This window comes from Abramis brama, assembly GCF_963993115.1.
Source record: "Abramis brama genome assembly, chromosome: 8".
Lineage (NCBI taxonomy): Eukaryota > Metazoa > Chordata > Actinopteri > Cypriniformes > Leuciscidae > Abramis > Abramis brama.
The window spans coordinates 9,146,940-9,291,118 of record NC_139970.1 but is presented as its reverse complement, the minus strand read 5'-3'; the positions used below and the strand labels follow the sequence as shown (position 1 = coordinate 9,291,118).

General features: G+C 40.1%; 3 protein-coding genes and 2 long non-coding RNA genes across 5 annotated transcripts; 3 read left to right on the top strand and 2 right to left on the bottom strand.

The window, feature by feature from the left end:
- Positions 1–7,305: 7,305 nt before the first annotated feature.
- On the bottom strand, positions 7,306–19,182 carry LOC311088954 (NACHT, LRR and PYD domains-containing protein 1 homolog). The gene is made up of 9 exons (XM_084123349.1): positions 18,939–19,182; positions 18,162–18,206; positions 16,268–18,014; positions 16,064–16,147; positions 15,860–15,943; positions 15,208–15,468; positions 8,078–8,164; positions 7,594–7,716; positions 7,306–7,392 (listed from the first exon to the last, which is right to left on the bottom strand). Exons 1-8 carry the CDS (start codon positions 19,135–19,137, stop codon positions 7,596–7,598), a joined length of 2,628 nt encoding a protein of 875 aa, XP_083979475.1. The 5' UTR covers positions 19,138–19,182; the 3' UTR covers positions 7,306–7,392; positions 7,594–7,595.
- A 19,293-nt stretch (positions 19,183–38,475) lies between these two features.
- Positions 38,476–86,277, bottom strand: adam23b (ADAM metallopeptidase domain 23b). Its single transcript, XM_084123347.1, has 26 exons — positions 86,062–86,277; positions 84,994–85,190; positions 83,193–83,269; positions 75,073–75,136; positions 68,771–68,853; positions 68,449–68,512; positions 67,795–67,867; positions 66,057–66,103; positions 64,803–64,868; positions 63,986–64,054; positions 63,607–63,773; positions 63,441–63,525; positions 62,067–62,154; positions 61,920–61,971; positions 56,656–56,755; positions 55,951–56,022; positions 55,742–55,828; positions 54,540–54,620; positions 54,391–54,441; positions 53,275–53,338; positions 52,348–52,453; positions 50,196–50,315; positions 48,651–48,819; positions 48,396–48,507; positions 47,152–47,242; positions 38,476–41,226 (listed from the first exon to the last, which is right to left on the bottom strand). The coding sequence occupies exons 1-26, from the start codon at positions 86,141–86,143 to the stop codon at positions 41,181–41,183; spliced, it is 2,313 nt and encodes a 770-aa protein (XP_083979473.1). The 5' UTR covers positions 86,144–86,277; the 3' UTR covers positions 38,476–41,180.
- A 9,483-nt stretch (positions 86,278–95,760) lies between these two features.
- On the top strand, positions 95,761–101,320 carry cmklr2 (chemerin chemokine-like receptor 2). The gene is made up of 3 exons (XM_084122449.1): positions 95,761–95,953; positions 97,297–97,388; positions 98,165–101,320. Exon 3 carries the CDS (start codon positions 98,166–98,168, stop codon positions 99,234–99,236), a length of 1,071 nt encoding a protein of 356 aa, XP_083978575.1. The 5' UTR covers positions 95,761–95,953; positions 97,297–97,388; position 98,165; the 3' UTR covers positions 99,237–101,320.
- A 1,111-nt stretch (positions 101,321–102,431) lies between these two features.
- Positions 102,432–108,961, top strand: LOC311088389. The gene is made up of 4 exons (XR_014607499.1): positions 102,432–102,498; positions 103,709–103,744; positions 104,200–104,355; positions 106,303–108,961. It is a non-coding gene; the product is annotated as an uncharacterized lncRNA (long non-coding RNA).
- An 18,749-nt stretch (positions 108,962–127,710) lies between these two features.
- LOC311088749 lies at positions 127,711–128,259 on the top strand. The gene is made up of 2 exons (XR_014607558.1): positions 127,711–127,807; positions 127,901–128,259. It is a non-coding gene; the product is annotated as an uncharacterized lncRNA (long non-coding RNA).
- Positions 128,260–144,179: the final 15,920 nt, after the last annotated feature.

Sequence of the window (144,179 nt, the reverse complement as noted above, 5' to 3'; positions counted from 1 at the left end):
TGGGATTTAAACCCTGCTAGTGTCTTCTGCTAGTTAGCGAAGCATTACATAACTATCTCAACTGTCAAATAACATCTTGGAGATTAAAATAATATCAGATTTGTCTTATTTTAAATAAACACAAAAAATAGAGATGAAAAATTAACTTAAGTAAGAAATTTACTTTTGCTATGGTTTAATAAATGTCTATGGATATCTTCCAAAAAAAAAAATTTTTGGCGGAATTTTTTTTTCTATATAGTGTTGATATGGCAACTAGTAAATAAACAAAGTTCCGTCATCCAAGCATGTGCGGAAGTATTTAAAACAAGCGTGTTACAACTAACCCCGCGTTAGGTTGTGCCAGAGCCATATAGAGAGAGAGTTGCGACAACTCCATTGACAACAATGGAACGCTTTTTTTACAGCAATGGCGGCTCGTAGAGCCTCTCAATAGTTCCCGGAAGTAACAACAGCGCGGTAGAACAGACCGTTTGTGATGCACTTTTAAAAGGTAAGACGTTTAAAGAATAAGATTGTATATTATCAGTACATCTGAATCAAATAAACTTGTGTTTTAAAGCATGCTAGTTGATTCCGAAGCACTTCCTGGAACTATCTGAGGTCTACGCGAATCACGTGACAACTAAGCATTTTGAACTTCCGTTGTCGCAACTCTCTCTCTCTATGGCTCTGGGTTGTGCCCCAAGGGTGCAGGGATTTGTATTATTTTGAAGTACCCCCGGACGCCGCCATTGGCTAACGGAACCCCACCTGCAGTTAGCATCCCATTGACTCCCATTCATTTTGGCGTCACTTTGACAGCGAATAACTTCACATCTGAGGCGTTTAAAGACTCCATTTGTCCATTATTTATTTCTAAAGAAACACGAAAATGTATAAAAGGCTCCATTACCTTGTAGCTTACGTTATGGCCCTGTAGAAGCAGTTTTTGTAAAAGTAGGCTAACGATTGCGTCACAGCCACGCGACTCTCTGTCGCACAGTAGGAAATTACCGTATGGACAGGAGGAGAAGCTCGTGGGCAATCGGGAGGACGTCGAGGCAAAATGACAAAGTAATTAATCAGAACACCTACAAAAAGTTTCTCCTGCTCCAAGATCATGGACAGCTCCTACTCACGCTCTCCGTCTCTGCGAGTTTCGGAAGGTAATGATTCAGATTTCTCTCGGCACAGCTACTAGAAGACAGACGGTTTGCTCACGTCACATCTACGTCGCCGAGCTCAGTTTGAGTCTGCGCAGTACGCTGGACCCCCAGGAAGTAAAAGTTTCTAATTGGCTTCACTTTGTCTCCGTTGAATCCAATGGGGTCGCTGTGTCCATTTCTTTTACTGTCTATGGTTGTGCCCCGCGCTCCCCTATTCTAACGAATCGGTTCATCTAAACGGTTCTCTGTCTCATATGTACCGGTAGCTTTGGAAAGTCTGATTCATTCTGGTGAATCGGTCTTAATGAACAGATTCAACAGATTCGAGTCCCATATTGCATTTCAGGTCTTTTTTTCCCTGACTATTTACTTCATTATTTATGTCTAATTAAATAATGCAGTTAAATATTGTACCAATACTCTAGTTTTTTTTAATAAGCTGTAATACAGCCTAAATGTCTTGTTTAAGCCTATACCAAAAAAAATGTTTAACAGAGATTCAAATTATTGGATAGCCTATAGAATAATTCTTGCAAGTATTATCCATGGATAAAAGTTTATATTTCTGATATAAGTAGGCTACTGATGTGGGAGCGATCAAAATGGTGCAGGCCTAAATCATTTTAAGTAAATCATTTGGACGCTTCAAATAGCCTATTGTATCAATTACATTGTTAAACCAGTAGATGGTGACAAGTGACTGATAAAAATGTGAAATTATTTGATTAATAATTTACTCAAGAGATTCGTTCAAAAATGCTCATTCGTCAAGTATATTAGACAAAAAATAGAGGTCCACCCTATTTCACCAACAACAAAAAAAAATGAAGTAAAAGAAAAGAAAAAAGGCCTATAAAATAAGCCTAATATTGTTGTTGTTATTTTTTATACATGTATGTAACCATAAAAATAAGGTTTTGACACCAAAAGCTACTAGATTAACTCATTTAAACAGCAAAGGAACAAATGATCAAATTACGAGCAATAGCACAAATAAATACAACATAGCAAACATATTAATGAAATAAACTGTGTTTTTCAGGTTTTTCATGTATAGGTTTAAACAGGATTTTTAGGTAGGCCTACACAGTGGCGTCATGCCCATTCAAAGTGAGGGGGCACGTGCCCCCTCAGATTTTTCCTCCCTGATAATTTTTTTGTCACAACTTTATTCCTATTATGCTCCATAATATACCAGAGCCTATAACGACTCAAATGTATTCTTCTGGATGTGTAATAAATCGGTCAGCATCAGCCCGCCCCTTTTTCCTAATATGGTGTTTGTGTATCAAATCTAGAGCGCTACGCGCGTAGCGCTCTAGAATCTTTGCTGTGTTTGTTTAAGCAACTCACTCGTCTCGCACGTTGAGCTGGCAATGTTTTACAGATGGTCTTAAAGTGTTAAGTGGGCAAAGCAACAAATCGGCATTGAATTAGTTATCGGATGATATTAAAAGGTAGTGGGATTATTTGTGGTTGACCTGGAAATTTTAACTTGATCAAAAAGTTATGGATTTGATATTAGCTGCGAATTCAGAGCATTAACTTAAGTTGTGTCAGTGTAACGTTATCGATAGCTAGCCTAGTCTAACCGTAAACTAGTTGGCTAACGTTACTGCCATACAAAGCTATAGTAACGTTATCTGATCGGTTTTGAAACATCTGTTCCTTATTTAAAATATAGCTAATAATGAGCAGTGTAACTACAGTATTTCAATGATTTTACTAAAGTAATGTTACATATTACATTTCATTTGATTACTTTTTTACATTTCTGTCAAATATTAACCATTTTCAAATAAACGGGGTAGTGTTAACCTTATTCAGCACTGAAATCTGTCAAACTTCTTTCAAAGTCCTTCATCACATATTAATATTAAAATAACTTAATTTCAGAGCACCACAAAGTCAGACCTCAGTACCTTTATGTACCTTTAATGTAAGATCGTTCTTAGGTCACATACCAATTTAAAATCATAACATAAAAAATGCAATGGTACTGTTTTTAAAATCAAGTGTAGTAGGCCTAAGTGTACAGTAAGTGTGTGTGTAAACATGCTTTAATGAAGTAGACTTCAAAAGCTTTTGAATTTGATCTTACAGTTTTTTCATCAACCTGTCTTTTACATAAACTTACAAAATGGATAATTTAACTTAGTCCTCAGATAGAGGAGGGTTGCTGCTAGCTCCGTTAAGGTATTTCTGTCCCTCCCAAACTGCATTGAAATGGTATGTTTAGCAGCCAGAATTTGAAAATTTCCAGGGGGAGAAACCCCCTGACCCCTCCTAACAAGATCCATATCACCCGTCAGAAAACAATTTCAACGTCTCAGATTGTGCCCCCCCAGAATTTTGGCTTGCATGACGCCCCTGGGCCTACAGATATTGTAATCTAATGTATAACTATAATAGATCAACGTTTATTAAAGTTAATCAGTGAAGAGCAGTTAAAACGTACGGTGACGCATTGCTGCCACATACATATTATTTTTCCCCCTCAATTATGTCGTAATAACGAGATCTTATGTCGTTTTAACGACAACTTTTCTCGTAATAACGAGATCTTATGTCGTGTTAACGACATCTTTTTCTCGTTAACGAGATCCATATGTCGTTAAAACGACATATTTTTCTCGTAATAATGAGATGCTATTTCGTTAAAACGACATATTTTTTGCCTTTATAAGGACATGTGTAGTCATGTACAAAATATGCCTTTATCCACATAAAATTGACAGCCTATCGCGCCTTCACACTTTTACGTTCAAAAAGCTTAAGCAAATAGTAGCAGCCCCCAATCATGCAAAATTAATCAATGAGGCCCTTTTTTTAAAATATATTTTATATAGGCCTATAAGTTTTTTTTTTTTTTTTAATATGATAGGCTATATAATAAGATGTATTTTGTTAATAGGCTATATCTTCATTACCTAGAGATAATTAAACAAAAAATATTCAAAACACATCTAACAGAACATAGCCTAAGTTGTTTATTTTTTACAACATTGTGTTTTTATTTTGTTTAATTAACAAAATGTCAATCTTCGTCTTAACAGAAGATACAATACAATACAAAAATCTTCAAGATGTATAACGGATTGTCACCTTATAAACAGTCCTTTGGAATGGAATAATACACCCTTATAATAAAGAAAAAGCTTCAGTGATAAAGATCAAATGCTGTACACACAGAAAAGCAGATGAGCCCAGAATATGAACGCAATGCATTTAATTATACGTTAAGCGTTTTCCTTCCATAGAAACCCTTTATTTTATTATAAAGAAAATAAAGGTGGCTCTTACGTGTCTTTCTATGGGAGGATGGGATTGCGGTGCAGCAAATCCTTTAAATGGTATTCAATGCAAAACAAAAATGAAAAATACAAGTAGCCAATAAAATAAACAAATTATTGTGGTATTAATTAGCCTATAACAATATTTATTTTAAGCCTAAACGAATTTGTTTAAAGAAAAACACCAGCGTTGGGCGTTTATCTGAAGGCTAAGTGTTTCAGCAGCCCTTTTCAAACTGGCGCAAGAAAATGCAATAGAATTTGATTTGTTAAACATGAAGAGGACTTATCAGTCTGGCATGGCCGCTCGCTCTAACGTTAACCTTAAACCGGTGCCATCACTCGCATTTTCCTATCAACAGTGGAAACAACTTAAAATACTCCATCATTTCTGGTCATACAGAAAATAATAATACATCAGTCGCAACTACTTTTATTTGTGTAAACTCACAACAACAAGAAAACGTTGTGCTTTTGTAAAATAAAATAAAACGAACAGGGCGCGCTTTCATGATCTGCGAATTGGAGCGCATCTCAAAAATGAGCTGAAAAACAGTGTATAGACAAGCCTCACAGACATGAGAAATATAACTAACTATATAAAGTTTATTAAAAAAAATGTCCACCAACGAAAAAAATCCAATCGAAAGCAAATACGGTACCATCTGATTATGTTATCCTGTCCGTATGAAAGGCGCACCTAGGCTACATTACAGCGGAGATGTATGGAGATATGTTTGCAGGGTGCCTAACCGCACTGATTTAGAAAAGACTAGTTCATTAATAAACAATTAAAATGCTTCGTTATTTTTTTCAGACACATTTACTATATTTTTAGCCTACTTTTGCCAGCGCTTTGCGGCAAGTTTTGCATGCGCTTGAGCGCGGAATATAGGTAGGGTGACCACCCGTCCCGCGTAGCGCGTGCGCGCACAGCGTTTGAAGCCCAATTCATGCGTCCCGCAAATTGAGACCGTGTCACGCATAATCTATGCTTGCTCAAAAAAAAGTTGGTCGCTCTATATCCTCGAGCCCCAAGCATACAAACAAACATTACTTGACATTTCAGCACGCTATTGTTGCCACACCCACCCCTCAGTTGAACTGCTGACTAGGTTGTTGTCAACTTTTTCGTTGTTGTCATGACAACGCACGCACGCGCATACCAGACACACTGGGAAGGAACTTTTAGATGCGCGCTTTCCAATTCGAAAAATTTGAGAAAGAGAGGCACCGCCATCATCAATTAAAAAGAGAAGGTGTGGGTAAAAGAAAGACTGGGAAAATGAATATTTGTGGCTGAAAGGTGTTGAGGGGGATACCGAGAGGGCTTTTTGTGACCTTTGAAAAACGTCCTTCTCAATCAGACATGGAGGGGAATACGATGTCAATCGTATTTTTTTTTAATACTTTTTTTTTTACTGTTCCTGTGGTGTTGAGCAACTACAATTCCTGTTAATCCTATAATTTTATATTATAATTTATTTAAAGTGAATAAATTGTAATGAAAAATAAATAAAATTAAATAGTAAATCTTAAGTGGAAGTACATCTGTCAATTCATTGAATGTTCAAAATATTATGAATCTTTATTTAGAAAAAAAATACACATTGGTTGGCCTATTCATGAGCATACATCAGCAATTACTCATGTTTAGGGGAATAGGGCATTAATAATATACCATGTAAGGTGGTATGTGCTAGAAATGGGTAAACCACTATCAGTGAGTCTGCGCGTGGGGTGGGGGCACCGCCGCGCCAGGCAGTGTCCCACATTGTCCCTCAGAAACATACCCCTTGTCCCCCCTTGGGCTTATTAGCAGGTGGTCACCCTAAATATAGGCTATAGCCATATATGAACCCAGGATTGAATATAAACGTGTGATTAGTCCTAATTGCTTAAATGAATGACTACTAGTCTAGAAAATCCTTTAGTCTATGGCAACTCTAATCAATAGCCTACATTTAATATTTGACATTATTTAATTAGTAATTAGTATCCAGCTCTTTACAGTATCCCGGCTATCAATTTTATGTGGATAAAGGCATATTTTGTATATGTATATGACTATGTCCTTATAAGGACAAAAAAAGATGTCGTTTTAACGACATAGCATCTCGTTATTACGAGAAAAAGATGTCATTTTAACGACATACGATCTCGTTATTACGAAATAATTGAGTGGAAAAAATAGTATGTGGCAGCAATGCGTCACCGTACATCATAAATATTCCAGTTAAATATTCTAGTAGCAATATTCTAGTTTTTTATTAGCTATTATTATTTATACATAGCCTAAATGTGTCTCGTTTCAACCTATAGCCTACCAAAAAAAAAAAAAAAAAAAAATATATATATATATATATATATATATATATATATATGAAGCTTGGAATATGGAAAAGGTTACATTCAGCGGATGGAGTTATTGCCATTACACTGATTTTGTCAGGTTGTGTGTGTGTGTTAGCATTAATAAACATCATCAATTAGTAAATAGGCTTGTTAGTACACCAAAATGTTATAAATTGTACAAAACCTTACAGATTTATAATCACAGCATAAATGAACAACCCCTACAACTATGTACAATTTAATTTAATTTAATACAATCAATTTCACATGGTCTATAGGAAGCAAATCTCAAATGCAAATAAACCATGCACTCTAAAAAATCATTCTGCTCTAAAGTATTAAATTTAGACAAAGCATCAACATCGTAAAACTCTGTAAAGCTGCTTAGAAAAACACTATATAAACAAATTGACACACAGCTATTATGATTATCAATGCATGTTAATGAGTTTAGAGTTGTTTGGTGACTTTATTCACTTCCACAGCTCCAGGTAAAGATGCTGCTTTTGCAGTTTTCTCCTACAGTAGCTGTAAAGCTGTACCATTAGTCCCAAAGTTTTCTCAGTTTTCTCCTCATTAGTTCCCAAAACAAGGGCCTTAGAAATGGAGAGACGAGAGATAAATCATGACAGACAAATATGAACAAGCTGACCTGTAGGATAGGATCAACATTTAGTATGCAATGTTCAAATGAAATTGTATAAATCACAAGAAAACTTTTGTGTTACTGGCTCGTGTCATATTACTGTAATTTTTTTATTGGTGCTTTCATAGTGTTAATCTCAGTCTTAACTTACTTTCAAAAAGTCTCCATAGAAAAGCCCTGGTGATTCAGAATAATCTCCACCTCCTGGTTGCAGTCAGACGTACGTAAATAATAATAATCTGTGCATTTTTGAGTCGGTTTATTGCAAATGTACCTTCATAATCAGAAAGCACAAAGCACAGCATCAGTACAGAGTCTTTAACAAACCTTATTTTTGCTTTTAATTATTGTTATAACAATAATTTGTGTGAGAAACAGACCAACATTTAAGTTTTTATAGAATTGTTAATGAACTACGAGATCTAGGGTGGATGTAAAGAAAACTTAATTTATGAATAACAGTTCTCAAGCTTTTGATTTGTTCCTTACAAAAAGGTATTATGTGACTTCAGAAAACATGAAATATGCCTCAAAAGTCGTTCTTTTATGGTGTTTCTGTCTCCTTTTAAAGCTTGTAAGCTGAACTCTCCATGCAATTGTATAGAAAATCTATATAATGATAAACCAATACAAACCCGTGAAGTGTCATCATACAACTTGGTCTTGTGTTTGAGCTCTTCAAGATCTCGATTCCATCCTCTAAGAAGTACTCAGCATCTACCCTAGATGTGGAAACACATTAAACAGATAAAATGATTAAGATTGATAATGCCATTCTTCAAATTTGCTTATTACTATTCATTTAAACAATTCCATAACAGTTTAAATGGATGAAGGCCATGAACTACAGATGGGCGGTTTCATTTGCTTTGTAAGGTTCTCTTACGAGAGGTCTCTCGTACTGCTTAAGAGTATCTTACGCTAGGGGAAAACCTCTTTTCCACGAGATATTGAAGCCAAAAAATTATCCTTAATTTTGAATTAATGTAAAACGCGTTGCGGCAGCATACATAGGCGAGACGACTCGCGCGCCTATTGGCTGTTCTGCGGCAACTGCAGCAGCCTATCGAGCGAGGCCTAGCGTGACATCAGACCCAATGAGGGTGCTTCGCGCCCGCTGCGTCACGTCCCGCCGAAACGGGCGTGGCATAGGCCTATAAATCCGCTCGCAGGCAGCGGATATCTGATTTTTCAGCTCTTCAAGCGAAGTTCACGCATCGCTGGATCCAGAGAGAAGCCGCGCCGTCTGAAGAAGCCTTTCAGCGGGACGAGTCGTCTGAAGTCGCTGGCCACGCCGCCTTCGTCGCCTTCCTGCTGCGCTATCCGGCGCCTATATCCTTTCACTCTCTGTGTGTGTGTGTTCGCCACCGCGACGCACACTGTCTAAAAGAGCTTGCGTCTTTTTAAAGATGCCTTCCTGCGGCTCGTGCAGAGCCACACTCAGCGACGGGGACCGCCATGTGATCTGCGTTTCCTGCCTGGGTGAGGATCATGCAGCTCTCGCGCTTGCTGACGGCGGCTGCCCTCACTGCGAGCTATTGCCTATGGCGACTCTGCGAACTCGCCTGGCATATTTCGCCGAGACTGCACACCCGCCCGCTGTAGTACCGTGCCGTAAAAAGCGCCATGCTCAGCGGGTCCCGGAACCTTCCCCCACCCGTCAAAGCTCGCCGGTTCGCCCTCCTGCTTCACCGGCTTCGTCAGCCGTCTGCCGCCGTCTGCCGCCGCTTCCGTAGACGACGCTGATGAGAAAGCCGCATCGGGGGAGGATGATTCCTGCTCTATCCTGGCTTCGGGCAGTGAGGATTGGGTGAGCTCTGTGGATCTCGCGCCCTCTGCTCGCGCATCGTCGGGCAAAAGAGCTAACATCGAGTCAGAGCTGATGCGCATACTCGCACAGGCCGCGGCGAGCCTCGGCCTCGAGTGGTCTACGCCTGAGCAGCCTGCTCACAACCGGCTGGATGGATACTTTCTTCCCGGGGAGCGCGCTTCGCCTGCATCCAGACCAGCGCCCTTTCTTCCTGAGTTACATGAAGAAGTCGCTAAGTCTTGGAACGCCCCCTTTTCAGCTAGAGTGTGTTCTTCTGTTTCAATAGCATTCTCCGCTGTGGACGATGCTAAAAACAGAGGATACCATTCGCTGCCGCCGGTCGAAGGAGCGATAGCAGCCCACCTTTGCCCGCCCTCCGCTGGACGGCGCGCTAAGCCGGCTCTGCCTTCGAAAGCTTGCCGCATGACGTCAACCCTGCTCGGTCGCGCTTTCTCCGCCGCTGGGCAGGCTGCATCAGCACTGCATACTATGGCCACACTGCAAATTTTCCAGGACGATCTCCTCCGAAAGTTGGATGAGAAAGGACCAGATGCAATTTGCGTGCCAGACTTGAGAAGTGCTACGGACCTTGCTCTCCGCGCTACCAAGTCCGCTGCACAGGCCATAGGACGGAGCATGGCCTCTCTCACCGTGACTGAGAGACACCTATGGCTAACGCTCTCCGAGATGTCTGAGTCTGAGCGCGCCGCGTTCCTCGGCGCTCCGCTTTCTCCTGCTGGCCTCTTTGGATCTTCCGTCAAGGATTTCGCGGAAAGATTCGCCGAGGTGCAGAAAGCGTCACAGGCCATGAAGCACTTCCTCCCGAAGTGCTCCAGTTCTGCAGCAGGCCATGCAAAACCGTCTGCCCAGAGTTCACAGCCTCAGCCTCCGCCCACCGCCGCCACTTCGCAGCGCCGACAGGCCCGAAGCGCGAGACCGCGTTCTCGCTCATCTGGATTGCGGTAAAGCCTGAGGCCCCGAAGTCGTCCTAGCACGCCTAGGGAAACGACGGTGTTCGAGTCTCGCCGAGGCCAGACTTCCACCGAAACTCATCGCTCGTTCAGTTCCAAGAAATGTGACTGTTCCAGTGTATTCTGCAGTCAACAAGCCGGTTACACTGCCCGCTTTCCTGCACACAGATAAATCCCATAAAGAGCGTATTTTCTGGTGTCCCGGCCACGGCCGATGGTGTTATGTGTCTAGACAAAATGCCCACTGCCCAGTGCCCATTCCTACACATAAGCACTGCCCATCACACAGGGCGCGCGCATATAAAATCGACCCAGTTCGATTGCGCACCAAATGTAGTAAAAGTGCTCACTGCCCAGTGCCCACAAACACTACATTTCACATGTCCCGAGGTTTCTGTAAAAACGAAACCAGCGTGCATTCGCTCTGCTCAGACAGACAATGCCCTCAGTGTGGTAAATGTGCCCGCTATCCCGCGCCCACATCCACGCACAGACATGACAAGTCCTACGGGACTCGCCCAGCCCTCCCCCTCTCGGTTTACCACCGCAGAGGAGTCGAGCGCGGGCAATCTGCCCGCTGTTGCCAGCGCGCCCTCTTCGCATTCAACCCCTAGCCATTCGTGCAGATGCATGGGCAAGGCTACCCGGGGTTTCGAAATGGGTGCTAGACATTATAGAAAGAGGCTATTCGCTACAGTTTCGCTGGCGCCCTCGTCGCTATGCGACGCGCGTCGAGACCACGGTAAAAACAGAAGTAGCACATCTACTTCGGGCCGAAATTTTTAAACTGTTGAGCAAATGGGCCATAGAGCCGTTATCTCCAGCTCAGAGCGAAGGGGGGCTATACAGCAGATACTTCCTGGTATCGAAAAAAGACGGGGGTCTCAGACCCATACTAGATCTAAGGCAACTGAACAAAGTGCTTGCAAAGCGACAGTTCAGAATGCTCACAACCAGAAAAATCCTCGCGCAGATATTCGCCGAGGAGACTGGTTTGTGTCAATAGATCTGAAAGACGCGTATTTTCAGATACAGATAGCGTCACGTCACAGGCGATATTTGAGATTCGCCTTCGAGGGCCAGGCATATCAGTACACAGTCCTTCCGTTCGGCTTGTCCCTAGCACCCCGTACATTTACGATGTGCATGGATGAACTAGACATTCAGCACGCAGCGAGCTCTTTCCGCTGCGGCGCATGTGTCCCGTTCAGGAAATTTCAGAGGATGCTAGGTCTCATGGCCTCAGCATCATCAGTACTTCAGCTGGGCTTGCTTCGTATGCGCCCGCTGCAGTTCTGGCTGAAAGCGCGAGTACCGCGCCGAGCGTGGGCTTCCGGTCTGCTACGTCTCAAGGTCAATCAGACATGCATCACAGACAATATGTCAGTGGTGTCCTACATAAATCGCCAGGGCGGCCTCAGGTCCCGAAACCTACACAGGCTGACAGAACGCCTCCTGGTGTGGGCCCAGCGCAACCTGCTCTCGCTGAAAGCAGCGCATGTGCCAGGGCTCCAAAACGTAGGACCGGACAAACTGTCCAGGAACAATGTTCCGACAAGCGAGTGGTCCCTACACCCACAGACAGTCCAGCTGCTGTGGAAGAAATTCGGCAGAGCGGAAGTAGACCTGTTTGCGTCTCAAGAAAACGCTCATTGTCTGGAATTTTTCTCCAAGAGCAGGAACGCGCTGGCTCATGTATGGCCCCGCCGCCCGCTCTATGCCTTTCCTCCCGTCTCTCTCCTGCCTCAGGTGATAGAGCGGATCAGGGAAGAAGGATGCTCAGTGCTACTCGTAGCGCCGTTCTGGAAAAACCAACCCTGGTTCCCAGTTCTGATGCAGCTAGCGAGTACTTCCCCGTGGCCAGTGCCAGTGAGGAGGGATCTCCTCTCTCAGGCCAAGGGCTCGATTTGGCATCCGCGCCCAGAGCTGTGGTCCCTTCATGTTTGGGCCATCAACGGGTACCCGCTGATCTCTGAGTGTTGAACACGATCACGCAGGCTAGAGCTCCGTCTACGCGACGTCTCTATTCCTTGAAATGGTCTGTGTTCTCCAGCTGGTGCACAGCTCGCGGCGTGTCACCCCCAGACTGTGGGGTGACGGAGGTTCTCTCCTTCCTGCAAGAGCTGTTGGACAAGGGCAGGACCCCTTCCACGCTCAAAGTTTATGTGGCGGCCATAGCAGCGTTCTCAAACACAACGCTTGGTCAGTCAATAGGAAGGAACGATTTAGTCATCCGCTTCCTTAGAGGAGCTAATAGGCTAAATCCTCCCTCAGTCCCTATATGGGACCTTTCTACGGTGCTGGAAGCCATGAAAGGTTACCCATTCGAGCCTTTACAGACGATTGATCTGAAACACCTGTCATTCAAGACAGTGTTCCTTCTGGCTCTCGCTTCAGTGAAGCGCATAGGGGACCTACACGCGCTCTCAGTAAGCGCGACGTGCATGGAGTTTGGGACTAATGACTCAAAAGTTATCCTCAAACCTAAGCACGGTTATGTTCCAAAAACCCTCACCACGCCGTTTAGGGCACAGGTTGTTTCCCTGTCAGCCCTACCGGTTTCTGATGAGGAAGGAGACGCGAGCTTCCTTTGTCCAGTCAGGGCATTAAGAGCCTAATGTGTCTCGCTCGTCTGTCTTCAGACAGACGGAGCAGCTCTTCGTTTCGTTCAGCGGACGCTCCAAGGGGCTAGCCGCGTCGAAACAGAGCCTATCCAGATGGATAGTTGATGCCATTGCGCTGGCATACACTTCAAAGGGGATGCAGTGCCCATTGGGTGTCAGAGCGCACTCCACGAGAAGCATGGCTTCATCGTGGGCTTGGTCGAGTGGGATTGCCTTGCAGGATATTTGTATGGCGCAGTGGCGGCTGCTGGTCTTTCAAAGAGGGGAAGCACATTTTCGGCCTACATCATAAAAATTGTCCATTTATTTATACGTAAATTCTGCCCAACGTTCCTTTTCAAGAAAATGCTCTGTGACCCTATATCGTTCCAACTAGGCATCTTTTCCAGTGACTTGACCAGTGTCCTCTCAATGGCCAGCAGAGTTAGGTATAATTGTATAAATGTAATAATACAATAAAGGTATAAATAATAATATAATAAAGTATAATAATAATAATACTAATAATAAATAGGCTATTTTTACTTATTTTAATAATTATTGTTTTAATTATTACTAATAATATTATAAAAAAATATATAATAGGATAAGTAATAATATAATAAAGGTATAAATGTATAATTGTGTAAAAAAATGTATTATGAAAAATGGCTAGCAATTTCGACAAGCAAATACCAAGAAAGAGGTAGTAGCAGTTTGTCTTTTGTCTATCACGTGAAAAATCCGCGATGGGACTGAGCTCCAATAGCTTCAGCGGCAGCGACTTTTTATTGTATGAAATCGCTGTCAATCAAAAGGAGATGCAGCCCCTCCAATCATCACGCGGAAGCCCGGAGTCCGGGCCAGCCCACTCCTCATTCACCCCCAGAGACGCTGAGCGTCCGTGGGCGGGACATAATCGCAGCATTTACCTGCTGTACGTAGCTGATTCTGAACGAACTCGTCTTTGAGATTAACGTTTTCTAACGCATTTTTAGTCAATAAAATGTTAACACAATAGTAGGCTACATATTTGACCATTAATTTTTTTGACATTATAGAGGAAGCCAAGCTTCCCTTGCAGTCTTAAAGAAATCCCCACTGGTATGGCGGCAGGCTGGGCCTCCCCGTCTACATTTATCAGGTTTTATAACCTAGAGGTTCCCGCCTTACAGGCCAAGCTGTTGTCGGTCTAAATATACCAGTACTATCTGTTCTGATGCTATCGGTTCAGAGTACTGTGTCTGCTGAGCACTGTCTGAGAGCACTGCTCGCTTATCGACTGCAAAAGATTTTTGGGCTATCAAATAAGACCCATAATTTCCCATCAGTACAGGCCGTACTCCGCCCTGTCTGTATGATGTATTTTGCGTCTTAACGTAACCTTGGTTCTCTCTAGAAGAGGGAACGAGTACTGCGTATCTTGCCGTGCATGCACACGCTCTGGTTCGCTTCGGCGATGAAAAACCAGATATGAGCTGCCCGCGAGCGGATTTATAGGCCTGAGCCACGCCCGTTTCTGCGGGACGTGACGCAGCGGGCGCGAAGCACCCTCATTGGGTCTGACGTCACGCTAGGCCTCGCTCGATAGGCTGCTGCAGTTGCCGCAGAACAGCCAATAGGCGCGCGAGCCGTCTCGCCTATATCTGTATGCTGCCGCAACGCGTTTTTACATTAATACAAAATTAAGGATAATTTTTTGGCTTCAATATCTTGTGGAAAAGAGGTTTTCCCCTAGCGTAAGATACTCTTACGCAGTACTCGTTCCCTCTTCTAGAGAGAACCGAGTGCGTTATCTGATATAGCAAGAGCATTGCAAATTTGCTGAACTGCCTAAATAAATAAATTAATTAATTAATTAAAGTAATAAAATAAAATAATAATAATACATTAATATAATAATAATAATAATAATAATAAATACAATAGATCTTTTGTTTACTAAACCTTTTTTTGTTTCTAAGGTTTTCAGTTCCTCAAAGGTGAGTGACTGTGTGATCAGTGTCATTAATTCATAGCCTTATAATGTTTTAAAAGTTAACTAAGAAAAATGAAACTCTGCCATGTCATTCATAACCTGTGTGTCTTTATTTCTTCTGCAGAACACAGAAGAAGATATTTTGAATAATGCTGGTAATAAAACTCATTGCAAGTTCATTGCATTTCTTGTCCAAACAATGGAAGTCCATGGGATCTGAAACTGTGTTACACAAGCATTCTTTAAAATAACCTGTTGTGTTTGGAACAACATGAGGGCGAGTAAATGATGACAGAATTTCCCTTTTTGGATGGACTATCCCTTTGAATATTAGATACTCAGTTCTTATCAACAGAAAAATTCCCATAGAAACAGGACAGAGGAGATTCCAGATGTTTCTCACGTGAGTTCGGTGAGACTGGGGCAGTTCTGGGTCATCTGGAGGGTCCAGTCAGACCACATCTCAGTTAGACTCTCCACTCTCATTTCCATCTTTTTCAGGTTAGAGAAGGAATAGAGAAATGACAGTAATGCTTCTGAATCCCTTTGCTGAATTATCTGAAAAAGTCTGGTCCAGTCGATGTTGATTATCTCTGAGTGTGGAAAGGTGAGACTGAATGATTTCAAATCCGGATCATCATGGAATTTAATCCTTATCCAGATACTATAAAAAAAAGATTTAAAAAAGATTGAAGTTGTTGTGTCTATTAAGTCAATAATTTCTTGCTTAGAATATCTTTTTGTGATTTTTTTTTTTTTAAATTATGATTAATTGGTGGCCGCCAGCCAATATTTGCATCATTAGCAATAGTGAAAAAAAGATAAAAGTGTGTACCTTATTTTTAAACTGTTTTGGGTGACCAATTTAGCTGCATTATTACTATTAGAATTATAATCTATTAGATTGCAGAGACCAAGTATGCCAGATAAACGGGAGAACAAGATGATGATATAATTGGTTATACAAAACATATTAATCATAGAACTATTTCTGGTTATCATGAGAAAAAAACTATTTAATGAAAAGAAAAAGAAAAAATTCACTTGTTCTTCACCTGCACAGGTCTTCGTCGATTGACAGAACAAGTTTGTTGACAGCATAATCCTCATTCTTCGTTTGGCAGGTTTCAACACAAACACTGCAAACCAAAGCACAGAAAAAATATACATGAACCTTAAAGTTAACAAAAGCACATTAAAGGATGATGCATGTATGCATAAAACACATCAAATGTATAAAATATATTTTAAAACATTACCGCTGTGAGCTCAGGGTCTGTCCTCTCACGAGAGCGTAGATCAGTTCAACGAGATTAGAGTCTGTTAAATCCGTTATAACCACGCTTCAAAATCAAATACAGAACATCACTGTACAGACTAATTAAGTTTACCTGGCAACAGCAAATTAGAGATTAGATTTTAATTACATCGACCAAATATCTGTTTTAGACCAACGTATTTACCTTGTAAACTTGTGAAGTTCAGGAAAAATCACAGAAAAATCTTCAGAATTTAACATCAAATGAGAGATTGTTGCAATGCTCTGACAGCACTGAGAGCAGTACAGCAGGGCCCAGACGTCTGTTCTACTGAAGTATTCAAAGTGTGTATTAATACTTTTTTCACAGGATTCCATTGTTTCTTTCACAAAGTCTTCTTCATGAAGTTCATAGAGACAGTGAAGAACAAACAATAATGTTTCAGAATACATTTCATCATTTTCCGAATAGAATGAATATAATTTTTCCATTTCTGAACGCGACCAAAAGGTTGAACAATCTTTAACCTTTTCCGAAATCCATTCTTTTAGATGAGCCTGTGTCTTTGGACGAATGAACAGACCATGTTTTTCAAGTGTGAGTCTCACATCCTTATTCAACAAACCAAATGCAAATTGCACCACAGCTGCTAAACGTGGTTTTGAGGAACTATCCATTAAAAGTGACATTGTAAGTTTCCTCTGGGATTCTTCTTCATCCAGAAGGACATAGTACAGAGCAGTGAAGAACTCCTGAAAGCTGAGATGCATGAAACTGAACATTGTCTCCTGGTGAATTCGTCTCCTAAACAGGAACTTGCACAAGAATGGATTTCCAGCAGGGTCTGAAATGGTTTCATTCACACTTTTCTCATCCAGCAGGACTTGCTGTTCCTGCATCCCTCTCTCTGCCAGCTGACCCAGACTCCTCAGCAGGGTCGGGACGGACTGACTCAAACCCTGGCAGTGATGCTCCAGAAGAGTGCACACAAAGTCCACGTAGATGGAGGTGGTGGTTTGCAGTCCGCTTGTCTTATTTGCACCATATTTGATTCTCTCCTGGATAGTTGTGCAGATGATCCAGCAGACGACAGGGATTGAGCAGGCAGTGATGAGAGTTTCATTTTCCTTCACATATGTATAAGCCTCCCTGAAATGGTCCTCATTTTGAAAAAACTTCTGGAAGTACTCCTCCACCCCCTTTTCTGAAAATCCCACAATCTCAGAGAAACGCTGAGGTCCTTTGAGCAGTTTACTGAGTGTGTCTGTAGCTGTAGATCTGGAGGAGACCAGCAGGAGAGACTCTGGCAGGATTCGACCCCTCAGCAGGGCACAAAGAGTGTCCACAGGTGGGGCTTTCTGAAGCAGATCAGTGTGTGCTGACGTGTCATTAATGTCCTGTGTGAGTTTCAGCTCATCAAATCCATCAATGACCAAAAGCACCTTCTCTGGCAACTGCTGTAAAATCTGTGAGATCTCATGTGATGATAAACTACAACTGCAGCTCAAGATCTCCACCAAACTCTTCTCGCCAGGAATGCGATTTATTTCTTTACACTTTAAGTAGAAGACAATATCAAATCGCCCTTTGTAGAGGTCACCAGATGCCCAGTCCATCATGATCTTCTGCACAGTGAAAGATTTTCCATTTCCAGAATTTCCCTGCAGTATCACAGAACTAGGACTGTTCCCGTGGTCATCTGGGTCGAACAGAGAGTTGAGATGGACAGAGTCTCCACTGCTCCTGGAGCTGAGGATCTGCTGGAAGCGCTTTCCACTGGAGCAGATCTCTTCTTCTCGCTCTTTTTCATCTCTATGTTTCTGAAGGATCAGAGGTTGTGTGAAGCGCTCAGACAGCAGCACATGTTCACCAGGCAGTGAGTTATACTCAGTCACATACTGATATTCGCTGCAGATCCGCTTCATATATTTGTGAATCACTGAGCTGATTTCTGTAGAAAAGGTCAATGTTCAAAGAGTTAGTTTTTTTTTCTGATTCTAATACAGTAATAAATTCCAGAGCAGACAAATACCAACTAAACTATGAGGTCGATGGAGTGCAATATTTAAAATATATTATTATAAAATTCATCAGTCACCTGAGGAATGTGTTTTTTCAGAGTGTGTGTGATGTCCTGTGGAGCCTGTAGAACATTAGACACACTTGATACATTCAATCATTTATTAATTGATATATTGATTAAGGCATTTCACATATATTTTCAAACATTTTACATCAATCTATCTCGCTGTCTGTCTGTCATCTATCTATCTATCTATCTATCTATCTATCTATCTATCTATCTATCTATCTATCTATCTATCTATCTATCTTATGGTTTGAAAAGCAAAGACTCTCAGACTCTCAGCTGATCCACATCTACCTATAGGAATATGACGCCTATCACTGTATTCATATATAAGCTCCTCCAGTATTATCAACAGCTATCGCGTTTCTCAGGAGCAAATTACCCTCCTCCATCCCCAGCTCCTCCTCTCGTCAGTCAGGATTTGGCCTTCTGATTCACCATTGAATCAGACTAAATTCTCGAATTATGTTGTACATTAAAATATTGACATATTAATATTTTAGTTATTGCTGCTCTCCCTGCTCTTATCCATGTTAGGCTGCCCAGAACAGAACCATACCTCCAATCCAAAATATATGCTAATTGTCAAGCGTATTTGACGATAGTGGTCCTGACAGAAATAAGTTAACAAGATGGAAAGTTAAGACAAAATATTTAAGGTTTCTACAAGAGCTTCTGCAATTTGTGCAATGCATGTAAAAGAACATATTTTAACAGTACATATCTCAGTATATACTGTAGGTCTAGACACATGTGGTATAATAGCCAAAATTAGTGTGCTCTTACCTAAGTCTCTAAACAGAGATGGCTCATGCTTTTCCAGGCTAGAACAAAAGGCAGATTTAAGCTTGTCTCCTCCAGAGTGCAACACTTTATAAAACTCTCTCATTTTCTCCTGGTTAGTATCTGCTGCTCTGATCTTACAGTACGGCTCATATTCCAGCATGCCACTGGACTGCAGCTCATCTGCTATCGGCATCACCATCTGTACTCTCTGGACAAGTTTCGCCCAGTGGGCATCCACAAACCGAGCACCTGGTAGAGAGATAATAACATGATAACTGCTCACAAGGGAGAAAGTGATTTCATAAGATTCAAGAACGGATATTCTAGGGTAGCAAGTACTTATTTGGGCCACTTCACTTTTAATCAGTGTAATGCAGACTTTTTTTTCATATGACTATCTCTGCTTTTACTGTGGTAACTACTTACGCTCTGAGTCTTGGTCCATGGTGTCTCATAAGTGTCTATGACGTGTTGTAGAGAGCTGTCTTAAGTTGTCCTCTAGGAAATTAAACATAATGCACGTAGTGTGAGATGGTTGTAGAAAGCTTTAGTGATCCATGGTTAAAGATTACACAATTGGTATGCAGTAAATTAAATGGCATGTAGAAAACATGCACAACCCAGATTTGGCCTTTACTGAATATACAGTCACAAAACAAAATGGTACAGACATGATTCATTTTCTCTGATAAATAAATGTATAAGTCAACTACTGCTTTTGACTCAGTATTGTCAAATTTTATATTGTATAGTTCTGTCATGACAACTCTGGAGAGATTGGCATGATAATGGATATGTCACCAGAGTCCAGTGCAGGCTTCAGCCCTTGACCAGTTTCCTTTTTGCCCAGAGACGAGAGTTTTCCAAAGTTCAGATGTGACCAAGAAAGTGATCAGCCATGATTGTAAGGAGAGAATCATCTGTAAGATATGCCACCTCAAACACACAAGCCTTCATATTTTTTTTCATCAAAGAAAAAGGGCATTCAGTATAATAAAGATGATTAAAAGGCAACGGTCGGAAGTTATTTTAGTCTCGCTCCATTCCAGTGCTCTTACTGGGGATTGCAAAACTAATTGCACATTGTCTATCATTCCTGTATGTGTGAAATCAAAGAAAGGAAGTAAAGTTGTAACCATTTATGCTTTTTTTGATTGTGGAAGCTCTGCATTTTTCTGCACAGAGAGTTTCCCAGCTAACAATTTTAGGTTATAAGAACATTTCCATAACATTCCCATTAAGTCATAAAAACGTTATTTCTGAATGTTCTAGGAACGTTCAAAACGTCCAGTTTTTTAGATGTTGTATTAACGTTATTTATTGGTTATAAGAACGTTATTAAAAATGTACAATTAGAACGTTCAATTATCTCGTTATATAAACGTTGTATTAACGTTCTTGCTTGGTTATATATATGTCCAAGCTTAATCTTTCTGCTAAGAAAATTAACATTCTAAGGAGAACCATGAATCAGGAGAAATACATTTTCTGTTATGATCATATAAGTATTTGGAAGTGCCAGGATTGAATCAAGACCATTACTGTTTTCTACACGCAGAAGACCAAGCCTGTAAACAAAGCCAACATCGCCACACAAAACAATATTGCTTGTTGGCCTCATTTAAGTCACCTATGTGAGCCTTCAATTGATGCTGATGTAGAGTTGTTGAATGGTGCTAATGTGCCAGAGGAATTGGAGCCATGGCAGATTATGCACAGTCAAGACAATGGCACCTATTTGCTATTAAGACCATGTTTGGGTGCGCAGTTTATGGTCCAGTTAAACAACATGAAGAGAATGCTGTTGAGGACCATCCTCACATGACTGTTAATAGGACCACTGTTCTGAAACTGGATGCGTTCAAGAGGAACAGCAAGGATTGTCAAGGGGAGATCATCATTTCGTGGATTTTGTGTCATAAACTGATCAATTGCCATTATTACATTGGTCTTTCACTTAAAAAAAGGTAGTCATGCCAATGAATAGATCTTTTCATCTTTTGAAGTTTCTTTGGTAACCAGGAGGAAATATTGATGGCAGTCTGCAAGAATACCGAATGGTAGTTCATTTGTTCGGACCAAAAGTATCTCCAAGTTGCTCTTGTTATGCATTGAGAAAGTGTGCAGAGGACCATAAGAATCTGTATGTTGCTGCCAAAACTGTAGACGTTGTCTTCAATAACTTCTTTCTGTATCTATGTTCTATCTGTGCAACAGATTCAGATGCTATGCAGTTTTCCCAAAAGCTAACTGAGATGTGCGCCAAATGACTGAGACAAAAAAGTAAAGAATTTAGACTTGGAACACGACACCTTTAGAAGGAGAATTAGGTGTGCAGTGGTGTGCTGAGTCTGATGTCTTCAAGTTCAAGGTGATCATCAAGGACCGACTTCTTACAAAAAGTGGAATTCTTTCTATCATTAGTTCTATGTATGACCCTCTTGGCTTTCTGTCTCCTGTGATTATGTGTGCTAAAATGATACTTCAAGATCTGTGTAGAGAAAAAATTCTACTATTCCAACAGTGTACATTCAGCGATGGCCAAGTTGGTTTGAGGAACTTCATGAATTGGAGAAATTTGAGGTTTGCAGATGTTTGAAGCCTGAAAACTTTGGAGAAGCAACATCTGTCCAATTGCAATACTTTTCAGACGTCAGTAAGGGTTACTACTTCATAATGATCTATAACTTGTCTGGAGCTTACAGCTGCCACACTTGCAAGATGCATGGACACGTTGTGGAAGAAGAAGCTGAAGATGCAATTTCAGGATTCTGTTTTTTGAACAGACAGCACATCAGTGCTTAAGTACATTAGAAATGAGACTTCAAGATTCAAATTCTTTGAAGCACACAGAGTTGCTGAAATTCAGAAAGTTTCTTATGTCACACAATGGAGGTATGTGAATTCATCCAACAATCCAGCTGAGCTAGCAGGTCCTGGAGGGTTGCCAGGGGAGCACCAACAATCCTCTCAGCAGTCTGGACTGTCCGTTGTAGTCTCCTGATGTCTGATTTGGTAGGTTGTCCTGTGGTAGGTTGAACTTCCTCACCTGGCGAAGGAAGTACAGTCTCTGCTGGGCCTTTTTGACAATGGAGTCAATGTGATTGTCCCACTTCAGGTCCTGAGAGATGGTAGTGCCCAGGAACCTGAATGACTCCACTGCTTCCACAGTGCTGTTCATGATGGTGAGTGGGGGCAGTGCTGGGCTGTTCCTCCTGAAGTCCACTATCATTTCCACTGTTTTGAGCGTGTTCAGCTCAAGGTTGTTCTAACTGCACCAGACAGCCAGCTGTTCAACCTCCTGTCTGTAAGCAGACTCATCACCATTTTGGATGAGACCGATGACAGTGTCATCAGCAAATTTCAGCTTGACAGAGGGGTCTTTAGAAGTGCAGTCATTAGTGTACAGGAGATATGAGCAGTGGGGAGAGAACGCACCCTTGGGGGGCGCCAGTGCTGATTGTGAATGTGAGTTTCCCCAGTCTCACTGGCTGCTGCCGGTCCGTCAGGAACCTGGAGAGTCAGTTTGGCTGTGAGAAGATCAGGTATGCTGGTATTAAAGGCCGAACTGAAGTCCACAAATAAGATCCTTGCATAAGTCCCAGGTCTGTCGAGATGTTGCAGGATATAATGGAGTCCCATGTTGACTGCATCATCCACAGACCTGTTTGCTCTGTAAGCAAACTGAAAGGGATCCAGCAGGGGTTCAGTGATGTCCTTCAGGTGGGCCAACACCAGTCTTTCAGACAATTTCATGACCACAGATGTGAGAGCAGTCTAACCCTAACGGGGGACCGGAATGATAGTGAAACATCTGAAGCAGCAGGGAACTTCACACTGCTCCAATGATCTGTTGAAGATCTGCGTTAAGACTGGGGCAAGTTGGTCAGCGCAGGCTTTTAAACAAGCAGATGAGATGTTCTCTGTGCCTAAAGCTTTCCTAGTCTTCTGTTTTTTGAAGACTCGGTTCACATCCTCCACACAGACCTTAAGCTCAGGTTGGATAATAGGAGGAGGGAGGAGAGGTGATGGTGAATGTGTGAAGTGCAGATCTGAGCAGGTGTGTGTTGTGAGACTGGGCTTTTCAAACCTGCCGTAGAATGAATTTAAATCATCAGCAAGTAGTTGATTCTCCACAGATCGGGGGGGGGGGGGGGGGGGGGAGACGACTTGTAGTTGGTGATGTTCCTCAGGCCTGTCCAGACTGATGCTGGGTCGTTGGCTGAAAACAGTTTTTTCAGCTATTCAGAGTAGCTTCTTTTAGCAGCTCTGATCTCCTTTGTCAGTCTGTTTCTGGCCTGGTTATACAAGATTTTATCCCCACTTCTGTAAGCATCCTCTTTGGCATGACAAAGCTGTTTGAGTTTCCCAGTAAACCAATGGTTTATCATTAGTGAATGACAAGAATGTCCTGATAGGAATGCATGTATCCTCACAGAAACTGATATATGATGCTACAGTATCTGTGAGCTCATCCAGATCAGTGGTAGCAGCTTCAAAACTGTCCAATCAGTGCAATCGAAACAGGCCTTTAGATCCTGCTCTGCTTCATTAGTCCATCTTTTTACAGTCCTTATTACAAGTTTAGCTGATTTCAGTTTCTGCCTGTAGGTCAATATAAGATGAACCAAACAGCGATCAGAGAGCCCCAAATCTGCCCATGGAACGGAGAGATACGCATTCTTTATTGTGGTTTAACAGTGGTCCAGTATATTACTGTCTCTGGTGGGACATGTTACGTGTTATTTTGGCAGCTCATGGGAGAGATTTGGTTTGTTAAAATCCCCAAGAATGATTAAAAGAGAGTCTGGGTACCTTTGTTCCGTTTCAGCTATTTGTTCAGCCAGCTGTTGTAGCGCCGCGCTCACACACACGTCTGGAGGTATGTACACATTCACGAGAATGAAAAAGGAAAGTAGAAAGGTTTACAGTTTATGAAATGGGCCTCTAAATTAGGAGAGCCCATCTTCTTCAGTGTTGTTACATCTGAACACCAACTTTCGTTTATGTAGAAACACAATCCACCACCTCTCGTTTTCCCCGTTAGCTCCTCGATGCGATCCGCTCGGAACAGCTGGAAATCCGGCAGATGTAGTGCGTTGTCCGGTATGGCTTCACTCAGCCAGGTTTCAGTGAAGCACAAAGCAGCAGAGTTTAAAAAATCCTTGTTAGTACAGCTGAGGAGAAGAAGTTTGTCCGTTTTGTTAGGAAGGGATCGGAGATTTGCAAGATGAATAATGAATTATATCCATTATTAATTATAATGAAAAGGATTATTATTGCCGCTTCCATAAACATCAGTGTGTATTTCACAAACTCTAAAGTATCGTTTTGCTGCTGCTTATATGGGTTTAAATGACTGAAACCTAAAGTAAACATTATGTGGTTGAAAGCACTGCATAGTTGTGATATATGACAAGCACATGTCTGTCTCATGCTTAGCGCCAGCCAACACGCCAAAAGTACTTTTGAATTTTAGCAGTTGATCACGTGATGCACGAACGTTCTAATCACACCGGTGTGATCATACGCATCAAAGGTTCACAAGGAGATGCAAAGATTCCTATCAATTCAATATCCCTTCAAATTTGTTGTTTTCTGAGGAATTGGAAAAGGCTGAATTGGAAATTATTTGTATTTGCCAGAAGAAGAGACAAAATAGTGAACTCAATCCATGAACTTAACCCAGTTCTTTACTCAGATATCATCTGAGTTGTTGGACATCTTGAAAATGCAATGATGCTTGAAGAAGTTAAACATCCAGTAATCGTGGCCAAGGAACTACATATATCAGATTTAATTCTATGGCAAATTCATCATGATATTGGACATTGTGGATGAAATTATATGCTGGCTAATCTGCGACAGAGATATTGGATCCCTGGTGCTAGCACGGCTATAAAAAGACTTTTGTCCAGGTGTGTAGTCTTGTAGTCTGCAGACGTCTTCAAGGAATCACGGGTCATCAGCAGATTTGACAGTAAGGGATATTCACCTTGAAGTTGCAGCTTCACTTGAAACTGACTCGTTCATCCACGCAAGACAATTTATTTCAAGTCGAGGACAAGTAGTTAAGATCTATTCAGACAATGGTACTAACTTTGTTGGTGTCCAACACGAACTGCAGGAGGCTATGAAAAACTGGAAAGATGATTTATATTCACAATGAAGGTGGCAACAGGTATATATAGCGGATCTAGTTTGGAAGAGATTGCAAGTAAAGGATCAAGACCAACATCAGTTGCTTGACGAGACCCATTATTAAGGTTTGCCTTCTTCTTGAAACTGACTTTTAACTGCTCAATGACTGACTGATTGACTTGAAGCACACCTGTGCCACACCTGAAACACACCTGCGCCACACCTGAAACACACCTGCGCCTCTCCTGTCAGATAAGAGCAGCAAACTGAGGCTACAATTCACACGGACAATATTCAGATGGTTGGGTCAGAATTTGGCATAAACAACATGAAAGCATGAATCCATCCTGCCTTGTATCAGCGGTTCAGGCTGCTGGTGGTTTAATGGTGTGGAGGATATTTTCTTGGCACACTTTGGGCTCTTTAGTGCTTATTGAGCATTGTTTAAACACCTCAGTCAACCTGAGTATTGTCGCTGACCATGTTCATCCCTTTATGACCACAGTGTACCATCTTCTGATAGCAACTCTCTGCTGCTAGCAAGGTGTACCTTATAAAATACCCTGTGAGCACTGTGTCTAAGTATTTACAGTATCTGTTGTACACTGTTTTAATTTTAGTTTTACTTCCAAACATTACAAAGCATTAAGAAATTAAACATTTTTTTTTAGGAATTGTTGATAATTGTTGACTGATACAGGAGGTGCTTGAAGTTTAACAGGGACAACGGATTAAAATTAGCCAGTGTTGGCTATCTGGCACATTTTACATATTGTTATGTACTATTAATGTGTACTGTCCCTGATTAAATAAATAAATAAAAATAACCATTTGAAATGTACATAAAACAATGACTAATATGACATCTGTTGTACAGACTTTAATTTTAGGACAGTTTTACTTCCAAACATTTCACAGTGTATTGGGTAACGTTGAGAATCCCTCATAGACCTGATAGTGGAAATTTTTTTTTTTTTGAGCCAGCTCTTTTCAACGACCCGGTTGAACCAGTTCACCAGTTCAGATTCTTTATGAGGGTAACATTTAATTTTAACACAGTCTATATTCCTCTGACCTAAATTTCAACTGATTATTAAAAGTGTACGACTGATATACAGCAAAGACTTGTATTTTGCTAACCAAAAAAAAAAAAAAAAAAAAAAAACCTTTGATCTATTCAAACAATCTCCAGATTATATACTACAACAGAGAATGTAGAACATATAGTAATTTAAAACATACAAAACGTTTAGTGTGTGGAAAGCATTCATGGAAATAAAAATATAACAAATGATATCTTTAATATCTCTCCTAAGTGGTGGGAAGTATTGAAACATCAACACCATCAATACATGAGTAAAATTTCAGAGACGTTTGTAATTATACAAACATAATAATAATAATAATAATTTTTTTAGATGACTTCTGGTATGCTCATTGTTGAGACATCTGTGCAATGGTAGCGATAATAAGAAAAATGGTTGACAATGTTACCTGATCCTCCCCAAAATGTGGATGTTAGTTCTGCAGGTCAAGGTAATGTGGTTTATATATGTCTATCTTTTTAATATAAAACAACTAACATCAATGTTGAAGGTTTCTCCTCTACTTCTGCTTTTCTTCAGGCAGGCAGTGCTATAACTTCGCTTCACTGGAAGGAGCTCAATGTAGAGTTGAAGCTGCAGGAACTGGAACACTCTAAGTTCTGAAAACATGAGAAACAGGTTGAACCTGAATTTGAAGGCAGTCCAAATATGTGACATGTAGAAGCCTGTGGTGAGGGTTGCGTGGCTCAGCATGATGAGTGGTGCGTACCCAGTCAACACTTGAGATCATATGATGATCACAGTGACAAAAGTAATATGTGAGCTCATTGTGAATTCAAAATATTGATCAAGTTGAGAGAAGGCGATTCAAATATTGGTCCCTGGGGGAGATTCTACTTCCTGTTTCTCAACACTATCACAGTGGTGTCACATGGTGAGCTCACAGTATGAGGCACACCCAGCTAACAGATTTTTATTATAAAAACGTTCTCCAAACATACAACTGACTTCCAGAAACAGGCTTAGATACGATCAACTGAAGATAAAAGAAGACATTGAAGGTGCGGTCTGTAAGAATGACAGCTAGTGGTCGAAATAGGTACTTCAGTCCAAATTCAAAATCTCAGAGATCGTTGTTGCCCCCACCCCCTCTTGCCTTTATCGCTAGATTTAGCGACTTTTCTGACCCCTTAAGCGACTTTTTGGACAAACCTCAGTAACTTTCCAAATGTTGTCAGTACTGTCCTGCAAGGTCAAGGTCTTGCTTTCTCCCTGCCGTCACACCCCTCTCTGCATCTACCCTGTTCAGTGAATGGCTGAGAGGAGGAGCAGCACATTCTGCGCACGGCATCTGACAGATGTGAATGAGCAGTGTTGCTGCCACAGAAAATGAGAACAGCTTTATTGGACAATCGGCTATATTATATTATATTAAAATACATTATGTGAGCATGAATTTGGAGAGAAAACAAATTAGGCTGGCAGAACGCAAGTACGAAGTGATGACGTCATGAATATGCTAATTGACGTATGACGTCATCTAGCGACATTTAGTGACTTTTGGGGCAGGCGTTAGCTACTATCCTTTGAAAATAGTTGGCAACTCTGGCTCAGACTCGACGCACACGTGAGTTGCCAGTTTAAGGACACGCAACAGGAACGAGCGCAATTGACAATGAAAGCCGAGGAGACTTATAACACTGTAAGTTGATGAGTTGATTCATCTGCGTTTTGATATGCTCTCGTTCATTGAGATTTTTAGATGGATATCAAGGCTTTTTAGGTTGTGTGGAATCTGCAATCTCTGACCCAGTTTGTTTGCTGACTGCAATACGTTGCGTTTCCTGCCAACTGGCATCCCAGGGTGTCGAAATACTATTGGGTGAACTGGCAGTGGGCGGAGTCACACAGACCAAAACAAAAACAGACTGACAACACGGAATGTGTAAAATAATAAGTAAAATAACTGGCTTTAGAAGTGTTTTTCAGAGAAATGAGCATGTTTCCTAAATATCTGCAGTGTTTGCTGTAGGTGGGCTCTTGACTCTCTCTACCTTTTTTTTTTTTTTTTTTTACAGTAGTTAAACTATCAGTAACTGTGTCTTTAAAATACATATGTTATGGCAAAAAAGCCAAAAGAATCATGATCAGACAGTGTTGACTATTTATTAATTAATGATCACTGTAATCTAATGGCCTGATTCACTGATTTCATGAGATCCATTAGTGTTGCTATAACCAGAAAATGAATGATTTTGAAAAGTTTGTGTTTAAAACATTTTGGATTTACATTTTTCAGACTCACACAGACATCAAGAATCAACGTATGAATCTCAACAATAGTGACAATCAAAAACTTCATGTCACAGTGCATGCTGGGTACCACCAATCAAAACTCATCCATGACTCCCAGCATGAATTGTGACATTAATAAATTATGCCGCTGAATTTGTCGTTATTTTCTTTCATTTTTTTCTTTTATTTTTGCTGTTGTTTTTGACTTTTAGTGGCAGGTTTTGTAATGATAAGTGAAGCTGGTAATGCTGTTTGTGGAGTTGTTTAATCCTGCTCTGCTGGGATCTTGAGAGAATTAAAGGGAACTGAGAGTTCTAATTTTCCTTGATCTTTCTCGTTATGTCATGGCACTGTTACACTGCACAACGGAGCTCTTACTGTATTTACATCGTGTTTGCATTGTTATTTGGTGAAAGCATTAGTAAGAGTGCAGAAATATCTTGAAGAGACACCACCCAAAGAGGAGAACAGAATTCTCCTAAGTTTTAAATCTTTCTCATAATAGCAATAACTGCAATGAAATTAAGACCATTTTACCAATTGCACTGAGACATTTAAAATGATACCAAACATTAAAAGGAAAAACAATAGATTCACAAGATACATCATATGTGATATATAGACATTTTCAGTGAACTTTTAGTGTCTTGAATCAGGGGGAAAGGAAGGGAGGAGGGGGAGGGGGATGCAGAGATAAGGAAGGAGAAAAGTTTGGACAAGACAATGTCCTGTGCTCTTTCTTTGCGATCTTCTGTCCAGAGTGTGTTTTATTGCTTTATTGTAGGGTGAGTTTTATATCAGCTTTTGTCTTAGCAGGAAAATCAATTATTTCACGATCAACAGACTGTCTTTCATCTGCTCAATGCTCATCACTGCAACCTTTAATGTGTTGAAATAGACTAACTACTTTAAAAACTTCTTACGATTCATTAATCTCGATAGCTGTAATAGTAAAAACGTAGTAAAAGTATTTGAGAGAGTTCCACATGTAATGCTAGCAATTTCATATGCATAGCTGTCAGCCAATCACAGCAATGGGCGTTTAAAAATAAAAATAATAAAATAATCCAGTTTATGACCCCTTTAATGTCTTCTTTTATCTTCAGTTGAGTTCATCTGAGCCTGTGGCTGGAAGTCAGTGGTAGTTTTTGTTGTTTCTCTTTTCTTCAGTAAATCTGCTTGTTAACATCAGATCTACCAGAAACACTCAGGAGGCAAAATGATGTAAAAAAGCATCAATTTATTAACAAACCAGCAAGAGCAAGCAAGTTCTCTTACGAGAGGTTCTCTCGTATTTGCGTAAGCTAGCTTACGCTACGGGAAAAGTCATCTTTTCTCGAGATACTGAAGCCAAAAATTATCCTTAATTTTCATTTATTGTCCACGCAGTGCAGCAGGCGGCTAGCAGAGCTAGAGCGAGCAATACTGCGCGCTCATTAGCTGCTTTAGCCTATCGGTGAGCCCAGCGTGACGTCACGCCCAATGAGGGCGCGCGCGCCCTCGCGGGTCACAGCCCGCCAGAATGGGCGGCGTCAGAGCGTATATAAGGAAGGCTCGGAAGCTAAAACTCTTCAGCGAAGCTCTCCGCATCGCTGTTCTCCGAGAGAAGCCGCCGCCGTCGAGAAAGCATCGAGCCAGCGTAGGACAGCGCCTGAGGAAGCCGGACGAATTCTCGCTGCCTTCAGCCTGCTGTGCCAGCTCAGCTATCCGGCGATATATCCTTTCTCACTGTGTGTTTTACATGCTGTGTGTGTTCGCCGCTGCGACACACACTCTCGCTTCTAAAAGAGAAATTTCCTCGAGGCGTTGTTTCAAATGCCTCGCACCACTCCCCGCTCTCTCTCTCCCTCTGTCGAGCCGCGCAACTGCGCCGCTCACAAGCTGTGTTAGAGATGCGGACGATTACGGGGCTTGCTCTCTCCCTCTGTTCGAGCCGCGCAAAACGTGCCGCTCACAAGGGATCGCAGACGCGTACGGTCACGGGGCTAGCTTTCTTTACGTTACAAGAAAGCTACCCCGTAACCCCGAAAGGAGAAAAAGCGAAAGGAGAAAAGAGTGTTCTAGACCCGCTGAGGCCGGTTTAAACTCCATCTCTAACATATTTCTCAGTCCCCTCCGAAGTTCAGGCTACTGGGAATATCAATACTGCAGTAAACGAGCCTGTTACAGTACACGCAAGCTTGCAAACATGATGACGCTCTCTGGCCACTCGCTCTCCCCGCACTCTCTCCCTCTGTTCGAGCCGCGCAGACTGCGCCGCTCACAAGGGATTGCAGAAGCTGACAGTCACGGGGTTAGTTTTCTTTACGTTACAAGAAAGCTACTGCCCCCGTGCCCGTCACTCACCGGCGATAGGAGAAAAGAGTGTATGAGTCCCGCCGAGGCTTGGCTACCGCCATTCTCACATATTTCTCAGTCCCCTCTAAGTTCAGGCGACTGGAAATATTAATATTGCAGTAAACGAGCCTGTTACCTTACACGCACGCCTGCAACACATCATGACGCTCCGGCTACTCGCCCCGCTTCCCGCGCAAACTGCGCCGTTCTCTAGCGATGTCAGAGCGGGCGGTCACGAGTAATGCTCAGCACCCCGCGTGATGGAGATGTTTGTAGCCCCACTGAGGCCGGGCCATTCTCCAATTCTCATACGTTTCTCAGCCCCCTCTGAGTTTAGGCGGCTGAAAATGTTAATATTGCAGTAACGAGCCTGTTATAATACACGCACGTCTGCACGCTATCGCCGACGCAAAACGTGACAACGCACTCTCATATGCTCGAGCAAACCCATAGCCTATGCATTCTTCCCCTGTGGCTCAGTGGCAGAATAACAGGCTTTCACGCCAGAGACCCGTGTTCGATCCCGGCTCTGGCAGCAAAAAAAAAAAAATGTTTATGCTGTTCGCTGATCCGAGCTCGCGGCCAGCTTCTCACATGCAGAAGGTGAACCCGCCCCTCGCACCCTCCCACTGATGGTGCTCGAGTAATTATGAGAGTTTAAACATATGAGCCTTCAAGCGTTTCGCGCTGTCAGTCACCTAAGAAGACGACTGCAGATGTGTATTGCAGCCAATGAGTCAGTTACACAACTCGCTCGCCTGCACACAAACGCTGTTCGTACAGCGGCCCAGAAAAATCTGGAAAAGAGTGTTAATACTGGTTATTCGGCTCACGCCGACGGTGTTTGAGTGTAGAAAATGTGCCCACAGCCCAGTGCTCACCTCTACACACAAGCACGATCTCCCCTGTGTCGCTCACAGCTCGTGCGAACCAATAGCCTATGTTATATTCCCCTGTGGCTCAGTGGCGGAGTATCAGGCTTTCGCGCCAGAGATCCGTGTTCGTTCGACTCTGGCGGCAAAAACTTTTTTATGATGTTCGCTGATCCGAGCTCGCGGCCAGCTTATCGCAAAAAGAGCATAATGTCTGGTCACCCGGCTCACGCCGACGGTGTTATGAGTGTAGTAAATATGCCCACTCCCAAGTGTTCATGTCTACACACAAGCACGATCTCCCCTGTGTATCCCACAGAGCACACTCACATAAAGCGCGCGGTTGCCGCTCGAGTGTTAAGTGTAGGAAATGTGCCCACTGTCCAGTGCTCACTCCCACACACTGCCCACTCTGCTTCACACATTCAGGGTTTAGATCACATAAAGCCCCGTGCCACCGGCCGTGTTTTAATAAAGAGTTCCGTGCCCGCTCCTCAGCGCGCACACTCTCCTGTAAACACTCTCATGCCCGCCCCGCGTTCGCGCCTCGGGCTGCCCACTACAGCGCGCTCTCAGTCTCCAGAGACCGTGTCTGTGAGCACTGCTCAGCCGGTTGTCGCTATCAGCGAGCCCCCGTTTCCCAGCACCGACAGCGTGCGCGCGCTTTCGCCGCTTCGGGTCCCGTGCCCCGCGCAGAGCAGCGGGCGGGACCCAGAGGCCATTCGACCCCTAGCTATGAGTGCAGATGCATGGAAAGCTATCCCCGGCGTGTCGAAATGGGTACTGAATACAGTAATACGGGGCTATTCGCTACAGTTCATTCGCCGCCCGCCGCGGTTTCGAACGCGCGTCGAGACGGTGGTGAGCTCGGAAGCAGCCCATCTGCTTCACGCAGAAATAGCGAAACTATTACACAAAGGGGCCATAGAGAGAGTTCAACCTTCTTTAACCAAGGCAGGCTTTTACAGCCGTTATTTCCTCGTTCCCAAGAAGGACGGAGCGCTCAGACCTATATTAGATCTGAGATATTTGAACAAAGCTCTCATGAGACGGCCGTTCAAAATGCTCACGACCAGGCAAATCCTCGCGCAAATTCGCCCGAGGGATTGGTTTATTTCTCTCGATCTGAAAGACGCATACTTTCAGATTCAGATTATACCCCGTCACAGGCCATTCTTGAGATTCGCCTTCGACGGCCAGGTATATCAATACACCGTCCTTCCGTTCGGCCTGTCTCTGGCACCCCGTACATTTACGAAGTGCATGGATACGGCTCTCGCTCCCCTGAGATCACAGGGGATGCGAATTCTGAACTATCTGGACGATTGGCTCATTCTGGCGCAATCGGCGGAAGTGCTCGCTTCCCACGGGACGTTGCTTCTCAGTCACTTAGGAAGCCTGGGTCTTTCGGTGAACTAGACCAAAAGAGCTCCCTGATCCCCAGCCAGTCGATCTCCTTTCTGGGAATAGAACTGGACTCGGTGGCCATGACAGCCAGGCTGTCAACACAGCGCGCGCGCTGTGTTCGACACCTCGCCGCGTCTTTTCAAAAAGACAGGTATTTCCCCCTGAACACCTTCCAGAGGATGTTGGGCCATATGGCTTCAGCTGCAGCAGTTCTGCAGCTGGGTTTACTGCGAATGCGCCCGCTGCAATGCTGGCTGAATTCGAAGTGCCCCGCAGAGCGTGGGCTTCAGGCCGCGTTCGGGTCAGAGTGACTCAGGGCTGTGTCTCAGCCTTGCAGCCCTGGCTGGCAGCCGAATGGTACCGACTAGGAGTTACGATGGGGGTGATTTCACACCGCAAAGTGATCTCGACAGACGCGTCCAACTCAGGTTGGGGAGCGCTTCACGAGGGCAGACCGGTCTACGGCCGTTGGTCGGACCAGGAGAAAAGCCTTCACATAAACTGTCTGGAGATGTTGGCGGTCGAGAAAGCGCTGAAGTATTTTCTCCCATACCTGCACGGGCACCATGTGCTAGTCCGCACGGACAACATGTCTGTGGTGTCGTATGTGAACCGTCAGGGCGGAATCAGATCCAGAACCTTGCGCGGTCTAGTAGAGCGCCTTTTGGTATGGGCTCAGGGCTCGCTGCGCTCTCTGAGAGCCGCGCACGTGCCCGGTCGCCTAAACGACGGACCGGACAGGCTGTCCAGGGACAATGTTCCCCCCGGGGAATGGGCTCTACACAGCCAAACAGTCCAGACGCTGTGGCGTCGCTTCGGCAAAGCAGAAGTCGACCTTTTCGCCACGAGCGAGAACGCTCAATGCCAAAGGTTCTTCTCAAAAAGCGAGGACGCGCTGGCCCAAATCTGGCCCAACGTCCCATTGTACGCTTTTCCCCCGATCTCTATGCTGCCTCAGGTGATAGCGGAGATCAGGGAAACGTGCTGCGCGGTGCTCCTCATAGCCCCGCGCTGGGAGAACCAGTTTTGGTTCCCAGAGCTGACGGCGCTGTCAGGAACAGTCCCGTGGCCGATTCCAGTGAGGAGAGACCTTCTCTCTCAAGCCCGAGGCTCAATTCTGCATCCCCATCCAGAGCACTGGTCTCTGCATGCGTGGGTGATCAACGGATATTCGTTGATTTGCCAGAAGGAGTAGTTAACACGATTGCGCAATCCAGAGCTCCCTCAACGAGGCGGCTCTATGCGTCTAAATGGTCTGTGTTTAACAAAAGGTGCGCAGAAAAGAGTCTGAATTCTCAATCCTGTGGGGTTCCACAGGTTTTGAACTTCCTTCAGGAGCTTTTGGACGCGGGCAGGTCCCCCTCCACGCTCAAGGTCTATGTTGCGGCGATCGCCGCGTTCGCCGATTCGGCGCGCGGCCGCACATTGGGAAGGAATGAACTCATTACCCGCTTCCTACGAGGGGCCAGGAGGTTGAACCCTCCACGGCCACCTCTGGTACCCATATGGGATCTGTCTTTGGTCCTAGAGGCCCTAAAAGCTTATGCCTTCGAACCCCTGGGCTCTACGGAGTTGAGATACCTGACGTTAAAACCGTTTTTCTGTTAGCTCTGGCTTCAGTGAAACGCGTGGGCGGCTTACACGCGCTGTCAGTTAGCGCGGCATGTCTTGAGTTTGGACCTAATGACTCGTTGGTCATTCTCAAACCAAGGCACGGCTACGTCCCCAAAGTGTTGGGTACCCCGTTCAGAGCCCAGGTTATTTCCCTCTCAGCTCTGCCGTCCGGCAGTGGGGATGACACTAGCCTCCTTTGCCCGGTCAGGGCTCTAAGGTGTTACGTCACGCGCTCCGCCGCTTTTCGGCGCTCGGAGCAGCTCTTTGTTTCATTTGGGGGCTGCGCTAAAGGTCTCGCCGCCTCGAAACAGACGCTATCCAGATGGATAGTGGATGCTATTGCTGCAGCTTATGCGTTCAAAGACCTGCAGTGCCCTCTGGGCGTACGGGCTCATTCCACCAGAGGCATGGCCTCATCGTGGGCATGGTCCAGCGGGATTTCCATTCAGGACATTTGTACGGCGGCGGGCTGGGCCTCCCCCTCTACATTTGTCAGGTTCTATAACCTGGAAGTTCCCGCCCTGCAGGCTAAACTTCTGTCAGTCTAAGTCGGGTCTATGTCCTGCTTATGAATGCGCAGGCTAGTTACTCGATTTAGCTCTCCTGGTCGAGCTGCACCTCAGGGTATGTCAGTGATATATAGACCGGCCTCGCCGCTCTATCCTTTTTCCCTATGAGTGCTTATGAACATGTGTTGGCCCGCTCTGCTGGCCACCAGTTCTGCCTTCCGGGGGTTTATATGTGGATGCAAGGCGCGCACGGCGTTGACAATGGGGTTCCCGTAGCGTAAGCTAGCTTACGCAAATACGAGAGAACCTCTCGTAAGAGAACTATACTGGTTACTCACGTAACCTCGGTTCTCTCTAGAAGAGGGAACGAGTATTTGCGTTCCCTGCCGTGCTCGCGCCGCAAGCTCATGTCGCTTCATTCGACAGAAACCAGAGTTTTAGCCTCCGAGCCTTCCTTATATACGCTCTGACGCCGCCTATTCTGGCGGGCTGTGACGCGCGAGGGCGCACGCGCCCTCATTGGGCGTGACGTCACGCTGGGCTCACCGATAGGCTAAAGCAGTTGCCGCGCGGCAGCCAATGAGCGCGCAGTATTGCTCGCTCTAGCTCTGCTAGCCGCCTGCTGCACTGCGTGGACAATAAATGAAAATTAAGGATAATTTTTGGCTTCAGTATCTCGAGAAAAGATGACTTTTCCCGTAGCGTAAGCTAGCTTACGCAAATACTCGTTCCCTCTTCTAGAGAGAACCGAGGTTACGTGAGTAACCAGTATCGTTTTATATTATGAGGTTATTTGGCGTAGGCCCCGTCCGTAGCTCGCGATTCGAGGGTAACAGAATCTGCCAATTTGTCCGGGGAACTTTTTTTTCATCCAGACCTGTTGCTGTCTGCATTTCCATCGGGGTCTAAAGTACCATGAAGTTTAGGAAATTAGTCTGGTGACGTAGGACTGCGCGCGACTTTCCATTTCCCACTTGATTTCATCCTCCGCATATAAAAGCGTAAAAAAGCCCGAACCTCGTCGTCGGTCCATCAATCGTATTCTTTAAAATCCATTGTTGATTCGAATAGCAAATAGTCGGTTTTGGTTGCACTATGTGTGATAAAATGGACTTGGGCAGGTGGAATTTTGTTATTTTTAGGCAAAGGACAGAAATGGTAAATAATTTTACAGTTGCACTGTTCAACATTGACTCCTATTGTCATGATTCCTGTCTTGTGTTTCCCTTGTCTTGTGTGGACTTGTTATTTCCTGTTCTGTGCCATGTTTTGTAGTCCTTTGTAGTTTTCTAGTTTATTAGTCTTCCCAGGTGTTTCTAATTAGCCACACCCCCTTGTTATCTTGTTTAGCTTGTTGCTCCCTGTGTATTTATAGCCCTTGTGTTTCACTTGTTACTTTGTCAGTTGTTGTTCATGTAATGGTTGCCTCTGTGATTCCCTGGTTTTGTTCCTTTGAGTTTTGTGTTCCATGTTTCTTGTTACTTTATTAAAATACCCTGCGTTTAGATCCTCGTCTTCGCCTGTCTTCCTCAGCAACGTTACACCTATTTAGCCTGTGAAAGAACAATTTATTTATTATTTAATATCATAATTTGTGATGAGCCACAATAATGTTTTTGTTATGAATTAATTTATATTGTTTATCATAGATAATGTCTGGGCATTTATTATATCCTTTTTGCTTGGATTTTTTACAATTACTGGGCTGGAAAACACATAAAAAAGTGACGCCAAGGGGTCCTGACCAAGCCTCCATATGTGATGAGTTGGGAGTGAGAATGTGTTGGCCATGCTCCTACGCTTGCACACGAGTTGATGCTACCACTCCTCAGATGAAAGATTGTGACAATATGCCATTCAGCGCTGACTTACATAGACAGTCAACCCCTTCCGTTTTGGCGGGCTGAAATGCCATTTGTTCTGGAGAATCTCAGAGTAATATTTAATTACCTTAAGAAAATACCTTAAGATTGGCTCATCCTGAACAAAGCATGTTTACTGTTATTCTGGACTGGATGCCTGCGTAAATCATAAACCAATGATGGATTATTTACAGCTCACCATCTTAAAACCATGGAAAATATCCCAGATTAAATAAACATGAGAAACCACAGGCAGAGGTACAAAATACTGTTGATTTTATTGTTTATTTTAATGACTTTCTCTATAGTTCAGAGTAACAGCAGCAGGTAAATGGAGGAACATTTTAGGCTAATGAACAGAGATGATGAAAAACAGAGAAAATATAAAAGGCAAGTGTCCAAAATCGCACCTGAAACCTCAAATGTGAAAAAGTAACCTGGGAAGTATTTTTTATTGACAGAAGGAAATACATTCATTCCTTTTTATTAAAGGATAATGAGCCATTAAGATGTTATTTTTCCTGATACGTAAAGCTCAGCATAACTATCATATCATGGCTAAAAAAAAACAGGGTCAACTGTGATACTTCAATGTGATATTTTACTGTTATAACCCTTCACTCTGTGCATCAAATTATTTTGCATAGTACAGTAAATAAAAGTTTTGTAGCTGACATGCACAGTTTCTGTATTTAATATACATATTCCTATGGGGTTGGGCACTCGTACTTCATACTTACGGAGTAATATGCCCACTATAGTGAATTCATGCAGCAAAGCAATCATTTCCAGTAGGGTTAGCAGCACTGACAGCTGAGGGAGATGGACGAGAAAGGCCATATAATAAGGTCTGAATAATATGTCTTGACCAACAGATTGGGTGTACGTTTACATTTACAATTACGTTAAGCAGATGTAACAAGGTATATTTAAAGGACTGATCTGGGTTATTGCATGTATTTTAGGTAGGGATGCACCAATACCATTTTTCCCCAGAACGAGTCCGATGCGACAGTGGTTCGCAACCTTTTATTGTCTGAGACCCCGTTTTTCCCAAGAAAATATTTTATGGCTCCTAAATTAATTTAGGGCTTCCAAAAACACGGTTTGGAAAATGGATTCATAATGTACTCGCTCATTATGTAAATTTTGAACACAAAAATAGTTACAGACTGCAGCTTTAATGATCACTGCTCAAAAATATGATGAGGCCCCCCACAGAGCTCGCTGAGGCCCCCTTGTGGGCCGAGACCCCCCTGTTGGTGTAATGATCACCAGTGAGGGTGCCCGGGATAACCATCAGAGGGCACTCTTTACCTTGTTTAGCTCACCCCATATAAGCCTGGTTTTCACATTCATTCCCTGCGAAGTCTTGTTAGTTGTTTAGTGTCTCTACTGCAGTTCCGAGCATTCTCTGTTCTTCCTGTGTTCTTGTTTTTTTTACTTTGTTTCTTGGATTCCCCTTTCTGCCTGTGTCCCCTGCCTTTTTTGTTTGTTTGTTTGAACTGCTTACTTTGTGTTTATGACCTCTTGTATGTTATCCGGATTACATTTTTGGATTACCCTGTTCAATAAATACTGCATTTGGATCCTCAACCTTCGAGTCTCGGAGCAGTTTTGTTACAGAAGACCTAGTCCCTATAGATCCAGCAGTTCAGATCATCCACCTACATCAAGGTAATCGACCACTCGAGGACCATATCCAGGGCTTCTTGAACATTCCCAATTTCTCTAGCCTCCCAGACTATGCTCTCAATGATTTTTTTTCTGCTATGGACTCAATGAATATTATCAATCAACTCTCATCCGTGATGGTCCTCGAGGGTCACTCATTCAGATTCTAGATTATGCGCTGGTTGACTGGGTCCTCCTTCACAATCAGGGAGGTTGAGGAGGACGCTTCCCCTAAACATTCCCCACAGTCACCAGCATGCCCAAGTCTGATGATTGCTAGTCCTGTGTTTTATATACATCCCTGTCCTTTGGTTCCCACACCAGAGCCTCTCCACATCATGCCTGCCTAGCCTGAGCTTCTTCACGTCAAGGTCGCCCTTCCAGAGCCTCTGCTTGTCATGGCCGCCCTTCCAGAGTCCTCAAACAAGATGGCTGCCGTGCCTGAGTCAGCTCCAGATGATACAGCGCTGATCATTATGGCCACGGCTATGGGCAGCGCACACATAAACTCCATCCCGTGACCCCCTCAGCCAAGATGGTCGCAGATGGCCGGCCCCACGCCTGTGTCTTCGGACAAGATGGCCTTAATAATTTTTAGACATTTTACCAAACTTTATTTTAGCCATTTAACCTAACACCCCATTCAAAAAACTTAATGACTTCGGGACGATGGAACCGGAAGTGCTAAAATGCTAACCGTGTTTTGGCCTACAAAGTGATGTCATACCTACACCACTACATGTAGGGAACCACTCGTTATACATAAATCATGTAACAGTTCATGTTTTACTTACATATACGATTTAGTTTTAATCCAAATGATGCATGTGTGCTGAGTGAACGATCAGCAACCAAGAGCATGCAACAGAAGTGCCCTCTCTCTCTCTCCCCTTTCTTCACCATATTCAACCAAATTACAAACTTTTCACTGATGTCTGAAAAAGGGATGAGCTCGACAAGCCGCTGCACGCTCAATCCACTGCGCGTTTTTTGCTTATCAACTTGTGCACCACAGCTATAGAGGCATTACTATATTTTGTTATATTATTTATTTCACTATGTAATATTTCACTAATTAGATACATTTACGTTATAGACAGCCTTCTCTTTTATCCCCATCTCTGTTGTCAGTGTTTCTTTGTCTGGACACAAACACTGTACACATGATGCGTGGTGTCGGAGCATTTTTATGAGTACACGAGCGCTGTATCGATACTGGTATCGTATCGGTGCATCCCTAATTTCAGGTGATCAGTTACCATAATAATACCTCGCCCCAGCAGAGGGAAAAATATCACTATAAAGTGCTGTGTATTACATCGGAAACTCACTTTTTTTCCTTTAGATCTTTGGCTTAGAATCACCTCCTCATTCAAAGTGGATGGTGACGTACAGCATCAATAGATCACTTACATTCAGCTGCACAGCTCCATATCAGAGCAAAAGACCAACAATAACAGACAACTTACAACATACACACACTATTAAATGTACAGGACTTATATGAAATCAACCTTCACTTATATTAACATATTAATGTTTACAAAGAAAGTTCCTAAAAATGGGCACTAAACATGCTCCGTAAAAACAACAACAAAAAAAACATAAAAAATAATGATTTAGAAAGATATTTAAAAAAATGATGTTAATCATCTTAAAGGGATAATTCACCCAAAAATGAAAATTCTGTCATCATGTACCCTTATGTCTTTAACTCCATCGTTTGGTCTATGTATTTAAACCCTACGTTCAGTTTAGTTCTTTGTCTGTCTGGTGTCTTCAATGTAAACGTGTAGTTCTGCTGTGCCTTGTGCCAGAGTGTACTATGGTACTTTCACTGTGCTATTTTAACCTTATTAGAGCTCGTTGCCATTCAGTTTCACAGTATACGAAGAGTTGCCAATATATTCTGCTTGACATCTTCTTTAGTGCCACACTGAAGATAGAAAGGCACACAGTTTTGGAACAACATGAAGGTGACTAAATAATGACAGAATTTTTACTTTTCTATGAACTATTCCTATAGATTTATCTGGCCATATATATGTAGAATCAAGTCCATCCCATAATTCTACTCAACATGTCTCTCTAAGGCTAAGCCATGCAGCTATCAATTACTTCTGTCGAATAAACAATCACGAAATTATGGGGGTCTGAGATTGTGTTGAAAAAAATTATGTTCTTCAAAGGTCGTTATGTTGTATTCTGCTGAATATGGGCATTAGCCATGCAAAACCTTCAAAGAGGTGCTAAGGCCAGGCTGTTGTGATGTCATGCTTCTGTAATGTAAAAATGATCTGATTGGCTGTTGGGGGAGAGGGGGGTTTATATCAATAAATTGGCTCTGAGAGAGAGGGTGGGGCTTATAAAAGGGGGTGGAGCTACACAACTAAGGTATTGTTGGTTGAATTCTTCACCTATGTATAATATTTTCAAGTATAACTAATGCCAGAATACAGAAGCTCCGGAGATTGGAGCGTTCCTTCTAGATGGCAGAAGCACTTGGATCATATCCCTTCCGTTTGACATTTCTTGTTGTTTGGAAGAAGAGGAAAGAAGAAAAAAGTTATTGGGAAACAAAACACTGATGTTTTTGAGATACAAATTTGACTGTTTCAGCTCCACAGTATATCCAAATAAGAAGAATCCAATTGTATAGTTTAACTGCACATGGTCACTGAAATGTGTTGCTTAGGTAGTAAATTTGTATTCAGTTTACACATTGTGGAACTGAAGCAGAACAATGTGCGCTACAGAGAACAAGCCTCACGTCAGCGGACAAGGACATAAAGAGCGAAAGGCTGGCAATGGACTATTTCAGTGGAAATGCACTGCTTCAAGAAGAACAGACACACTCAGTGTTCATGTGATCTACTGAAGAGGTGTCGGTCTTCAGGGCGTTTACACTGACAGCACATTGCAGGGACCAAGCAACCAGTTAGAGTTGGAGATTTTAGGTGACAATCATGTGACAAATCAGTGTGTCCAAGATAAAGAAAAGAAAAAAAAAACTTTTTAAAAATGTAGTAGAAATGTACACTTTGTATCTATGTTGGTTTTATATAGTACGAAAAACCTTTATATATTGTTCAATACATTTTTTATTTATTTATTTAGTTTTGAATTGAGTCGCTCTAAAATGTCATGTGCTCTAGCCATCCAGCAAAAATGGTGACACTACATTAGTTAACTTGAACTAACGATGAACATTTTTATTTTTATTAACTTTTAATTATTACATATGAATTAATATGAGCAAATGATAACGTTAATAACCTTATTGTAAAGTGTTACCAAAGTGCTAAAATATTTTCCATGTTTTTGGTCACATCATATGCCATTTTATTACATTATCTTACCAAATTATGAATATAAATAGTTAATTTATGTGATATTTTACCAGATATGATGACATTGAGTATGCTTATATGAACCCTCAATGCTATTAATGGCATTTTTAATTGCAATAAACAGGCATGTAAAACACTATAATGGCATAGGCCTATATTCCACTCTGATTACAGTGTGCATATGCTTGGGACAAACACGTTGTTCGACATGAATATAATGCAGTATATTGATGGTCGAAAACATTGAAATGACAAATTTAGGCACATCACCGAAACAAATCCAATACGTCTACAGAAATGTGTTTTGCATTTGACGTGAGTAGATTACAACAGTGACCAGTAACACACTGACTGTATGGAAGTTCATCATTTATGCTGTGCATTGGGATTTGTAAATAATGGCAAAAAAAAAAAAATGGTGAATAATCTGAATAATGAAATCTGCACATAACCGGGAGTGAAGAGGTTTGCTCTTTAATTGGTGCACATGTAAATGTATTCATTGACACACAGTCTTTTTTCTGCATGTGGGTTGCACAACTATGATATAAATATATATTTCAGATTAAAAAATTAAGTGCCATGTCATTGACTAGACTATCAAAGGGAATAAATCAAACATGATCCACCTACAGTTGACGCACATTGGAGTCGAGTAGAAACATCTACTAACACTACCGTGATTTGGCAACCTCCAGCGAACGTAGCGAATCACTGTCAGTGTGAACGCCCATAAAAAATGATGCATTTCCTGGACAGCCCCATGCAGATGGGATAATTGTGTGCAAGAGTAAAATGCCAGCATTTCTGGACGTGGCCATGCAGACCAGTGCCAGTGAGAGCTGTGTGTACCAGGTGGGATTGCCAGCCAGCAGCTCCGCAAGGAGACAGGAAGTGAAGAGCACGTGTCATGTCACAATAGGGTGACCACCCGTCCCGCGTAGCGCGTGCGCGCACAGCGTTTGAAGCCCAATTCATGCGTCCCGCAAATTGAGACCGTGTCACGCATAATCTATGCTTGCTCAAAAAAAAGTTGGTCGCTCTATATCCTCGAGCCCCAAGCATACAAACAAACATTACTTGACATTTCAGCACGCTATTGTTGCCACACCCACCCCTCAGTTGAACTGCTGACTAGGTTGTTGTCAACTTTTTCGTTGTTGTCATGACAACGCACGCACGCGCATACCAGACACACTGGGAAGGAACTTTTAGATGCGCGCTTTCCAATTCGAAAAATTTGAGAAAGAGAGGCACCGCCATCATCAATTAAAAAGAGAAGGTGTGGGTAAAAGAAAGACTGGGAAAATGAATATTTGTGGCTGAAAGGTGTTGAGGGGGATACCGAGAGGGCTTTTTGTGACCTTTGAAAAACGTCCTTCTCAATCAGACATGGAGGGGAATACGATGTCAATCGTATTTTTTTTTAATACTTTTTTTTTTACTGTTCCTGTGGTGTTGAGCAACTACAATTCCTGTTAATCCTATAATTTTATATTATAATTTATTTAAAGTGAATAAATTGTAATGAAAAATAAATAAAATTAAATAGTAAATCTTAAGTGGAAGTACATCTGTCAATTCATTGAATGTTCAAAATATTATGAATCTTTATTTAGAAAAAAAATACACATTGGTTGGCCTATTCATGAGCATACATCAGCAATTACTCATGTTTAGGGGAATAGGGCATTAATAATATACCATGTAAGGTGGTATGTGCTAGAAATGGGTAAACCACTATCAGTGAGTCTGCGCGTGGGGTGGGGGCACCGCCGCGCCAGGCAGTGTCCCACATTGTCCCTCAGAAACATACCCCTTGTCCCCCCTTGGGCTTATTAGCAGGTGGTCACCCTATGTCACAAAGGCTGATACCCTGCTCTCATCTTGAGTTTACACAAGACTGAAAGACAGTGCAAGGGTTAACATGATGTCTCGCCACACTTCTCCAGTACTTACCCCCACTCTTCATCACTTAAAGGAACAGAGCACCCAAAAAGGAAAATTCGTTCATCATTAACTAACCCTCCAAACCTGGATGAATTTATTTTTTCAGTCAAGCACAAATTATCCAAAATTCTATTTTTGAGAAGTAAATGTCGAGTCTGATGTATCATTTAGTGCAATATCGGTATAGTGCAAATTGTCTTTCCAGTTCTGCATTAAGTTTGACAGCTAACTGAATCCGATCTGATTGAAATGTGACAAATTTCATGATGCATCTCAATCATAAGATAAAGGATCATAATCAAATCAAATCACTATACAATTATATATCATTTTCATTGTGTAGAAAAGAGCACTCTGGAAAGAAAGTCATACATTTGGAACAACAAGAGGGTGAGTAAATTATGACAGGATTTAAATTTTTGGGTGAAATAGCCCTTTAAAACTGATTGTGAATATGAAGCTCATTGTAGGAAGTTAGTGACCAGTCACAACTTTGTATGCATAGAGATCTATTTTAGATACCACATTAGACTACTCCATCAGATAGATACGCCAACGCGTCCGCCATCTTGGAACATCAGCATTTCAGACAATACTCAGTCACATTAAAAACCAATGAATTTTCAAAAATACCACAATAGTATTTTTTAAATAAAAGTAATTTAAGTGTACTTCGAGTATACTTTCATGACTGTGTAAGTAAGTTTTACATTAAATTTTTAAACCATTATGTTTTAATAATCTTTTGTCCTACTTTAAATAAGGTCTTGGAGGAATCCGTACTTGGCATGAGTGTATACGCAGGCCACCTTAACATATTCTATGGTGGTTGGTATGCATGACATGGGTACGGGAGGCGCAGAGGGTGGAAGAGACACTTGCAGGCTGTCTCTCTCCCTCAAGTGCATCGTTGTGGAGGAAACCTGCCTTACCCATCAAGCCTTGCAGTGTCGCCTCTCTCACAGGATGGGGTGCGGTTCTCAATGGTCGACAACGTCCAGCCAGTTGGATTTGGGGGGACCTAAATCTTCATTGGCGCATAAATTGTCTAGAAATAAGGGCAGTGTTTTTGTACTTGAAACACTTCATCCCACTCCTAAGGGGCTATCATGTGTTAGTCCACACAGACAACACATCTGTAGTCTCTTACATAAATCACAAGGGCAGTCTGCATTTATATTCCCTTTTCAGGCATGCATGCAAACTTTGGAGCAATGATGAAATGATGACTCCACTTACAAGTAGTGGAGTCCATATGCCAGAGGTACGCCAGAGTGGAAGTGAACCTGTTTGCCTCCAAGGAGACGACCCACTGTCCCCTCAGGTTCGCCCTCAAAGCCTCCAGCTCCTCTACAGACGTGGCATTTTCCTTTGATGGCTCTGCTTCCGGGGGTTCTAGCAAGGGTGCGCCAAGACCAAGTCCACTTTCTCATAGTGCCTCCATTCTGGCTGGCCCAAGTATGGTTCTCTGACCTGATTTTTCTCTTGGATGGCATTCCATGGCAGATTCCAGTTCAGAAAGATCTTCTGTCTCAAGTGCAAGTGACAATCTACCACTCCAAGCCGGAGATCTGAAAACTTTTCATATCATGGTGCGAGCAGCACCAATTGGACCCAGTCAACTGCCCGGTCGGTTCAGTGCTGGAGTTCTTTCAAGAATGTCTGTCAACGGGTTTGACACCGTCTACAATAAGGGTATATTTGGCCGCCATATCAGCTAGCCACATACCTTTAAAAGGGGTTTCTGTTGGGAGGAATCCTCTGGGGTCTCGGTTCTTGAATGGTTCCAGATGGCTGAGGCCTATTTGCAAGTCACAAGTTTTGTCCTGGGACCTAGCATTGGTCCTGGGAGTGTAAACAGAAGCTCCATATGAGCCATTAGAGTCAGTTTCAGAAAAAATGCTGAACCTCATGGTGACTCTCACTTTTGTAAGATGTCTGTGTTGCGGCAGGATGGTCCCCTCCGCACACATTCATCAGGTATTTTAGTCTGGATTCAGATTCAACCCCAGGGTTTCAAGGTTGATCTGGTATTAGCCCATGCTCACAGCTGTCTGTGCAGAAACACAGCCTTGTGGGGCAGGCATTGTCCAGTGGCGTGACAACATTCATATTAAAGTTTCAATAACGTCAAGCCATGATGCGCCGTAGAGTTCCACTCGAAAGGTAACATTTCAGGTTATGTATGTAAACTGGCTCCCTGAGACGCTGCTTTGTGTTGTACCATGCTGCTTCGCTACGTAATCATGTTCAGCCAATCCTCAGTTGACGTGTAAACATGTGCTTTAGAAACCAGCTCACACAAAACGTTCTAATAGTGTCAAGCCATGAGGTGCCATCTAACTGGGTTACATACATAACCTGAGGCATTCACTGCTTTCATTAGAAGCTTAGAGCAATCTGGCTGTAGGATTTTCTGATGATCAATAATATTTTTCAGAGCTTTAACCAATATTCCTTTTTATTTACCATAAGCAGAATTTTAACATGAATAATAAACTGAAAATCAGCTGTTAAAGACTATTGCGGCTATGGATACTGATGAATGTCAATAACTACTGTGGGTTGCAGACTCACAATCAACTTGCTCTCAAGTGCTCACGGACCAGCTTTGACTGTTTCAATATGGCGGACGGTAATGCATAGAGGTCTGTAGAAACAGTTGCAAATTATTCAGCAGTAGAATACTGTAGCTGAATTTAATTATACATTTAATTGCATAGAACATCTATTACAATTTATTTAATTATTGTCTGAAAGTTTTAAAGCTGTTAGTTTCAGCTGATTCTAAACTATCTATTCCCCACATCAATCAAGAGATTTTCTGCAGTATGTAGATTCAGTCTCCCTAGCTTTGCTATGGATGCCTGTTTGGTGAATGACAACTGCAATTGTGTGTCATTTTAACATGCAGGTCAGGATTTCAGCTGGGCCCTACAAGCTGGTTTGAGGTTCTGCTGCAGTGAAATTTAAACCAGGTTTTAACGCTCAGAGTTCTGCATTATCTGCCCTAGCTCTCAGTTGTTCACTCCGTTGGCATCTGCAGAGCGTTTCTCTCCTGGTACAGCATCTGCAGCAGAAACCCAAACCATATCAGTGTAAGCTGCAGGTATAGTGTTGCCTATAGAGCAAAGAGACATGCAGACTGATGCTTACTTAAACCCCCAGCCCGTCCCACCCAGGACTATAGCTGCCACCAGGATGGCCCCTGCGATGGACCCTATGATGAGATTGGTGGCACTAGGACCTGTTTGGGCAAGTGTAGGAAAACGGGACATGAGCTTTGATTTGCTAGAACTCAAAATATCTGTTCCAGCACAACAGATGGTGTTTTAAAAAGATCCAGCATTTTATGCCATGTTTGAGGTTTGTTTTTTCAATTCTTCTGGTCAGCCCTAACACCCTAATAACTTGTCTAACGACAACGTACCAAACTGTGGTTGGTCACTTCACATGTTGGTCAAACTAGGGATGGCCATTTTTCAAAAATACTGTATTTGAATATTTGGGGTCATAAATAACAAATATTTGAATATTAATTTATTTAAATTACGTTTGAGAAAGACGCTATAATTTTATTCATCAAGTTTTTGTCACCATTTCTGAACAAGCTTACCTTTTGGACTTCCTGCTTATGCTTGTTCATTCTGCTGATCATTGTTCAAATGTTTGGGGTCGGGAAGATTTTTAAATCTTTAATTCATCTTTAATTTTTTTATCTTAATGGCCCCAATTCTTTGAACTGCAACATATCTATGTTTGCCTGTAATGGCCCTGCCTCACTGTAAGAAGAAAAAAAACTGAAGAAAAACAGAAAAAGGTACTAGTATAGTTCTGCCAGGATATTATCTGTTAAGTTTACAGACATTTCCTTTAATGCAATGCGTAATTCAAAATATGGGTAAAACACCTGTGGAAAATTTATTTGGAAAATTCTTTCATATGTGCCCTATTTTCACAGACTTTTCTTAGAGTGTAGTTTCCCTCTCTCTGATGTATTCTTTCCTGTCCACTGGGTGGCGCTTGTCTCTATTTTTTACATTCTGATTTTAGGAAATGTGTCATGTAATAACTTTTATATTTTGAAACACATATATGCACTACAGTGGACAGACAACTAAACTACTAAAATTACTATCTTTACTAAAACAATAATAGTACATTATATTCAGTAGGATTTAAAATAGAAATTATACTTTTATTCAGGAATGATGCATTCCAAAACTAAAGTATAAAAATCTATCCAAACCAACTTCTGAGCCTCAAAAAAGTCAATCATGAATCCATTGAATATAGAAAATCTATTTAAACTGAAATCCCTCCTGCAGTGTTTTATGAATGAGCTCAATTGTTTTTGTATGTGTATGCATATGTGTTTGTGTAGGAGCAAAGCAACAAACCCTTGGGTTCCTCATCTTCACTAGGGGCCGGTTCTTTTGGAGGGTCAGGCATGCTACAGTCTGTCCCCGCCCATGTTGTGTCACATGTACAAGCCGCCTCATTATTGCACACCTGTTTAAATTTAAAATCACCAAAACAATGCATAAAATACAAATCACATGAATTATTTCTAAGTATTACTTTGTAAGTATAATGAGAAATTGATTTTGGAAAATGTACATGTATTTAGTGTGTGTATTCGGGATTGTTCTCACCCCATGACTGGAACAGATGTGTCCGTTGTGTCCGGTGGGACAGGAGCTCAGGTTCAGATCCTGAATAGGGAGACACTTCCTGTCCAGACACATCATTGACGGACCACATGGAGTCCCATCCTCCACATAACCGTGATCAGTCTGATCATCCAGCAAGACGTGACCACCACTGAGAAAACAGTGTGTGTGTGTGTGTGTGTTCAGATCAGAGCACTCTGATATTGGCAGCATAATCTCAATAATGCAATTGGCTCTGAAATACTCTCACCTAAAGGATTATTAGGAACACCATACTAATACTGTGTTTGACCCCCTTTCGCCTTCAGAACTGCCTTAATTCTACGTGGCATTGATTCAACAAGGTGCTGAAAGCATTCTTTAGAAATGTTGGCCCATATTGATAGGATAGCATCTTGCAGTTGATGGAGATTTGTGGGATGCACATCCAGGGCACGAAGCTCCCGTTCCACCACATCCCAAAGATGCTCTATTGGGTTGAGATCTGGTGACTGTGGGGGCCATTTTAGTACAGTGAACTCATTGTCATGTTCAAGAAACCAATTTGAAATGATTCGAGCTTTGTGACATGGTGCATTATCCTGCTGGAAGTAGCCATCAGAGGATGGGTACATGGTGGTCATAAAGGGATGGACATGGTCAGAAACAATGCTCAGGTAGGCCGTGGCATTTAAACGATGCCCAATTGGCACTAAGGGGCCTAAAGTGTGCCAAGAAAACATCCCCCACACCATTACACCACCACCAGCAGCCTGCACAGTGATAACAAGGCATGATGGATCCATGTTCTCATTCTGTTTACGCCAAATTCTGACTCTACCATCTGAATGTCTCAACAGAAATCGAGACTCATCAGACCAGGCAACATTTTTCCAGTCTTCAACTGTCCAATTTTGGTGAGCTTGTGCAAATTGTAACCTCTTTTTCCTATTTGTAGTGGAGATGAGTGGTACCTGGTGGGGTCTTCTGCTGTTGTAGCCCATCCGCCTCAAAGTTGTGCGTGTTGTGGCTTCACAAATGCTTTGCTGCATACCTCGGTTATAACGAGTGGTTATTTAAGTCAAAGTTGCTCTTCTATCAGCTTGAATCAGTCGGCCCATTCTCCTCTGACCTCTAGCATCAACAAGGCATTTTCGCCCACAGGACTGCTGCATACTGGATGTTTTTCCCTTTTCACACCATTCTTTGTAAACCCTAGAAATGGTTGTGCGTGAAAATCCCAGTAACTGAGCAGATTGTGAAATGCTCAGACCGGCCCGTCTGGCACCAACAACCATGCCACGCTCAAAACTGCTTAAATCACCTTTCTTTCCCATTCTGACATTCAGTTTGGAGTTCAGTAGATTGTCCTGACCAGGACCACACCCCTAAATGCATTGAAGCAACTGCCATGTGATTGGTTGATTAGATAATTGCATTAATGAGAAATTGAACAGGTGTTCCTAATAATCCTTTAGGTGAGTGTAGATGCTGATTAACATACATGATCAAACATATGGATCATGCATTTGCCTCCGAGCTTCTCACCTGCAGTCGATCAGTCTGCCCTGATGGTTGAAGTTTGTAGGAGTGACTTCTCCTTTCATAATTCCAATCCGTGGGATTCGGCCCATGTTAGTGCACAACAGATACCCGCAAAACACATCACTGCAAATATAGAGACACAGCGACACTTCTGTAAGGAACATTATACTAAAATTCACATTGCAGAGGACTGTTGAGTTTGAATATTTTTTTTTTCCTTTGTATGTGCATATTCAAATTTACCAACAAAACTCAGCCCTAAAAGTGTGAGGGATATGGGAAAGAGGCTATATATATATATATATATATATATATATATATATATATATATATATATATACACATATATACAGTATATATATATATATTAGGGGTGTCGCGATATACCGGTATTGACGATAATCGTGATATTCAAAGCATGAAATATCGACATCGTGTTAATTTAGAGCAATACAATATACCGGTATTGGCGATATTGGCGTTTTCTAGACGCAGCGCTCGTCCGCGCCCGCGCAGCTAGAGTGAAACACTCTGTCCACACCCGAAAAAAGTAAGCTGAGCTCGCCAGTATTAACAACAGAGTTCGTCGGCTTCAAAGAAAACAGCACCTTAGAGGTGGTCGCACACCGGACGAGAAGCGCAGCGCCACGTCTTTAAAATTCGAACACATTCTGTGTGAGTGTACACACACCGGACGAGAAGCAAAGCGTGGTTCTATTCGGCGTCTGTCCGCGGCGCCCAGCAACGGCTAATGGGCCTTTCACACAGGACGCGGTATGCGCGCCGCTGCGCTATTAAACCCATTCATCTCAATGGCTTGCGCCGCGCAAGGACGTTTTGTTGCTGCGTCGATCAAAGCGCAAGCGCAGCGGTGCGCATCATTGGCGTGCTCACTCGCATGCCGCGGTCAAAGTTCAAAATAGTTCAACTTTTGCCGCTGCGCTCTGTGACGATTACCAGCGCGGCCAATAGAATCAGGGGATCCAAACAAGCACGGAAATCAAAATGGATGATCGTCTCATAGACAGACAGATTTACATTAAAAATAGTTGTGTTTTAACAGTCAGGTCACTTGTAGGTAGGCAATGTGTGTAAACAGTTTTTTAATATGTGTCCCCATATAAGTTTTTAAAACTCCGCCTACGTCATAGTGCAGCGCAAATCGCGTTGTATTTGAAGGGCAACGCTGAACCCAGCGGCAAGCCCCGCGCATACCGCGTCCTGTGTGAAAGGCCCATCAGCCTTGTTTAAAATCCTGCCGCGACACAGAGCGCAGAAAAAAGTGATCAGATCACAGACTCCGCAACTATTGTATTTAATTGTACAGTATAATCATAACATAGTACAGACATTATCTCAATTCCATAATGTCCTTAAACATAATGATATTGCTGGCCATGAGAAAGTGCGTGTCCGGTGTGCAATACCTCGAGTTGTCAGACGCGACGCGGCTATTATTTTACTAGTCATCATGGAATGGGAAACGTGACATTAACTGTTAACAGGGGGTTTCTGTGTTCATATATTTAATAAAGGGTGATTATTAAAATTAAGAACCCCGTTTTCTTTCCTCATCTTATTTTTGTATTTGTATTTGCACTTGATTTTTTTATTCAAATCTGCTATCTGCATGACTTTATTGGCGCCAGTGCAACAACAGGTTTAAGAGCTTTTCAGTTCTTCAGGAAACCTTCAGACAGTGTTTCGCTTCAGTTTGAAACCAGATAAACTTCACATGCTTGTCTTCCTTCACAAAAATTTGCAATAGATTGAGTACGCAAGAATTAAAAATGCATGTGCCTTGTGTTTATCAGTATCCTTATGTTTGTTGGGTAAAAAAGAAAAACTATATAAATAAAGTAAAAATTAATTTGACTGATAACTACCCCTATATTCTATAGATATCGCGATATATCGATATCGTGAATTCTTTTGGCCACAATAACCGTGGTGTGAAAAAACTAACATCGTGACAGCCCTAATATATATATATTACAAAGTATTTTTGAGATATGAATTACACTTCACAACATGCAGCTTGTTGAGTTTTTGCTATTTCTTGTCTAAGCAAGCAGAATATCCCAGAGAGAAGTGGGATCTTTAGTCTTGGGCCAGTAAGCAACCTCCCAGAATGGTTGAATGGTTTAAAACTCACTGCTTACTGCACTGGATCCATTTCTCTCCATCTTGACCACAGTTGCCCTTCTCTGAGCCCTCTGTGTTCAGCTTCTCATAGCAGAACTTCTCAGAACTCGCAGCCTCTGTACGAAAACAAAGAAAAAGGAGAGAAACAAGGGAAAAAAGAAAAAAAATCAGTATAGATAAGCTAGTTTGACTAATGGTAGTTTACTGTATGTAGCTCTACTCTACTGTATCCACCATTTAAGTCATTAGTCGACTAATTGCGCTTTATATTAATAAGCCATAAATCAAAATATTTTTCCTTTAATTGCCTATATAAAATACACTCTGTATAGCCTAATCAGAGCACAAATTCAAACATAAAGCTTGTCACAGCGCATCAGTAAAAGTAATGATTATTAATGTGTTGTGAAAAAATTAGATTGAGACTGTTTAACATTTTAATAATTTATTGATGATGTTTTCTGTGTTTCCGGCTGCAGAGATTAAGTCAACAATGCTGACTCGTCATCTCCGCAGAAGTGGACGCTGAGGATACACTGAGTTTCGGTTCATTTATGTCATGCGCACAAGTTCACAGAGACCGTATCGACAGATAGCACCATTGTTTTACAAAATTATTGTGTTATTGTGTTATTGTGAGTTTACAAAAATAAAAATAGACCCTTTAAAGCAGAGGTCTTCAGTCCTGCTCCTGGAGGGCCACTGTCCTGCAAAGTTTAGTTCCAACCCTAATCAAAAACACCTGAATCAGCTCATCAAGCACTTCAGAATCGCTTGAATATTCAAAGGCAGGTGTGCTGAAGCAGGTTGGAACTAAACTCTGCAGGACAGTGGCCCTCCAGGAGCAGGATTGAAGACCTCTGCTTTACAGTTTGCATTACTCTTATGTGTATGAGTATCATCATCATCTTGATGTTGACAGGTAATGGTCACTCACTTGGACCCCACACATATTTACACTGACTGTCTCTCGTCTTGCACTCCCCAGCGTAGCAGCGGCCCTGCAAAAACAACACAATCTCACTAATCAATAGTTAAACACCTACATATATCAATCAAACACACTGATCAGATGATTACGGCCTTTTTAAGATCAGTAGCATTGACTGATATCAGTGCCTGCTCTGCTAAAATATGCTGACGCTTTCCAATGACTAATGAACATTTTTAAATATTTGTAAATATTTAATTAGCCTAATTATCAATTCAATGCAATTTGCTACCATTATATTTATTTTTAATACTTTTTCTTCTACCATTCAGTTTATTTATTTATCTACATTTCATTCATTAACTTATTAATTTTATAAATTTCTACTTTAACATTACCAATCGAATTATAATAGAACAAGCTATAAAAGCTATGAAATTACACAAGTGGAAATAGGTGTATGATGTTAAAAAACAAAAAACAAATCCTACATACATGAAAACTCTGCTTCCTTTTATCTAATATATCAGATCATTTAAAAATCTTAATTAAAATGAGTTTTGTAAATAAATTTATATCAGAAGCTCTTTAAGATTACGACAAATTCCAGCTTTCTTGATACTGTCACTGGCCATTTAAAGTCCCCCTGTGGTGAAAATCAAGCTTTTAATGTTGTTTATGTGTCTATGTGGTGTTTTTAATATGATTACAACAAACCACGTGTAAATTCATAAGTCGACAGCATTGCTGAGTATTTTCTCCTTAAAACTGCAGTGAACCAAAGACAGTCTCAAAAACACGCTTTGAAATCGCTGGTGTTTCTGACGTCACAAACTACGTTGTAACCAATCAGATCAGGGGCTCATTTGCATATTTATAGAAGCATGTATACTAAATGAGGCAAGGGTGTCGAGTTACATTCAAGATATTTGAAGAATTGATGAAGGCATGAAGAATTTTTTTCATGGAAAAAACATTTAAATATGTAATTTTAGTGATCAAAGATGAGTTTTAAAGGATGAAATTATTGACTACAGGGGGACTTTAAATAAAAAAACCCTCATTGGCCAACCCGTAATAAATACCCATGTTTCAGTAGAGTAACAGTTTTTGTGGTGGTACCTGTTCGAGAGAGCAGAAGTAACCGTCCTGCTTGTGTAGATTGGGAGGGCACTGCACAGACACACACAGAGATGCAATGAAAGGTTCAATAAAAGCATACATAATCAGACTGTTATATGTGTTTGGAGTAGTGCTGATATGTCACTGACCAGCCCTGAGTCTCCTGAGCACGTCTCTGAAATATCACAGTCATTCACGGCGTAGCGGCAGGTGTAACCTCGCGGGTAGAACTGAGACACAGAGAGAAAGAGATAGAGCTCCCACACACCTCTTGTAGAGATTACCTGTGCTTGACTGTATTGAATGTGCACGCATAGTTTTTTAATTCATTATGTTTTAATAATCATTTGTCATGTTTTAAAGAAGTACACTTATTTTGACGTGTTGACTAACATACATGATTATAATTTTAACAGTAATGTTAAACTCGTTGCCTTAAAATGATTAAGTAAATAAACTTCCTTCTGTAACAGATGCGTGCAGATAGAAAGACGTAGACACAGAAGATGAAGATTCAAACGGGTAACTTTTCTTATAATAATCCAACAGGTAGCGATCCACACAGAAAATACAAACACACACCATAGTGTTAACGATACAGGACAAAGAGTTCAGGATAAGGTGACCTATACATACACAAACTTAAACAAGATGATTAAACTAACACAGTTGACACTGATGAACTAATAATGACAGTAACCAAGGATACTGATGATGAGTGACGCAAATCAGAACAAAGACACATGACAAATTAAAACTAAACTAAGGGGGAGTTTACATGACACCTTTTTCAACTAAAAACGTAAAACTTTTTATCCATTTTGGTAATTCGTTTACACGATAACAACGTTTTGGATGCCTGAAAACGCAAACTTTTGAAAACGGATTTCAAATTGCAAGTTTTTGGTCTCCATGTTAAAAACAAAAACGTGAATCTCTGAAGACGATGATGTCATGCACATGCGTGTTACCTGTTCAGTCTATTGTGTTTCATCGCCATCTAAAGGCTTGGAAGCAGAATACAGCGTTTTTAGTCATTTTCAAAGAGCCGTGTGGATCGGGATCGTTTTGACAATTGATGCAGAAAACTCAAAGGAAAAACTTCTCCATTTTAAACATGTTGTTGTGTAAACGTTCCCTAAACTGAACAGAATGGTGACAGATGCGTAACTGAAAAAATTAAGTTATCTGGAATTGTCAAGTTCACAACTTAATTTTTTCAATTACATGAAATTTATTTTCTTTTTATTTTCATTTTCTTTAAATCATTTTAAGGCAACGGGTTCCCTCACTTTTTTTAAGTTAAGTCGACTGATAATTTTTTACAGTGTACTGTGTGACTGACTCTCACCAGACATGTTTTATTGCAGCAGGGTCCGTCGCTGCAGTGTGCACCGTTAGACAGAGAACACTTTTTACAGCACTCTTTAATGCACTCCTATGACACACACACACACAGAAGACACACATATAACAGCTGAATACTGCTGTGACACTGCAGTGAGCTTATATAATTTCCTGTATATGTGCTGTCTGTATATGAGTATCACGTAAACTCACTTCTCTTGGTCCACAGTCACACTCCTCTCCCACTTCTACATATCCATTTCCACACTCTGTCTCTTCAAACAGCTGCAGGACATACATGCAAACGACATGAAGATGAATAGATAAATGAAATGAAACTGCACTTGTAATGTACTTCAAATCTTAAAAGTATATATTTTTTAAAACTGGGTCACACTTTACTTTGCACTTTATCAATTAGTGTGTCACTAGACTAACAGTGGACTAACTGTAGTAGACTGTTAGGTTATGTGTTAGGGCACAGGTAAGTAGAATAAGTTGACGTAGTTGCGAGTGTCGCTTCGCAGTCAAAAGCAAACAGAAGCCATTATAATGACTGACGCTGTCTACAGTGATACAGTATACAGATGCACGTTCAGTTTCTGACTCTCCATGCGCTTGAGTCTGTCAACAACTGGACAAACAGAAGAGTGAAAGAACGTGGGCTTTGACGTGTCCAGTTTAAACTAGTTTCTGTTTTAAACTCTCCTGAATACCTCACCATATAGACATCATATTCGTTTGTTTATACAAACCGAGAGATGAGTTATTACAGAAAACTATTTCTGTGGTAATGTGCAGCATGTCACAGATGAGATGACCTAGAAATATTTAAATGAAAGGCAGCCTGTCTCCTTATACTTTCTCATGCAGTTTCTTATCTTTGGATAAATTCTGATGATGTTAATGATGCCTGACCTTGGTGGGTTTGTTAAAGAGGCAGGATCCTCCTCCCTTCAACAGGAACTCTTTAAAACCAGTGATACTGCACTTTGAGAAAATCCGTGTGAGCTGAACCCTGAGTAGAGATGAATAGAGGAAGAACGGTTTTGCAACAATTTACTCCCACTGACAGACCCATTGAGATGCATGTCATTTGAAAACATTTATTAAATGAATAGGAAATAATTGAATTTATTATATATACACAATAACAATAATTGTGTGTTTTTATAGATTGTGTGCATGAGTGGTAACAGGAGAGTTGATATTAATGAGTATTAATTGATGATTAATGAGTATTAATTACAGCTTTTTCGAATGCAGTTTGTGATATACCTGTGTGTGAATGAAAAAGGGCTTCAAAGTTTTAAAGATTTAAAGGTTTGTATTTGTATTTGTGATCTTGTGATATGATCTTCATTGGTTGCTGGTGAACAACGTCTACTTTAACCCTCAAACACTGTAGTTGTAGCTGAGACTGGAATAATTGACCAATCAGAGCAGAGCAGACCAATCACATTAGATTGGGCCATCTGACCAATCAGAGGAGAGTAGACCAATCACAACAGACTGGGTCAGCTGACCAAACAGAGCAGAGTAGACCAATCACAACAGACTGGGTCATCTGACCAATCAGAGGAGAGTAGACCAATCACAACAGACTGGGTCATCTGACCAATCAGAGGAGAGTAGACCAATCACAACAGACTGGGTCATCTGACCAATCAGAGGAGAGTAGACCAATCACAACAGACTGGGTCATCTGACCAATCAGAGGAGAGCAGACCAATCACAACAGACTGGGTCATCTGACCAATCAGAGGAGAGCAGACCAATCACAACAGACTGGGTCATCTGACCAATCAGAGGAGAGTAGACCAATCACAACAGACTGGGTCATCTGACCAATCAGAGGAGAGCAGACCAATCACAACAGACTGGGTCAGCTGACCAATCAGAGGAGAGCAGACCAATCACAACAGACTGGGTCATCTGACCAATCAGAGGAGAGTAGACCAATCACAACAGACTGGGTCATCTGACCAATCAGAGGAGAGCAGACCAATCACAACAGACTGGGTCATCTGACCAATCAGAGGAGAGCAGACCAATCACAACAGACTGGGTCATCTGACCAATCAGAGGAGAGCAGACCAATCACAACAGACTGGGTCATCTGACCAATCAGAGGAGAGTAGACCAATCACAACAGACTGGGTCATCTGACCAATCAGAGGAGAGCAGACCAATCACAACAGACTGGGTCAGCTGACCAATCAGAGGAGAGTAGACCAATCAAAACAGACTGGGTCATCTGGGCTGCGTTCAGCCCCGACAAAACGTTGCACAACGTTTTTTAAACAGAAACGGTGAAGCGTTGAACACACTGTTCTGATGACGCAAGAGTTGCAACTATGGCAGCTGAGAAGGCCATTCTTTGTGTTCTTTGTGAAGAATTTTCGGAGCCTGATGAAGTCGGTATAAATATGTGTTTAATACTACAAAATATGCCCGATGTTACAGTTACTGCACTTGCCGCCCAGAACAAAAGAGAACATCCCAGTCGAGTGAAGGGATTGCTGAAACTGAAATGGAAGCACACATCTTACCTAATTCAGACTAAAACACATCTATTTAGCCTCACATACTGACTTTATTTGTAGTTCATACTGTTTTAATACCCTGTATTTTCTTTCTCATTTTTAGGAAAAGCACTTAATTACCATTGTTTATTTCTATACCAAATGTCATACACTTGCAATGAAGCTAAAAATATAAACAACTACATCATTATGTTGATATCCTATATTTTTACAATAAAACTTACGACAAACATGTCTTCTAATATCCTCAGTTGTTGCGTATACCGAGCTGCATCGAACACATTTGTAAATTACTTTCCTTGAACCCATTGTGCGAGTTCACTTTAATACCGCGTGCTTTATATACATGTTGCTGCTGATTGGACTGCAGTTCTGACACACCCACCAAACAAGAGAAAACGTATCTAAAACCCTGTTGCACACCGGTGCACGCCGTTTCCAGGAAACATGACGTTCAACCCGGAAACCGAAGCAAAACGTTGCGCACCGTTTTGAACTTGAACGTGCCCCTGACCAATCAGAGGAGAGTAGACCAATCACAACAGACTGGGTCATCTGACCAATCAGAGCAGAGCAGACCAATCACAACAGACTGGGTCATCTGACCAATCAGAGGAGAGTAGACCAATCACAACAGACTGGGTCAGCTGACCAAACAGAGCAGAGTAGACCAATCACAACAGACTGGGTCATCTGACCAATCAGAGGAGAGTAGACCAATCACAACAGACTGGGTCATCTGACCAATCAGAGGAGAGTAGACCAATCACAACAGACTGGGTCATCTGACCAATCAGAGGAGAGCAGACCAATCACAACAGACTGGGTCATCTGACCAATCAGAGGAGAGTAGACCAATCACAACAGACTGGGTCAGCTGACCAAACAGAGCAGAGTAGACCAATCACAACAGACTGGGTCATCTGACCAATCAGAGGAGAGTAGACCAATCACAACAGACTGGGTCATCTGACCAATCAGAGGAGAGTAGACCAATCACAACAGACTGGGTCATCTGACCAATCAGAGGAGAGCAGACCAATCACAACAGACTGGGTCATCTGACCAATCAGAGCAGAGTAGACCAATCACAACAGACTGGGTCATCTGACCAATCAGAGGAGAGTAGACCAATCACAACAGACTGGGTCAGCTGACCAATCAGAGGAGAGCAGACCAATCACAACAGACTGGGTCATCTGACCAATCAGAGGAGAGTAGACCAATCACAACAGACTGGGTCAGCTGACCAAACAGAGCAGAGTAGACCAATCACAACAGACTGGGTCATCTGACCAATCAGAGGAGAGTAGACCAATCACAACAGACTGGGTCATCTGACCAATCAGAGGAGAGTAGACCAATCACAACAGACTGGGTCATCTGACCAATCAGAGGAGAGTAGACCAATCACAACTAGGGATGCTCATTTCGATTAATTTTCCCGACCGACAACCGCCGCTCGTTAATCGATTATTAACCGTTAACTGATAAGATTATAATATTGAATTGACAGCCGATCTCACCAATCATAATCCGCCATTTTGTCCGACAAAGCAGTCAGGAGAGATAACGTTAGCTAGCAGATTAACATGGGAGGATTTGAACTTGAAAAACGGAATGTACTGACCCCTTTCCGCGGTTTAAAACAACATTCCTTCTTATGTTAATTCATAACTTATTTGATGCTATAGAAGGAAGAGATGATCGGTTCACGAGCAGCTTTAACGGATGCTCTATAGCGATCTGTCAGACACATTTAAGATCCACAAAACGGTATGTAGCCTATTGTATCGTTTAAATTTATTTTAAAAAATGACCAAATTTGAAAGGTGAGACTTTGTTTAATATGTTTAATATCAGAAGTAACCGAAAAGTAACCTGGTCTGTCCTGTCTGTCAGCATGTTGTCAGTCTCCTCTCTGCTCCGCGATGTATTTTTCACTGCGTGAGAACATGGTGTACGTGAGAGCAGTGTAGCTTGTCGGACATAGCGACAGTAACTAAGGGGGGCGGGTCTTTGCGAAGGGTCAATTGCATTAAATACAAATAAAATGGACGCGTATCTGTGACCCTTTAAAAAAAAAAGTTTTTATCAAAGGGTTTATTTTAACGTGCAAAGTGCAAACAGCAGCACAGAACAGATCAACAACAGAACCTGGATTCAGTTTAAATTTTCACGCACCTGCAGCATTTCTGACAGTGAGAGAAAAACAGAATAAAATAATACAAATAAAAAACAAAATAGGCCTACACTAAATATATTTTTTAAACTTAAATAATTAACAAATTAAGATGACAAAAAGAAAACACTGAATTCGTTTGAACAAAGCTTTAGAAAAAAACAGCAAGTTTTTTTATTTAAAAAAAGCAACATCAACGTGATGTGGGGTCAGTCTGGAGCGCAGCCTGTTGACAGTTAGACCCGCGGCAGAAAACACCCTCTCCGATGGGATGGATGTCCCATCGGACGGGAATACACAGGTAACGTCTCGAGACGTGTGTGGTTGCGCGTGTCGACCATAGACTGTAAAAAAGGTGTCGACGCGCTCCGTGAGTTAATAAATATATAAGCTATAAAGTATTTTATTTTAAAACCATGCAGCAAACTAAAAAAAAAAAGAAGATAAAAAAAAAAACCGTTTTAAACCGTTTAACTGATAGTATTAATCGGTCAAAATTTTTACATTCGGTTAACGGTTAAACGGTCAATATGAGCATCCCTAATCACAACAGACTGGGTCATCTGACCAATCAGAGGAGAGTAGACCAATCACAACAGACTGGGTCATCTAACCAATCAGAGCAGAGTAGACCAATCACAACAGACTGGGTCATCTGACCAATCAGAGGAGAGTAGACCAATCACAACAGACTGGGCCATCTGACCAATCAGAGGAGAGCAGACCAATCACAGCAGACTGGGTCATCTGACCAATCAGAGCAGAGTAGACCAATCACAACAGACTGGGTCATCTGACCAATCAGAGCAGAGTAGACCAATCACAACAGACTGGGTCATCTGACCAATCAGAGGAGAGTAGACCAATCACAACAGACTGGGCCATCTGACCAATCAGAGGAGAGCAGACCAATCAAAGCAGACTGAGCCATCTGACCAATCAGAGGAGAGCAGACCAATCACAGCAGACTGGGTCATCTGACCAATCAGAGCAGAGTAGACCAATCACAGCAGACTGGGTCATCTGACCAATCAGAGCAGAGTAGACCAATCACAACAGACTGGGTCATCTGACCAATCAGAGCAGAGCAGACTCTTTGAAAGGAGGGGTTTAGAGAGACTGAATCCTTTATCAAACTGTTTCAGACACAGTTACAAAAGAGCAATGTGTATTATGAAAAAAGTGTTTCTTGACTTTGAAATTAAAACCTGTTGTAGGAGACTCCAAAACAAAATTAAGAGCCTTTAAAATAGCATAATAGGGGCACTTTAATTTATGTTTTGATGGTGTTTGTGTGTAGTACATGGCAGTGACAGTGTTTATAAAGGGATGTCAGAACTAAGCAGCTCTGTCTAAATGATCTAAACATATCACAGGAGTTTAATGAGTACATTGTATATGGATTATGGAGACTTGTCATAAAGCACACAATGTGTTTGTGTTGAGTATCTCACCCATTGTCCTCCATGATACAGCCTAGCCAGGAGTTCATGCACCCACAATCATCTGATAAGACAGAACACACACAGTGAGTAAATGCTCAATATTTTATATCTCAGTATCAAAGTAAATTGAGCAAGATTATGAGAAAGAGTGTGTACTTTTTATTGATGTTGTATCCCACTGAATGCCAAGATTCTGAGCCAAACTCTGGGACAGCACGAGCGCCAAAGTCCGCGTAGAGCCATACTGCACATTCATCACACACACACAGAGAGAGAGACATGTTGGGTTTTCATATAATTATTTTTATACTGTACTAACTGTATATTCTCTCCCCTTATACTAATGTAACAAAACTGCTCTGAGACACAAAGGCTGAGGATCCATATGCAGTTTTAATGAAAGGGTAATCCACAATTGTAGTCAAAAACAGGCAAAGGTCATAAACACCGGGTAACCAGTCCAAACAATAACAGGGGCACAGACAACCAAGAAAACCAGACAGAAGATCAAAAAATGAAGATACAGAAAACCTGGAGAATGCTCAAAATTGCAGTGTTACACTAGACAAGACTTCACAGGGAATGAATGAGAAAACCAGGCTTATATAAGCTGAGCTAAACAAGGTAATGACACACAGGTGGATGTAATCATGGCTGATTAGTCTGGGCAAAGGATTATGGGGAATGGAGTCTGTGATAGTGTGGTGATGGTCGGGGGTGGAGTGTCCTCTGGTGGTAATGACGGGAACTCTCACTGGTGGTGATCGTGACAACTGAACCTTCCCATCACATACAACTTTCTGCATTTTTACATTTTCAAAAACATCACTTAGTATGATTTACAAGCTGACCAAGGAATGTCCCACAAGGACAAGGATTTTGGATATTGCCACCTATGTGGGGACATTCTGTCCTAATCAAAACAAATCAGTTCAACAGGGATGCATTAAATTGGTCAAATGTTACTGTAAAGAGACACATTTTGACACATAATGTTACAAAAGATTTCTATTTCAAATACTATTTCTATTACGATTTCTATTTCTTTTGAACCTTCTATTCATCAAAGAATATAAATATAGACTTTCCACAGAAATATGAAGCAGCACAACTGTTTTCAACATTGATAATAATCAGAAATGTTTCTTGATCATCAAATCATCAAATTAGAATGATTTCTGAAGGATCATGTGACACTGAAGAGAAGACTGGATTTTAACATATATTCAGATTGAAAACAACTATTTTAAATTGTAATTTCTGAATATTACTGTTTTTACTGTATTTATTGTATCAAGTAAATTCAGCCTTGCTGGGCATAAAAGACTTCTTTCAAAAACATTGAAATAATTATTTTGTACCCTAGTTTGCAAACTTAGTTCAGTTCCAACTACGAGTAAGATCGGTGTGTAAAATCAGCTGTGATATTCGCTACTATAAAGAAAACATTTTTATACAGTCTTTGATGAGTTCAGCTCCTCATTGTGGATGTTTGCTGTGAGTCAGTCAATCCACATGTGAATCACTCACCTCAACGACTCCAACCCCGTGACTCACAGAACACATTCCTCCGAAATACGCCGCGCAGCCCCGAGGATAGTGAAACGTCACGTTCCTGCAGACACACACCGACGCTCCATTACGCACAAGTCAATTCTCCACATGTGTGAGCAGTTATGCACAAACACGAACTTACGAGAACAGATGCACCGCGTCTGCGTGCTTCCTGATGTGTTGCTGTCGGTATTTGGAGAAGTTTCGCAGCATGTCGAATGGAATCACACTAATGGGAATGTGATCCTTATCCGTCCAGATCTCTAGGGCGACCAGGACCACACGCGTGTACAGGTGATCTTTAAAACTCTTCCATTAGACAGAGAGAAAGAGCAACAGGGGGAAATGAACAACATCTTTCCATTTAATATCTACACTTTTTTGTGTAATCAGAATTGCCATTTCTCATCTCTACGTGTCCCAAACCATTATGGGTTTCTGAACTTCAGCTCTATGGGTTGTTGAATTGATCATTAACACAAACTATTGACTGAAAAGTGATCAATAATTCAAAAACTCACAGCATCCACCAGGTTGACCACAGATTTGGCAAAGTTGAGTGTGCGCTGCTTGGTCCCCAGTCTCTTAAACTGTGGGATAATACTGATATAGTTATAACCTGCTCATAAAAACATCAAACAAACACTCAAACTCTCTGATTCACTGCAGTTTTAAGGAGAAAATACTCAGCAATGGTGCCGACTTATGAATTTACACATGGTTTGTCTTAAAGCATATTAAGATATTATTTTCAACACAATTTTCAACACGCTTCATATTTTCAACACAATGGGATTTTTTTTATTTTTTAAAAACTGTACTTATTATATTAATAAAATAAAAGGCCACTTAAGGGTACATAAAGAGACTTTAAAACGTTTTAAAAAGTGCACTTTGTAATAATGTCCAAATAAGTTTTACTTTAAAGTACATTTTTAATCATAATGTTTTAATAATATGTTGTCATGTTTTAATAGTGCACTTGTTTTGATGTGTTGACTACATACTAAACACATGTAAAGTTGATTATCATTTTAACTTTAGTGTGTTATTTGATATTGTTTGATAATTTAAAATTAATATATTTTATATTCAACTTCATCATTACAGTTGTGTAATTTAAACACAATAAAAATTTCATTTTATTAAATAAATCCATTTTAGTTAACCATAAATGCTTATCAGTACATTCAGCAGTAACTTTATTACATGTTTTAAAGACAATAGAAGTAATTTTAACTCTTTTTAAAAGTACTGCTAAATTGTACTTCTTCACAACGGAAATCATGTGCCAAAGACACTCACATACTATAATATTCAAACAGCATTTAAACACACCATGTTGTGGTCGACGACGATCATCAGCTCGATGTACTTCATCTCCTCAAACAGGTTCCTCGGGATCTGGAGGAGGAGAAGGAAAACACAAGCATGGCTCAGCTTCTGCATGAACGCTCCTCAAGAACAGTGTGCTATAAGCACTTTCACACATTACAAACTCTCATAATGCGCTGCCGTTACATTTACGGATCAAAGCATGTGCACTGTTCTGGATCAAAGTTTTTGGATGGATCCCAATTTACATATTTCTGCAACAACATAATTTAATTTATGGCCTCAAAAACAAACTCCTTTTTTGCCTAGTGAAAGCTTGCATTTTTCTGGTGATGGGAAAGTACATTTCAAAAGTTTGGGGTTGGTAAGATTATTTAATATTTTTAAAAGAAGACTCTTCTGCAATATTGTGAAATATTATTACAATTTAAAACGGCTGTTTTCTTTATGTTAAAGTGTAATTTATTCCTGTGATCAAAGCTGAATTTTCAGCATCATTACTCCAGTCTTCAGTGTCACATGATCCTTCAGAAATCACTCTAATATGATGATTTGATGATCAAGAAACATTTAGGATTATTATCAATGTTGAAAACAGTTGCGCTGCTTCATATTTTTGTGGAAAGCATGATATTTTTTTTTTCAAGATTCTTTGATGAACAGAAAGTTCATTATAAATCTTTGTAAAATTATTGTAACCTTTACTGTATCTTTTGGTCAATGTAATGCATCCTTGCAGAATAAAAGTATGAATTTATTTATTTAAAAATAGGATTTTGTCATCACAGGTAAAATTGTTTTTCTTTTAATGAATAAAAATAGAAAGTAGCTCCACTGATGCATCTGTTGACATGTTGAATAATTCATTTTCAGAAGCACACCATTTTTGGGAAATACTTCTATACTAGTTCATAAAATTGCATCAAATATTGTTTGCATTAGCATAACAGTCAGCATTTTGATAAACAAATGGCATAATTTATTCATAATTAGCTACTTAATGTTTTAATTTCTACTGTTTAAAAGCCTCCTATCCAGACACCAGTGTCAAACTGTTTTTACTTTACTAATGTTTGAAATGCATGAATACGATCTAGTCTGGACTTTATGCAGATTGGGATGCGAGTGCCAGTTCTAAGGCTGGGTCTGAGTCTCTCTGTTTGACATTATGGGATGTGTGTTGGTTTGCATTGACTGTTTTGTTCTGCTCTGCAGTGGATCACTTTGTGGCCTGTATCCATCAGCTCGAACTCTTACAGCTCGCTTTTTCCTCTGTCGAAGCCAAGACAAATCCTCCTCCATGCCTGCACACACACACACACACACACACACACACACACACACACACACAGACACACACATGTTTGTTCGTTCCTTCCCAAAACAGAAATCTTCTAACAAGAGTGTTTCATTGTTTTCAGTGACACAAAGCACACATTATCTCTTCTCCAAACAAGATTTAACTGAGAAAATAGAGTAACTGAGAAAATCTGATCATTCAGTTCAGCGGAGAGTCATGTGCCATTCAATTGTTTTAATTGTTAAGGGACACCCGAAACTCTCATTCTACTGCGAGTCTACAAACTTAAATAAACAAGCTATTTTAATAGACAGCTAAGTTTGTAGTCTTTTGCTGTCTCCAGACTTATGCAGACATTTGTTGTCTGTATATTTGAATGATTCTTTCAAGAAAGTTCACTATGAAGGTAAAATGATCAATGAACCAGAACGATTCTGAGCCAAATGAAGATAAAGATGTGTTCTGGTGACTGGCGTGTTTATTGAACCAATCAGATAAGAGTAAACCTAGAGTCAGCGAGAAGATCATTTGATTGGCTACATGAAGAAGGTGGACCCGCCCTCCTCTTCACGCTTGCAAAACTCAGTGAGTGAGAGAATCGTGCCAAAACTGGAAGCGCAGGTAAAAGAAAGACGCAACTGTACAAATCGGGATATTTTTTTGCCCCATGCACACAAGTCATTTAGACATTTGCAACAGTTTATTTTTTTACACAAAGTTTGATTTTACGCAATGAATCTGTTTTGCAGTTCCTAACTCTGTTGTTTTCGGTCGCAAATTGCTGTTCACAGGCCTGCAATACTTTTGGCCGTATTTGTGCGCAAAAACCGTGCCAAAAGTGTAAGCGCGGAAAAAAGTCAGAAGAATACAGATCCTATTTATTTTGCGTTAGCATGAAGCTGCAGTTTCACAATACATGAATTACACTTACGAATAACAGTTAAATGCTGCAAATATTTTTTTCTTACACTTGAAAGGCGATTTACACCTTTACAAATCTTCTCTTGCGCATGGAAATTTAATTTATGCTTGCAATCTTATGTACACTTTCACAAATCTTACCCTGCGCATGCAATTCATTATGACATCATTTTACCTTCATAGTTCACCCCAAAATTACAATATTATATTGAACCGTCTCAGGTTGCATATGTGAGCTGGTTCCCTGAGAAGGAGAACGAGATGCTGACACTATGGGGAACGCCCTCAGCATGACCGGTGTCTGCACACGCCAATTTCATTGGCAGACGGCAGTCCATGATGTCACACACTCGTAGTGCCTACGCGTATAAAAGAGTGCCTGAGTTGCACGTCATCAACTCTTCTGTCTGAAGGAGACATGCAGGCCTCTCTGTATCCATGTTAAAATGATAATCAAGTACTTTACATGTGCTTTTGTATATTGGTCAACACTGCAAAAAAGAGTGTACTTCTTTAAAGCATGGCAAAAGATTATTAAAATATTATGATTTAGATGTATTTCAATTAAAATGTACTTTAAACTTTTAGTTTGACAGTATTACAAAGTGCTCTTTCTTGAAAGTTTCTGCACCTTCATTTCAGTTTTTAAAAAATGTACTTTTAAGATTTGAAGTACACTACAAGTGCATATTAAATACAATTATATGCACTTTTTTACCCTCAAAGATTTTAGTATTTTTGAACGCCTCCTTTAGCTGTGCATTGTGTCTGTACCTTCATCTCCTGTAGGTGGTGTTTGCTGCAGGATATTCGTTCTGTGTAAGACATGTGGTCTCGCTGTTCCCTCCTAATGAAGAAAACACAGAGTATGAGCAGCCAAACCTCACAAGTTCATCCAAAGCTGCACATAGCAAAGTTTTAAATGGCCTTGTGCTTTTGATTAGTGTTTATAATGAATTGTGCAGTTTGGTTTTTGATTATTTATTTTTTAGAAGATGGTTTGTTAGTTTAAAATTAAAGTTCAGAGATTTATTTGAGTCACTGTGTGTAAGGAGAGTGTGTATGGAGTTAGTTAAAGTGTTAAGAGTTGATGTGCAGAGGAAATAGCTACTTCTGCTTAATGAAGTGTGGAAAATGCAATACATTGTCTTTTTTCAGGATTCTTTGATAAACAAAGTTTGAACAGCATTTATTTCAAATAGAAATCTTTTGCAACATTATAAATGTCTTTACTGTCATTTTTGATCAATTTAATGCATCGTTGCTAAAATAAAAGTATTAATTTCTTTCAGGAACATCACATCTTACTCTATGAATTTACTATTTATTCATCACCACATAATAATAATAGAATTAGATAATGTGCTTGAGTTACATAAAAGTTGGTCTTAAAGTGTGTAAAAATGCTATTTAGAAAAGAAAACTTACAATAGAGTGAGTCTGATTAAGTGGCTCAATTGTGTACATATGGAGTCCATCATCAAACATGCCACTGGGTACCAGAGAGAGACAAACAGTTATGTTGATTCATTTGGCTGCTTTTATCCAAAGCAACTTAGAAATGAAGAAAACACACAGACACATTACAAACCACAGTAAACACCACAGTACAATGAGTTATAGGAACATAATTTGTGGCATAAACATACATTATTCAAATTAACTTAAAAATTGGGGGAAAATACAGACACAACAGAATAAGTCAGTATTGAGACATTATTTAAGTGTATGGATTGAGTGCAGTACTCACTGTAAACCGTCACAGGTGGACAGAGCGGCATGCGAGTTGTCATTCCCTCTGATCTGGCCGTGGTAGTAACAGTGCTCTCCACCCTGACAACACACACATTTAGGGCCTTAGGACACATTTACACCTGGTCACTTCATGCGTTTTCTCTGATTGGACAGCTATGCGGTCGTGAAAAGACCAGGTGTAAATGCACTCCGAAATGCATTCGAGAGTCGAGACAGATATAAATCTGATCACTCAAACCACTTCAGATGGAGGTCTGAGACGCTTTCCAGGTGAAACTGGACAAGTGTGAATACATCTGGTTGTTAAAGCCATATGTACATTTTACTCCTTCAAAATGGCTTAAAAAAGTGTGAGAGCTTGGCTACAGTGACAGTCACGGATGTTATTCCATGTTGTAGACAATAAGTTCTCTAGCTTATATAAAACAAACATTTTGGAGGGAAAAGATTAAATATAAATGGAATCAATACTTAAAATGCTTAAAGTCCCCCTGTAATCAATAATTTTGTCCCTTAAAACTCATCTTTGATCACCAAAATGACATATTTAAATGTTTTTTCCTTGAAATAATTATTTCGTCATGCCTTAAAATAGCTTGAATGTAACTCTACACTCTTGCCTCATTTAGTATTCGCGGTTCTATGAATATGCAAATGAATAAGCCCCGCCTCCACTCACTCACTCAACTCAGAGATCCACTCGTTGACGATCACACGTTGATCTGATCGGTTACAAGGTAAACACCAGTGATTTCAAAGCGTGTTTTTGAGACTGTCTTTGGTTCACTGCAGTTTTAAGGAGAAAACACTCAGCAATGGTGTCGACTTATCAATTTACACGTGGTTTGTATTAAAGCATATTAAAAACACCACATAGACACAAACAACATTAAAAGCTTGATTTTCACTTTAATATTAAAGATGAACGAGAAACAGCGAGTGCTCTTTGCCATCGCGGCTATTGGGGCAAAAGTGCAATCGCTGGTCTATCTGGGTTCACAAAACCATTCAAGCTCGTTGTCAGCATGGCGAGTTTAAGGTCAGGTTAATCATAGAGAATTTTTTGATTGCTAAAATGAACTTCTCCACTACAGGATGCAGTGAAGGATCACGTGCGCTCCTTTGACTTCACTCTTCACTTGCATCAAGTTAAACATATCTCAACATCGCCGCGTCGTTTACATCCTGTCGCCAAAGGTCACTGTCGCCGGAAATTGACAGCTCTCCATTGAAATGAACAGGATCATGTCACTGTGTGTCGCTGGCAGAGTGACCATGGCTTGACCATTGGCGACAAGATATAGGCGTGTCCAGCATTGAGATATGCTGCGTTCACGACATGTCGTAATTACCGTAAATAAAGCTTTGAATGCTTTTGTGGCGAGGGGGGCGTGGTTTCGCGAAGTCTGTAGCGGGAGAGAAAGGAGGGGGCCGAGCGGTGAGTAAGTAGGTCAAGTGCAGATGATGAACACCTGTGTCTGATTGCAGTAATTGGCGTGGAGAGACCGCATATAACCGGGGAGAGCGAGAGAGAGGACGAGAGAGCTTCGGACTGGGACCTCACGAGGACGCTGATATGGACTGAGAGAACTGAATGCTGAGTTTATTGTTGTTTGAGAAGCTGTGTGTTTTAAACCACGGTGAAGGCGCTTTGTGCGCACCCTTTTGTTTATTTGAAACTGAGAAATAAAGTGAGTGTCCCAGTCAGCCGACCCCTGTCTTCTTCCCTCCCGGGTTTCGGCTCCACTGTAATAAGGTTCGTTGCTGTGATGGTGTAGGAAGGAAGAAGACAGGGGTCGGCTGACTGGGACACTCACTTTATTTCTCAGTTTCAAATAAACAAAAGGGTGCGCACAAAGCGCCTTCACCGTGGTTTAAAACACACAGCTTCTCAAACAACAATAAACTCAGCATTCAGTTCTCTCAGTCCATATCAGCGTCCTCGTGAGGTCCCAGTCCGAAGCTCTCTCGTCCTCTCTCTCGCTCTCCCCGGTTATATGCGGTCTCTCCACGCCAATTACTGCAATCAGACACAGGTGTTCATCATCTGCACTTGACCTACTTACTCACCGCTCGGCCCCCTCCTTTCTCTCCCGCTACAGACTTCGCGAAACCACGCCCCCCTCGCCACAGCTTTCAAATCTCTCTCGTGGTTCTTTGATGTCATACACACCGATCGGTCTGCACAGCGCTGCTTCCATTCAAACACACCTTAAATCTGCAGTGGTAAGGTGGTGCAGCAGTCATAGCTCTACAAGTTCTACAAGCACGTGAAGGCTTTTTACAGATCCGAATTGTTACGGTAATTACCACATGATGCGAACGCACCTATATGTTTAACTTGATGCAAATGAAAGCGACTTTCAGGAGCAACAATCAACAAGAGTGAAGTCACGTGATCCATCGCTACATCCTGTAGTGGAGAGTGTCGGAGCAAGATAGAGGAGAAGTTACATTAGTGGTCAGCGACTTTCCTATAATGAAAGATATATCTCTGTGTACATACAGTACGATATGGCCCGTCACAGATAAGTAGCTCAGTATCTCTTCATCAAGCCAACACACAATCACTCACTGTTTCTCTTCATCTTCAAAGTTGAGCATTATATGAACTGATTCCATTTATATTTAGTCTTTTCCCTCCACAAAATGTTTGTTTTCATTTTTTTCTCTCTCCTATTGCATTCTTTGATCTCGAAATAAGCTGTTTGTTTTCGGTTATCTGTTACTTTCATTTACCTATGTAAAGGCAATTTTCAAAAGTTAATAACAACCAGCATCAGAGGTGTAAGAAACATTCAACAGGGAAAACTGTAATAAAGGGAAAAGTTTATTCTTTGAGGATTCTTTTCACAAAAACCGCAGCTACCCGGTTTGGAAAACAGAATACCTGTAGACTCAATAAAGCATAGACATTTTATACAGTTTCTTGGCAAAAAAACTCCTCCTTCCAGGTTTCTTGTAAATTTCCAGAAAGATACCCCCTATCTTCAGCTAGTTCGGACTGGTTTCTACCCCCTGGTGCAGGTCACACTGTTCTTTGTCCCTGAGACACCCAAAGGCCTTCATCTATGACCTAAATTGCCTCCCGCTTCCCTCAGGAGAGGGCCTGGTGCTTCTTTTATTAGTTAAATAACCCTGTATTCTTCTAACCAAACTCTTTCTCGTGCTCAGGTATTTCACTATCTTCCTGCCCATCCGTCTTATTGGCCTGCTCTTTCCTGTCCCCCCTCAGCTGCTGGAAAACCTCACAGAAACATATGATTAAACAGTTTGAAAACAAATGATTATAAGAAATACTGAATTTTCCCGTAACAACCTAAATTTGCATATAGCGTGGGAAGTGAAGATCAGATTTTTATACATTTTCCTGTATGGTGGGTCTCAGTGTACAAATGCATGAATCAGCATCCTCTCTCTCTCTCTCTCTCTCTCTCTCTCTCTCTCTCCCTCCGGTCATGCTCTTTTCTGCTACTCTCCCCTTTCTCACAATCTTTGTGTCACATCTGTCATCTCTCCCGTCACACAACACTGTAGGCGGTTAAATTATTACACTGTAACACCCAACGAGTTAGGATAACTCATTTCAATTGAGGATACAGATTTTCTCAGTCCATTTCATGAGTTCACACTTATATATAATCAGATATAGTATAAGATATGCGTATTTGGCGTGCTGTCCAAGGAAAGGGCTCTGAGCTCTGAATTTGGCCAGAACCCAGAGCACCCCCGCCCCATCCCTGGCTAGGATAAGAATAATCGAGAGCAAGGAGTTGGCTCTCTATAGAGTTCTCAACGGGTCGGGTCGGCCCGACAAACCCGACGGGACCCGCGGGTTCGGGCCGGGTTCGGGTCGAAAATATAATCAAATGACTCGGGTCGGGTCGGACCTCGGGCTTAATCTTTTCCGCTCAGTGAAAAAAAAAAACATTTATTAATCATCGCTGCTGTTCACCGTAAAGAAAGTCTGGCTGCTGCGTGCAACGTGCATTATGGAGAGGGGCGTGGGCAGACCTGACGCCGCTGCGTGCACGCCTTTAGCCTGGAGAGAAGAAGATGGAGTTGGTGAAAAGTAAACTTGCCGCAGGTGAATTCACCGTCGCTACTACAGCCTATTTAGATATTTTAAAGTTTATTGTTTCAGTTGTTTGTATTGTTTGTATTATTAAAAGGCGTGAACATTAAAGGTTGGTTTGAATTCCTGTCTGCTGGTCATGATAATACGTGTATGAGAGAAAAAAAAATCCGACGCGCGTCGGGCCGAGGGCCGGGTTCGGGCAGATAATTATGTTGATGTGTCGGGTTAGATCGGGTCCGGGCTTTAAAAGCCACGGGCCGGGTCGGGTCGGGTTGTAATTTTCAGGCCCGTTGAGAACTCTAGCTCTCTATATAAGCTAACTCTCGCATTGATTGGGTAGACTATCTGAACGTGCTCCTCCCAAACTTTGTTAACAAGACATCATTTAAGCTTAAAAACTGTGAAATTGCACAGCAATGACTGAGACTACTACTCTATCAGCAAGTGACGTTGCTACATTTAAACAAATCAGTGTAAAGATAAAATATAATTTCATTTCAACATTTACTCTCCTTACAAATAGGTCTGGGCGATATATCGCATGACATTGTTAGGCGCATCTCGTCAGTAAAGCCGGTTCCTTGATTAGTAGTAAATCGCCATCACCTGCTTTCAGATGGAGCGGCATTCACTACACAGAGCCGTAGTTCACTGACAAGCTGAGCCATATCGCATTATCGCAGGCGATACGTCCGCGATAATTAATGCGATATGGCTCAGCAGGCTTTACTGACGAGATGCGCCTAACAATGTCATGCGATATATCGCCCAGCCCTACTTACAAAGTCTGAAGCAAAGCATGCAGGGAACTAGAGTCTCCTGCAACTGATTCAGTTTGAGTTCTGCTTAATATAATCAGTTAATGAGTTTGCTCCAGTTGTAATGAAAAGATTTATCTCAAACTCTGTAATGGAAACTATATATAAACCTTAATTAAACAATTTAATAATCAATTAAAAAGTAATTTATACCTGTATGATATTACGCTTGGACCAGCGGTTTGGAAAATGGATGGAAGGATGATGATTCAGCTGCGGATGCCATCTTCTGGCGAGACGCGGGACTTTAGTCAGCATGACCCTCACAGTGCATTATGGGTATTCTCTAGCCATTGTACGCTTGTACAATGGTCTTACACTCGTTATTGTGGTGCATTGTGAGATTGAATGAGTGCATTCAATAAAGTCCACTATAATATCAGACACCACTACAAATGTATGTTCACTAAAGTAGTTCCCTATTTGAGGATATTAGGTTATGGATATGTTAACATATCCATATTAACATATCCTTGTTTGTTACCATGTGAACTAATCACCAACATCTGTCCTTTATTTAGCCTTGTTACCTTTGTGTATTTAAACCCTCAGTCATTGTCTGTTCATTGTCTTGTGTTAACGTTGTTATCGTGCTGGTGTTTCTCGGATTTGTTCCTTGTGTTTATTAAATGTGATTTCATCATTCATCTGCATCAAGCCTCTTGAATCTGGATGATCATGTCAAGCCAGTACGCGACAGCTTCATTTAATACATTTGAATGTTAGTTTTTACAGAGTAATTATAAGTTTATACCATTGGCACGTTCTCATTTGAGTCCCAGTGATTTACTACTGATATTATTAACAGGAAAGATAAAAGAGGATTTATTACATGGCACACCGAAAACATCAGACACTTTTACATATAAATTTTAAGTCTGAAACCAAATGAACTGAGGTTCTTTTCCCAATTATAGTTACAATACTTTGTGAGTGAGGTTCAGCAGTAATGTTTTCAAATTAAATGATATGGCTATTATTATTACAATGATTACAATAGCCATTGTATGACTATTCTCTAAAAAGAGCATAAGCCACCATCGGGCCAAATGGTTCTAAGAAAGATAAGGAACTGTTCCCGTTACATTCCCACTTAAGTTTGGTTTGGCACGGCTCGATTACACACTGTTCTTAATCTGGAATTCTCAGCACAGTTGGCTACCAAAATAAACACAATAATAATGAAATTAAAAGAAACATCCATTACACAGTTGCTATTTACATCTCGTACCATCTATAAACTCAGACGTATTTGTATTACATTCCAAAGAGCTTCTTTATCAGACCCACAATGGAAAATGAAACCATTTCCATTCCAGCTGGACCGGATTAGCATGAAATGTTTGGAATGGAATCCAGAGTGAAGTGACAAACACTGAATTGAGAAATCCTAGTTTATACCTTCCCGAGGATGGGCTTCCCTTCTTCATAGTGTATCTCCACATAGTCTGAGGACAGCAGGTCACTGGAACACACAAACACACACAAATATGAAACTTATGATCATCTGTTGATTCTGGATATCAGAAGTATTCTGGCTCAAGTTTACGCACAAGGACTGTTTTCACAGCCACCTTCGGCTGAAGAGTATTTGCTTTGAAAGGAAAGTATCTGAATCCAATTTTGTTGGACCAGAGCCTATAATTCAGGCGAAACATCACTACACTCGGTTCAACATACACTCATGTGCAACACATGTTTTCTGCATTTCTGTTACATACTCATACAAATAAGAAAAAAATGCAAGTGCTATTACTATGCTTATTTTAAACAAAAAATAACACAGTATAGAAGATAGTTTTGTACTTATCCGAGATATACTTAACGAAATGCTTGTCTTACACAGACAAGTAGCCTATACAGAAAAATCTGTATCTTTAGCCTATAATTGTACTTAATCTTGTGATCGAGATATGCTTAAGAAAGTTAATAAGTTAAGTTATTCAAAGTTTACTTTTCTTGTAGTTGTATTTAACATTTTTCACTAGCTTGCTAACATTTAGCAAGTCTCTTTATATAATACATAAATCATTGGCATAACTTATAGGTAATGTACATAGGAGTTAAAAAAAAGTCTATTTCAAGTACAGTTAAAGGTTTATTATTTTAAGTATAAAAATTAATATAGGAAAACCCCAGAAGTATAAAAAAGTATGATGTTAAGTTCACCTAAAGAAAACGTCTCAGGGTACGACTCTAACCATTGTTCCCTGAGCAGTGAACAAGATGCTGCGTCATGTTAGTGATGCTATGGGAACGCCTCTGCATGATTGCGTCATGATGCACGTGTGAAATCATAGCGGGACCAGGAAGCTATAAAGTGCACCCGGACCAAACAATGTCAGCTTCTGATATGTCGAAACAAGTAGATCACAGGCATGCAGGAGGTATGGTAGGGCAACGCAGTGTCTCATTACAGTCGTAACTTGAGACATTCCCTTTCGAGGGAACTCCCTCTGCGTCATAGTAGCAATGCTATGGGTATGAAATACCCACAACGGCGTACTGACAAGTGCCTGTCTAGTGTGAAATCATGGCGAGCACAACTAAGACATGAGCACCTGGGACCCTGGTGTAGAGCCCAAGTCTAGGTTATAAAACCTTACAAATGTGTGAGGAGAGGACCAGCCTGCCGCATCACACACATCTTGAAATTACAATAAGGATTTAGAAGCCGCCATACTCCTATTTGAATGAGTTCTGGAAGCCATAAGTGAAGGCTGAACAGATGCCTCATATGTAAGAGAGATAGCCTCAACTATCCACTTTGCCATACTCTGCTTAGATGTTGGGGAAGCTCCCTCGTCTAGGAGTCCTGAAGCGCACAAACAACTAGTCAGTTTTACACCACAGGGCAGTTCTGTGGACATAAGCATCCAATGCTCTGATTGGACATAGCAGATTCAGTCTTTCCTGGTCTGATGTCAGAAAAGGGGGGAGCACTGAAGGCTTGCAACACTATAGATCACGCAACATTGGCGGGGATCTTAAAAATGTACCCCGGTCTAGGGTGTAGAAAAGCTTTCACCATACCTGGTTCAAACTCTAAACACGAAGGGGCAACCGGGCAATCTCCTATTCTCTTAAGAGACGTCATAGCCTGAAGAAACAGTGTAACAAGGTTTGTTGTTATGGGAAGAAGAAGGCAGGAACCGGCGAACATTTAACAACTTTAATTAATAAATAAATACAAAATGAAAGGTGGCAGCCCCTCGCAGACAACTGCCGTGCACACACATAATAAAACATAAACAAAACACAACGTAAAATCCAGGCCTGGTCCTCTCTCGTCCTTCACCGCTGTCGCTCCTCCTTTTATGCTTCCACTCCTCCGTGAGAGATACGAGACCAGTGAGTTGCACAGGTGATGCTCATCAGTAATCACGCCACCGGCCTCGCCCCGTTCTCTCACGGCCCTTGGTCTCGTCCTGCTCGCCATATACCCCATCGTCCCTCGCAGGCCAGGGCTGACCCGCTGCCAAACACACTTTATCCACCATACTAGTGTTCTTTCAGCCTCATAATAAATGAGTAGTTTGACGTTTGGGAAATGAAGACACGGGACGAAACCATGGTGTGAAGATCTGGAAAAAACAGCAGGCCCCGACGAGGAGATTGTGGTTTTGAAAGCAGGAAACAATCACCTAATTTACTCTTTTGACGAACTTTCTTCTTCTCGGCCAGCCAATTGGTGATTAATTTAGCGACGACACGAGTCACAACCTCCATAAGCTCCTTGTAAGCAAGAGGGTGAGGCAGTAATAAACGTAACGTAATGTTGGCAGTTGACGCCTCTCGCGGTTCAAACACACAGGGCTGGGCAACTGCGTTCGTCATTACATTGTGCATCAAGTTCAAGGGTTACTCTATTGGCGTGAGTCGATACGTACGACCGTCTGCCGGAAGCTAGTTATTTTAGTCAATAAAGTTTTAAATATGGATATTTTTCTAACACAAATGCATTGCTTCACTTCAGAAGGCCTTTATTAACCCTTTATGGAGCACTTTAATCATGAATAGATGCGCTTTGATGGACTTCCAAAGTCATCCAGCCATTCACTGGCATTATCAAGCTTAGAAGAGCCAGGAAATGTTTTAATACAACTCCGATTGTATTCGTCTGAAAGAAGAATGTCATATACTCCTAGGATGACTTCAGGGTGAGTAAATCATGGGCTAATTTTCATTTTTGCGTGAACTATCCCTTTAAAGTTTACTAATTCCCCATTTAAAGCTGCAGAAGGGAGCTTTTAGAAAACGTTGACTTAGCCTGAAAATTTGAACAAGCACAGCTTACAGGTCACTCCCCCTCGCTCTCTGCTGCGCTACAGCCCTCCCTCCACAGCTCCTCCCCCACAGCGGAGCCTGCCGTGAACGCGCAGGCTAGTAAACATGCAGGGCCACCGATGACGGCAGATAAACAGTTATGGCACATTCACTGGTAGGGACGAAACATCAACAATATGCTTTACATTGACTATGGCCTGCCCATACTTTGACTTCAAACTTGGTCCTCAAATCATTACGTATTTTGCAATACACGTAAAGTAACTTCATAACGTTGCACTCTTTCTATAAGTTATAATAGCTAGCAAGATAATATAACGGTAATGTTACAGTATGTAAGTAATTATTCTAGCAATGTGTAATGCTAAATAAGGTTTGCTAGTACATTATTTCAGCAACATGACAAGCCAGTGAATTAGCAGGTTTCAATTGTTCCTTTGCACAGTGCGTGACATTTTATCTGTATGTTATGCGGCTAGAGGTTTGACACTAAGTCATGGGCTCCGACGGGCTTGTTTATCGTCATCGGTCTTTTTCAGTTTACCTGTCTTTGTTATATGAGCAGGTGCCACTCGAGAAATTGGCAGTTTTGGTTGTTTGTCCGACATTAGCACAGCTGTGGCAGACCGGCTATCTTGATTTTGAACGACGGCACGCGCTGTGCGAGAGAGGGGTGTGATGATCAGCGCGTACACAAGCTTGATTGACACTGCTAAGACATTCCTCCTGGCTCTGATTGGTTGTTTCTGACCGGGAGCGGTGTATTTCTGCAAATGGCAATAGAACCACTGGGAGGAGCCAGAGGAGCTTGATTTTTTCACAGGTTATCTGTCTCATATTCTACTGTCAGGACATAAAGACAGTTTTAACAAATATGTAAAAAATACATTTTTACAAAAGTCACCTACTGCAGCTTTAAGTAGATAGGACTTGGTCTTGGATGGCCGAAATAGCTGCCCGGAGGTGTTGCAAATATGGCCGCCGAGTGAATAGAGTTTCCTTGTAAAAGACTTTCGCCACACTCAGGATCACATACTGTAGCTGTCGGCCTTGTCACCTGATGTGTTATGTAAAAAACAGAAGAATCTAAGAGGTGCTTTAGGCTGAGACTAACCCTTTCATCTCTGTTTGTTTTTGTGTAAAACGAAGGTAGGCAGTGTTTAGTGTGTGTGTGTGTGTGTGTGTGTGTGTGTGTGTGTGTGTCAGGAAGTGGCACTGATTGACCTTTAACGTCCTTTAATCATCACAAGCCTGGTCTTGAGTCAGCGAGGCAGAACACACAAACACACACTCTAGCTGACAAACCGCTAGCTGTCTCATTCTTAGCTGACTGCTCATTTCAAGATGCCAAAATTGCCACTTTCTGCCAGAATGGCGTTCTCCTGTAACCTTGTGGAAATGACGCAAACGCACAGTCAGGTTTCCTCGGGAGCAGATCAGAATATTAGAATAGGTTAGGCTAGCGTGCGTGCATATGTGAGGGAATATCAGGAAACATTGTGATAGAAAGAACTGTACTACATCCTTCTCTATTTGTGTACATAATATGGCCTTGATATAACAATACTATCGACCCAGTGTGACCAAGTTTCCCATACTAATCCATCATGAACTGATAAAAGTAACTCAACAATAACACAAACTCAATGTACTCCAATGGCAACACTTATTTTATGAGTCACTTGTTATGTGCTATTATTGTAATAACCTTTTATACATTAACATTAACTGCCATTAAATTAGTTCATTAACTGTTGGCAAGATTTCAGAAAGGCTAAATCACTTACAACTGTAGATAAAACAGCGATCAACTATCTAGGTGATCTTAGCCACCAAGAGGAATTGTTAGATTTTCATGAATTATTACAAAGAAAAAGATTTATTTTCTCTGGAACAACATCTGGAATCAAGCTCAATCTGACCTGTACCGTGTATTTAGATATTAGACTGGGTCAACAGTGTAATTATGTTGGCTTGAGAAAGAAAGAATTCTTCTTCTTCTGAGATTAAAGTTTCTGACTCTTAACTCCTACAGCTTTCAAGCTACAACTAACAAACTCCTTCAAGGGTGAGACCTTCAGACTGTTCTGACTCACGTTGCTATGTCTTTTCAGACTGATCCGACTTTGGGAATTCCCGTACCGGACTTTCGAACAATCCCAAATTCCCAAAGACTTTCATTGACGTGTTCAAAACTTGTATACAATAACTCTAATAGAGTATTTAAGCTTTCTATCACTATTAAAGCTTGTAAAACATGTTAGCCATGAGTTAAAACATGCTAGAAACATGCTTATTAAATTTACATCTAATTACACCATATTTGTGATTACACTTTAATATAATGTGTCAAACTTTCTGTAACCTGGAAGTGTTGCCAATTTTCTCAATGTAAAATATAATAATAAAAATGAATTCACAAATGAAAGAAAAATATCACAAACTCAAAGCTCATGATCTGACAGGTGTTTCGGCCAGAAAGCAGGATCGTCACTCATTAAAACCTGTGTGCTATTCGCGTCTGTGTGCTGTTCATGATCGCGGGCTACACTCACAATTACGATCGAAACTTCTAATCCGATCAATCAAAATCAATTCTGATTTAAAGCTTGTGACATATAAACGCACACATACACACTATCATTTTATTTAATTTTCATGTAAACACTATGTTCGAATTCATCGATCGGAATGAATTCAGTCCAATTGAAACAAAAGGTGTGCATGCAGTAAACATAGCCATTGTTGTATAATTTCTAAACCTCGCCGTCTGCTTGCAAATTCTCAATCTTGTGCGCTCTATCTCTACCTCTCTGTCTGTTCTCCGACATCTGGCAGTGTCGTCGAACTGCTCGCGCATGTGGAGTACGACAGGAAAGTTCACTATTCATGATGGAGTGGCCTCGTATTCGAGCAGATGTAATAATAACATTCAAATCGTAATGGTTATAAACAGGCCATACAATATATGATATAAAACTAAGAAATAGGATAATATATGATTTATATAGGCTTCTTGGTATCTGTCGGGGCCCCCTAATTCCCCGGGGCCGTAAGCGGCTGCTTACTTCGCTTATTGGGTAAGTCCACCCCTGAGTGAATAGTTATGTAAGTGTCCTGTCTTTAAAGGGTTAGTTCACCCAAAAATGAAAATGCTGGCAGTAATTACTCACCCTCATGTTGCTCCAACTCCATAAGACTTTCGTTCATCTTCAGAACACAAATTAAGATATTTTTGATGAAATCTGAGAGCTGTCTCACTCCTCCATAGGCTTCTATGCAATTTCATTCTGCCGGTCCAGAAAAGTTAGTAAAGACATTGTTAAAACAGTCCAAGTGACTACAGTGGCTCAACCTTAAGTTTATCAAGCGACGAGAATACTTTTTGTGTGCAAAAAAATAAAATAACGACTTTATTCAACTATTCATTTTCTTCTGTGTGGCTCTGAGTGAGAAGTATCAAAACTGAGAACTGAAAAGACGACGCTCACGATCATTTGATGGGAAAGTATGAAAGGTAAGCCATTCATTTTGCAGCATTGGTAAGGCACTTTTATGTTTTCTACTTGGTTTCTCACGATTCGAACATCCAGTAAAATGCACACTTAAAGGGATACTTCACCGTTTTTTCATATTAAACTATGTTATTCTCTTAACTAAGACGAGTTGATACACACCTCTCTCGTCTCAGTGCGTGCACTCAATCGCTCTGGCACGCGGCGGCACTTTGATAGCACTTAGCTTAGCCCAGTTCATTCATTAGGATCCAAACAGAGATAAAGCTAGAAGCGACCAAACACCTCCACGTTTTCCCTATTTAAATACAGTTACACGAGTAGTTACACGACCAAGTATGGTGACACAAAATAAAACGTGGCGCTTTTCTAAGCGGGTAAAAAGGATAACTATAATGTATGGCGGAATAGCACTCGGGAGCACTTCGACTCGGTGCAGTAAAAAGTCACGCTTGAAAAATCCTCTCCCTCTCACTTCTGTCATTAGAACCAACGTGACTTTTTACTGCACCGAGTCGAAGTGCTTCCAACTTCAAGTGCTATTCTGCCATACATTATAGTTAGGGAAAACGTGGAGGTGTTTGGTCGCTTCTAGCTTCATCTCTGTTTGGTCCCTAATGAATGAACTGGGTTAAGCTAAGTGCTTTCAAAGTGTCGCCGCACGCCATAGCGATTGAGTGCACGCACTGAGACGAGAGAGGTATGCATCAACTCGTCTTAGTTAAGGGAATTACATAGTTTAATATGAAAAAACGGTGAAGTATCCCTTTAAGAACCATTTTTAACACTACATGGAGACCCATCACGCGTGCGTCTTGTCTCTCGTGAAATCATCAGAGGCCCACATGGAAGAAAATGAATAGTTGAATAAAGTCATTATTTTGGGGGGATTTTTGTGCACAAAAAGTATTCTCGTCGCTTGATAAACTTAAGGTTGAGCCACTGTAGTCACTTGGACTATTTTAACAATGTCTTTACTAACTTTCTGGACCGGCAGAATGAAATTGCATAGAAGCCTATGGAGGAGTGAGACAGCTCTCAGATTTCATCAAAAATATCTTAATTTGTGTTCTGAAGATGAATAAAAGTCTTACGGGGTTGGAATAACATGAGGGTGAGTAATTACTGACAGAATTTTCATTTTTGGGTGAACTAACCCTTTAAGTACACTAAAGTGTCATTTTATTTCATTAATGTAATATTATCTGCAAGTAGTTTTTAAAAAATATACTTTTAAGATTTGAAATTGCACAAGCGCAATATTCAGTGCTACAAGTGCACACTTCTATTTCAGGAGGGATGCCGTGTCTGTGAGCGTGCATGTGTTAACCACACACAAACACATTCCCTTCAGATGAATGTCTGGCTGTGGGGATTCTGTGTGATCACAGAAGGGTGTAGTTATGTAGTGTTTTGGTTACAAAACCTGCAATAACCATTCAGGCGCTCAACACCACTTTATGTGGAGGGGACAAAGGGATATGGAGTCATTTCCAGTGTAAATCCACGAAGCTGAATGGAAATGGATCCCATCATACAAACTTTGCTTCCAGTAACACAAAAGAGAGGACCTGCATTCCCCTAAGTGCATGTGTTAGTTTCACAGAGACACAACACATCAATAGTCTGTCACATCAACAGTCATGAGAGACGTGTGTGTGAGGCCGATGCGAGTCTGCACAAGTTACTCTTATACTGATTTGACTTAGCAATACTCACTTGTTTAGTGTGAGGTCCAGAATGAATTGGGATCCAAAGGCCTGAAGCTGGAATGAAGCCTGAGCGAGATGAACCTCCTGTTGAAGAAAGAAACAGTCCAGATTTAGAGTCAGCTGGATGCCAGAATGACCAAACGCTTACAGATCAAGTCCCTCGAGCTGTCATAGGAAATGCACTCATTTCTATGGTACAATCAAAACATTGTTAAGCAATTTCTAAAGCAATGTCTGAGTGATGTCATTATCATAGTAATAGTCACAAACACGTCTTCTTATCAGGGCTGGTGAAACGTGACTCAGCCAGTCAGTAGTACTGTCTATTTTCAGTTGTTTTGAACGTATCTTTTGTTTTGCTTCCAGTAAGTTAATAAATAAGAAAAAGTAATTAAATGTTGCAGTGTCTTTTATCGAATGGTTGTGTAATATGGCGGTTTGGGATGAATTTCTAGCCTCATTTATATAAAATAATGATTTTCAAATAAGGGGTGTGTGTGTACACTTTAGAATACTTTCAGAGTAATTATTAGGGAAATAATATATTTTAAAAGAATTCACTAAATTGTGTGTTAATTGCAATTAAATGAAAATGTATTATAGCTTAATTTAGCTTAATTAAGGACTTAAGCACATCTTTATATGTAATCATAATTACTTCTTAAAGTGTACAGATGAATGTACTAACAATCATTTATGGTTAAATAAAACATTTCTACATTTCTAATTACACAATAAGTACTTTACGTGACCTTTACATATTCAATTAAGTGTAATTCTTTAAAGCACAACAGAAGATGATTAAAACATAATGATTTAAAATGGATTTTAAAGTAAAACCTTTAATTCAACATTTTTAAAAAGTACACTTAAGTGTGTTAAGAAACAGTCATAAAAGTGTACTTTAAATTAATTTGAAAAGTGTGCATTTAATTCATTAATATACTATTTGCAAGCACAGTTTTTTATGTACTTTTAATATTTAAAGTGTGCATTAAATAAAATTAAGTTAATACAATTAGTTGATGCAAATATTTTATTTAGTTGCATTACAACTTTAAAAGCTCACACATTGTTTTTGTTGCACAGACTTTATTAAATGAGCATTAGTTTGACTAATGGATCTAATCTAATGTAATGTACATGTAATGAATAACGGATAGAATTTACAATTACTAAATGCAGTTAATAAAAGTAGTATGATGAGTATGATATAGTTCTTCTCAGCACTACATTTATAATGGTCTAATGGAACTGCCCCACTTTATTATTCATAACGGCACTGGAAATTTCATTCATATAATGACCACTGCACTTTAAATATGCTGTGTTTTCATTTTTAAAAATCTGATCACCTTACTAGATGGCAGCTCTTATTCTACATTGTGTTTAATGTAAAGAAATGAGCGCCTAATGCTTCATCTTGTTGCACAGTGTATGAATATCACATTTGGAGAGACATTCCCTGTTAGCTGAGATCATGGCTAGATGAAAGAGGGAATGTTAGTTTCTTAAAACAGTCCTGTTGTGTTCTCTCGAGTTCAGTGATGCATAGAGTTTGATTGTGCTGGAAGCATTATGTTATGCCTGACGAATGTATGCGTTCGTTTACTTGGGTCTGAAGGTCCATGGGAAGTAGTAAAAAGATAAGATAATGTGATAATACGAAAGTGTGATCCTTACCAAACACAACAAGTCCCCTATCCTGCCTCAGCAGTGTCTTATTTAGATCCGCGCACATTTCTATGGACATAAGCTGATGTATCATATTCTGCCCCGGATGCTGAGTTCAGTGAAGCTGCTCTCACCTGTCTGTGTGGGTCAGGAATCTTACTGCGGGTGTTCAGGTCATGGTAGGTGCTCTCAGAAGCTTCGTTCAGGTAGTAGATGAGGCGAGAGGGGTATGTGAGTGTGCGCTGTGACTCCTGTGGGACGCTGGCATTGTGCGTCTGTCCCGCTGCAGTATCATCTGACACCGCCTCCCTGGGGATCTCAGCTTCCAACACTGACAACACACACACACACACACATGACTGAAACCGTCTCCACATCCGATGAGCGCTCCTGACACTAACACCATCTAAACTAGGCCAATCTGACACTGAACCTCAAAGAAATCAGTGAGGAATTAACAGGAAGGCTTTGGTGTCAGTGTACTATGCAGACTACAATACATGCGTCACAAGATGATCGGGAAAAACTGGATCTATTTAGACTATTAATAACCATGCCATAAAGCTCTGGTAGGCCTACTCATGTTATCATTTCTTACATTATGCCATTATTATTGTATGATAAAATGTATTGCTAAGAGGCTCGATACGGGTGCCTTGCCTTTTTCCCTAGGCCCAATGAATAAGTTATACCATTGAAGACTTTTATTGGGATCCCTCTCTACAAGCATTCCTGGTTTTCATGAAATTCCCTCTGAGAAATAAAACCAGACTCAATGTGAGATTTCTAAAGTCAATTTCTCAAGATAAAATGCACAGGAGGACTAAAAGCTCTAAGCATGATCAATCGATGCATTAAAGAGATTGAGGATCCAAATAGAAATGCATTTCAACTTCTGCAGTCTCATCTGTGAGCCCAGACCATATCAAGCCTCAGAGACACACTGCTGTATTAGCACGCACATGTCTGTCTCTGTCTCTCTCAGTCAGGACACTTTGCTCCCTGCTGTCCTCCGCATTCACACACACACACACACACACACGATGCCCTTGCAGAAGCACAACTCCCTGAAAACATCCCGAACCGGACACTCGCGAAAGCACATCGCATTCCTTTATAAAACATATTACAACTATCAGGATGCGCACTGGCGGTCTGTGCAAGTTCAATACAGAGTGATTCGGTTAAGGTTAAGTACGTACCGGCTGACGCTGACGCCACGAACGGCTGGAGACGAGAAGCGAGGATGCACGCGAGCAGATTTGACAGTACTAGCACATACATGATTCATAGTTGTTCTATGGAATAGCGCGAGATTAACGTATGGATGCGGTGGCTCGCTAGGGGCTCATTGTCCTTGATGGTCCTGATGGTGCAGAGCGTGAAGGCGGAGGCCAGCCCGAGATCTCCGCGAGCACGCTTCAGATAATGATGCTCCCGCGCGCAGGTGCCGTGCATCTGCCCACATGATCCCCCTGCCCTACCAGCTGATCTGCCCACACAAGATTATATTTTAAATCTATGCATGCATACTGCAGGTATCGCAAAGATAAGATTATACATGTCCTGTACACAGTTCTTATATAAATAAATATCCTCAAATTATAATGTTATGCAGACTTCTATATCTTATGGGTATATAATATCTAGGCCTATATATAGATATTTTATTGGCCTATGAAAGATATGTTTGGCAGTTGCTGCTGCAGAGCAAGTATGGACTTGTTACTGCTAGTAGATACACAGACACGCTGCTGTGAGCATGTAAGATGTGCTGCTGCTGCATTACGTTAATACACACACATAAATCCTGTAGCAGATCTAGGCAGGTGGAGCTGGGGGAGGTGGAGGGGTTCAGAGGAGCTCTAATAGTGTGCTGGAGCCTATACAGCCAATGTATAGCAATGTTCAGCAAGCAATCTCATTGGCAGCAGGATCAGCAGAGGCCAATCAGCTTGTGCCATGTGGTAATGATGTGACCGCTAGCAGATTACATGTGAAGGACCGCATCCTTAAAGTTTAGAGTTTCATGACTGAACTAGATATGTATAAGATACCTATTATCATATGCCTAATATTTGTTCTGAATAGCTGGGATTCGACCTCAGGTAATTAGTGACATTCAACAGTTAAAAAAAAAATAAAAAAAATATTATTTTTTTTTTAGTAATTTACATTTTAGACTTAATATTGCAGGTTACTCTGACTAGTTTCGCTCTGAAAAAAAAAAAAAAAAAAAAAAAGTGTTTGAAAGAATCGGTTGAGTGATTCATTAAAAAAAAGAAAGGGTCAATTAAAGCTCCTCTAAAGAAGATATTTTGTTTAAAAAATAACAAAATTCAATAACTGAACGACTACATACTGTACAAAACTGTTTTCAAATTCATGTTCTTGCCATGTTGATTTAATTTTTTTCAGATTTGCTTTTGGGGGAAACAGCTTACTGTAATTGTCTAGATTGGCAATATGTTGGTAAAATATTTTTGAAATATTTTTTTTTCAGCACATGTAATGTTTTAAACACTATTATTTTTTTAACTCTACATTTGTGCAGTAAAAAATTTACTTTAAAGAAGATTTACATGTATCAATTTCATTCATAGAGATAACAGTAGATGGCTGCAGAGGACCACTCATTTGCTCATTTGCTCATTTGCCATTTCCACTCCTTTTTATAGTTATTTTGTATTGTTTTGCTTTTGGATTTATTATAAAATAAATATTATAACAAATTTTAGCAATTTTAATGCACTGAAGTATGAAGTATAGCAAGAGGAAAAGTCACAAAGTCTCATGCAATTTAGATGAAAGGAATTTCATAAAATAAAGAAATAATTAAGCCCAGATTTTACAGTGAATGGGAAACCATCTTGAATTGCTCCTACATCATATCATGTATGCTGAATTTATGGCAAAGAACTACACAGATGCAGATGAATAACAATCTATAAATAAATGCATACACATTGTCATCTTGCCCGCTACTGCAGATTGAAGAACATGCTGAATGACACAGCCGAAGCCTGCCGTCGGTTTTAAAGGGGACTGAGACGATCACGAATTAGTCTTTATATTACGGGGTTAAAGGGTTAGTTCACCCAAAAATGAAAATTCTGTCAGTATACTCACCCTCATGTTGTTCCACCCCTGTAAGACTTTCTTTCATCTTCGGAACACAAATTAAGATATTTTTGATGAAATCTGAGAGCTGTCTCACGCTTCCATAGGCTTCTATGTTATTGAAACTTGCCGGCCGAGAAAGTTAGTAAAGACAATGTTTAAAATAGTCCAAGTGACTACATTGGCTCAACCTTAAGTTGAAGCCCACACAGAAGAACATGAATAGTTGAACAAAAAGTATCTTGTCGCTTGATGAACTTAAGGTTGAGCCACTGTAGTCACTGGACTATTTAAAACATTGTCTTCACTAACTTTTCTGGGATGGCAGAATCAATTACCTAGATGCCTATGGAGGAGTGAGACAGCTCTCGGATTTAATCAAAAATATCTTAATTTGTGTTCTGAAGATGGACGAAAGTCTCATGGAGTTGGTACAACATGAGGGTGAGTAATTACTGACAGAGTTTTCATTTTTGGGTGAACTAACCCTTTAATTGCAAATATTTAGGGGGGCTGGGTGGATATATGGGGGTGGTGTCTAAAGCCCTCCTAAATTGGCCCCAGTGATGTCCCTGGTTTATCCTAACAAGTATGGGATAAAAAGGGGTTCTTCAATGAGAGCAGTTCAAGGGGATGTCATACCACATTTGACGAATTATAACCCAACATAATGACAAAGTCCTCTGAAGAAAATCATGTTAAGGTTATTAACCAGTCAAATGTGATGGGCAGTTTGTGGTTGGGGATGCAATAGTGGATAAGATTTTCCTAAAATAATTTTCTTCTTGTTTTTTTTTGTTTTTTTAAGTCATTTTAATGGGGGATTTTCCCTTCATAAACACAATCCCTAACTAAAGTGCAGCCTAGAAGATTAAAACCATATGTTATACTTACTGTAGGCTTGTTAGCTAGTTCTGTTGGTATGATGACTCATTCACTGCACTAAAAATAATCCATTTACTTCTGAATCCAGTGGCAGGGAACAAACACAAAAGGGAAAGGGAAGAAGAGGAATAGCAGTCAGGAATATGTTAATCAAAGGAGGAAATTGAAGGGGTGATGAAGTGAGAAATCAAATTTTCCTTGAGCTTTTGACATAAGAGGTCATCATATAAGAATATCCTGTAAGTTTCAGAACTGAAAACTTCCTTGTTAGTCCAATAAAAGCTTTTATTGACACCAGGCACAGCGAACGACAGGTTTTTAAAAGTGGGGATCTATGACGTCAAAGGGTATCAAACACCGCCTCCGCAGAAGATCATCAACGCCTACTTCAACACTGCCTGTCTAGCCCCGCCCACCGTTACATGAAACTCATTATAATATGCAAAACTGTTATCCAATCATAGCAAAGTGACTTTGAAAAACCAGTTAAAAAGGCAAAAGTTAAATTCAAGTGTGAATTGGAAAATAAGTTGGAGACCAAAGACACTTAAGGTGTCTGGAAAAGTCTGGAGCAGATCACATGCTATAAGGTAAAAGCTACAGTTATCTCTGATGACATTACATTACCCGAAGATCATAATGTGTTCTATAGTCAGCTAATGCTGCCCTCCTGGCCCAGTTCAATGACTCCTCCTTTTAAAATAGAACAACACGGAGTCAGGAACCTGCTGAGCAGGCAGAATTGCAGGAAGATATCAGTGTCTACACCCTTGCCCCGGTATATTCATCCGGTCGCTAAGAGTATGCAGAGTTCCAGTATGTTTATAATTCCAGTGCCAAAAAAGCAGAAAATTAGCTACTTAGATGATTACAGACCAGTGGCCTTAACTTCGGGTTGTAATGAAAATATTTGAGCGATTGGTACTTAAAAATTTAATTTCAACCATTTGTCTGGACTCTCATCAATTCGCCTATAAGGCTAACAGGTCGGTTGATGATGCTGTTGCTCTGTGTCTTCACTCAATTTTGCAACAACTTGAGACTCCTGGCACTTAAGCTAGGGCTCTTTTTGTGGATAAATCTGCATTTAATACAATTGTTCCAGCTAAACTCTTTGTTAAATTAGAGCAATTGGGGGTTCATCACTCCCTTGCTCTTTGGATTCTGAATTTTTCGTAGAATAGATCACAAGTAGTAAAAATCAACAACAATATTTTGAGCCCTAGAACAATAAGTGTGGGAGCTCCACAAGGCTGTGTATTGTCACCAGTATTATATGTACACTAATGATTCTGTCTCGCACAGTGAATCAGTTAAAATGTGTAAGTTTGCAGATGATACTACAATAATTGTTTTGATAACAGACACTAATGAATCTGACTACAGAAATGAGGTATCAACATTGATTGAATGGAGTTACACCCATAATTTGAAATTGAAGGTTCAAAAAACAAAGGAAATTGTGATTGATTTTCGGTGGAGAAAAGATGCTGTTAGGCCATTAACTATTAATGATCAGGTCATTGAAAATGTTTTAAGTTTCTTGGAACAATCATTTCTGCATCGTTGAAGTTGCATGATAGCTTAAGAGGCATTATCAAGAAATCCCATTAGAGACTGTATTTTTTAAAGGAACATGCCAACTTTTTGGTACTTTAGCTTATTCACCGTATCCCCCAGAGTTAGATAAGTCCATACATACCCTTTTCATCTCCGTGCGTGCTGTAACTCTGTCTGACGTACCCACCGCAAGCCTAGCTTAGCACAAAGACTGGAGGTAAATGGCTCCAGCTAGCATACTGCTCCCAATAAGTGACAAAATAACGCCAACATTTTCCTATTTACATGTTGTGATTTGTATAGTCACAGCGTGTACAAATAACAAGGTCACATGAGACACAACCATCTTCTAACCGTATACATACTGGGAACTATATTCTCAGAAGGCGAAGCACTGCTATTTCTGCAGAGTGATTTACTCCAACTCTGAGCGAACTCTCTGCTCCTCACCACAGGGGGCTAGCGGTGGGGGCGTCAGACAGAGTTACGGCATGCACGGAGATGAAAAGGGTATGTATGGACTTATCTAACTCTGGGGGATTCAGTGAATAAGCTAAAATACCCAAAGTCGGCGTGTTCCTTTAAGACAGCTGAAAAAGTATCTAAAGTTGGTATGTCCAGATTTTATAGAGCTGTGATAGAAAGCGTCCTGACTTTCTCAGTAATAGTGTGGTTTGGCAGCTTCACAGACCAGCAGAAAAGATTCATAGATATCACACACACCAGCTAGATATTTCTTAACTCCTCCTCTACCTTCAGGCAGACAACTTAGATCAATTAAAATTAAGTTTGCACGTTTCTTGAAACCTGCTTGTTATGGCAATAAATAAATAAAAACATATTCCAGTAAACATATCCATAACAGAGCATATTAACACAAACGCCTCGGTTACGACTACAACCTTTGTTCCCCGTAGAGGGAACAAGACGCTGTGTCGATTGACACTGTGGGAACGTTCTGCGTGATTGTGTCATGAAGCACATGTGAAATCAGTCCAACGGTATGGCGGGACGTCAGAGGCAGGTGACGTCACGACCAGGAAACTATAAAGCATGCCCAAACAGTTCAACGCTAGCTTCTAATAGGCTGAAGTAAGTTGCTGACAGGCACACAGGAAGTATGGCAGGGTGACGCAGCGTCTCATTCCCTCTTCAGGGAACCAAGGTTACAACCGAAACGTTCCCTTACAAGGGAATTCGTGCTGCATCGATTGACGCTTTGGGAACATTTATACCCACGCCGCCATAATGACAAGTGTCTGTCTAGTGTGGAATCATTTGAAGAAAGCACTAGACGAGAGCAACCGAGCCCCTGGTGAAGAGCTCAAGTCCACCTGGTTGTAAAACCTCAAAACAGATGAGTTGAACAGCTGTTCTGATTTACGCCACTGCAGCTCTCTGGACGTAAGCATCTAATGCCCGAACTGCAGATTGTTTCTTTCCTGGTCTGGATCCCGGAATGGAGGAGGACAGAAGGCCTTCAGCACAGTAGATCTAGAGACATTAGTGGGGACCTTAGGAATGTAACCCGGCCTCGGTTGAAGAAATGCCTTCACCATGCCAGATGCAAATTCCAAGCACGAAAGGGCAATCGATAGAGCGTGCAAATCTCCTATCCTTTTAAGAGACATGGTAGCTAGGAGGAACAACTCTTTGAGATTAAAAAACTTGACTGGAACCTCCTCAATAGGCTCAAAGGGACTCTCCAGAACTCCCGGGAGCAGAGCAATCGGAGCAAAAGTGAACGGACGTAGCCTCGGCCACGTCTGTACCATGGCATCCAGTCCCAAAGGAGCTGGATGCGTGATGGAGATCCAGAGTGGACAGTGAGACGTCTCTCGAGACGCAAACAGATCCTCTTCTGCCATGTCTGCTCCCTGGGTTTGGCACTCAGGGATGTAAGCTTCTCCGAGGGAAAGCAGCTTTCCCTAAAGCTGGGACCGAGATGGGTCTTGTGCATGTTGTCCACTTGTATCCCACCATCTGGAATCCGTCTGGGCAATTAAAATGGGGCCATTATGGAACCTGCGGACAATGGGGCCCGTTTTTCAGCTTGTTTCATACCCATTTGGCCCCACATTCAAATGTTGGCTGGGCTGAGACCACAGAAGGATTTGGTGGGCCAGTTTGCAAAGTGGACATGAGCACAAACCCCCCTGGTGATTTAAATAGGCAACCACCGATGTGCTGTCTGTCCGGACAAGCAAATGATGGCCCCTGAGGTCTGGGAGGAAGAGCAAGAAAGAGAGTCAAGAAAGACAGCGTCATCTCCAGGCAGTTTATGTGTCAAGAGAGATGATGACCCCTCCACAGACTTTGAGTTGAGCGACCATCTAGAATCACTTCCTAGCCCGTGAGAAATGAATTCGTCGTTAGCATCTTGCGACAACAAGGAGCTCCCAACACGGGACCTTGGGATAGGGACCATAACTAAGGCATGTAAGGCATTTTTTACAAAATATTTTCAAAGCCTGGTTGTAGAGTCTTCGTATTGATTGTAATGTAGTTCCACCTGTCTGTGTCCAGCTGGTGAGGCAGAAGATCATGGCATTAATGTATAACTTTTAACTTTTTACAGATGTTTTTTAATGTAAGTTGTGTAAGTCTATTATTATGCTTAAATATTTATACTCATGCACTGCTGATAATCTTCTTCCTGCTACTATAACAACTGGATCTGGATCTCTATTTGCGGAAACATACATACAGTGTTACTAACATTAAGGTGTAAACATGAATTTATTAACCAGTTAGAGATAATGGCCATGGCAGCTGATAATTCTTCTGCAGCTTGCTTCATCAGCATACATCTGACAATTAACGTATGGTAGGTCATTAATACAAACTGAATGACAAAGGACCCAATGTTGAACCTTGAGGTACACCAAGACATTGATTAGCTGGCTCGGGTGTGTTTAATTAGTTCCTTGAGGGCCACCGTCAGAGTAAACTGACAGAGTTTAGCTTCAACCCTGAGTTTGACACCTGTGTTCGAAAGGTTCTTTCACTCTGAACCAAAATTACAGACTGAATAGTGAGTACATGGAGAACATTCTTCAGAAGAGAGTCCAATCTCCCTCCATTCACTTGCACAGGAATGTTCATCAATGTCACTCAGGCTTTGAAAACACTCACTCTTTCCTGCTTAGTTTAATTGTAATTCATCTGTCGACCAGTGGTAAGGTTTTGGAGGCAGACTGTTTAATTATTAACCAGCTGTGTACCTTGTATTGTTATATTATGTATACTGCTGCAATTGTTCAAATCCATTACTAGTTTTAAAACTGTTATTCTGTTTATACTGGGTTTTTTTTGCAATTAAGAGGCTGGTTATATGTATACAGCAGTGTTTAACCTTATTTATAGATAATTGTATTGTTTTTATACAAGTAAATGATCCTTCATTAAACATTAAAAAGCTAAAGAAAAGACAAGATTGTATGTAAAATTACAGTTATAAACTGTATCTTATTAACGGGGGGGGGGGGGTTTCTGGCATTTCAGCTGCCAGAAAATTACTGTTTTTTTACAGGATTATTTATTTATTTATTTTTACAGTGAGGATTAGTGACTTTTCATGAAGTCTTATGGTCTACTCGAACAAACTGTTTTCTATCAGTATATGATCTTATCAATTAATTACCTTTGGTAAGAAATTATAATTTGAATACTTGTTAATGCATGTGAGAAAATATCCCATTGCATTCCTTATAATTATATGCAACTGTATAAACATTTCTTGTTATTTTAGGTTTTAATTAAAGTGGGTTACAATCCTTATAAAACTAGCAACATAAACTTAGGCTAATTAATGAAAAGAAAACAAGTTTTTCATTTTGGCGGATTGTTTGTGCTTAGAAAGAATTCAAACAAAATTATTTAATTTAGAAATGTTTTTATAAATTAATTTATACATAAATATGTGCATTCCATGCATTCCAGCTTAGTAATGTTTACATTGTGGTTGTGTGTCCTCTAACTGTATGTTCCAAACATTATAATTTCAGGATATCCTGTTAAAATTATGAGACCCCAGTGGAGCCACTGAAGCGATGCTGGAAACAGATCGAATGATCAGCCCGGGATTTCTGTGTTCAAATGCTGTCCATGGCCTTGAACTATGACTCTCAACTAGTTTAGCCCTTTCCTTCCCAGTTCAGATGGCTGACCTCTTAATTTCCTCAGAACAGGCTGTTTATTTTACTTTATTTACTTTATTTACTCACAAGCCACAGTGATCGTCATACCTTAAACGATTAATTGCAGATCATTGAGATACAATACATGATTTCACAACTGCACTGGCTACCTGTCAGGCCTAATAATGAGCTGTTTAATCAACAATATGGTTAAAATCTAGCTCTTCATCTGCAGTTCATATTCCAAGGAATAGGAAGTGACTCACACGCATCCCTTAAGGTTTGAATTAAACACCATATGCATCCTGTACATGTAAAGCCATACTTCAACTGCAGCAGGGGGCAGTGGCTGCTCAGAAACATACATCTGAGACTGTGAACCTCAGACAGACTGCAAAGATTAAATCTGATGACTATACTAACCACAGACATATGCACTTCATTCGCACAAAATGAAAGACCTGTAATAGGGCCGACTATGTAGTGCTAATGTGATGAGTACAGAGACCAGAGGTCTGTAAAATATATTAACTGGTCACAGCAACATGGTAAATATGGGGAAACAATCTACTGGTGATTAAATTAATTAATTCTGTTGCAATAATTATAGCAGGAAATATAAATTCAGGCAATTTTGAACACTTTTTGCCATTGAGATGACTGGGAAAAATGTCATGATTATACTGAATTAACCATATGTAATAATACATTTAATTAATAAACCACTGTAATCGTTTAGATTAGCGTTCTTTGGCATATTTATTCCTGTGATCAAAGCTTAATTTCCAGCATCATTACTCCAGTCTTCAGTGTCACATGATCCTTCAGAAATCAGTCTAATATGATGATTTGACGATCTAGAAAACATTTATGATTATATTCAATGTTGGATGTTTTACACTTTTCTTCTTTTTTTCAGAAGAGCAGCTTTTGAACAAAAAGTTCAAAAGAACAGCATTTATTTGAAATATAAATATTTTGTAACACAAATATTTTACTGTCCCTTAAAACATGTCCTTGAATAAAAGTATTAATTTCTATCAAAACAAAAAAGTACACAAACGTAGTGTAAATATGTTGTTTTATATAATTTGTTTTATAAGTTTGTATGTTTTGTGTGTGTGTGTGTGTGTGTGTGTGTGTGTGTGTGTGTGTGTGTGAGAGAGAGAGAGAGAGAGAGAGAGAGAGAGAGAGAGAGAGAGAGCAAAATCGCTCCATTGTAACGTTCGCTCCAGTCAGTGCAGTGAGTCTTCAGTGTTTATCTCGCATCCTCCACCAAACGACACACTTTACACGGCTTATAAACCACTTTCAACAAATGGGGCAAACATTTGCCTAAACTTTTGGGGGTTGGGACCTACACTAGCGAACAATATCCTCAACGACAAAGGTACGGCGACGTTTACTGTTACGTTTCTCTCACTAGGCTAGTTTATGACAAAACTGCCTTCACTAAATGCATTGGCAACACTTTAAGTTAACACAATAAGTTGAATTAGTTAACATGAGTTAATGTATTAACTAACATAAACTAACAATGAGCAATACATTTGTTACATCATTAATTCATCTTTGTTAATGTTAGTTCATTAGTTCCAAAAAAAAAAAAAAAATAGTGCATAGTTCACAGCTGTTCATTGTTTTTTCCTGTTAGTTCACAGTGCATTAAATAATGTTAACAAATACAACCTTTAATATTAACTAAGATTAATAAATGCTGTAGAAGTACCGTTCATTTTTAGTTAATGTTAACTAAGGTAGTTAACTAATGTTAACAAATTAATCTTATTGTAAAGTGTCACCAATGCATTATTCATTACACTCATTACACAATGAATGTACTTCAGTCGGTCTTTTTACATCGTCTTAAGTTTGGCAAAGAACTGTTTTATTAAGAAGCGTTTTTTTTTTTAACTGTAGGTTGAGCTTTATGTTGCTTTGAATAATAAAAAGTGAAGTTCTAGATTCATTTGGTTGCTGGTTTCTGGATTATTTAATCATATGGATGGTTTTCCAGAAGTGAAAACTCTTTGAGGGACTTACAAATGTACAGACTTAAAAACTTACAAAGCTTGGGTTTGGTTCTAATTGAAACCAGTTTTATTCTTGAAGATCAGGCTATGCAAACATCTCTGCCCTCATTGTTGCTCAAGTTTGGATTAATTCTGCATTGGTGTGGCGGAATTAATATAATTATAACTGAATAACTGAAATATAATATCACTTGTTGTTGCTCATTCATTGCACTATAAGGTTTGAAAGCAATGACAGCTCAGTGGTCTAGCTAGTTTTCAAACTTATGATGAGCTGATTTGTGTTGAGCCCATCAGAATTACAGTTGCGTTTATTAACTGATCACATTTCCAGAGAGAGAATATTCATGCATCTCTCATTAGGGTCATAAAGTCCTCTGGTCGCACAGATGGAAAGATCCTGCTGTGATACATTCCTGTTGAGTGAGAGGTTTGGGAGTTAGTGACAGATCTGAATCATAAAAAGCCCTCTGAGCGTGTGTGTCTGTCTGTGTGTGTGTGTGTGTGCGCGCGCTGGCAGACCCCTGTGCTCCTGACGGCACACAGAAAACAAAACACAGGAATGAGTTTATGAAGGGGCAAAACTGTGTGTGTGTGTGTGTGTGTAGGCCAGGCTTAGTCCATATCTCCTGTCTCTCTTTCTTCACCTCTCTTACCCTCTCCTTCTCTCTCTCTCATTCTACTCCGGGAACAAAAACAGGGAAACACCCAGCAGGGACAGCATTATCCTTTTGGGATTTGGCGCAGGAGTATTTGCAGAGAGGAACTGATCCGTGAGCTGGACGCTGGCAGGTAATTCATTCTTCAACTCTGAAATGTCTTTAAAAAACTGTGTTTGGATTGAGGCTCCATAATACTTAATATTTCCATGAACTGAGTGTAACTGTTAGAATACATATTTGTGTATTTCTCAGTTATTTTCCATCTATGTGTCATCTTTGCCTCAGATATTTCACTTTTTTATATATTTTCACACTTCTTCAATCTTTTAGAAGAAATAAACATCTGTAGAAATGCTGAGCTTAAAAATGTATTTGATAAGAGATGTCCGAGTTTATGTTGCAATCTCTGACTTTGGTATGTCGGCAGATCAGCACAGCTTGAGACGTTGTTGATATGTGTGAATTCTTTTCCCCTCCTTACTCAGTTTACAGTTTTTCATCATTTTCCTGACATTTAACCATTTTCTCAAATCCTCACACACAATTTTAAAAACTCACACCCAATGTTACAAACAGCTAACTTCTGAATCCCAATTCAAACTTTGCCCTCAGACAATACACACAATCTGTCAAAAACACAGACTTCATGACTGTTTGTTACAGATTAATTCAAAACACTGCAAACAAAATTTGGAACTTTGTGAAATCACAACTCTTTCAGGGACAATCCTGACAAAAGAAATGCAAAACGGTACGGTACTGTTCTGGGAAAAATGTTTGATAATTTTTGCAATTCCACTTGGTGACTCTAGTGAAATTACATCACCTTTAAGCAATTCGCTCTCCTTTCAATCTAAATAAAAGTCAATAGACATTAAAGTAATTTTTCTCTCATTTTGTCTTTAGGATGATGACCCAAGAAGACACGGACTATGAAAACCTCACTTACGAATACACGGACTTTGGCTACGTGGAGGAGACCAAAGCTGATGGCTACACTCAGAGAGAAGCTCTTCACATCATATCAGTGATCATCTACAGCCTGGCGTTTACTCTGGGTGTAATTGGGAATGGCTTGGTGATCTGGGTGACCGCACTCAAAAGCAAAAGGACCGTAAACAGTGTATGGCTGCAGAATCTGGCCATTGCCGACTTCGTGTTTGTGCTTTTCCTTCCGTTCTCCATCGACTACGTGCTGCGAGACTTTCACTGGCTCTTCGGGAAGACCATGTGCAAGCTGAACTCGTTCGTGTGCACCATGAACATGTACGCCAGCGTGTTGTTTCTCACCGTCCTGAGTTTGGATCGCTACATCTCACTGGTCCACCTCAACTGGTCGGAAAGGTACCGTAACGTCCGGCGGGCCTGGGGGGTGTGTGCGCTGATTTGGATCATATCTTGCTGTTTAAGCTGTCCGGCCCTGATATTCCGGGACGTAATCCAACATGACGGGAAGATCGTGTGTTTTAATAACTTTCACAATGAGAGCATGCACATGGTAATGGTGAGACACGTCGTACTCGTGTCTCTGCGAACCACCGTGGGTTTTCTGCTTCCGTTCGCCACCATCACCGTGAGCGGCGTGTTGCTCGCCGTCAAGATGCGCCAGTCCAACTCGTTACGCTTGACCAGCTTCTCCAGAACCGTCTCCGCTGTGATCCTGGCGTTCTTCTTGTGTTGGGTGCCGTTCCACACGTTTAGCCTGATGGAGCTGAGCATGCACCACACCACACACCTTCACTCCGTGCTCATGGTGGGCTTCCCGCTCGCCACCAGCCTGGCCTTCTTCAACAGCTGCGTCAACCCCATTCTCTACGTACTGCTCACCAAGAAAGTGCGTAAACTGGTGAGGAGGTCGTTGTTTAACTTCACCAAGAACTCGCTGAGAGAGCTGAGTCAGTCTGTGTCTGCGACTGAGTTAGATTCGGCACTGGTCAGCTACTCTCCTGAAGAGCCCATGGCCAACTCCTCCATCTGATGGGCTCCAGTTCCTCCAAACTCAAACCCCAACTCAAGAAAGCTCCAACTTGACTGAAAATAGATTGGTTGGGAAATACTGGCTTTTAAAGGTGCAGTAAGACCAATGTTACTCACAATGGCTATGTTTACATGCACACCTTTTGCTTCAATCAGACTGAATTCGTTTCCGATTGATGAATCTGAATGTAGTGTTTATATGAACGCTAAACATGTGATCGGGTTTATATCGGGTCTTGTTTATATGTCACAAGATTCAAATCGGAATTGATTTTATGACATGCGCACACTGCACAAATAAATATAGAGTTTCCCGCTGTTTGTGCATAATAAACATTCTCCTACATTGGTTATTTATTTGTTTTAAACAGCAGACTCAATATCCGTCTCTGGTCATAATTTGGAGACAATGAGCATGAACCGTTGTGCCGCTGCTTATAATTATCACGCAGTAGAAATGGCCAAAACCAGTCGTCTGTGGATGAGAATACGAAACAAGCACTGGTGGGACGTTGTCCTGCTCCACTTTACAGAGTGAAAGGAGAATTTTAGAATGACGGGACACTCATTTATATGACATTTTATTCAACAGGAACAACAGCTCGTTTCGCACGTCATACGTCATCATGCTATTTCAGCGTCATTGCACATGCGCAGTCCTTCAGTTTTGGTTTTCAATCCGATCAAGTGTTTACATGTCCTCTCGATCGGATTAGAAAAGGAATATACCACCCCTTTCAATCCGATTGAAATTTCATCTGGATCAAAATTTTCTATTAAGGTGTTTACATGAAGGGTTTTCAGTCCGATTGAGCCGTCATTGCGATTAATAATGGATTATTTGGTTGCATATAAACGTAGCCAATGTAAGCTCTGCAACCATTTTCAGGCCTTAGGTGACTCCAGTGATGGAAAGCTTTTCGTAAGATAAACTCGTGTCTTAAAGCTATTGCCTGATCAGTACCCAAGTGATATTCCTCTGAGCTTTTCTCTTTTGTAATGTCTCTCAGGCTCAGCCGTCAGTCTTTCTTCTAATCTCCCTATTGCTCACTTCTCTCCTCCCCCATCATGAGTGGACACGCCTCCTACTGCTGATTGGCTCACTCTCTCTCCTCCCCCATCATGAGTGGACACGCCCCTTCTGCTGATTGGCTCACTTTCTCTCCTCCCCCATCATGAGTGGACACGCCCCTTCTGCTGATTGGCTCACTCTCTCTCCTCCCTCATCATGAGTGGACACGCCCCTTCTGCTGATTGGCTCACTCTCTCTCCTCCCCCATCATGAGTGGACACACCCCCTACACTGCTTATTGGCTACAAGTTTGTTTTGGAGCTCGGTCCGATTCACTTTTAACAGCGTTTAAAAAAAAAAAGCTTACTGCACTTTTAAAACTAATGCAGTACATTGCCGTAAATATGTATTTAATGCATCATCTCTTTTATATTTAGTACCTATACAGTAGTCAACATTTGAAGCGGATTAAAACCTTTCATCAAAGTTATGCATGAATTTTGAACAATACCCGTTCTTGTCTTAGGACTACTTTGATGAACTTTTTTGATCCACTTCAAATGTTGACTACAATATATATATATGTATAAAGTGTTGAGTATAGAGTGAATAAGTGCATCATGTATAATGTGACATTTGGGTTCTATATAGAACGTTAAAGGGTTCCATCAGGTGCTTCACATATAGAACCTTTTAGGAGGTCCCATCATGGGATCATGTTATGGATTAAGTTTTAATTAATACATTTTTTATAAAATCTTATTTTAAATAAATTGTATAAATCAAGCAGCTCATAAACACACTAGAAAAATGAAATAACCCATTAAACATATAAGTATAATGCAATCTCCTTTTTATAATTTTCTTGGCGTACAGAGTTCTTTAAAGTTGAGTCAAGAGCCCTAGAGTTCTATATAGAACCACAACGGAACCTTTTTTTCTAAGAGTGTAAAATTGAGGAATGAAATTTCAGCTCTGTTTGAAAGAACTCATTGTACATATTATACTATTGTGTCATTTGGATGCACATTGTAACTGAATTAATAAAGTTAGTAATAAATTGCTCATTCTAATGTTTTAGAATTATTCTGCTTTATAAGTTATAAAATCTCTACAATTTTAAAGTAACAACATTTGTGGTATAATGTTTTATTATAAAAAAAAAAATTTGACATGAAATTTGGATCAAAAATCTGGGTTACTGTGAAGAACTAATGGAAGTGAGCAGACTGTTCCAATGGAAGCGTCACGTTGTGGCTGTGATGAATTGCAAGACGCAGGAGTAGGAAAAAATATCATTAATCTTTAAAAAGTCTTTAATAATAAATTCAAAAAGGAAAAATGCAGGAGAATGCCAGGAATAAAGCACATAGTAAAACCACATAGTAATAAGATGAGACCAAACAAAGAACTGAGGAAACTAAGGGCTGACATGCACAGGGAGACATAATGATTGACAGGTGAATGTAATTGATAACTAAGGGAACTATCCAGGGATTAATCAAGACTACACTGAACTGGAGACAGTGAGAAATACATGGAAACAAAAAGGCAACTAAACTAAGCATAATCCTGACAGGTAGCCACAAATCGTATGTTAACTTTTTTTATTGTGAAATCTTTTTTTTTTTTTTTAAGTTATAACAAAATATCTTGTCAGCCACACATTCTGTCGACTGGCCTTGACTTGTAATGAACCTGGAATATTCCTTTAACTATAAAATTAGACAATTTTAATCAGGCCTGGTTGGTTTCACAGACAGCGCTTAGATTAAGCCAGGATTAGGCCTTAGTTCAATTAGGATATTTAAGTATTTTAGGAAAACCGTGCCTGGTGGTATAAAACATTACTGGTGTGAATCTTGAGACAAAACAATGGCACTGACATACTTTAAGATATCAGTGCAAGTTGCTCTCACACTGAAAAAAATAAATCTGAGTGGATGTAAATGTTAAGTAATTAAAATGTGTGATATCAACAATAAAAGGTTAAGTTTGTATATTTACATTAATATATCTAGTTTTGAATTAATCTGCATTTGTTCAAAACACAAGACAATGTGCATTTTTTCCTTTACAAAATTAATCTAAGTAATCCCAGCCAAACTTTTTAGGTACACACGCACAACAAACAATACCTTGTTTTATTTACTCGGTACAAAAAAAAACCTCCCCTTCCTGATTCGTTGGTCTGGAAACCCCTTGCAAGTTGCAATTCCAAACGAAGACGAAGACGCGGACTGAACTTAAGGTAAGAATAAAGTTAGCAAATTAACAATGTTACTTGGGTTGGTACATTCTTTAGTTTACAGTTTTCAAATTGTTGTGCAAAAACGAGGTTTCAAATGTAATTTGAAGATTGTTGTATGTGGATTTTCTAATTAGCATTAGCCTAGGCCTAACTTACCATGTGGTTACGCTGATAGGTTGCTTTACTTGTAGCTTAACGGTAGGCCTAATTGAAACTTTGCAAGTGGTGATAATAAAATAGTTTGTTCTAGTGTAATTTGAAGCTCACATTAGAATACAGCAATGAAATAAGGGATGTAAGTTAGTGTAAGCACGTGGATTTTCAAAACATCCATGAATAATGTAAGGTAACGTCATTTCTTTTCAATCTGGGTCTTATTAAAAAAAATATGTTTTTGTGTTTAAGTGACTGATGGGAACAACAATCTTTGTTGGCAGTTTGCAGAGGCGAAAAAAATTACAGTTGGCCTACGTTAATGGGCAATTGCGTATCTTTAATTTACATCCACAAAACCTGCTTATTCGCCACTGACATGCTCAGATTATTATTCTAAGTGTCTGACAACATTGTGGAACGGATCCCTACAGAAGTCGACATACATGTTTGTTATGATCCTTTTTATTTAACCCGTTTACGTAGAAAGATTATTGTTTAATATTCACTGCACGTTAAAACATTTACCTGATCGGACTCCAGATATTTGGACACTATTTATGATAAAACTAGGTTGTAGTGACATTAATTTATTAATTTGTCAAATATTGCAAATAATCCATTTATTTGTTCAAAAGATACAATTGACAGCGTCCATTAGGACTCGTCCAAATGTGCGCGCATTTGTAGAAATATCGATTTAGTTTTCAAACTATTTCGTCATACAGAATGCATACTCCATTTACCACTGAACTACGCGAGCTGAAAGAGCGCTTACAATTGTCAATCATCTTACGTGACCATAATCCTGCCTTCTGCATGACGCATTCCCTGTACTCTTTTCTCATAGCTCTGAGAGAAAACAAACACAAAGAAACATTTGATATGAAACTAAAGACAATTAACTGTCTGATCGGCAGGTCAACTACCTGCAGTGTTTGTGGAGAGAAAAAAACGTGAAACTATTTTTTTAATTCTAGTTATAGTTAAATGATTTGCTATGATTTGGGTTTCTTGCATTGTTCAGTTACTAACCATAACACTGTGTCCTTACCAGGTGATTCTCCTGACAAGTTGACTACATTGGATAAAGGTATGTAACTTTCAATATATTATATTTAAATTCTATAATAAATGTAGTGAGGAAACTAGGGGTGAAGTTATAACTCAGCTCATGGGCCAGACAAAATTTAAAAAAATTTCATTTCAAATGGCAAAGTTCCAGTTGTCCTGTTTGTTCTTTTTTTTTTTTTTTTTGCATTTCACAGAACAAATTTATAGTCCTGTCAAAAATTTCGTCAAAAAAGTGACTTATTAACGTGTATGCACCATATGTTGATGGCTGCTCAAAGTCTGCCATTGCATTAGTTGCATTGCATTGCATGGTAATCTATTTTTGTCTTTCCAGACATCAGGCCACCTAAATGTTGTTCTTAGTGTTTTTCTATGGTTGCTTTTTCTATTTGGTATTCTGTTTCTTTTTCACTGTGTCTCTAATTCTTTCAGTATCTCATGATGTCTCTCCATCTCTCTTGGTCTCTTTCTCAGATCGAGGAGGAATTCCGGAGGATCACACTGAAGCCACTACAGTCCACATTCTTTGGGAAGTTGGACGAATACACGCCTAAATTGTTGAGACTCTACAGGGGGACGGGAGGAGCTGTTGGGAAGAAACTTGATGAGACCCTTGAAATCATGAATGAGGCATGTACTTTTAAAATTGTAGGAGTTACTTTAATGTTGTAGCATTCCGATATCTGTACATAAAGGGTCACACAAAAATTGAATTTCTGTCATTAATTTCTTACCCTCATTTCGTTCCAAAATCGTAAGACCTTCTTTCATCTTCGGAACACAAATTAAGTTATTTTTGATAAAAATCGGACAACTTTCTGACCCTCCATAGACCGCAACGTCATTGCAACTTTTAAAGTCCAGAAAGGCGGTCAAAACATCGTTAAAATAGTCTATGTGACTCCAGTGGCTCAACCTTAATGCCATGAAGAGGCGAGAATACTTTTTGTGCACACAAAAATAATTATATTATTCAACTATTTAATCTCTTCTATGTCAGTCTCCTACGCTGTTCACGTAGTAAACACATCATTGCCTTTCCGTGTTCTACTTCAAAACGCCGGCTCAGTATTGGCCTCTGGTTGGCCAGCTCCTGCGTCAGCATCACATGCATTTATCATTGTGCTTACGTGAACAGCATCGGCCAGTATACTCGTCACTTCATCACATTAAGGTTGAGCCACTGTAGTCACATGAACTATTTTAACGATACTTCCTTTCTGGGCCTTGAAAGTGGTTATGACGTTGCTGTCTATGAAGGACTGAGACAGCTCTCAGATTTCATCAGAAATATCTTCATTTGTGTAATCTTACGGGTTTAGAACAATGAGGATGAGTAATTGACAGAATTTTAACTTAAAGGGTTAGTTCACCTGGAAATGAAAATTCTGTCAGTAATTACTCACCCTCATGTCGTTCCAAACCTGTAAGACTTTCGTTCTTCGGAACACAAATTAAGATATTTCTGATTAAATCTGAGAGCTGTCTCACTCCTCCATAGGCTGATTGGTAATTGCATCTATCAAGGCCCAGAAAGTTAGTAAAGACATTGTTAAAATAGTCCAAGTGACTACAATGGCTCAACCTTAACTTTTTGAAGCGACAAGAATACTTTTTGTGTGAAAAAAACACAAAAATAACGTCTTTATTCAACTATTTATTTTCTTCCGTGTGGGACTCTGATGTTCACGAAAGCCCCACGACGCATGCGCAAGAACGTAGATGACGTCCTGACATAGCCGGAAGCACTTCACTGTCTGTTTACAAGCAGGGGACATACTGTGTATGTAAGCTATTTGAATTCGACATTGATTATGCTTTAGGTCTCGATGTAGTGTATAAAATGGTTTTTAAGTGTTTGAAATCTGCAGACATATTTACAAAGACAGTTTTATGTACAGTGCGCATCTTCCTCTGCTTGTAAACAGACAGTGAAGCGCTTCTGGCTATGAGGACGTCATCTTCAGCATCTTCTCAGTTCTTGCACATGCGTTGTGATGCTCTCATGAACTCACGTCAGAGTCCCACACAGAAGAAAATAAATAGCTGAATAAGGTAATTTGTTTTTGTTTGTTTTAGCGCACAAAAAGTATTCTCGATGCTTCATAAAGTTAAGGTTGAGCCACTGTAGTCACTTGGACTATTTTAACAATCTCTTCCTTTCTGGGCCTTGAAAGTGGTCATGATGAGCTCTCAGATTTCATCAAAAATATCTTAATTTGTGTTCCGAAGATGAACGAAAGTCTTGCGTTCAAATCAATGTGAAAAAAATTTGGCTTAAATCACAACACTGCTCAAAACTACCACAGCAACCACGTAATCCCACCCAAATCCTGACAACACGCAGCACATTCTTCGAGTGACTTTCGTTCTTCGAGTGACTTTCGTTCTTCGAGTGACTTTCGTTCTTCGAGTGACTTTCAGGCACAATTTTTACATAAGTATATGGATCAAAACTACCACAGCAACCGCGTAATTCCACCCAGATTTCTGTTCAGAGGGAGAGCAAAGAGCTAAATGCATTCTTCACATTAGCAAACAAAAAGTAGGTTAAATTCTCTCTGGTATATTTCACAGGTTTGTGATGACGACAATGCTGCAGCCATCCAAGAGGCCATCACTTCATTTTTGCTCGACATCTTTGTGGTCAGCAAAGCCAGAGATGGTGGTCTTGAGAAGCCAGAAGATTGTGTGAGCGTGTTGTTTTAAAGTCTTAGAGTATGTTACTGTACAGGACTGAAAAACACATCTTTATAGAAAATATTATGTAAATGTCCTTAAAAAGCCTTGTGAACTTTCACTTAATGAGTTTTCCTCTAGCACCACCATGAAGCACAATTTTCTGTTGTACACAATGTCTCAACCTGTGAGATGAATATATTTTATTATACTTTTTTTATACTGACCTTGTCAGTTTTTACTATCAAATGGCCAAATGTCAGCTTTATGTAATGTAATAACTAGATTTTCATATTTGATGAGTACATTCCACATTCATACATTCCAAGTACCAGTGTTGAACTTTTACTATAGTAGTAAAAAATTTACTATTTGCATTTATACTTTCAGTAGAAATACTCAGTTGCTAATTATAAAATTTGAGTACTTGTAACTTTAAAATACACTAACAAATTTTGAAAACAGTAGATCCCACTTGAAATTTGTAATCTGGAAATGTAAAAATTAAGTTGGATTCAATCAAAAATAAACATTTAGAACTCTTAAAGTTATGTAGATCACACACACAAAAAAATGACTAGAGCAATGCTAAAATTAAGTTAACTTTATGTACAAATTTTATTTTAACAAACAGAAAAATTAAGTAGTTTGTACAAAGACTAGTCTTGTTGGATCTACGTAATAAAATTATGCAAAAGAATTCATCATATTTTTTAAGTAAATCAAGCAGAGAATTTTTATCAGTGCAGTTAAAACAGCTCAAACATGCATTTTAGGCATTTAAAGCCTGGTCTGTGAAACTGGGGGCCAGTGCTCGAGGACCGCTCACATTGTTACCACATGTTTTGTATGATGACTCATCAAAACTCAGAATGAGGGAGAATGCAGAAAACATTTGTGAGTCAAACTTTCTTGAAATATGCTGTATAAAAGTTACAAAAAATGCAGAGGAAAGCAAGAAAAAAAAGGAAAGCACAGAGCTGGAAACTTGTAATTCAGCATAATGTTTTAAGACAAATAACATAGATTAGCCTATGCCTAAGTGTTTTGCTCAAGAGCACAATAGTCTTGATTAATCCCTAGATAGTTCCCTTAGCTATCAATTATAGTCACTCATTATGTCTCCCTGTGCATGTCAGCCCTTAGTTTCCTCAGTTCTTTGTTTGGTCTCATCTTATTACTATGTAGTCAAAAGGCTACACTTAGATTTCCATTGAAACAATAAGGCTGTGTTCCGGTCCACTTTTAGACACACACTTGCAGACTTCCCTAAGCACTTCCCCTCGGGGGAATCCCTGCCACCATTCTGAAGTGCGTTCCACTTCGTGAAGTTTATATGGACAATATGGTCTACTTCATATGTACACTTCAGGCAGCTCCATATACCACAATGCAACACGATTGTGACGTCAACGCATATTGCGTTTAATTTACCCCACCACAAACAACTCAGTGATATATTAATTAAACTCAAACACACATATATTCATATAGAATGCTGCATTAAACAATTTCGTAAGGGAAAAATAATAAATAATAATAAATCAACCCCATGGCTGATTCCAAGTGATCAAGAGCCTATTAGCACGTCCCAATTCAGCCCATTGCAGTTTCCGCCAGTAGTGGGCACTCATCCAACGTAAGCAATGACGCTGCATGTCAGTTTTAACAAGCTTTAATGTCTTTTTCAATGGAATTGTCAAAATACAGGTTATTTTAAAACTGGAATCTTAACCAATCACACAAGATTCTTGAACACTCCCCTGTCTTCCATTGGCTGCTCAGACAGATAGTCCCGCCCCCAAACACAGTTTGTACCGATGCTTAAACAGGAGAAAGTAGCACACTTTTAAAATTTAAATGACAAAACTACAACAAAAACGTTTTATTCAGTTCGAGTTCATTCGTGTCAGGATAAATTGGGTTTTATTTGAAAACATGCATTTTTAAACACATTGATGTTTAGTGGTTATTCACATGGCACAGTAGGGAATTGTGGGGTTGCTCTTTGTTTGTTGCTATGGTGTTACTCAATCAGTCGATGTCAGACAGATTTAAAAGGAGGAACAAAAAGAGCCAACAGAAACAAAGGAATGATGCTATAAATAATGTGGAAGCAACATTTAAGGAGCAAATTACACCACATACAAAAAGTGCATTCACTGAGACCCACTAAATACTATCCCATACATAAACTCAACAAGCAAACTGTGTTTTGCATTCTACAGAAGAGCCACTAAAGCCCACATGTCTATTTGATGAGCAATGTGTTAGTATTTCAACCACATATGGCGACAACATTTACATCTGTGTAGAATTTACGCCTTGTCACACAAAGAGCGTGTGTGTGTGTGTGTGTGTGTGTGTAGGTCAAAGAGAGAACTTAGTTTGTTTTAATCTTTAAGCAAAAGTTAATTAGATAAGGAAGTATTGGTATTGGGCTGGCTGAGATGCTCAACACGATAAAGGTTAGCAACTAATAAATAACTTGGAGTAAGTTGAGCCAGATGCTTCGGGGTAAGTTGGGCCAGTGGGTTGCTATTATTAAGAATCATGCAAAAAAAAAAAAAAATTCAAACTGCACTTTTGTGTTGCTTTTAAAAGCTGTAAAAAGCAAACAGTCCACAAAATTGTAGACAAGCTGTGAAGAAAAAGAGATCTAGACGATCTAGTCTGTGAATGCTCTATCCAAATGTAGGAAATACCATTCGATTGGCTTGATTGAAATCTGGCAAAAAAATGATGGCCAGATTTCAGAGCTGCAGACCAAAGCAACGTTTTTTGCAGTATTTATTCTAATAAAAATATGTGCCAACAAATAAGTCTTAGGAATCAAACTTGGGGAAAATGCAGGGAGGGAAGAGCAGCAGGAATGTTGAAGAGTTTCAGAAGAACAAATGTTGCCGTAGTTGCAGTGTTCACAACTATAATACAAGCTCCGGCTCTTTCCATACTAAATAGGGCCTAAAAAACATAAGTGCTCAGCCTTTAGAAAATGTTGATTGTCAAGCCCGAGAGGTCAACATAAATATCGTATTGTCTGTTTTATTGTTTAATTCATTTATTTATGGGGTACAAAATCTGTAACCAAACTTTGCAATAACTCAGTAGGTTGTTTGGTGGTTTGTGTTTATTCATAAACTTATGTTGAAACTTAAAGCATTGAGTGAAGAAAATTGTTATTTTTTATACTTTATCAAAAAAAATGAATTTGTTGAATGGTTTATCTTGACATGTGACAATGCAATTGATCTTTTTTTTTTTTTCACACTGTGCTCAGATTTTTCTCCTCAACTAAACACTCACGTGGTCCCACATTTTTCCACTTTAAAATTCAGAAGAGATCTCAACAACTTTACAAATCAAATGTCTCAGTATAAACTCAAACATTGCTACCATATAATATATACTAATAATCAAATTGGTCAAGGATTACGTCGTAAGACATTTAATGTGCCTTTCAGCGAAGTAAGCTCCTGGCTGACTGTTCCTGTAAGTCAGTTTTGATAAAGGCATCGGGTACATTATTATTTCCAAGAACAAATGATGTGCACATAAACTGTACAGCTCTATTCTCCTATTGTGTGTCAGCAATTAACATCAACCTTATTTCTGCAGAACTTCACTCTTACTATAGGCTTAAGCTCTGAATTTATGGATTGTTTTTTACTTTGTTGCATTTGAAGTTCTTGACTTGGTGCACAATTTGTAAAGTTGTTGCGGTCTCTTGTAAACTTTATAAAAGAAACCCCTTTAAAACTTCTTCAAATCTGAGCAAATGTGTGTGATGTTGTTGAGATCTTGTCTGAAACGTTGGAGGAGACAAATATGAGACCACCTTTAGGGTCTTTAGTTTAGGAGAAACATCTGAGCACAGTGTGTGATGCTGAGGTCTCTTCTAAACTTTAAAGGAGACTGTTGTGACAGAGTTCGATGTTTATTTTTTTTCTGTCTCAAGAGAAAAGTGTAAGAAGTGACTCAAGCAAAAGTCTCCATTTGATGTTAATGTAACCTAATATATGTCTAGCAGAAAAATGTGAGATTTTTTCCATTCATCCATCATTTCAGTCAAACACAATATATGCATTGTCATAATTATTTGAAGTCGTTTATTGTCATTGATTTAATAGAGAAAGTCATGGCCTATATTTACATGCATGCAAAATGGGTTGTACAAGACAAAATTTCCAATGCTAAAAAAAAAAAAAAAAAAATGAAGGTTATGCAACAACAATGAGGTACTAGTACACTACTGTTACTTTTGATAAAAATAAAGTATTTCTTATACTAAATCTTACTTATCTAATTCTTTTCTAGCGTGTTTGGAAAATGTGCTGCATATACAATGCTTGGCATTGAAGATCAATTTAAACTAGTAACCCTTAATATTCTGAAATGTACAGTGGTATTTGAATGAATACCATTATTGAATGAATACTGTCCATTAAAGGTGAAACACCCCAATTCCTCTGGGCAGAGTTTGAGGGTCAAAGACATTCACCAGCAGGAATTGAAGACCATAGGCTGGCATTATGCAAATGAGTTACATTGTTAGTTATGTAATGGGAAGGGAGACTGGAATTGCTAATGACTCAATTCAGCAGTTCAGAATCACTTCTTTCTTTGGGACAAAAACCCTCCTCTGCACTGGGATATTTTGCTAACCTTTTACATTCAGGCTGGCATTATGATCTGAGTAAAGAGCCTTGTGATAAAGCTTTATTGCATTACAAATAAAGCATGACATCAGTAAACTATCATGATGATGCCCTGAGTATTACAGTTTTTTCCAAATTGCTTATACACAATTTCTGAAACTATGGCTCAATTTCTTGAAACTCTACACACAAAACCACAAAACACGCACGCAACATGCAAAACATCAGACATCATTCAAAACTATTTTAACTCTTCCAAAAATTGTGTTTTTGCACAGTAACTCTACACACAAACATAAAATAATTATCCACATGCGCGCCAAACTGCACACGGATGTGAACAATGTAAAACACTATCTCTTGAGTCTTTTGCTTGTTCAGTGTGCAGTGGAGTACAGGAGTTTGTCACACGTACATGTATGTGCACAAATACACTGGATATACAGTATGTTTATATGTATACATATATACTACAGTATGTATATGCACAATTGATGAATGTTACAGTTATTGAACTGAACTGAATCAACACTTGAGCTGAATATTGACACTATTGGCTTGTTGGCCAAGCTGCCTACAATCTATATTGTATGCTTGTATGTATGTATGTATGTATGTATATATATATATATATATACAGTATATACACACACACACACACACACACTGAATATGCATACAAGTCAAGTCAGAAAGTCAACTTTATTTATAAAGCGCTGTGTGTGTGCCTGTACTTTGGATTACGTGTTTGGATTGTCCATAAATAAACAGCATTTGGATCCTCAACCTTCTTGTCTCAGAGAAGTACGTTCATAAGTCATGGAGACACACGATGCTCCACAAATGGCACAGTTTCCTGAGAATGAGCCATTTGGTGTTGTGCCTTTCTCCTGGAAAACAGCCTACATATTTGGACTCAGATTCTGCCTCAAAGATGAGTTGCGCAAAGGAAAGAGGAAAAGATATTAAAAGGAAATGTTTATTTGAACTAAACCTCTTTTTTAACGGTGTTATTTGAGCATGGTGCTGTATTTGCTGAAGTGCGCGTGGGTGGCGGCGACACCAGTGACCTCCAGCAATGCTAATGACTTAAACATGAGGGCATTTAAATGCAGCGCAGATCAAATCTGTGTTTCCATCTCTGCTGTGGGATCACCTGCGGGCTGACATCGGGATCTGGGGAATCAGCCCTGTGATGAGGCTTTATTGCTTTACAAATAAAGCATGGCATCAGTTAACCATCATAATGAAGCCCTGGGTATTTAAACACTATTACGATGATGACAACATCTGATACTATTACTAGAACATGGGCGTAGCTGCATAACACTTTCTGTAAGGGTGCATATGATTCAGTATAGGGAAAACTAGGGCTAGTTGTCACGTTTTTTTCCTTCAGTAAATGTCTCAGAGTTGTTTTTGATCGTTGCATAAAGACACAAAAAGGCTATTGAACATTTAAGACATTGTTCTTTAGTCATCATATGCACACTATATGGAGTAAATTTACACAAAATATATAGTTTTATTTAGTTTTAACTTTGTTTGCTGTGAAATATGGTTAAAGTTACTGCCGAATGTACTGACAAACATTTATGATAAACTAAAATATACTTTAATGCCATTTCTATTGACACTTGTGCCATGTATTTAAATATATTTGTAATGACGAAGTTGCAATTTAGTACATTTAAAATATATTAACTTTAAATGTAATACTGAATAAGTCCTTGTTACATGTTCTTACCACAGTAATAACAGTAAATTAGGCATAATTACATGCAACTAACCCTCAACCAAACTCTAAATCCTACCCTATAGTAAGTACATACTGTTAATTAATATTACTCAGTACTTAAATGTATAATTACACATTGATACCTTAAAATAAAGTGTAACCGTCTAGGCTTAGTTGCATATGCAATATGTACTGTTATTACTACAGTAAGTACATGTAACAAGGACACTAAAAATAAAGTGTCATCAAATATACCTTTAAGGTTTGAAGTAAGTGCACATTCAGTACAAGCACACTTCTTTTTCAGTACTTGCAGTCGGATGGAGACACAAACACACACAGAGCTTTATCAGTGTTGTGTCGATGACTGCTGATGGTCAACTGGTTGAGGTCTTGTTGATGGAAACTCTTGGATGGCGTCACGAATCCTCCGACAGTCTCACAGGAGAATACCTCATGTTTACATTCCTCTCAGATGAGTGGACCAGTCTTCAAAAGAACAGTATTGCCACATTTTGGTGTGGCAAATTACAGGTCCTTTCTGCAAGTCTCTTCACATCCCTGAAGCCTCCACCGATGGAGAGACAGAAATGATGTCAACATGTTCAATGAGTGTTTCCTCTGGACTGGTGATGTGAGTTTAAATTGAATGTTGAAAGTGTAAAAGAGTACATGAATTCCCAGCTGTTGCATTGTAGATGAATAATACTGATAGGCTTTATATGCAACTGTTTTGACACTTACTGTAGATCACACTGTAGAAAGATATAATATATACAAATATAAATGCATTTACATTGATAATCAAAAGCAAATGTCATATGTGCTCTTAATTTTCATGCTCAATGTCTTTTAATCAGCAGATTTTTTAATGTTTTAAAGTCTCTTCTGCTCATCAAGGCTGCTTTTATTTGAGCAAAAGTACAGTAAAAACAGTAATATTTTAAAATAGTATTGCAATGTAAAATAACTGTTTTCTATGTGAATATATGTTCAAATGTAATTTATTACTGTGATCAAAGCTGAATTTCCAGCATCATTACTCCAGTCTTCAGTGTCACATGATCCTTCAATATGATGAGCTCAATTATAAAAAAAAAATAGAAAGCCGTTATTTTAAATTGTAATATTTCACAATATTACTGTTTTTATTGTATTTTCGAATAAATACAGCCTAGGTGAGCAGTAAAAAAAAAAAAAAAAGATTCCAAACTTTTGACCGATATAGTAATTATAGACTTACATTTCTATCACAAAGCTGTCAGTGAAAACTTGTTTTTAAGAAAACCTGAAGTATTACCGAACCCCTAAAGGGACATGGTGATGGAAAAAGATTAAATGCCAATACTTTTGCGTTCTCTTGCCAATGTTTTGCGTTCTCTTGCCAATGTTTTGCGTTCCCCCGAGAAAACTTTGTGTTCTTTGCAAGCGAACACAAAGTTTCTCAGGGGAACTATATGTTTTTCCACCACCACGTCCCTTTAGGGGCTCCGTAAATTATAGTCATGGTATATGGACTTCTTTTATAATGCTTTTTGTAATTGTCAGAGCTTGACAGCATTTCATTATCTAGAAAATATCTTTTTGTGTTCCATAGAAGAAAGAAAGTCACGCAGGCTGGAACAGCATGAGGGTGAGTAGATAAGGACAGACTTAGATTTATTGGGTGACTTACAGTGAATAATGTCATTGTTCTCTGCTTTGTGCTCGTCATGAAGGCCTTCAGCACTATCTTGTGGGCGAAAAAACATGTTTCTGAAAGCATGCATCTGTTGTTGACGTCCCCTTGTTTCACGATTCACTTCACTTTGATTGCGCTACTGTAAATAAACCCCTGAAACGTGATTCATGTCTTTAAAGGTATTTACATGTTGTCAGTGTTTGGTTTAGTAATGACCATTGTGTGATGTGGTTGACATATCACACAAGGACAATGATAACAGCATGCTGCCACAACAACCTCTGCTCACGGACACAGTCTCAGCTGAGCCCTGCCCACATACAGACTGTGACGGATTAGAACTGCTCCAAGTTTCAGCATCCAAGGATGACTTTCTGGAAAACAGCCAGGACAACATATCACAGCCTCACAGTAACACCAGAGCAACAGCCTCTCTCACCAGACATGTTATTCCTCTCTCTGCTTCCCCGCATCTGAGCTCTTCTGAGAAATTGGAGGAACTGGTGTATGCTGGAACTAAACTATCCCACTCTTTTGCTTCAAGCCCCCAGATATCAAGGGGCGATCACCAAAGCCTGCACGCCTAGCTCGCCCTCCCCCTCCTCCTGTGAGAGCTCTTCGGCCTCTGCCACAACGCCAGGGCCCACACCCTCCTCACTCTGCTCGAGGTGAACCAGAAACAACTGATACCAGCTCTCAGTGATATGTGTCGGGTGCCCAGTGTGCCTGTATCTTTCTCTATTGCTGTTCTATTACAAGATAGAAAGTCTAAGGTCTTCCCAAGTCGTACAGCAAACCAATCTAATCTGCTGCCTGTTACATGTCAAACTAAGATTGCTGTGGGGGAAAAAAATAATACTGCCAAGCAGGGACGGTTCTAAGGTCAGTGGATATTCAGGGCTTTAGCCCAAACTAAAATTGGGTATTATTATTTAAAGGAATTAATTAATTATAAAAGTGATTTAAGGGAATAAAGAAAAAGAAAGAAAGTCTTATTGAATTAGTGAAATAACTATTTGCAAATAATATTTTATTTTTAATTATGCATGCATTCTCTCTAAATGAATCAAGGAAATTATAGCATATTTTCAATTCAAAAAGGCAAAATTTAAATAAATAAATAAAGTTGAGTAATTTGCGTCACCAGATACTGTCGGTAGTTGAACATTTCTATTGTAAAACAGTCAAATATTAAATGTTTATCTAGCCTACTTACATTTTACCAGGCATTCGTTCACTTCTTTAATCATTTTGACATTGATGAGATAGACCACTGAACTTTTAGTCTTCCAACAAACAGAGCGATGCGTAAGGGAGTGCATCAGAGCAGCATCAAGAATATCAAATATATTGCAGTGAATCTCTTATTTGCATCTTAAGTTTATTGCCAATAATAATGACAGATTTGTGAAAGTGTAGAACTCGGTGAGATCGCGCAAAACACATCTTCAGCACAGCGACTCATTTAAACGTCTCTGATTGGCCGATGCGTTCAACAGACATGTCTGTGATTGGCTACAATGCTCAACGCTGCAAATGCACGTCATAAGTACCTTTAATGCAAAGGGAAAAATATAAATAAAACTGTAATATGCACTCTTCATGATTAGGTAATCGCGGCTGCTGTAATTCACATTTGTTTTTCTGATTAATTGTTTTGCTCTATGAGAAAGACAAGGTAACAAAATATTCGGGGCTTTACTATAAACATTCGGGGCTTAAGCCCCCTTAGCCAAGCCCTAGCGCCGCCCCTGCTGTCAAGTTAGCACTTTTAAACATCCGATCACTTAAAAATAAATCACTTCTAGTCAACGACTTTATAACCACAAACAACCTGGATTTTATGCTTCTAAATGAAACTTGGCTAGAAGACAACTGCAGTGCAACAGTCCTCAATGAAGCAGCCCCTCCTAACTTTACTTTTATGAGTGTCTGCAGAGCTGTTAAGAGAGGTGGGGGTGTATCTGCTCTTTTTAAAGATATCTGTCAATGTAAGTATCATTTGGGAATTACCCGTCTTTCAAATATCTGGGTATTGTGTTAAAAGGTGCTTGACGCATTTAACTTATTATTATTTACAGGCCTCCAAAATACTCTCCAGCCTTTGCTGAGGACTTTACAGAACTGTTATCAACAATTACATCAGAGTTTGACTGTTTTGCCATTGCTGGGATTGTGATATTCACATAGATAATGCAGAAAACAATGTGACAAAAGAAATCAAAACTGTTTTAAATACTTTTGATCTGACTCAGCATGTACATGGACCCACACACAATCACGGACACACTCTAGATTTACTGATCAGTAAGGGTCTAAACATTTCATCGATTGTTATTAAGGATGTAGCACTGTCTGATCATTTCTGTATTTTCTTTGATATATTGATCTCTCCTGCCACTGAAGCTAGATCTGTGTCTGTCAAGAAGAGATGCTTAAATGAGAACACTAGTGTACTATTTATGAAGGCCATATCTTTAACACCAAGCATATCTGCTGACTCTGTTGATTCTCTCCTTTAACTCAAAAGTACAGAGTGTAATTGATGATATTGCTCCTGTGAAAGTCAGGAAGAAGACTGGCAGACAAAAGCACCTTGGAGAAACTCAACAGCAGTGCAAAATATGAGAAGACAATGCAGAAAAGTAGAGCGCATGTGGCGGAAGACAAAACTTGCAGTCCATTATAACATCTACAAAGACTGCATCCATGCTTTCAATGTGGAACTAGGCAAACCTAGACAGACTTTCTTCTCAAATATTATAAACAACAATTTAAACAACACACACACACACTCTTTTTGCTACTGTAGAGAGACTGACTGTAGTGAGTCTAACAAACCCCCCAAGCCAGATTCCCAGTGAAATGCTCTCAGACAACAAGTGCAGTGAGTTTGCTTTCTTCTTCTCTGAGAAAATCAATAATATCAGAAAGACGATCAGCACATCCTTGTGTGGCACTGAGGTAAAACAGATCAGATCACATCCTCAGAAAGTTACTATGTCTGATTTCGAAGAAATTAATGGTAAAATTTTGGAAGAAACCGTACAGCACCTTAAAACATCAACCTGCGCTCTTGACACACTCCCCACCTCCTTTTTCAAAAGTGTGTTAAACTGCTTAGGAGCAGATCTCCTAGAAGTGGTAAATGCCTCACTTCTCTCTGGGAGTTTTCCAAACTCCCTTAAAACTGCAGTTGTCAAGCCCCTCCTGAAAAAGAGCAATCTGGATAGCAGACCAATCTCAAATCTTCCTTTCATGGGCAAGATCATTAAAAAGTTGTCTTCAATCAGCTGAACAACTTCCTAATACTTTGACAATTTTCAATCTGGTTTCCGACCGCACCACAGCACAGAGACAGCGCTCATAAAGATAATAAACGATATTCGCTTAAATACTGATTCAGGCATATTATCAGTGCTGGTACTACTCGACCTCAGTGCTGCATTCGACACTGTCGATCATAACATACTTCTTGACCGGCTGGAAAACTGGCTGGGGCTTTCTGGGATAGTCCTAAAATGGTTCAGGTCATACTTAGATGGGAGAGGTTATTATGTGAGTATAGGAGACCATAAGTCTGAGTGGACATCCATGACATGCGGAGTCCCTCAAGGCTCAATTCTTGCGCCACTCCTGTTCAACCTGTATATGCTCCCAATGAGCCAAATGATGAGAAAGAACCAAATTGCTTACTGAAGTCATTGCATTTGGAAACAAAGATGAAGTTCTCAAGGTGAACGCATACCTTCACTCTAGGGGTCAAACAACTAAACATCAAGTCAGGAATCTCGGTTTGATTCTGGAGTCAGACCTTAGTTTCAGTAGTCATGTCAAAGCAATAACTAAATCAGCATACTATCATCTGAAAAATATTGCAAGAATTAGATGATTTGTTTCCAGACAAGGCTTAGAGAAACTTGTGCATGCTTTCATCACCAGCAGGGTGGATTATTGTAATGGACTCCTCACTGGCCTTCCCAAAAACACCATAAGACAGTGTCAGCTCATACAGAACGCTGAGCAGAACCAGAACAAATGAACACATCACACCAGTCCTCAGGTCTTTACACTGGCTCCCAGTTACATTTAGGATTGATTTTAAAGTATTATTACTGGTTTATAAATAACTAAATGGCCTAGGACCTCAATATATTGCAGATATGCTCACTGAATATAAACCCAAAAGATCACTCAGATCATTAGGATCACATCAACTAGAAATACCAAGGGTTCACTCTAAGCATGACGAGTCTGCTTTTAGCTATTATGCTGGGACCAGCTTCCAGAAGAGATCAGATGTGCTCCTACAGTATCACATTCAAATCCAGACTCAAAACACTTCTGTTTAGCTGTGCATTTACTGAATGAGCACTGTGCCAATGTTCGTCCGACTGATTACACTGTATTTTATTTCTGCATCCTCATTTTGATTCTAAACTAAAATAGCACTGAAAATTGGATAAGAGACAAACATAAATTACTTAATTGGAGAAAGTGAGAGATGAAACCATGCTGATGCCCTGGGTCTGTGGTGGAGTAGTGAGTTTGACGTGATTAAACTCGAGGTTCTGTGGGGTACGGACTGGATCGACTCCATTCCTAGAGCTTCCGAGCAAATGTTTTTTTTGGGGTGCGGACTGATGGGGCAGTGAACCCGAGGAGTCAGTCCTAGAGCTCCTCCTGTCTGATTTTAGGGAAAAATCGGGTCCATCGGAGACGTCCAATGGAATTCTTTGGCATGCCGAATAAACACCACAGACACAGTGTAAGAGTAAAATGATATGCAAAATAAGATACACCGGTGTTTTGCCAGATGAGAAGTTTATTCTATGTATCATCTTTTTACTACTTTAATTTATTTTACTCTAATTCATGTTATAACTGTATCATTTATCTCTTTTAATTCCTTTTATAACTGTTTTATTTTCCCTTGCTTTTATTTTGTGCTTATTTTCTATGCAAAGCTCTTTTGCAAATTGCCATAAGTTGTCACGGTCACCAGCTCTGTCACCTCTACCGCACTTCACTTCCCAGCATCCCTCATGTTTCCCACCTGCACACCATCAGCCATCACCTAATTACATCAGCACCTGCACCTCATCATCAGCACTCCCTATAAAGAGACACTTCTCCTGCACTCCCTTGTCTGGTCTTGTCTAACTGTGTACAGACTCATGCTGCAACTCCCTGTTACCCGACTTGCCCATCCTGTGGTGTGTGTTCAGCCTGTACCATCCTTCAACCACCTGCACCTGTGATCCTCATATTCCACCCAGTTAAGTCACAGTGCAACTGCTTGAACTTCACATTCACCCTTCCATCGACCAGTGTTTGTCCCTGCATCCTATTAATAAACTTTGTTTATACGATCACCTGTCTGTTCTCTTCCGTTGTGTGGCAATAGTGTGATATTTTAATTCCTTTCTATGTAAAGCATTTTGAATTGCCATAGTGTGTGAAATGTGCTATATAAATAAACTTGCCTTGCCTAATGTTTGTGCTGTCTTTTGTGAACGTTTTGCACAGTTTTTAATATATACTAAATTATCTTTCATGGTTATTGCAACTCTGCAGTGGCTCCCTATTAGACATCGCATACATTTTTAAATATTGCTGATTACTTACAAAGCACTAAATGTTTTAGCTCCGCAGTACTTGAGCGAGCTCTTAACGCATTATAGTCCTTCACGTCTATTGCGATCTCAAAATTCCGGCCAGTTGATAATACCTAGAATATCAAAGTCGACTGCTGGCGGTAGATCCTTTTCCCCATTTAGCACCAAAACTCTGGAACAGTCTTCCTTGTCCGGGAAGCAGACACACTCTGTCAGTTCAAATCTAGACTAAAAACACACCTCTTTGGCCTAACATACACATAACACATTATAGACTTCTATAATTCAATATTAGGCTGCATAGATTAGGCCAGCCGGAACTGGGAACACTTCCCATAAATCCTGATGTACTCGTTACATCATAAGAAGAATGGCGTCTACGCTAATATTAGTCTCTCTGTTTGCCACAGTCCGCCGGATCCAGGCCGTATCCAGATCTGATGAAGGACCTGCGCCTGGACGTGACGACAGCGCAGTCCTGAAGTGTCAACTAGTCTCTCCCCTGTGAAGGCCTCCCTCCCCTCTCTTTACCTCTCTACAGATAAAGCGTTGTCAAAATAGTTCCGGTTCACATGGCTATGCGGAAGCGATACATAATTCTGTATTATAAATTTTTAAGGCCAGACAAGTAATTTGTTGAGGTCAATTTGTAAAGAAAGACTACACGCCTGCGCACATATATATTCAAACACGCATACCTTTAGACTGAACATGTAATACGCGTGTGCACGCCATCAGCGTTTTCACAGGTTTGCGTTTTTGAAGTTTGCGCAGAGAGAACCTTTTTTCAAAAATGTTCAAGGCTTGCACCTTGGAACCTATTTCAAGGTTTGCATTCTCGAGCCACCAGGCACTGTTGTTGTGCGAGTGAGCAGCCGGAGCGTGTTAAGGGTGTCTCACACACACACACTGTTAGAAAGGTGTTGTGTAAGCGGCCCCAAAGTTAATAACTAATGATCTTTGCATCAGAACTTAAGTGAATCAATCAAAACTAGCTTGACAATAACTTTATTCTAGAGCTGCTGTAAAGCCAAACAATCTCTGTTACTTTAATTTCCTACTATCACTGTAAAGCTGCTTTTAAACAGTCTATATTGTTAAAAGCACTATATAAATGAAGGTGACTTGACTTGATGTTTGAAGTTTTGCCTTAAAGACTCTAAGTTAGTTCAATTGGGTCAGAGTTATTTCAGGAAATTGTTTTGAACATATATACGCAGCTGGACGATCTCCCTCTGGACGTTTGTGTCCACGGAGGGGAATGTGACCTGCAGGTCAGCCTCATAAAGCCTTATCTTCTCAAATCACCCAACAGAGCTGCCTCATGGATCGTGTTAAGATGCTGTACAGAGTCAGAGCATTTTCTCTCTCTCTCTCTCTCTCTCTCTCTCTCTCTCTCTCTCTCTCTCTCTCTCTCTCTCTCTCTCTCTCTCTCTCTCTCTCTCTCTCTCTCTATATATATATATATAGTATTCCTACGTGTATTGCATTAGCTTAAACTGTCATAGCACTTGCATATTGTTGTCCTATTGTTAATTTAACTGTAAATCGCTTTGGATAAAAGCTTCTGCTAAATGACTAAATGTAAAATTGGCTTGACATTGGACATTCGCACATTTGGGGACCGTCTCTAAAGTTGCATACAACATTGGCATACACGTTTCTAACTTCAATAGCAAACTTAAATTTATTTGAATAAATATCAAATCCAAAGGGTGCGCATTATGCCTGACACTACATGAACACTTTACAGTTTTATGACTGTAAGTCGTTCTATTCAAATGCTATCGGAGTTAGAAACGTGTATACCAAAGTCGTATACACTTTAGAGACGGTCCCTAAATGTGCGAATGTCCAACATCAAGCCATCTTTATGCCAGTCTATCACTGGGAAACGCTCAGCTTTGCGCATTATTCTGAGTCCATCTGCTTGCCTGCGAGTTTGGTCTTTTACATCACTGTAGTCCATTAAGCCACGTTAAGCGTTGTATATGTCCAGCAGGGGAATCCTGAAGTATTGAGGGAAATCTCGTTCACGGTAGAGAAAGATGCATGTAGGCTACACAGGAAAAGTAACTGTGAAGACACTGAATTTAACATAAAACAGCCGTCATAATAATCACAAATACACTTACATTGCTGTAAATGAGTTTTATGAATGAATGACTTGCTCTAATTTTGCTGGTCTTCGTCAACAACAAGCGCTTTTGCACCATCTGCTGGTGAGGTCGACTAACAGCAGATGGAGAGTATGCTCGGTAATCTATTGCTTTTCCTGCAGTTTCTGGACGTCAATATTGAATTTACTGTCGAATTTGTACCACTGAATTTGTGAAAGCTAATTTGCAAAGCGAAATAAAATGGACCGAAAATTGCCTGTTGAATATTATAGGTTGTATTTTTAAACAGTTTGAATATTTTGGAAGTGAAATATGAATGGTGAATATGGATTATTGAATTTTTAATAATGAAAAGGTGTTTGAAATGTTTTTAATTGAAATATTCACAGCTTAAATATTCAACCATGTTGAATTTCAGCCCATAAAAATGCAAGCCCTAAAAATACAATGCATTAAAATGCAAGCATGGTTAATGCAATGCCTATTTTTTTTCAAGTAGTGCAATTCAACTGGCTTTTTATTTCAAAAACATTTGACATTATTTTACTTCCATAGACGTCTAGGCTAAAACAAAGCAAAATTTGGGCTGTCATTGAAAAATTAATAGACGTCTAAACCATAGTCCAAGAATAGACTAGTCATCAATTAGATAACAAAGAAATGAAATGAGTGAAGAAATGAAACCAAACACTTTGTAATCACTGTTTACTTTGCTTACATGATGGAATATCATATATCTCGCAAGTTACTTTGGCAAAAACGACATGTAACCAAATTCAAGGTTATTTTGGCAAGAAGTGGGTTACTCATAGCCGGACTATATCGGGTCTATCTATAGTTAACCTAGATGGTGAAATGACGGCTATTGCTTGCTGAGCCAATTAAGTAAGGGATAATGTAGAGCGAGGCGGTTGTTATAGCGAATACAATCCCGACAGGCTGATCAGGACCCCGACGCGTAGCGGAGCTTGAATCAGCCTGAAGGGGTTGTATTCGCTATAACAACCGCCTCGCTCTACATTATCCCGCTTATTACATGGCTACCTACCAAATAATTCAATAATTTGACACAAAATATTGATTTAAAAAGGAGTTTATTGATTTAAAAACGATTGTATTGCTTCCGCTAAAGAAAATAGTCCGTTCCGTCTCTACGGTTAGAATCCTGCATGTCCATGGCAACGCTCTGTTTTGTATGGCAACAGTGTGTTATACTTAGCAGCGGTTATCAAGAAATAACAAACCGCATTCTACATTAGCATTCAACCAAGCCATGTAATAAATTCGTAGATGGACTTGAAATAGGCTCTCACAATAGTTCACCCACAAATTATGAATGTCTTTATCCATATACAGTGAACGTATCACAGACCAGTTTCACTGGACACACAGACACACACACACACACACTCTCACACTCACTCTCACTCTCTCTCACTCTCTCTCTCTCTCTCTCTTAAACACACACACACACACACTCCCTCTCTCTCTCTCTCTCGCACACACACACACACACACACACTCACTCTCTCTCTCTCTCTCTCTCTCTCTCTCTCTCTCTTTCACTCACACACACACACACACACACGCACACACACACACACTCTCTCTCTCTCTCTCTTTCACTAACACTCACAAACACACACTCACAATCACTCTCTCTCTCTCTCTCTCTCTCAAACACACACACACACACTCTCTCTCTTTCACTCACACACACACACACACACACACACACACACACTCTCTTTCTCTCTCACTCACACACACACACACACACACACTCTCTCTCTCTCTCTCTCTCTCTCTCTTTCACTCACACACACACACACACACACACAAATGTCTAATATGATCTTCACTTGTGTTAGTTTTTTCTGTCGATTATTTCATATATCAGCGTTTACAGGGCTAGTAGTACTAAAAAGTTACTTGTCTTCTATTTTAAGTTGTCTCTCATCCAGCTCTCAGTCTCTTCCTGATATATTATATAATGAAGTGTGTGAAGTATAAACACCACCTGGATGTTTTCACCAGCAAAACAAAGACAATTGTTTCCTCTCTCCGAAAACATTCCTGACGTTCCACCTTCCTCTGACTAAACTCATTATATCGGCCCTGTGGTCCAGGACCGTCCATGATGTTTGGCAGCGATCCGTGTTGTTTCACAGTCAAACAGAGCAGGACAAAAAAAATACAGTCCACTCATCAAAACCATAATGATACGCTGTATTCAAGCACTCGACGTGGGCAGCACGGAGCTACATGAAACCAGAAGTTCATGATCTTCAGTTCTGAAAATATGAAGCCATATCAGACTAAAGAATAACAGATATTTTCTGTGTTGTGTCTGGTTCTGCTGTCCCTGAGGGACTGAGCGCCACAGAGAGAGGAAATGCCATGGAGATCGGTACATATGTGGAGAAAACACTCGTGTCAGAGCCGTCTGGGAATGTCATTGACATCTGCCCAGTAGGAGCGCTGAACTCGAAACCGAATAATTTGACCTCTTGACCCTGGAAAACCATATGCAGAAATACTTTACACACACTTTGATCTCTCACACACATCAATGTGTTCTCAGGGGCCGTTTACACGACACTGTTTTCAACTAAAAAGAGGAATTTTTTATGTGTTTTTTGCATTACGGTTACACGACATAGGGCGTTTTGGGGGCCTGAAAACATCTCAGGTTACGACTGTAACCTATGTTCCCTGAGAACAGGGAACGAGACACTGTTGAATGACGCTATTGGGGAACGCCTCCACATGAACCGGTGTCTGAAACGCTTATCAACTCGCGGCAATCGTATTGACCGGCAACGTCACTACTAGTGCAACCTATGACGTCACTACTAGTGCGACCCGGAAGTATATAAGGCATGCCTAGAGAACATGTCATCCACTTATCGTCTGAAGGGACTGTTCAGCAGGCATCCCCAAGGCATGGGCGAAAGACGCAGTGTCTCGTTCCCTGAAATAAGCACTCTACAGAACGAACCTCAAGATGATGCCTGCAACGTGATACTCAATGCTTTTGCAATGCTAAGCACCCAACTCGTTGTGGAGCCGCCTTCAAGGAGGCCTGTTAAGGCCTAACTACTTGATAGCGAGACTACTAGCAGAGCTAGCCTCATAAGCAAGATGCTCTCCCAGAATCTGTGGGCCTGGGTTTACTGGGATTTACTCATTTAACAGACGCTTTTATCCAAACCGACTTACAAATTAGGAGAGCAATAGAAGCAGTTAAACTAACAATAGGACAACAATATGTAAGTGCTGTGTCCCTTCCCAGTTTGGTCTAACGCAGTATATGCAATTTTTTTTTTTTTTATGGATCTTGATTAATGGATCAAGTGTTGCCGAAAAAGATGCATCTTCAGCTGTTTCTTGAAAACGGCTACGGACTCAGCAGCTCTGGTTGAGTTGGGCAGATCATTCCACCAGCAGGGAACAGTCAAGGTAAAGGTCCGTGAGAGTGATTTTCTCTTTGAGATGGCACTATGAGACGACGTTTATATGCAGAACGCAAGTTTCTGGATGGCACGTAAGTCTGGAGTAATGAGTTTAGGTAAAAGGGAGCAGAGCCAGTGGTTGTTCTGTAGGCAAGCATCAGTGCCTTGAATTTGATGCGAGTGGCAACTGGTAACTAGTGCAATTTAGGGAGGACATTATCAACTGGCTGTGTGCTCAGCAAAAGTGCTTATCGACCCTTGAAGCAAGGGGAGTACAAACATTAGGCTACCGGACTATCGATTAGACTCACAGTAAGGCCTACCACTCTGAATGTCATGGGCGTCAGCCCGGACAGTGCTTAGGCTCTAAGGGAGTGTACTCAAAACCGACCCAAATGGGAGAGAGTACTTACATGCCCACGAGGGCCGACACATGAATATCACCTGTCTGAAGTTCAGAGCTTTAGTCTCATTTCAAACGACTCTCTAAAGTGATGGGAGCCCTGCTATTCTAATACAAGATGGCTATCAAGGTGCCCCGACAAGGGCAAACGCTTGGTGTTGTAGTCTATCTGGAGCTTGTACAGAGCGGTGGCCTCAGTTGAATAACTCCCCATTGTGAGGAAGCCATCTCACGCTACACTGAGTTTATCTGTTTGATGCTCGGATGAACGGTGGCCTCACTGGAGAATTCTCCATGAGATGAAGCCAACCTGTTCACTACTGGGTGACCACAGACTGGCACTACCCACTGCATAAACCTGACGACTCTAACAAAAGAGGAGGCCTATGGAAAGGGTATGCATAGCCTACCTATATAAGGTAACTTCAGGGCCCTAATAAAATACTTCTATAAGAAAGCCTAACCAACACACCACTTAATAGTTTCTAAACCTTTCTTGTTCAAACTTACTAACTCTCGAAAAGGGAGGAAACCTACAAAGGCCTAAACATTACTCTCAGAATGTTCAGTGAATATATTGCCCTTAGTTCTGTCAGTACTTGGTCTAATGTCGTCTGTTTCTTGTATTTCCTTGTTTGTGGATTACTTTTTTTTTTTTTTTTCATTTTATTAAAGTGTTTATTATGCTGCAATTGGATCCACTACGCTTACTTAATGATCATCTTCATCATGAAGGCCGATTCACACTGCACCGACAGGGTAACACACAGATCCGACAAAACTCAATGAAGTGTCTGTCTGCCTCTGTCGTTGCGGTGTGAATCGGCCTTTACGTTACACACATATTCAGTCAAGCGTGTCCAAATATTTTACTGCTATAAATAAACTTGCCTGTTTCAAATTTAGGTCCTCAATGTTTTACAAAGGTAAAAAATATGAAATCTATTCAAAGTTTAATAAATTCATCCTGGCTTAAACTAAATGATTAATAATAGGGTCTCAGGTTAATAGGTAATATCAGTTTACATTTCAAAACATTCTTTTTGCCATTAATTGTAATAATCCAGTGAGATTTGTGTATGCACAAGGAGTCTGACAACAGCCGGTATGATCTGATCTCAGCATCATCGAGTCCGTCTGTGATTACATGAAGAAACAGAAAAAACTGAGACTAAATCCAGAAGAAACTGTGAATACTAAAATACTAACATGCCTAAGACTTTTGCACAGTACTGTATATTCAGTTATTATGGGATTTCCTTCAATGCTTTCAGAATCTTTACTTTTTAAAATAGATTTGTTTGTGTATCTGTAAAATATATTTTTATATTAACATATTTTAATGACAGTATATTGAACAAAAATTAATTCTTTTATTTATCAAAATAAACTGAAAATGGTGCGACTTTGCTGAAGTGATTGTTTTGAACAAGTATTAAGTTAGACATAAGGCAATTATTATTTTATTAATTATTATTTTATTAATTAAAATTATTATTTTAGATAAAGTATTTGTATCAATACTGTGTGTCTTTGTCAGGACTCGGGTTTGATCTTCCTCTTTTTTCTTCCTCTTTTGTGTTTGTTTCTATTTTTTCCATCTTTTCCACATTTTGCGCACAGCTGTTTGTGTTTCGCAATCAGAGCATCTGCTCGTTTGCGCTCAACTCTCCCCTTTTTTCTTGATTTCTCAGCTATATTTATACTTCCTTTCACTTTGCTCTCTATCAGTATGTTGTGAACCTTTTGTTGGTCATTTACCGTTTTTTTCCTTGTTTAGGAGTTTTATTTTATTTGTATCTAACATATTTTTCTCTGCCCAGTTGTGTTGCGGTTCCCTGTTCCCCTCCAGCATTCGCTGGTCTTGGACTGGTCTATCGCTGCTGATCATTAGGACTGTTACTGGTACTGGACTTTGGATTTCCCTGGGTTACCGTTTGCCTTTCTGGACTGATTTCTGCTGTGAACTACTGCCTGTTTCTGATTGTGAGCTGGGATGTCCCTGTTGGTTCTGTTTGCTCCTCGCCTGACTACCCTGCTTGTCTGACCCTGATTCTCGCCTCACGATTTGGATTTGATTATCCAGGACTCTGATCACTGCCAGGCTATTCTGCTGTTTTTCTGTTCAGGAGCCGTGCTGCTTGAACTGTATTACCATTTCAATATATTGAAGTTAAGCATTCTTCTGTTTTTGGGTCCTCCTTCCTCAGAACTACAGTCTTTTGCCCCAATTCTGGTTTTACTCCTTGTGTTTGTGGGGTTAAATACCCTCCATGGAACCTCATTAATTTATAAGCTTTTTAAACATTTTCACACAAAATCTGTTGCTCCATCAATGTTCAATACAAATATATATATATATATGTATATATATATATATATATATATGCCTCGCTCTACATTATCCCTTATATATATATATATATATATATATATATATATATATATATATATATATATATATATATATATATATATATATATATATATATATAAGCATACGTTTCTTAGGGTGTGCCTTCAGTCCTGTCATTGTCTAATGTTGTGCTCAGGGAGATGTGAGTCAACCGCTATGGCAAGCCATTTTAACATTTAACAGCTAGACTGGATATGTGTTGCAGATATCTGTAATTCAGTTTTGCCTAGTCAAAAAGAACATTTCAGATATCCGCAACTACATTCTTCCTATCCATAATTGTCATTTCAGATATCCACAAAGACATTCTTCCTAGGACAAATGACGTCACTTTTGCCATTCATTTGTATGGGGTTTATCATTACAGATATCTACAATTCAATTGCAGATATCCACTATGTGAATTACGGATATCTGCAATTGAATTGTAGATATCTGTAATTCTAGTTTGAGATATCTTCAATTTGATTCTGACTAGTCATAACTCCAGTTCAAGATATCTTTAATTCACCTCAATTCAAGATATCTACATGTTCCTTTTCAGATATCTTAAATTAAGTTTTGACTAGGTGAAATGACGTTGTAGATATCTGTAACTGGAGTTATGACTAGTCAAAATGGCGTTGTAGATATCTCAAACTGGAGTTAGGGATAGTCATAATTTAATTGTAGATATCTATTATCAAGTTATAGATATCTTGAAATTAATTTTGATTAGAGATATCTGAAATTTGAGATATCTGTAACTTTCATTCTGCCTAGTCAAAATGTAATTACAGATATCTTGAATTAGAGTTTTGACTAAGCCAAATGACGTTGCAGATATCTGTATGCATGCATCACACTTTAGGCGGGAGCAGAGCGTGTTCAAATCATCAAATCACATAGCACCTGTTAACTGTTAACTTGTAATTAGCACTGATTAGCACCATGTTGAAGCAACCAGAGTTTTTAATCGTCTTTTTAATGCTGTTAGATACTGTTTCAAACTGAAAAAATTAAATAAAAAATAAGAACTAATCTGAACTAAGAACTTTTTTTCTCATCTAAGGAAGTTAATGTTATTGTACTTCCATGGCAAGAATAGCATGCATGTCAGCATCATTATTAAAGTGAATTAGTGTGAATCTCTTTCACGCATAAATCTTACGGCAACAATAACCTACTTAATTTTAAGCATGATCATAAACATAGCATTGCAAAAAAAATTTTTTTTTTTGTGTATAAAATATTGTATATACATTTTTTTATTTGTATATAAAAACATTTTCTGGTGTTTTTTTCGATTACAGCCAACGCCATGACTGCTTCTTTCTTCTTCCATTCATAGAAATAAGGAAATGAACCCACTTCTTCTTTGATTATGGCGGGGAGGGAAAATTACTTATTTATGGATATCTAAAATAGAGCAACGTCATGCACAATAATTTGCACTAGTCATAATGACGTTTGAGATATCTTTAACTTTCATTTTGCCTAGTCAAAACTGAATTACAGATATCTGCAATTGTCATTTAAGATGTGTGACGAGTTGAATGTCGTTTTCAATGACGTCATTGCAGATATCTGTAATTCAGTTTTGCCTAGTCAAAACTGAATTACAGATATCTCTATCTGTCGTTTCAACTAGTCACAATTACGTAACAGATATCTTGAATGACAATTCCAACTATCCAAAATGTAATTACGACTAGTCAGAAAGACATTATTGATATCTACAATGTTAATTCCGGATAGTCAAAATTAGCTTTTAAATGTTAAAAGGGCCTGCCATACAACCGCAGGAATAACCCACCCAACGAGCTCTTGCCCCGGGCTGCTTCATCATTCACCAGTGACAGACACTTTACAAAACATGTGTTTTAAAGAGTTTAACAGGAAAGAGTCTGATTTTTGCTTCCTACACAAATGTAACACGCACTGCACACCACCAGTGTGAGTCACCATGAAATCTAAATTTACTAGTCTTATTTAAGGTTTTATCTTAGTTACAGAATCTAAGAATCTTAGTTACAGAAACATATCTTATGTTCTCTAAACATTCTGAAACAAATAGTAACTTTTAAAAAATGTTAGACAAACTAAAACATTTCAGAAAAAAGATTCCATGAACAATGTATAAATAATGATCTTGTGGGAATTATGGATTTTTGTTTATTTATTTGTAAAGAAAAAACAAAAACAAATAAAAAACACCTTGCATCACAAGAAGTATACTGTGACTGTCCAGAAAGGAACAGATTGAACAGAATCTCAAGTTTACTAACAACATGTTAAATGTTTACAATGACTGGTGTATTTATTAGGGCTGGGTATTGGCGCAAATTTCACGATTCGATTAAAAAAACTTGCGATTCGATTCCAATCTCGATTCATTTGAGTAAAAAAATAAATAAAATCTCTCTCAACTAATGCTGTAAACTATACAGGAACGCCTGTCAACTGGTACATTACGATAATGTGTCACGGTTGTTAAATCCGTTGTCTCACTCATGCCTTGTGTCTGTGTATGTGTGGGTGTGTCTCGTTTGCGCTGATTGTTTAATGTGGGCGTTACCGCTGATTGATCCTCATCAGCGGCAGCTGCATACCATCTAGCCAGCCTATTTAATGCCTTGTCTTCTTTCGTCTTGTGTTTGTCAGATCGTTGTCTAGTTTCCCGTGTCCGTGTTTGTTCCTTGTGTTTCCCGTTCGCACTGGATATTGGATTACTTCACTCAGCACTCATCAGGATCGTCCATCTCAGTCCCTGGCCTGCGTCACCGCTGTTACATGCTTGGTTCACTCTGTAAATCATTTTATTTTCTACAAATAAAGAATCTCACAACCGCATGCTTCTCACTGCTTCCACTTTACTTCATGTGTTCGCGCATCTCGAATGACGTCACATACACATTTAACCATACATGGTCTGTCACATCCGTCTGACAATATATAACAATATATAACATTGTAACATCCTTCCTTTTTTTAATTTTTATTTATTTATATATATATGGCACTATATGCAATAAACTTGTGACCATAAAAACAACAATATAACACCATATACTCAAAGTAACTCTTCTGTGTCACAGTAACAATTAAACAGATTTAAACAAAATCTTTCAAGTGTGTTGGTTTCTTGACTAATCTGCCACATCTGGTTGTCACAACACTGTTGCTGTTATCTGAATGTTGTGTGCGTGTGTGTGTCTCTGGTACTGTCTGTGAATGTCCCTCATCCCGATGGATCTTCTGATTAGACTGTTCAATCTTGACACTCAAGTTTTGTGTTTCTGCTCTCTGTGGTCCTCCAGGCACAGTCCTGAGATGTTTCCTATTCCTCCTTACAACAGTTCCATTTTCCAGCTTGACTGAGTATGATCTGTTATTGGCAATTCTTAACACTTTTGCTGGTGTCCAGTCAGATCTGTGTTTCGTGTCCAGCTGAACTCTTACGTGTTCTCCTTGCTGGAGAGGTCTAAGATCTTTTGCTCCTCTGTTGTAGTAGAACGCTTGTTTGCGTTGGTTGTCTTTTACTGCATGTTCTGTGTTTACAACACCTGGCTGCAGGAGGCTGTCATGTGTCGGCAGTAATGTTTTAGTCCTTCTGCTCATGAGTCTTTGTGCAGGACTGGCATGGAACCCCTGAGATGGTGTGTTCCTGTGTTCTAGAATAGCTAGATATGGATCAGTCTTTGCTCTCTTTGCCTTTTCCATCAGCTGTTTGGCCGTCTTTACCGCAGACTCAGCTTTGCCGTTGCTTTGCGGATATGCTGGAGATGACGTTACATGCTTAAATTCCCAAGCCGTGCTGAACTGTTCAAATTCTTGCGAGCTGTACTGTGGTCCGTTATCAGAGATCACAGTGTCTGGGATTCCGTGTCGTGCAAAATGGGCCTTTAACTTGTGTATCACTGTACTTGACCTGGTGTCTGTGAGACAGTCTACTTCCCAGAAGTTGGAAAAGTAATCCACTGTGATGAGATATGCTCTGTTGTTAAATGAAAACAAATCTGTTCCCACTTTTGACCATGGTCTCATGGGAATGTCATGTGGGCACATTGTCTCTTTCTGCTGCCGTGCATCCACTGCTCTGCAGACTGCACAGTTTCCTATGTATGTTCTTATGGCGGCGCTCATCCCAGGCCAATATACACAGTCTCTTGCTCGGCGTAAGCAGCTTTCTATGCCTAAGTGTGATGCATGAATTCTCTCCATGATTTCTGTTCTTAGCTTTGCTGGTATTACAGCTCTCTCTCCTCTGAAAATCACCCCATGTTGCACACTAAGCTCTTCTCTTACTGAAAAAAATGGTCTCACCTCTGCTTTCAGCTGAGTTTTCTCTTCTGGCCATCCTTGGACTATCACTTGCTGTAATATCTGAAATGTCCCATCCCTAGCAGTTTCTGTCTGTATCTTTTGTAGACTTCCTTTTGATATGGGCAGGTACTGCAGCATGTTAATCGTCTCAATTTCTGTCTCTACGGATCCTTCTGAAGCACACTCCGGTAAGTACGCTCTGCTGAGGGTGTCTGCTAGGTACATTAGTCGACCTGGAACATAGACAACCTTAATATCATATCACTGAAGCCTCAAAAGCATTCTCTGCAATCTCTTAGGTGCGTCTAGAAGTGGCTTTCTTGTGATAGTTTCTAGGGGTTTGTGGTCAGAATGGACTTCTACGTTCCGGCCATAGGTGTACTGGTGGAATTTCTCCATCCCAAACAGGATTGCCAGGCATTCTTTCTCTATTTGAGCATACCCCTTTTCTGTGGGTGTAAGTGCTCTGCTGCAAAAAGCAACTGGTTGTCCTGCCTGCAGAAGTGCTGCAGCCAGCCCTGTCTCTGAGGAGTCACACTGAAGAACCAGGTCTTCTTCTGGATTATAGTATTTCAAAACAGGTGCAGAGGCAATCATTTGTTTCAATTTATTGAATGCTTCTTCCTGTATATCAGTCCATTCCCAAACCACATCTCTGTGTGTCAGTTGTCTTAATGTGTCGCAGCTATCTGACAAGTGTGCACAAAATTTGGACAGATAGTTCACCATACCTAATAATCTCTGCAGCCCCTTCACATCTGACGGCCTGGGCATCTCCACTATGGCTCTCACCTTCTCTGGATCAATCTTTAGACCTTCCGAAGTCAGTCTGTGTCCGATGTATGGCACCTCTTTCTGTTTCAGCTTGAGTTTGTTGAAATTTAGTTTGATGTTTCTGTTTCTACATCGCTCCAGTAGTTGTCTTAGTTTTTCGTTATGATCTTTCTCAGCTGTCTCATCATTATCGCCTTCCCCACAGATGAGGATGTCATCCGCTATTATCCGGATTCCTGGGAGCCCCTCCAATGCCTGAGTCAACCTGTGCTGGAAAACCTCTGGAGCCGGGCTGATCCCCATGGGCATTCTGATCCATCTATACCTGCCAAACGGAGTAGCGAAAGTAGGAAGATAACTTGACTCTTCTGAAAGCCTTACATGCCAGAATCCATCCTTTATTACATCACACACTGTAAAAACTCTCGCCTTAGTCAGATCCGGGAGAACATCGTCTATGGTAGGAAGGGGGAAGTGTTGATGCTTAAGTGCTTTGTTTAGTGGTCTTGGGTCAATACAAATTCTTAATTTTCCACTTGGTTTCTTCACCACCACCACCATGCTGCTAATCCAATCCATGCTCTTTTCCACCTGAGCTATGATGCCTCTCTCTACCAGGCTTCCTAGTTCATCTTTTAGATGTTTCATTAGTGCCACCGGAACTCTCCGCTTTGGAAGCCTCACCTGTTTAACTTCAGGATCCACCTTGAGGTTGTATTTCCCTTCCAGGCATCCATCTCCCTCAAATACATCAGCATACTTTCGTTGTATGTCTCTCTTGTCCCACGTTTCCTTTTCTCTGCATCTCTCTGTGGTAATGATATCATCAATTGCCATAATGTTTTCATGCTGTATTCTTACCAGATCCATTGCTTGCACAGCCTTGTTTCCTAGCAGGGGCACTGATGAGCTTTCCTCCACTACAATGAATTCCAGACGATAAAGTTTTCTGTTTCTGGGGTTTCTTATTTTTATTCTGCACTTCCCTATGGGTTTCAAGGTGCTCTTGTTATACATGACCAGAATCTTTTCAGTCTTTTCCATTACTGTTTCAGGGTTTAACAGTTGAATGGGTATGACGTTGCAACTGGCTCCGCAGTCTAGTTGAAATTTTACTGGCCTCTCACCTGAACTAAGGCTTAGGATTTCTTGATACGGTTCTTCTTCCATTTCTGCAACACTGTGTTTTCCTTTTCGCATTTTCTCTTTTGTTTTGCATGTGGATGCAAAATGGTTCAGCTTGCCACATTTCCTGCACTGCTTTCCGTAAGCAGGGCAACTCTGTTTTTTCCACTCATGCTGTTTTCCACAGAATTTGCACTTAGCTGGTTGTGTTTGTTTGGCACTCTGGGCCTGTCTAACTCTCTGAACTGCGTGTACTTCCGATTTCTGACCCTCAATAGTCATCACATTCTCTTTTGACAGTTCTGATGCTTTACATATCCTCACACATTTCTCAAGTGTCAGGTCCATCTCTCTTAATAGGCGTTCTCTCACGTGCGAGTTCATTATGCCGCATACTATTCTGTCTCTTATCAGAGAGTCTCTAGCAGATCCAAAATTGCATGTGTCAGCCAGCACTTTCAAATCAGTAACATACTTGTCAAACGTTTCGCCTGAGTTCTGATTTCTGTAGAAAAATTTGTATCTTTCCACAGTTTCATTCGGTATCGAATTGCAATGATTTCTGAACGCGGTTAACAGCCATTCCAGCGTCAGCTCGCCGTCGGCCGGCAGAGCCACGCTCAGCGTCTTACACAGTTCTCTTCCTGTTTCTCCGATTAGATATTGGAAAACTTTTACCTTCGTTTTGTTGTCCGCGTCTGTAAGCGACAAATCCATGTACAGGGAAAACTCCTCTTCCCATGCTTTCCAAGCTTTGGGTATGCACGTAGCATTCCAGTCAAAATTTGCTGACGGTTTCAATCCGAACGCACCCTCCATGATCGGCCCTCGTCTCTCGCAGTTGCTTTCTCGACAGCAAACTTAACTTAATCTTTCACTTTTATCTCGTACTTTACCGCTGCCACCATGTTATATGCTTGGTTCGCTCTGTAAATCACTTTATTTTCTACAAATAAAGAATCTCACAACCGCATGCTTCTCAGTGCTTCCAATTTACTTCATGCATACACATTTAACCATACATGGTCTGTCACATCCGTCTGACAATATATAACAATATATAACATATTGTAACAACCGCTCTCCTGCTGTCTGCAACGTGTGATCGACTGACTACCACTTGCTTGTCCATGGTTTCCTGAGTTCTTCCTGAGTGAACATTGACTTTCCTGAGTATATTACTGAGTGAACTTTGTTCTAATAAACCATCATTTTACTTGCAATTGCTTCCGTCTGTATTTTACGTAACATAATGTTAAAGGTTAAAATCAACAACTGGTTTGTATACAACTAAGGTGTTTTTATTATAATGTTTTTTAATGATATATGCATGTCAGACAAGTAGTTGGCAATGTCACTTTGTAAAGAAAGACTACACGCCTGCGCATACGCATTCTTTTACTAGCAGTAGGCTATTACTTTGTCTTCTAGGTAAATTTCATCTTCACAAAGCCAGAAATATTCACTGTAATCCCAATTTTAGAATTTCAGATATAAAGTCACTTTTTACTTCCTTTCAGAAAATGTCAAATCATTTGAATACAAAGGCTTCTAAAACATATCATCCTTGAGTCTGTTGTAAGGAACCTTTCATTTTTCATGATGACAATGTTATATTGTGTTTGAATCAGAAAAAGAAATTATATCTCTTGCTTATGTTTTATCATTTAATCTTTTATAATTATATATCTTGCTTCAATCATATTAAAAAAAAATCATTATTACATGTCACGGAGAAAGATGCGGAATACTGAATATAGTTTAACAAAGGGTTTACTGGTGTCTGACAAGCATGACATTCAACAATAACTGAAAAGGATGAACAGAACAGGGACTATATAAATACACGAGGTGAATGAGGGAAACAGGCACAGGTGGAGGAAGAACGGGTAACAAGAACAAGTGCAGACAGAACGAACGTCATTGTTACATCTTTGGTTGAAGCAGAGGAGGAAGCAGGATCCACGTGCAGTAGTCTTTTATTAAATAACCTCAAAATTTAACATATACAAGCACAAACTCAGGACTAAGACTCGGGGAACAGAACAACCGCAATGGTGCAACAATAAACAAGAACTGACCAAGACTGAACTAAACACAGGGCTTAAATACACAGACAGACAAGCTAAACAAGATAACAAGGGAGCGTGGTTAATAGAAAACACCTGGGAAGACTAATCAACATAACGGGGAACTCCAAAACATGGGACAGGACAGAGGAACAGACATAAATCATTACAGTCATGTTACATCATGTTGATGTGTTTACCATTATTTTCATTTGAAATGTAGCCTATTTTTAATGCTTTTCTTTTATTAATCTATATGCCTCAGTGTAGCTGATTAACTTAGGGTGAACTTTTGCACTTGCTTTCAGATGTGGGCGAAAACCTAAAAGTTTCCGATAGACCACAAGTGGCTCGAAGTCTTGGTTAAAGTGGTAAACAAATGTTATCTTGGCTAAACATCTTGCAGATGGGACGTGTGGTACGGGGCGATGTACGAATGGGCCTCCACTCGTGTAAAACCATGAAAGCTATGTATATGTTTGTATATTGAGGATCTGCTTGAATGCGATGTTTGAAAGGGGAACTTATAGCCCTGTTCTGATAAGCAACCGCACAAAATCTTGTGTACAGGTCAGTCTGTACCTTGGACGAGATCTTGCTCCTTTGGAAACGTGTCTTTACAAAGAGAGATCTCTCAAACAACTTACTTATCTTTAGGCAAGAATATTATACTCAGAGTGTGAATTATATTTTAATTAGAAATATTTTCTTTTTTCTTTTTAATTAGAAATGGTTTCTTTATTAAACTTTTAATCCTGACTATGGATTAATTATTTATATTTCTCATTTATTATGTGATTGTCTGCTGTTAAGAAATAAAATGTTCCTGAATCATCTGACTGGATCTCCTCCTTGCATCAGTGTTGATTTGTGTAATTATTATGAGCACTTGTGATTATATCTGTAAAAAGTCTTCTGTTTGTAGCTGAAAATGCTGTTGTGTAAACAGTCCCTAACAAGCTTCGTGGCTTTCCTGTAAATGTAATTTGTTTACAAGCTGTTTCATTAACGTCTTTCCGTGGATGAAACACTGATTAAAGGGTTAGTTCACCTAAAAATGAAAATTCTGTCAGTAATTACTCACCCTCATGTTGTTCCACCCCTGTAAGACTTTCGTTCATCTTCGGAACACAAATTAAGATATTTTTTATTAAATCTGAGTGCTGGATCACTCCTTCATAGGCTTCTATGTTATTGAAACATAACATTCATTGTTCATGTTAGTTCACAGTGCATTAACTAATGTTAACAAATATAACCTTTGATTTTAATAATGTATTCGTAAATGTTGAAATTAATAGTAACTAAGATCAATTAATGCTGTAGACGTATTGTTCATTCTTTAGTTCATGTTAAAGGACAATTCCAGTGAAAAATGAACCTAGGGGTAATTAACACATGGTTACCGAGTCGATCGTTCCCTGCGATGCGTTTTCATGAAAATCGAATGTATAGAGTTTTATCTTTAAAAACAGATTAGCTCATAACAGTAGTATATGGGGCATAGAGTAAGTAAAATTAAATCGCTAGTTAATACCACTAACAAGGCTCAAAATAGCCTCACACCAATGAGAACTTTGTAAGTGTACAGACAGTTTAATAAGAAGATACTTTATAAAGACAGTACATTACGCGTTTACATGCAGGATCCATCTTGGAAAACAGTCTCGACTAATCGAGCCACGAACGCCGTCGATAGGATAGCTGGTCGATAGGAGTTACGTTTGTGAAATCTAACGTAGCATGGCGTTCGTGGCTCGATTAGTCGAGACTGTTTTCCAAGATGGATCCTGGATGTAAACGCGTAATGTACTGTCTTTATAAAGTCTCTTCTTATTAAACTGTCTGTACACTTACAAAGTTCTCAATGCTTCGGTTTGCATGTAGGGACCCTCATTATGCTACCGTGTTAGTGTGAGGCTATTTTGAGCCTTGTTAGTGGTATTAACTAGCGATTTAATTTTACTTACTCTATGCCCCATATACTAGTGTTATGAGCTATACTGTTTTTAAAGATAAAACTCTATACATTCGATTTTCATGAAAACGCATCGCAGGGAACGATCGACTCGGTAACCATGTGTTAATTACCCCTAGGTTCATTTTTCACTGGATTTGTCCTTTAACTAAGGTATTAATGTTAACTAATTAACCTTATTGTAAAGTGTTACCGTTTTACTGTATCTTTCAACATTCCTTCTGATGTTAATTTATGTTTATTTGGTGCTGTAACTAGTAAAGATGAATAGATGATCAGTTCACGTGGCTTGAACTCTGTCACGTGACATTTAAGAGCATGCTGTTTGAATTAGACAGAATTTGAAAGCTCAGACTTACATATCAAGTAACCTGCTCTGTCTTGTCTGTTGGTGTCATATGGCGTTCAAGTCATCTTGTAAAGATCGTATTTACGAGTTGAACGCACATGAACATCACCACCACAAAGTCATAAATATGAGTGGAAAGCTCGGGATTTTGTTTAATCTTTAATCTTGTTCTTTAATCTCGATCTTGTCAGTGAGAAACATGGAATAACACAATACTTAAAGGTATTTAGCAGTGATATGGTCAGGCTTATCTATTTACAGTGAAGCTAATTGCCTGCACAGAATATGATGGCATGTAATGTAGCCTAACGATGAAGTTTGCAGTGGCTTCATAAATTAATTAAAAACATAAAAAAGCTAAGCAAACCTGATGCACATTTCTTTGTTCTTCGTTTCCTACAGCTAGTTTTAAAACCTTGCTGTATTTTTGTGTAATTAATTAAAAGAAAGCACACTGCCATCTCTGAAGTGACTTGAATGCACCTGTCGTCGTAAACACGAACTTCCCAGGAGGATTTGAACGCACCAATGGACTGGTTGGTGCCAGTGCCTCTCTGCTCCGGGAGGTTTTTTCACTGCTTGAAGAAATGTGTGTGTCGTGAGAGCGTGAGAACAGCTTTAGTCGCGAGAGCTGGCAGCCCTGAACACAGCAATATCCTTCCTGCCAAACACTCACTCACAACAGCTAGTGTCAGGTCAATGAGTTTAACTCCAGCTTAGACACACTGTCCCTCGTCTTCTGATGATGTGTCTGTTCAAACTGTCTCCATGTTGTAAAATGTGCTGTCTATCTCTAAAAATATATATATCGTATGGAAATCAAAGTAACAGAACCATTCTGTGAATCCCTCTTTTGTGTATTATACCCTCTAGAGGGTAAATCGGGCACTGCATGATCATGTGCTCCTGAGTCCCTCACTAATGTCACAATTTTATCACAAGCGAAATGCAAGCTTCATGTAAGGCTTCGTAGTGATAGCAAAATTGTATGAAGAAATGTTTCAGAGAAAAAATGTATCAGTTTTCTTTTTCTACTATGCAGTGAAGTAAGTCACAAATAATGGTAATTTATACTTAAAGTCCTGTTGTAACTTTTGTTGTTGCTGAATAATTATTATTTTTTGAATATACACATGTGTTGCTAAGTGTAAATGATGAGAAAACACTATTACTTTATGTGTTTTTTTTTTTGTTTGTTTTTTTTTTTGAAAGATTGCAATAATGTGCACTCCAACCTGATATACTTTTAGTACATATGTATTGTTAGCCTCATAGCATAATTGCCTATAAGTCTTTTTTTTTTTTAAATAGTACATAGGCAATTATGCTATGAGGCTAACGGTATGCTGATATCGTTGTTGTTGTTGTTGTTTTTTGATTCAGCCTTGTCAAGGGGAGAGCCGGGACAGTTGAAACACTTTTCACATAAATGTCGTTTTCTAAGATAAGGTTACAGATAGTTTTTTTTTTTTTTGCGATTAACAAATATGTGTTCTCTTAGTATCATGTGTTATTCGGTACAAATATAGAATGATTTAAGTAAAATTTGACTTTGAACGGTAGTTCTGCTTTGCAACACAGGGGTGGGACGGATGAAACATAACAGTTTAAACGGCAACTATTCATCTAATGCTTATTTTTGTGAACAATACCTGACAAGTAACTTATGTACATATTGTTCCAAACATATTTTGTAATTTATTTTAATTTAAAGGTTCATATTAACCATTTTTGTTCTGTCGCCCAATAAACAATAGGCGATAAGCATATCATTTTGTAATCTTTCTAATATCCTATTTTGACAAAGATAGACAAATCCGTTTACAATTAATTTTCTTACATTTCTTCCTCGAGTCATATTGAGTGTTTGCTAGTTGAATAGCCTGTTATTATGAAGAAAACGAGGTCAACCAGAAGACGATAAATGAAATTTATTGAAGATTGAAGATTGGACAATTGATGATTATTACAGAGATAGCATGTGTTGCGTAATTGAAAATTAATTTGCATTAAAAGAAACACAAGTCTAGGAACAGTATATGAATCTATGAACAGTATATAGGCTATGACCAGGTTTAACGGGCAGGATGCGCGGTCGGGACGGTTGAAACAAGTCCCGACAGCGCCTCCTGTCATTTAAACCTCTTTTGCCCTTAAACTAAAAAACTCTGATATTGCACACTTAAGGGTGTGTTATAGTACTAATACACCTGCTGTATTATCATTACAATGGCACATGAAACAATAAATCCAACTTGTCAGTCAAAAAAAAGTACCGCACGAAAGAATTCACTCACCGCATTCAAAAACAGCTTTGCGGCTTTAACTCCAAAACGGCACGACGTAAAGAAGAAATCTTTTCGCGGGTATGTTAGGCATTGCGTGCTGTACGTGCTGACGAAATTTGACGTACATGACGTGAGTGGTTTTCAAGGAAATCTCAGTTTCATCCGTCCAGCGTTTCAATCGGCCGGCTCTCCCCTACTTCTCTGAAGTAAACAAACTAGAAAATTGACATCCGTGTAAGCCTCAGTTTTTCAAGAACTTTCACTATAGTTTTTGGTGCCGAAACCTGGGATAACGGGTACAGGACAGTCGCAAATTAAGAATCTCGGAGTTATATGGAACTTGGAAGTGAAGGTGAGTAGAATGAAGATGGCCAAACAGAATGGATGAAAACGAAGAGGAAAACAATCCGCAGCTCGGCGACAAAGCTGCTGACTCATTTGCAAGAGGAGATCGGTAAAGATAAACCAGACTGTGATAAGCTGTGATGAGTTGCTTTGTTTTATCGACGAAAGAGGAAAGTTTAGTGGATCTTGACAGAGGCATCGAAAACGAAATTCCCACAGGCAATCTGGAGAGAGAGGTATAGAGCGCGCTGGAATATATCAGGATAATATATCACATTATCATGTGGAAATCCCATGCAACGAGATTGATAGAAAGGGAGTGTGAACAAGAGAGAGAAAGGGTAAGAAACGCCAATGCGAACCACGAAAAAAGATTGCCAGAAAAACAGTCTGTCAAGCTACCTAAATTAGTTATTGACAAGTTTACTGGAGAAATAAGCAAATATGGCAAGAGTTTTTTTGAGTCAGTATGAAGCCGCAATTCATTCTAATGAAGCGCTGTGTAAGAAAGAGAAATTTGCCTATTTGAAAACGTACTTGTCTGAGGCAGCGGCCACCGCGGTATCAGGGCTTACTCTGACGGACAGTAATTATGATGCAGCCATCGAATTGTTACAGAACAGATTCGGAAGGAAGGATATTGTTATCAGTGCTCACATGTCTAAACTGCTTAATTTGACTCCAGTAAAGAGATCGTCAGACATAAACACGTTGAGAAGTTTATATGAAGAATGTGAAATTCAAATTCGGAGTTTGGGATCTCTAGCTGTTTCATGTGACACATATGGCAGTCTGTTGTGCCCTGTGTTATTGCAGAAGCCAGAGGACATTGCGTTAGCCTATACTCGTCAGTTAGACTCTGATGGTGAATGGAAAGTGCCTGAGCTTATAAAATTTTTACAAAAGGAAGTGCAAAGCCGAGAAAGAGCTCTGCAACTTACTAGACCAGAAAGCTCAAAAAGGGAAAAACAGTTGAGTAATAGATTTTTCACTAAATCTGAGATGACTCATGAACCAAGGTTAAAAAAATGGACAATGTCTTGTGCAGCCGCCCTGCACACTGCTAGTTATGCTTCCAAGTCTTGTGTATATTGTGAGAATCGAAATCATAAGCCTGAAAATTGCTCTGAATATTCAGTGTCTGCTCGAAAAGACAAGCTGAAAAAATTGGGAAGATACTTTGCTTGTTTAGGGCCAAAACACATAGCAAAGTTTTGCAGAGTTAAGGGAATTACCTGTGCTAAGTGTGGACGCAAGCATCATCAGTCGATCTGTGAGCAAAAAGACAAGCAGCCTAATGTTAGCAGTGACAGTGTGGAAGACTTTAACACTGGCTCTGAAGCCGTAGTGTCATCAGTGTCAAGCACTGTGAAACCAAAGGCTGAAGGACAAACAACTGTGCTACTTCAAACGGTTAATGCATTAGGGTGACCACCCGTCCCGCTTTGCGTTGCACCGCACAGCATTTTCACCCCTTGTCCCGCACGTCGCATATTGAGAAAATGTCCCACATTTTCATCAGTCTATTGGTTTTTAACTGTCATATTAAGAAAACGTGCATGCATTCTTTTGCCTTTTTAACAAAGCATTTTATTTATTCTTTTTGTGCCGTCGTTTTTTACCTATTCATCAGAAGTACAAATACAGAAGTACAAATACTGTACAGCGCTTCGTCAGAAGTACAAATACGACAGCCGTTTTTTTAATCCTATCCAATGGTTGAAAGGAAAGGAGTAAACACAGTCATTAGTAGGCTGTGACGGCTGTCAATCAAAATGTGGAGCGGTGATTTGTTCCATGTGTTCCCTGTCAGAAAACAAATGGATAATTAAAATTTTAATTTAACAGAATTTATCAACCTGTTGCCTGCTCTGTTTTAATTCACATCCTTTCTAAAAAAAAAAAGTGAAGTTTTGGTTTAATATATTCTCAATATATAAGACTGTCAATGATCTAATTTCATGTTGTTTTATATTTTATTTGTTCATTGTTTATTTTGTTGGATTTTAGTTGGACTTGGTCAGAACTGTTTCAGTGATGTTGGATTTAAATGACATAAAATAAAGACATGTTATGTTACATTGTGATGTAATGGTGTTTTCTGGAAGGGACTAACTTTGGTAAACACAGCAAACACTTGAAGTGAAAACTATCATTAACTTGTTCAGAAAATTGAAATAGTCTGGCGAGGTGGGGCCACGGCTTGGCACATTCCCGGGATGGACCTGCTGCATCTTCATCCATTGTTTCGTCCATGGTATCGTCTCTTATCTAAATCTGACCATGGAGTTGACTTTGGCGGAAAGCTGAAGGTGATTGCTGATAGGCTGTCCCAATCAGTGGCGCCTGCACAATCCAATCACGTTTGAGAGGGAAACAACAAATTGAGGGTTTCCGAGATTTTTCTTTTTTCCTTTTTTTTGTTTTTTTTAGAAGAAGTAACGGGTACTCAC

Coding starts and splice junctions, on each gene's coding strand:
- LOC311088954 (XM_084123349.1), bottom strand. CDS start 19,137: ATGGTGATGCCGATAGCAGATGAGCTGCAGTCCAGTGGCATGCTGGAA. Junction 15,944..16,063: donor CAGACCCTGAGCTCACAGCG/GTAATGTTTTAA, acceptor TTTGGTTTGCAG/TGTTTGTGTTGAAACCTGCC. Junction 15,469..15,859: donor ATCGACGAAGACCTGTGCAG/GTGAAGAACAAG, acceptor TTTTTTTTATAG/TATCTGGATAAGGATTAAAT.
- adam23b (XM_084123347.1), bottom strand. CDS start 86,143: ATGTATGTGCTAGTACTGTCAAATCTGCTCGCGTGCATCCTCGCTTCT. Junction 62,155..63,440: donor ACGGGGTTGGAGTCGTTGAG/GTGAGTGATTCA, acceptor ATGAATGTGCAG/TATGGCTCTACGCGGACTTT. Junction 56,023..56,655: donor TCTTTAACAAACCCACCAAG/GTCAGGCATCAT, acceptor TATGTCCTGCAG/CTGTTTGAAGAGACAGAGTG.
- cmklr2 (XM_084122449.1), top strand. CDS start 98,166: ATGATGACCCAAGAAGACACGGACTATGAAAACCTCACTTACGAATAC.